Source organism: Oncorhynchus mykiss, chromosome 18, assembly GCF_013265735.2.
Source record: "Oncorhynchus mykiss isolate Arlee chromosome 18, USDA_OmykA_1.1, whole genome shotgun sequence".
In the NCBI taxonomy this organism is placed as follows: Eukaryota; Metazoa; Chordata; class Actinopteri; order Salmoniformes; family Salmonidae; genus Oncorhynchus; species Oncorhynchus mykiss.
In genome coordinates, this window is record NC_048582.1 from 42,905,083 (window position 1) to 43,049,261 (window position 144,179).

The 144,179-nt window shown below is 41.0% G+C and overlaps 2 protein-coding genes, 1 pseudogene and 9 gene segments (V, D, J or C); 7 read left to right on the forward strand and 5 right to left on the reverse strand.

Annotated features, from left to right (window-relative positions):
* Positions 1-10,895: 10,895 nt before the first annotated feature.
* On the forward strand, positions 10,896-11,618 carry LOC110496327. The segment is given in 2 exon segments: positions 10,896-11,068; positions 11,239-11,618. Coding segments are annotated over 2 exon segments (372 nt in total).
* A 1,535-nt stretch (positions 11,619-13,153) lies between these two features.
* Positions 13,154-16,832, reverse strand: LOC110496824. The segment is given in 4 exon segments: positions 13,154-13,755; positions 15,169-15,228; positions 16,447-16,457; positions 16,636-16,832. Coding segments are annotated over 4 exon segments (591 nt in total).
* Positions 16,833-19,840: 3,008 nt separating this feature from the next.
* On the forward strand, positions 19,841-20,459 carry LOC118941051. The segment is given in 2 exon segments: positions 19,841-19,926; positions 20,125-20,459. Coding segments are annotated over 2 exon segments (372 nt in total).
* A 1,858-nt stretch (positions 20,460-22,317) lies between these two features.
* LOC110496321 lies at positions 22,318-49,277 on the reverse strand. The segment is given in 2 exon segments: positions 22,318-22,916; positions 49,209-49,277. A coding segment is annotated over 1 exon segment (252 nt).
* Positions 26,540-27,590, forward strand: LOC118941170. The segment is given in 2 exon segments: positions 26,540-27,063; positions 27,256-27,590. Coding segments are annotated over 2 exon segments (372 nt in total).
* LOC110496322 lies at positions 46,749-48,838 on the forward strand (annotated as a pseudogene).
* A 5,185-nt stretch (positions 49,278-54,462) lies between the features above and the next one.
* LOC118941169 lies at positions 54,463-55,082 on the forward strand. The segment is given in 2 exon segments: positions 54,463-54,549; positions 54,748-55,082. Coding segments are annotated over 2 exon segments (372 nt in total).
* A 1,811-nt stretch (positions 55,083-56,893) lies between these two features.
* LOC118936491 (immunoglobulin lambda-like polypeptide 1) lies at positions 56,894-60,934 on the reverse strand. The gene is made up of 4 exons (XM_036951049.1): positions 60,766-60,934; positions 58,914-58,979; positions 58,539-58,679; positions 56,894-57,498 (listed from the first exon to the last, which is right to left on the reverse strand). Exons 1-4 carry the CDS (start codon positions 60,932-60,934, stop codon positions 57,173-57,175), a joined length of 702 nt encoding a protein of 233 aa, XP_036806944.1. The 3' UTR covers positions 56,894-57,172.
* Positions 60,935-67,361: 6,427 nt separating this feature from the next.
* Positions 67,362-67,987, forward strand: LOC110496324. The segment is given in 2 exon segments: positions 67,362-67,448; positions 67,653-67,987. Coding segments are annotated over 2 exon segments (372 nt in total).
* A 2,914-nt stretch (positions 67,988-70,901) lies between these two features.
* Positions 70,902-119,811, reverse strand: LOC110496328. The segment is given in 4 exon segments: positions 70,902-71,489; positions 109,988-110,025; positions 119,244-119,547; positions 119,713-119,811. Coding segments are annotated over 4 exon segments (717 nt in total).
* LOC110496326 lies at positions 90,369-100,419 on the reverse strand. The gene is made up of 3 exons (XM_036952898.1): positions 98,191-100,419; positions 97,110-98,093; positions 90,369-94,766 (listed from the first exon to the last, which is right to left on the reverse strand). The coding sequence occupies exon 1, from the start codon at positions 99,124-99,126 to the stop codon at positions 98,191-98,193; it is 936 nt and encodes a 311-aa protein (XP_036808793.1). The 5' UTR covers positions 99,127-100,419; the 3' UTR covers positions 90,369-94,766; positions 97,110-98,093.
* Positions 91,614-92,212, forward strand: LOC110496323. The segment is given in 2 exon segments: positions 91,614-91,700; positions 91,893-92,212. Coding segments are annotated over 2 exon segments (372 nt in total).
* Positions 119,812-144,179: the final 24,368 nt, after the last annotated feature.

The following is a 144,179-nucleotide window of genomic DNA, read 5'->3' on the forward strand; positions in this document are numbered from 1 at the left end:
CAATACCACTCTGAGCTTTCAAGGACAGAGCTTTTCCATATACCAGGACTACTCCCCCACTGTTTCCAGGCAGCGCGCAGCTTTCGGACAGGCCAAACGAGTACTTCGGGACCATCCAAGTGTGAAGTATGGACTGCGATTCCCGGCCCGTTTATGGATATCTCATGAGGGTAAAGACCACACATTTGAATCTCCGGAGGAGGCTATGGCTCACATTCAACGTCACATCAAGAAGTCTTGAATATGCTCACAGTTCAGCAACTGTTGCTTGCGAACTATGGATAGTAAGTACCCCACTTGTGGTACAATTATGTTGAGATATAACAGGCTAGTCTTGTATAGTTGGTGAAACTATTCAGGCTTATTTGATGTGATCTAATGTTTTGATCATCTAGTGTGCGTGCCTTATCTCGCTCACCTATTTAGTTTGTTTACACATTGTCTCAGTGACTCAAAATATTTTTGGTTATTTGTTTACTGCATCCGTTTGCATTGACCCAGTAAACAGTAAATGTCTCCCGAGGCTACACGGTTTCTGGGGCCTCACTTTAATTTTAAAAGTTTTGAGCGTCATTTATGCCCAGCAAACGTTCAACGTTGCGCACACGTGATTTTTTGGGATTGGTTGTAAGCTGTCTCAGCTTCAATTAGACTACTATTATAATTACTATTATTTTTAATTGTCTTACTACGATTTCCTTACTTCAAATTAGATTTTTGGCTGAGAGCCTTTATACATTTTATTTATTTTCTCTCTCAATGCCTGTAATAAGACGTGGAATACAATTATATACATCTACAAGTGGTGCTTTTGTCATTCCGTTTGCACAAGTGATTCGCCTTTTTTTTATTTGAAAAGAAATACATACAAATCTTTCTTTTTGCTGCTTGATCCACTAACAAAACGCGACTTTAAAGAGCGTGACTGTGGGTTTAGGTTTAAGACCGCATACTGTGCGAAGAGAACATGTTCTATTTAGGCTTGTACCTCGTTTGGGGAGGTATTGTCTGGGATGGGGGAGGGGGAGGGGTGGGGTGGCAGGTTGAATTGTTCAGTTCTAATGTTGTCATTCTGTCTTTTTAGTTTTTTTTTCTGTACTTTTTTCTGTACTTTTTCCAAACATTTACCACCGTACATTATTACTCTGAGACAAGTTATTCTGGGGGTTTTGGGCGCTCATTGCTTTTCCATTCTATGCTCTGATGACAGGGTTGAATAACGGGAATGCCCAGAGGGGCCGAAATAATACGATCAAGTACATTTCTTGGAATACCAAAGGGGTCAACAACCCGGTGAAGCGTAAGAGGGTGTTGACACACTTAAAGGGTTTGAATGCAAATATTGCATTTCTACAAGAGACTCACTTGAGGACAGGTGAGCATTTTAGGATGCGTAAGGACTGGGTTGGTCAAGCGTTCCACTCAAACTTTCATAGTAAATCAAGAGGTGCTGCTATTCTGGTTGATAAAGCTACTCCCTTTGTAGCTTCTGAGGTTATTGCTGATCCTAAAGGACGATACGTCATAGTAACTGGTGAACTGTTTTCTACCCCTCTTGTTTTGGCTAGTGTTTTTGCTCCCAATTGGGATGACACAAGTTTCATTTCTTCCTTTCTGTCTGCTATTCCCAATTTAGATTCTCATTTGTTGATCTTAGGGGGGATTTCAACTGTAAAATGTCCCCAGTTCTTGACAAGTCCTCACAAACAAATACAGGCCCATCTAAATGTGCCCTACTTATTCAATCCTTTCTTCAGAAATATGCTATGTTTGAGGGCTGGCGTTTCCTACATCCTACAGATAGACAGTATTCCTTTTATTCTCATGTTCATCAAACATACTCCCGGATTGATTACTTCTTTTTGGACAAAAAACTTCTGCCTAACCTTCGGCAGTGTACTTACGAGAGTATTGTTATCTCTGACCATTCACCATTAGTGCTTGAACTAGAGTTTCCCCAGCGACCTCCTAGGTGTTATCAATGGCGTCTCAACCCCATTTTACTCTCAGATAAGGAGTTTGTCAATTTAATTTCTTCTGAAATTACCTTATTCCTAGAAACTAATTCAACACCAGGTACGTCCTGCTCTACCATATGGGAGTCTCTCAAAGCATACCTACGTGGCCAAATTATTTCTTATACAGCCAACCAAAACAGAGTTCGCTCCCAGCGACTTCGGGACCTGAGCGAGTCCATAGCCACATTGGATGAGAAGTATGCTACGGATCCTTCCTCTGATCTGCATAAAGAGCGCCAACTACTCCAATCTGAATTCGATGAGCTTTCTACCAGGCAAGCTGAACAGTTACTCTTGCGAGCTCGATACAAAGTCTATGAACAAGGTGACAAGGCCAGTAAACTCCTTGCACATCAGATCCGTAAATCTGAGGCCTCACGTTTAATCCCACAAATAAGGACCCCGTCTGGTACAGTTATACATAAAGAGATCAATGATCAATTTAAACAATTTTACTCTGCGCTATACACCTCTGAATCCCCTCAAGACCCTTCGCTGATTGACTCCTTCTTGAATGGCTTGAATATGCCTTCAATTGATACAGACTCCCATGACTGTCTAGAAGAAGAATTTACGCTTGAGGAGATTGCAACAGCAGTGTCCGCAATAAAAAGTGGTAAATCACCGGGTCCGGACGGTTTTCCAACCGAATTTTACAGGACGTTTTCTGGTCTGCTTTGCCCATTCTTATCCCGACTATTTGCAGAGTGCCTCAATACTTCAAAGCTGCCGCCTAGCCTTTATCAGGCTTCAATTTCATTACTACTAAAGAAAAACAAAGACCCCCTGGAATGTGGATCCTATCGCCCAATCTCGCTTTTAAACTGTGATTACAAAATCCTAGCTAAGCTTTTAGCCATCTGTATGGAAGGCTTGCTGCACCAAGTAATACACTCTGACCAGACTGGCTTTGTGAGAAATAGGCATTTATTTTTCAATATTAGGCGCCATATGAATATACTGTACTCCCCAGCGTCGGAGGACCCGGAGGTGGTGGTCTCGCTTGATGCCGAAAAAGCGTTTGACCGCGTTGAGTGGGATTACCTAACAGCTGCCCTTTATAAATTTGGCTTTGGCCCCAAATTCATTGCGTGGATAAAGATTCTTTATTTTTTCCCCATGGCTTCGGTACGGACTAATAACTTGTCCTCTGACTATTTTCCCTTGCACCGCGGATCCAGACAGGGTTGCCCACTCTCCCCCTTGTTGTTTGCTTTGGCAATCGAGCCTCTCGCCATTGCACTACGCTCTAATGATGCCATTCAAGGCATAATCAGGGCGGGCTGGGAGCAGAAAGTCTCGCTATATGCTGACGACCTCCTTTTGTTTATCTCCAACCCCGATACCTCATTGCCACGTGCCCTATCTGTTCTTAAAAAGTTTGGATCAATCTCAGGGTACAAGCTGAATCTAGGCAAGAGTGAGCTTTTTCCGGTAAACAAGGCTGCTTTAAAGTGCTCTTTCACAAGTTCTCAGTTTAGGATTGTCCGGGATCAATTCACTTACTTGGGAGTAAAAGTGACAAGGAAATATTCAAATTTGTTTCAGGAAAACTTTGTTGCTCTTTTTGGAATTCGCTACCCCTTTCTCTTATCGGAAGGATTAATGTCATTAAAATGATTGTGTTGCCCAAATTTTTATATTTATTTCAATGTTTACCCATTTTTATTCCAAAATCTTTTTTTATTTCACTGGATCAAACATTCATGCATTTTATTTGGGATGGCAAGGTACCACGGATTGGTAGAAAACATTTACAGAAGCCTAGGTCATTGGGGGGTTTAGCTTTACCAAATTTTCAGACATACTACTGGGCTGCAAATTTCAGAGCCGTTCTGTACTGGCTGCAGACTGATCCTACTGGCCCTAGACCTCTCTGGGCCCAGATGGAGTCTGAATCGTGTAAACCTGCTGCACTTTCCTCTGTGCTGTGCTCATCTCTCCCAGTGTCCCTAGGCAAAAGGTGTGCCAACCCAATTGTAAAGCAGTCTCTTAAAATTTGGAATCAGTTCCGTTTAGCCTTTAACCTCCGAGGCTTTTCTCTATCAGGCCCAATCAATCAGAACATTTTATTTCCTCCATCTTTGAATGATGGGGCTTTTGGCATTTGGCACTCACTAGGCCTTTCCTCGCTAGCCCAATTATTCTTTGATGATACATTTGCCTCTTTTTCTCAGCTGCAGGAAAAGTTCAATCTCCCCCAATCCCACTTTTTCCGCTATCTCCAGACTAGAAACTTTGTCAGGGCTAACACACCTTGATTTCCCAATAGGCCTCCGAATACAGCTATAGAGAGCATCTTGGAGCTGAACAAGCTTCCTAGAGGCGCAATTTCAGATGTATATGCAATCATTCATGACCTACAGAACCCTTCTTTGGTGCCTTTAAAGACTCGATGGGAAAAATATTTGGGGGAGGAACTTGGGGAAGACGCCTGGGAATCTGTGCTGCGCAGGGTGCACTCGTCCTCTTTTAGCACTAGACACAGCCTCATTCAATTCAAGGTGGTTCACCGTATCCACTGGTCGGGGGCCAAACTTGGAAGAATATTCTCTGATTTTGATCCTACCTGTGTCAGATGTAAGGTGGAACCAGCCACACTGTTGCATATGTTTTGGGGCTGTCATAAACTGTCAGGTTTCTGGGAATTGATATTTAAATGTTTCTCTGATATATATGACACTGTTATAGATCCGTCTCCCCTTACAGCCCTTTTTGGAGTACTGCCCACGGGTACCCCCCTATCAAGAATCCAGTCGGACACTGTTGCTTATACAACTCTTTTAGCTAGACGGCTAATACTACAGAACTGGAAAATGGCAGCTCCCCCATCTTATAAATATTGGGTGAGGGATGTGTTGTGCTCTCTGAAACTAGAAAAAATTAAATTAAATTCACGTGGGAACCCCAAACTGTTTGATGAGGCTTGGGCTCCATTCCGGTCTTACTTTAAACAGTCCATCTTCTGATGGCATTCCAATTAATACTAAAATAAGTCTGTGACTTGTGGGTTGGAGGAGCTTCTCTCTGTGTTTTTGCTGGGGGGGGGGGGGGGTATTAAGGTTCATGTGCTTATTGATTGTGGTCCGCAGATGCCTTGTTCATCTTGCCCAGGCAGAGACTGAAGTGTTAGCTTGTTGTTCCCAGTTATTTTTACATTTTGTTCATGCCTACATGAATAATCATTTTATTTTTTTATTTTAAATCATTGTACACTTTTTTTTTGTCCAGTGGATGGTCGGTCTGTGGCCATGACTCTGTGAGTGGTTGCATTTCTCCACCCTTATCCCTTGACTGTTTACAGGAACAATGGTGAGGTGTTTGCTCTGTACTATAGATTGCCCTTTAACCTCTGTAGCCTTCTGCCTGGTGTGTTTAACTTGTCTAAAGTATGGTATCTTTAAAGCTATTTTTTTATTTGTATTTTTATTTTTATTTATTTATTTTTTCTAGTTGAGTATATTATTTATATTGCTTTGTCTTGTCTGTGTGTGTGTATGTTCAAATCTTAATAAACAGAGTTTAAAAAAAAGAATAATAATAATTGATGGGAAGATGGATGGAGCCAAATACAGGACCATTCTGGAAGAAAACCTGATGGAGTTTGCAAAAGACCTGAGACTGGGACGGAGATTTGTTTTCCAACAAGACAATGATCCAAAACATAAAGCAAAATCTACAATGGAATGGTTCAAAAATAAACATATCCAGGTGTTAGAATGGCCAAGTCAAAGTCCAGACCTGAATCCAATCGAGAATCTGTGGAAAGAACTGAAAACTGCTGTTCACAAATGCTCTCCATCCAACCTCACTGAGCTCGAGCTGTTTTGCAAGGAGGAATGGGAAAAATGTTCAGTCTCTCGATGTGCAAAACTGATAGAGACATACCCCAAGCGACTTACAGCTGTAATCGCAGCAAAAGGTGGCGCTACAAAGTATTAACTTAAGGGGGCTGAATAATTTTGCACGCCCAATTTTTCAGTTTTTGATTTGTTAAAAAAGTTTGAAATATCCAATAAATGTCGTTCCACTTCATGATTGTGTCCCACTTGTTGTTGATTCTTCACAAAAAAATACAGTTTTATATCTTTATGTTTGAAGCCTGAAATGTGGCAAAAGGTCGCAAAGTTCAAGGGGGGCGAATACTTTCGCAAGGCACTGTATATATATTTTATATATATATATATATATATATATATATATATATATATATATATAAATATATATATTTTACATAGAATTAGGCTGAACGATTATGGCTCTAAATTACAGGAAAAAGGTGTTTGAAAAATGGTCATCATTCATTACAATGACAATTGAACAGGTTAAAAGGTATGCTTAGATTAATCACGAGTAAAATTCAGTCTGTGCTGCTGCTCACCTCTAGTTGCTACTGGAAAAGTCATATTATCAGATATGAAGGTAAGACCCAGATGTGACAACGTCGAATAAACAATAGTTTAATATTCCCACAGGGGCAAGCAATAGACAGGTCAAGGAAGGCAGTGGTCAATAGTCCAGAGTAGTGGGGGAAAGGTACAGGATATCAGGCAGGGTCAGGGGCAGGCAGGCGGGCTCAGAGACAGGACAGGCAAGGGTCAAAACCAGGAGGGCAAGAAAAAGAGAAACTGGGGAAAAGCAGGAGCTGAGAGAAAATGCTGGTTGACTTGACAAACAAGATGAACTGGCACAGACAGACAGAAAACACAGCTATAAATACACAGGGGATAATGGGGAAGATGGGCGACACCTGGAGGTGGGTGGAGACAATCACAAAAACAGGTGAAACAGATCAGGGTGGGACAGTACTCCCCCTTTAGGGGCGCCACCTGGCGTCTTACAGGGGCGCGTAGCTGGTTGACCGGAGTGCCGGCGATGGAAGTCGACGATGAGGGCTGGGTCCAGGACGTTTCTAGCGGGGACACAGCACCTCTTCTCCGGGCCATAACCCTCTCAGTCCACCAGGTACTGGAAATACCTGCCCCGTGGACGAATACTCAGGAGGCGTCTCACCGTGTATGCTGGATGACCAAAAATATCCTTCTGTCTCACGCACACACACACACACACACACACACGAGAAAGAAGCTGATAAGAGGCAGTTAACCCATATTACTTTCCTTATTATCACTCTATGACAAGAGATCAAGTGAGAAGAACAAACTTTTTTCACCAGACTGTTTTCTGGTGTTCAGACCGTTATAACCTGTTCTGAGATGTCCAGCACCTGCAAAAAAAGTTAAACATAGAATTAGATGTCTAAAGTCTATTTCCAGATAGCTCTTACATCTCTTATCTTATTCTTTCACTGACCATGGAGAACCTCAACTCCTCCAACATCTCCAGCTTGGACCCCTCCTCCAAGATTTAGAGAAATGTCCTGGGGCTGTGCTGTGCACTGGGTTTCCCTGGTAACATAACTGTCCTGGTGGTCATACTGCGCCGCCCGCCCCAACGCCCCAACTTTACCCTGTGCCTCATGCTGAACCTGGCGTCATCCAACATCTGGTACATGGCCACGATACCTGTGTGGATCTGTACTCTCCTGCACTGCTGGGCCGTGTCACCTGCAAGCTAGCCACCTTCCGGCTCTACCTCAGCCCATAACTCTAACCATCACCCTACTCATAAACAAAACCCTTAACCCTAATCATAACAAATTAGGGTACTCACAAAAATAAAGGTGACTTTTTAAGGTGTTTTGGCTTGGTTTAAACAGCAGCCAATTTAGCTATTTTGTTCTCAACAAAACCCACATTTTTGGTTGCTGGCTCTGTATCTGTATAGCCTGTACTTTCTAGGTATCCATAGGTTAGCCTATATTTGTTATTTTGATGATCTGTCTCCTTTCAAGCTTGACCTCCAAATCCTAAATTGTATTTGTCAGCTTTCGATTGCATAAATATATACATTTAGTTTTAATGAATACATTGATTTGTTGTTTCTCTTACAGTACACGTCTGCTTTGGAGGAGCCCCAACCTCCCAGAAAGTGTTGGACTATTTCATCATACTTGTGAAGTTGACTCATTCTTTGTCAAAATCTTGACAGGTATTTTACCATTGAGCACCATGGAAAAACACTCTAGATGTATGTAACAACAGTTGTGCCTAAATAGATCATTAAAAGCATGCAATTCAAACCTTGCACCACTCTGATGCCCAACATGGGTTCAACCATGTCAGTTTCAGTCTAAGACTCAACAAGAAGTGAGACAGCAGGCCAAGAATGACAAACAAAATAGTTATGAAACAAATGAAGGTAGAACTTGTAACATGTAACTGTCACGTCTCTTGATGGCACCAGGCTGCCCTTCATTACACAAAACTGTCACCAACATTACGAGCAGCTGCTCAATATTGGTCTCACCTGGACTCCATTACCTTGTTGATTTCCCCCTCTATATCTGTCTGCTCCTCAGTTTGTTCCCTTTGTCAGCATTGATGTCGTTATTTTTCACCTGTCCAGACGCTGTTCCTGCCCTGTTTCATGTCCGCTGTTTAGTAAATGTTCTCCCTGTACCTGCTTCACGTCTCCAGCGTTGATCCTCACAGTAACAACACATTTGGTACAAGGACAAACAACGTAATCCCCACAAGACCAAGTCTGAAAAAGGCAAAAAGGCAAAAAAGGCAAAATCCTCAACATAATATTCACAGAGGATACAGAACGTTAAGAACACCTTCTTAATATTGATTTGCACCCCCCCCCCCCCTTTTGCCCTCAGAAGTGTCAATTAGTCAGGCCATGGACTACAAGTTGTTGAAAGTGTTCCACAGTGTGCCTGGGATTTTTTTTAAAGTCACACTACATTATTCTCCAGACAATTGAATGAAAGTGTGTGAGAGCCATTTTATATGGATCTGGGAGAAGTTTAACTTAAAGTAAAGCACATCACACAAACTGCCATTATGCATTGTGGTAAAAAGAGGACGACAGAGCACCATTACTGTCCCTCATGCAAAAAAATGGAAACCATTTGCAATCAGGCTAAGGGTCCATTTATTTTCATAGATTCAATAATTGTATAATTTAGAAAATTAATTTGAATACTGCACAACTCCTGAATTATTTTAATTTGATTATAAAACGTAAATGAATAGAAGTGTTGAATTTAATACATAAAAATACATTTGACCGCAACCCTGATAGGTCCTAAACATTGAATCAATATTTGAATTTGAAAACAAAACAAGTAAGGCTTTTATGTTTTTGTATTCACAACTAAAGTCAGTTATGAGATACATTTATCTCCTAATGTTAACACACGTCCTAACTGTGAGTCATAAAGTGTTTTTTTGTCTCTTTCTCTGTGTTTCTATCTCCTATTGGAGGTTGTGTTCATGGCTGGGGCTCCTCTGATCTCGGGTCAGTATGAGTAAGGGAGACTTCCAGTAGAATCCTGCTGGATTGCAACTCTAGTTTGGAACACTCTTCTCTCTGGAGCTTCATTCACAAACACACTGGGACACGGAGGATACTGAGCTGTAGAGGATGCTTCTCTTTTGAAGAAGATGCTGAACAAGTAGTAAAGATTGGGATAAGTCTTCTGTTATGTTCAGGACCAAGATGGAGCCGACAGAGATGGTCGCCTCGCTTCAGATCCTTAGAAAACTATGCAGTTATTATTATTTTTTTAAATATCTGATTTCTTACATTGTTAGCCCAGAAAATCTCAAGTGTTATTACATACATCTGGGAAGAACTATTGGATATAAAAGCGACGTCAATTTACCATCAATACGACCAGGAAGACTTTCCCGAAGCGGATCCTTTGTTCGGACCTCCACCCTGGACATGCGATCATATCCCAGCGGCCGACCGAAAAAACGCGGTCGCGGCAGGAGAGGAAGACGGAACGGCCTACTAGTCAGACTCTGAAGGCGAGCACACCATTCACCGCTTCCGAGCATATTACAATGTCCAATCTCTAGACAACAAGGTGGATGAAATTAGGGCACAAGTTGCCTTCCAGAGAGACATCAGAGATACCCTAGACCCACTCCAATTTGAACTACCGCCTCAATATGTCCACTGACGATGCAAATACCATCACACTGCACACTGCCCTATCCCATCTGGACAAGAGGAATACCTATGTAAGAATGCTGTTCATTAACTACAGCTCTGCATTTAACACCATACTACCCTCCAAACTCATTAAGCTCTAGACCCTGGGTCTCGACCTCGCCCTGTGCAACTGGGCCTGGACTTTCCAGTGGAAGGGTAGGAAACAACATCTCTACCCCGCTGATCCTCAACACTGGGGCCCCACAAGGGTGCGTTCTTAGCCCTCTCCTGTACTCCCTGTTCACCCATGACTGCGTGGCCATGCACGCCTCCAACTCAATCATCAAGTTTGCAGATGACACTACAACACTGGGGCCTGATTACCAACAACAATGAGACTGCCTACAGGGAGGGGATGAGGGCCCTTGGAGTGTGGTGAGGGCCCTTGTAGTGTGTGTGTGTGTGTGTGTGTGTGTGTGTGTGTGTGTGTGTGTGTGTGTGGGGTGGGGGGGAGGGAGGGATAAAACACACACAGACAGACAGACAGCTCATCAGGAGGAATCTGACCAGAGGTAGTAAACCCAAACCTTTCACTTACTATCAAAAAACTATGACATGAGATCAAGAGAAGATATTTTTTTATTTTATTTTTTTTGTTACAATGTGTGGTGTGTCTATGATTTTAGTATTCTCCGATTTGATATACAGTAAGCATACTTCTGGAAACTGGTGACTAATTTTATCTGTGTGTGTGTGTGTGTGTGTGTGTGTGTGTGTGTGTGTGTGTGTGTGTGTGTGTGTGTGTGTGTGTGTGTGTGTGTGTGTGTGTGTGTGTGTGTGTGTGTGTGTGTGTGTGTGTGTGCAAATGCACGCATTTGCGTAAAAGACATTTGCATAGCTGTCCTGCCTCATTGCTCCACATACTTTTAAAACCCCAGTGTTGATCAGTGACTGTTCACTCCTTTCAGATCCACTGACACGCAGCACAATGATGATATCACTGATTCTACTGCTGGGGACACTGGGGCTCCTTGTTCAGGGTGAGATACACTTTGACTAACTTTGATTCATAATGTGTTTGGCTTCAGAGTTACACTTCATTCGTTATTTTAACCTGACAGGCTATGCTTGATAGGCTATTCTTTACGATATGTTTGTTGTTGTGATAACCTTACTAATCAACCTTTCTTCACTTTTGTTGATTTTTCAGAATCATCAGCAGATATAACTCTGACTCAGTCTCCTAAATCTCAGTCTGTAAGTCCAGGAGAGGTTGTCTCTATCAGCTGTACAGCCAGTTCAAGTACTAGTAATAATCTCCACTGGTACCTGCAGAAACCTGGAGAAGCTCCTAAACTCCTGGTTTATTCTGGTACAAACCGCCAGTCTGGGATTCCAGGTCGTTTCAGTGGGAGTGGATCTGGTAGTTCTTATACTCATTACACTCTGACCATCAGTGGAGTCCAGGCTGAAGATGCAGGAGATTACTACTGTCAGCAGGGTGCCAGCTATCCATTCACACAGTGTTAGAGCGTCGTACAAAAACCTCCCTCAGCTAAAGAGGAACTGTTCTGACTCAACAGCTACAGAGTCTCCCGTATTCTAAAAGTCATCTAAACACCAATTCATCACAATATGACACTACAATAATGTAATTGGTTAGACGTGTCTATGGACTATGATACTGTACATATCTCTCAATATATTCTGCAAAAATTTTAAATCTTTGTTTAACACACTGGGACCACTAAGGATACAGAGCTGTAGAAAATGCTTCATTTTGAAGGACAGATTTTTTTTCACGCTTTGATTTATCTTCATATTGTAAGAAGCACTCATTTCATTACGCAATAGCATGAATGTTGATCCTGTCCGAACCCAACTATTTATGCCCTACTCAACTTCTTTACCCCTCCAACCTTGAAGGAGTGAATACAGTCATATCGATTCCATTCAAGAAGCACTGCTTTAATAAGATTATTATACATGTCACAAATGTAGTCTACATACTGTATTCAAAGCCATAAAAAATTCCCCGATTTGAACGTTATGCAAAGTCCAGTGTAAAATCTGCTTCCCCAGCCCATGTTCAGTTATTTAGTCAGACACACAGCTGCCACAGTCCCAGAAGATTTGAGGTTGAGTGAATGTGAACTCTGGTTGGGTGGAAACTCAGATTTACATGGGCAGGGTGACCGCAACACTCCCAGAATACAGCAGTAACATGGCCAGATGTTCACCTGTTCCCAGAGAGTTCCACTGAGCTTGGAGCACATGGCTTCATAATTGGTAACATCCATAGTCATATATTTAGAGAGTTAGGCCAACTTTTAGAGTTTGTAATGTTGTTCTAGTTCTAGACATTCAGTTACACAGCACCGTTGTAATGTTAATGGAGATCTACTATGCCTGCCACAGAATGTTGAAGTGTCATGTAAATACATCATAATGCAGAAACCTCAATGTCCTCTCTAATACATGGTTCTGGTAACATCATAAAGACTGGGGAGTCTAGAGAACATGACTTCAGTATTAGTAACATCATAAAGACTGGGGAGTCTAGAGAACATGACTTCAGTATTAGTAACATCATAAAGACTGGGGAGTCTAGAGAACATGACTTCAGTATTAGTAACATCATAAAGACTGGGGAGTCTAGAGAACATGGCTTCAGTATTAGTAATATCATAAAGACTGGGGAGTCTAGAGAACATGGTTTCAGTATTAGTAATATCATAAAGACTGGGGAGTCTAGAGAACATGACTTCAGTATTAGTAACATCATAAAGACTGGGGAGTCTAGAGAACATGGTTTCAGTATTAGTAACATCATAAAGACTGATGAGTTTAGAGAACATGGCTTCAGTATTAGTAACATCATAAAGACTGGGGAGTCTAGAGAACATGGTTTCAGTATTAGTATCACTGTAGATATCCTTTTGACTGGTATTATATTTGGCCCAATCAGCCAAACACTCATTGAGAGAGGTTCATTGAATAACGTGTATTAGTAAAATTACTTTCCAGGGCAGAGAGCTCATCATTCTTTATGAAAATGCAATAAGTCAAAAGTATCTCAATGTCTAATGGTAAAACTAATTAAATAATGATATCCAGGCAAACAGTTTAAAATTTTGAACGTCTTTATTATCTCAACATGTCAGAACCAACAGCATTCTAGTAATAAGGTTCAGAACACTTGTGATATGAAAGCCAAGCAGATCTACTTGACATCAGAATCAGACATGTGTTCTGTTCTTTGTTCCACTATGATAAAAGCTCCAGCTGGAGGAAGGATTCCCACACAGGATCCAGCCCAGCATTAGATCAGTGTGCTGCTATTGCTGGAACAGTAAGAAGGAGAGGTGCAGAGTAAAAACAGTGGAGTCAGAGGGGGGAGCTCATTAATCAGAACACTGGTCTCTCCTCAGTGTCTCAGAGAGAGGAGACTGGGAGCCCTGGGTGGCCTCACAGGTCACAGAGCCCACCTTCTTCCACTGGTCGACAGGGAGGGTCAGGGTGCTGCTCCAGCTGTAGTGGCCGTCCTTCTCCAGGACCCCGGGGTTCCCGGTCACCTCCCAGGTGTTGCTGCTGCTGCCGTCCACCTTCCAGCTCAGCTTCCAGTCTGAGGGGAAGCCCTTGTTGGCCAGGCACATGAGAGTGGCCTTCCCCTGCTGCAGCTCCACACTGGAGGGGGGCAGGACTGTCAGGGTGGGACGAACATCACCTAAAAGACAGGTGGGAAGTTATGGAGAGGGGAACTATCAATCAATCATCAGACTGATATGACAATAATGATGCAGCAGTTTTACATCTTAGCTGTAAATTACATGTTTTTCCATCAGTAGGTTTCTGTTCCTCATACAGACAGTCAGTTCATCACACTTCCCTTTGAGTAGCTACTGAAGCATATTATAACTACATGAGATGACTGAAAATACAATCAACTATCTTCAAAATTGTACTATTTAAAATGTGAAATATTCCTCCCTTATTGTAATGGAATAAACTCCTAGGAATCAAACTGCATTTCATTATTAATTATTATGATGTTTCTTTTAAAGAACATTTCACAGAATGTATGAACAATTCTTAAATTACGAATTCAATTACAATTGGTTGATAATATGCCTGTGCTGAAGAAATAAATTCCAGTTGACTGTAAACACCTAACAATGAAATACATTTAATTTAAAAGACACACTAAAACATTTAAGTTTTAATTTTTCGAAAAGAAAATGAATAAAGTTACGTGTAATTTACAAGATATTGTATCAAATTGAAAATAAACCTATATTCATATGAACAGCAGAAAAGCTGGACTTCACAAGATAGCAAGTCTTTTCAATAGATAGCAAATAAAACAACAAATGGGATCAAATAAGATACAAAATAGTAAATAGGAAATAGATTGCAAATCTAAGCAATACCTTGCAGCTGAATGCTGAAGGAGTGAATTAAGTTGAATATAACCATCTTACAACAATTATATACATTTAAAAGACACATTTAAATAAAATGAATAGTGATATTATTTACGAGACTAGGTCTGTTAACCAAAAATAATAGGTTAATATTTGAGGTTTAACCAAAAGATATTTTCACACAAATGGGGACTCTAATGAAGAGAATAACTCTTTAACCAAAAACATAACTATGGATAGCATTTATTTCCATTTAATCTTAGTTTCTTCTCTCACAAGATCATCAGTGCATCTATATGCAAGGTCAGAACATTTTCTTTATTAGAGGAAGGTAAACTTACTTCCAACATCCAGTCTAGTGCCTCCACCAAAAGTTAACCACAGTGATACAATCTCATTCAGCGGCCGTACAAAAACCTCTGACACTATAGAGACACTGCTTGTGCTCTTTGTAAAGCTACATTCATCTAAACCACTCTTATTTCAACAGTATCTCTGTTCCAAATGAATACACACTGTATAACCTTGTTTGATATATTACATCTTGAATAGGCATTTTGATTTACCTAAATTAACTTTAAGGAAAATAAATGCAAAACAAATTCTCGAAGAATAAATATACATTTCTACCTTCTATTTAAGGGAGTTGTAATATTGTTAAGAAAATGAATTGGGATTTTGATATCAGAGGTCAAGATCAAGAACTGAATACTTACTGCCAACACTCAGAAAGTCCACCACAGTGATAGATTCTGATTGACTGGCTGGACAAAAACCTCCAGACAGACACAGAGGGGAATGATAACAGAGACATGGAACTGCTGCCCCCTACTGGTACACTCTGGAACTCCAGTAGACTGGACACATTCACTTTCCCCATTGAACTTTCAACATTTTGAAAATGGCTGGTGGACTATGTTGATGTGCAGTGCCTTCAGAAAGTATTCACACCCTTTGACTTTTTCCACATTTTGTTGTCTAACAGCCTGAATTGAATGGGGACTTTTTAAGATAGTTACAGAGTGTGATGGCTGTGATAGGAGAAAACTGAGCATGGATCAACAACATGATACGGTAGTTACTCCTCAATACAGTACTAACTTACATGACAGAGTGAAAAGAGTGAAAAGAAGGAAGCCTGTGCAGAATACAAATATTCCAAAACATTCATCCTGTTTGGAATAAGGCACTAAAGTAAAACTTCAAAAATGTGGCAGAGAAATTAACTTTATGTCCCGAAAACAAAGTGTTATGTTTGGGGCAATGCTACATAAGAGAACTCATAGTTGCGTCCCACTCTTTATGCAAATGACCAGATATTGTCAATAGCTTCCAAATTAAGATAACATAAGATAGCAGTCATGGTAGATTTATGCTAGAATCAGGTAGGAAATTAGAAGTGCAATCATCCCACTGGGCAGATGTCATTTCAATGTCTGTTCCACATGTGTTCAACATAATTTCATTGAAATTATGTGGAAACGTGGCGTAGCGGTCTAAGGCACTGCATCGCAGTGATTGAGGCATCATTACAGACCTGAGGTTGATCCCAGGCTGTGTCACAGCTGGCCATGACCGGGAGACCCATGAAGCATCGCACAATTGGGCCAGCGTCTTCCGGGTTAGTTAAGAGTTTGGCCGGCCTGGATTTCCTTGTCCCATCAAGCTCTAGCGACTTATTGTGGTGGAAAAAGCGCCTGCAAGCTGATCTTGGTTGCCAGCTGGACAGTGTTTCCTCCAACACATTGCTGTGGCTGGCTTCCGAGTTCAGTGAGCAGTGTGTCAAGAAGCAGTGCGGCTTTCCAGGATTGTGTTTCGGAGGATGCATGGCTCTCGACCTTCGCCTCTCCTGAGTCCATAGGGGAGTTGCTGTGATGAGACAAGACTGTAACTACCAATTGGGGAGAAAAGGGGGTAAATCTGCAACAACAAAAAACACACACACAGCTCATCAGGAGGAATCTGACCAGAGGCAGTTAACCCACACATTTCACATATTATCACTCTATGACATGAGATCAAGAGAAGAGAAAAACTTGTGAGGATTTCATGCACTCTGTTTACTAGTGTAGAGACTGTTTAAACAGTATAACTTTTTTTTAGAAACAAATAATGAAATGTCTGAAGTCTACTGTCTTCCAGATATCTCTTAGATCTCTTATCTTTCATCGACCACGGAGCACCTGAACTCCTCCAGCACATCCAGCATGGACCCCACCTCCCTGGATTCAGGTCGCCTGATTTCGAACATCGTCCTGGGGCTGTAATGTGTGCTGGGCCTCCCTGGTAACATAGCTGTTCTGGTGGTCAAACTGAGCAGCGTGGCCCAATACCCCAACTTTACCCTGTGTCTCATGCTGAACCTGGCGTCCTCCGACATCTTGTACATGGCCACGATACATGTGTGGATCTATACTCTCCTACCTGGCTGGATTCTGGGCCTCCTGCAAGCTGTCTGTATAGCCTGTACTTTCTATGTATCCATAGGGTAGCCTAGATTTGTTCCTTTGGTGATCTAACCCCCATTCAAGCTTGACCTCTATTGGTAAAATCCATCTTTCCCATGCATGAATAAATTGATTTCGTTTTAATTAATAAATAGATGTTTTATTTCTCTTGCAGTAGGCTACATAGAGGCTACTTCTGCTTTTGTTCAGATGAGCTCCAACTTGTTAAATTACTTCATCACACTTGTTAAGTTGCCTTAAAATCTTGACAGGTATTTTGCTATTGAGCACAATGGAAAAACACATTAGATGTATGCAACAACATTTCTGCTTAAACAGATAAATAAAAGGATGCATTTTAAACCTTGCACCACTCTGATGCCCAACATGGGTTCAACTATGTCTGTTTCATTCTAAGCCACAACAAGAAGTGAGACATCTTGTCAACACGGCCAAACAAAATGTTTCTGGACCAAATGAAGGTAGAACTTGTGATATGTCAGATGTAACACATTTGGTACACAGACAGAAAGCGTTATCCTCACCCTAAGCACCATGTCTTTTGGTTCAAAATGAGAATCATCAACATAAATTGATGCTGTAAACCATGTATTCAACACCACAGGCTATATTTCTATATGAAAGAGAAACCCTCAACACCTCTAATATGAGGTATGACTGCTATGACTGTCAGTCCTCCCTCCTATCTTTAGTCCCCAGTGTAGATGCAAGGATTGACACACCATGAGATTGACATGATACTGTAGTTTAAAACTAGAAACAGTTTTTTGGGGTTATGATAGGATGGTGAAAAGCATGATCTGACGCACACCCCAAAAATGTATATAAAAAAAGAAAGATGAACACTACATACAGTGGGGAGAACAAGTATTTGATACACTGCCAATTTTGCATTTTCTCCTACTTTCAACGCATGTAGAGGTCTGTCATTTTTATCATAGGTACACTTCAACTGTGAGAGATGGAATCTAAAACAAAAATCCAGAAAATCACATTGTATCATTTTTAAGTAATTAATATCCATTTTATTGTATGACATAAGTATTTGATCACCTACCAACCAGTAAGAATTCCGCCTCTCACAGACCTGTTAGTTTTTCTTTAAGAAGCCCTTCTGTTCTCCACTCATTACCTATATTAACTGCACCTGTTTGAACTCGTTACCTGTATAAAAGACACCTGTCCACACACTCAATCAAACAGACTCCAACCTCTCCACAATGGCCAAGACCAGAGAGCTGTGTAAGGACATCAGGGATGAAATTGTACACCTGCACAAGGCTGGGATGGGCTACAGGACAATAGGCAAGCAGCTTGGTGAGAAGGCAACAACTGTTGGTGCAATTATTAGAAAATGGAAGAAGTTCAAGATGATGGTCAATCACCCTCAGTCTGGGGTTCCATGTAAGATTTCACCTCGTGTGGCATCAATGATTATGAGGAAGGTGAGGGATCAGCCCAGAACTACACAGCAGGACCTGGTCAATGACCTGAAGAAAGCTGGGACCACAGTCTCAAAGAAAACCATTAGTAACACACTACGTCGTCATGGATTAAAATCCTGCAGCGCACGCAAGGTCCCACTGCTCAAGCCAGCGCATGTCCAGGCCCGTCTGAAGTTTGCCAATGACCATCTGGATGTTCCAGAGGAGGAATGGGAGAAGGTCATGTGGTTTGATGAGACAAAAATAGAGCTTTTTGGTCTAAACCCCACTCGCTGTGTTTGGAGGAAGAAGAAGGATGAGTACAACTCAAAGAACACCATCCCAACCGTGAAGCATGGAGGTGGAAACATCATTCTTTGGGGATGCTTTTCTGCAAAGGGGACAGGACGACTGCACTGTATTGAGGGGAGGATGGATGGGGCCATGTATCGCGAGATCTTGGCCAACAACCTCCTTCCCTCAGTAAGAGCATTGAAGATGTGTCGTGGCTGGGTCTTCCAGCATGACAACGACGCAAAACACACAGCCAGGGCAACTAAGGAGTGGCTCCGTAAGAAGCATCTCAAGGTCCTGAAGTGGCCTAGCCAGTCTCCAGACCTGAACCCAATAGAAAATCTTTGGAGGGAGCTGAAGGTCCGTATTGCCCAGCGACAGCCCAGAAACCTGAAGGATCTGGAGAAGGTCTGTATGGAGGAGTGGGCCAAAATCCCTGCTGCAGTGTGTGCAAACCCGGTCAAGAACAACAGGAAACGTATGATCTCTATAATTGCAAACAAAGGTTTCTGTACCAAATATGAAGTTCTGCTTTTCTGATGTATCAAATACTTATGTCGTGCAATAAAATACAAATTAATTACTTAAAAATCATACAATGCGATTTTCTGGATTTTTGTTTTAGATTCCGTCTCTTACAGTTGACGTGTACCTATGATAAAAATGACAGACCTCTACATACTTTGTAAGTAGGAAAACCTGTAAAATCGGAAGTGTATCAAATACTTGTTCTCCCCACTGTATGCTCCCAACGACTGAATGGGTATATAGAGTGTGTAACTTTAATTTCATAAGGATCTGGGGGAGCTTGAACTTAAAACACCCACTCCACACATCACACAAACTGCTATTATGCAGTCTGGTCAGAGGAGGGTGGCAGAGCACCACTACTATCCATCTTGAGAAGGTTTGAAACATACAGAGGCAGTAATTCTACTGTTAAACTTAATTAACCTTCTGAGACTGACAACCACTGTTGATGGACATAAACCACTGTGTACGTGGGCTCATTTATGATATAGTTCTTACATTGTGTGGTTTATGATTTCAGTATTCTCAAACGTAATATACAGTAGGCCTACCTTTGGAAACTGACTTCATTTTTCTGCGTGGTGTATTTGCATGAAATATTGGAGTTTTGCATAGCTGTCCTGCCTCATTGGTCCACATACTTTTAAAACCCCAGTGTTGATCAGTGACTGTTCACTCCTTTCAGAGCCACTGACACGCAGCATAATGATGATGTCACTGATTCTACTGCTGGGGACACTGGGGCTCCTTGTTCAGGGTGAGATACACTTTGACTAACTTTGATTCATGTTTGGTTTAGCTTCAGAATTAAACTTTATTTTGTGAATATTGAAGATATCAGCCAAACCCAGATGTGGTTTTATTAATATGTTTCATGATAGAATGTGGAAGATTATCAATGTCTATTTGTTGTGATTAATAATCAGCCTTTCTTCACTTTTGTTTTATTTTTCAGAATCATCAGCAGATATCATTCTGACTCAGTCTCCTAAATCTCAGTCTGTTAGTCCAGGAGAGACTGTCTCTATCAGCTGTACAGCCAGTTCAAGTACGGGTAATAATCTCCACTGGTACCTGCAGAAACCTGGAGAAGCTCCTAAACTCCTGGTTCATAGTGCTACAACCCGTCATTCTGGGATTCCAGGTCGTTTCAGTGGGAGTGGATCTGGTAGTCCTTATACTCATTACACTCTGACCATCAGTGGAGTCCAGGCTGAAGATGCAGGAGATTACTACTGTCAGCAGGGTGGCAGCTATCCATTCACACAGTGTTAGAGCGTCGTACAAAAACCTCCCTCAGCTAAAGAGGAACAGCTCTGACTCAACAGCTGCAAAGTTACAGAGACTCCTGTATTCTACAGTACTCTAAACTACAAATAATCTAAATATGAAACTACAATACAATAATGTAATTGGTTAGACTATGGATTATGATACTGCACATATCTCTCAATATATTAAGCAAACATTTTCAATCTTTGTTTACACACCAGGACCATTAAGGATACAGAGCTGTAAAAAATATTTTTTTTTAGGACATGTTGAACACAATTCTGAATAGGTTTAGATTTTGATCCCATTTCAGTACACAATGGCATGAATGTTGAACCTGCCCAAACCCAACTTCCCAACTATTCATGGCCTACTCAACTTCTATACCCCTCCAACTCTGAGAGTGAATACAGTCATATTGATAGTCATATTGAGTCTCCAGTATTCTAAACTCCAATTCTTAGAAATATGACGCATACTGTACATTTCTCTCAATATACTCTCCCAAAAATGTAAATCTTTGTAAACACACTGGGACCACTAAGGATACAAAGCCGTAGGAAATGCTTTCTTTTTAAGGACATGTTAAAGCAAAATTCAGAATAGGTTTATATTTATGCTTTGACTTCTCTTCATATTGTAAGAAGCACCCATTTCAGCATGCAATAGCATGAATGTTGACCCTGTCCAAACCCAACCATTTATGCCCTACTCAACTTCTATACCTCTCCAATCTTGACAGAACGAATACAGTCACATCGTTTCAATTCAAGAAGAACCACTTTGATATTATCGTGATACAGTATATCTGTCACAAATAAATGTAGATCACGTAGCCATATAAAGACCTGAGAGTGAAGTCCCCAACTTGAACGTTATACAAAGTCCAGCGTGAATTCTGGTTCTCCAGCCCTAGTCAGCTCTAGTCAGACACACACAGCTGCCCCAGTCCCAGAGGGTTTGAGGCTGGGAGATTGTGTTCTGTGGTGTGACTGAAAGTGATATTTGCATGGGCAGGGTTACTGCAACACTCCCAGAATAGAGCAGCACAGTAGCCAGATGTTCACATGTCCCCAGAGAGTTCCAGTGAGTTTAGAGCACATGAATTCAGTATTAGAAACATCATGAAGATCCATGGGTTTATAATGTCTTCAGTATTAGTAACATCATGAAGACCAGTGGATTTAGAGCACATGGTTTCAGTATTAGTAACATCATGAAGATTAGTGGATTTAGAGCACATGGTTTCAGTATTAGTAACATCATGAAGACCAGTGTGTTTAGAGCACATGGTTTAAGTATTAGTAACATCATGAAGACCAGTGGGTTTATAATATGTATTTAGTATCAGTAACATCATGAAGACCAGTGGGTTTATAATATGTCTTTAGTATCAGTAACATCATGAAGACCAGTGGGTTTATAATATGTCTTTAGTATTAGTAACATCATAAAGACCAGTGGGTTTATAATATGTCTTTAGTATTAGTAACATCATGAAGACCAGTGGGTTTATAATATGTCTTTAGTATTAGTAACATCATGAAGACCAGTGGGTTTATAATATGTCTTTAGTATTAGTAACATCATGAAGACCAGTGGGTTTATAATATGTCTTCAGTATTAGTAACATCATGAAGACCAGTGAGTTTAGAGCACATGGATTCAGTTTGAGTCGTACTGTAGATATCCGTTTGACTGGTACCAAACTATGCCCAATCAGCTAAGCGTTCATTGAGAGAGGTTCATTATCTGAAATGTATCAGTAACATTGTGTTTCATGGCGGAGCTCTCCATTCCTTATGAAAACTAAACAAATCATAAAGAAAAATGTCTAATGGTAAACCTCATTAAAGAATGATATCCAGACACACAATTTAACATTTTGAATGTCTTTATTATCTCAACATGTCAGAAACAACAGCATTATGGTAATAAGGTTCAGAACACATGTGATATGAAAGCCAAACAGATCTATTTGACATCAGAATCAGACATGTATTCTGTTCTTTGTTCCACTATGCTAAAAGCTCCTGCTGGAGGAAGGATTCACACACAGGATCCAGCCCAGCATTAGATCAGTGTGCTGGTGTTACTGGAACAGTAAGAAGGAGAGGTGCAGAGTAAAAACAGTGTAGTCAGAGGGGGGAACTCAATCAGAACACTGGTCTCTCCTCAGTGTCTCAGAGAGCGGAGACTGGGAGCCCTGGGTGGCCTCGCAGGTCACAGAGCCCACCTTCTTCCACTGGTCGACAGGGAGGGTCAGGGTGCTGCTCCAGCTGTAGTGGCCATCCTTCTCCAGGACCCCGGGGCTCCCGGTCACCTCCCAGGTGCTGCTGCTGCTGCCGTCCACCTTCCAGCTCAGCTTCCAGTCTGAGGGGAAGCCCTTGTTGGCCAGGCACATGAGAGTGGCCTTCCCCTGCTGCAGCTCCACACTGGAGGGGGGCAGGACTGTCAGGGTGGGACGAACATCACCTAGGAGACAGGTGGGAAGTTAGGGAGAGGGGAACTATCAATCAATCATCAGACTGATACGACAATAATGATGCAGCAGTTTTACATCTAAGCTGTAAATTACAATTTTTTTCCATCAGTAGGTTTCTGTTCCTCATACAGACAGTCAGTTTATCACACTTCCCTTTGAGTAGCTACTGAAGCATATTATAACTACATGAGATGACTGAAAATACAATCAACTATCTTCAAAATTGTACTATTTAAAATGTGAAATATTCCTCCCTTACTGTAATGGAATAAACTCCTATGAATCAAACTGCATTTCATTATTAATTATTATGATGATTCTTTTAAAGAACATTTCACAGAATGTATGAACAATTCTTAAATGATTAATTAAATTACAATTGGTTGATAATATGCCTGTGCTGAAGAAATAAATTCCAGTTGACTGTAAACATCTAACAATGAAATACATTTAATTTAAAAATCACACTAAAACATTTATGTTTTAAATAATCGGAAGAAAATGAATAAAGTGTAATTTACAAGATATTGTATCAAATTGAAAATAAACCTATATTTATATGAACAGCAGAAAAGCTGGACTTCACAAGATAGCAAGTCTTTTCAATAGATAGCAAATAAAACAACAAATGGGATCAAATAAGATACAAAATAGCAAATAGCAAATAGATAGCAAAGCTAAGCAATACCTTGTAGCTGAATGCTGAAGGAGTGAATTAAGTTGAATATAACCATCTTACAACAATTATATACATTTAAAAGACACATTTAAATAAATTGAATAGTGATATTATTTACGAGAATTGGTCTGTTAACCAAAAATAATAGCTTCAAAATTGAGGTTTAACCAAAATATATTTTCAAATGGGGACTCTTATGAACAGAATCAATCTTTTACCAAAAACATAACTATGCATAGTATTTATTTCAATTTTAATCTTAGTTTCTTCTCTCACAAGATCATCAGTGCATCTATATGCAAGGTCAGAACATTTTCTTTATTAGAGATAGGTAAACTTACTTCCAACATCCAGTCTAGTGCCTCCACCAAAAGTTAACCACAGTGATACAATCTCATTCAGCGGCCGTACAAAAACCTCTGACACTATAGTGACACTGCTTTTGCTCTTTCTAAAGCTACGTTCATCTAAACCACTGATTTCAACAGTATCTCTGTTCCAAATGAATACACACTGTATAACCTTGTTTGAATTATTACATCTTGAATAGGCATTTTGATTTAACAAAATGTACTTTAAGGAAAATAAATGCAAAACAAATTCTCCAAAAATAAATATACATTTCTACTTTCTATTTAAGGGAGTTGTAATATTGTTAAGAAAATTAAATGGGATTGTGATATCAGAGGTTAAGATCAAGAACTGAATACTTACTGCCAACACCCAGTTTGGTCCCTCCACCGAAAGTCCACCACAGTGATAGATTCTGATTCTGAAAACCTCCAGACAGACACAGAGGGGAATGACAACAGAGACATGGAACTGATGCCCCCTACTGGTACACTCTGGACCTCCAGTAGACTGGACACATTCACGTTCCCCATTGAACTTTCAACATTTTGAAAATGTCTGGTGGACTATGTTGATGTGCAGTGCCTTCAGAAAGTATTCACACCCTTTGACTTTTTCCACATTTTGTTGTCTAACAGCCTGAATTGAATGGGGACTTTTTAAGATAGTTACAGAGTGTGATGGTATGCTTGTCATCGGCAAGGACTCTGGAGTTTTTTTGAGGGATAAATGGAATGGAGCTAAGCACAGGCACAATCTTAGAGGAAAAGTTGGTTCAGTCTGCTTTCCACCAGATACTGTGAGACAAATTCATCTTTCAGCAGGACAGCAACTTAAAACACAAGACCAAATGTACACTGGAGTTCCTTACCAAGACGACATTGAATGTTTCTGAGTTGCCTTTAAGTAGTTACAGTTTTGAACTTAGATCGTTGACAAAAAATTTGACAATTAAATCCATTGGAAACCCATCTTGTTACACAACAAAATGTGGGAAAAGTCAAAAGTCCAATTTTTTACATTATTATGAATAAAAATATCTGCCAGCGGCATTTTGCGGAAGAGTCACACTGTCTGGAACATTCTCCCTAGTAAGTGGGACCTGCTCCATGTGTACATCTGTACATGATTTGTGGCAAATCTGTTTCAATCATGTCTTTGGTCACTTTCACGTGGGTCAAACAAAAACACCCTAATGATTGGCAGGCAATAGAGCCTCCCACAACGCAGGCGATGGCTGCAAGTTGCAACTGGTGAGGAGAAACTGCAGAAACTTGCAGTCAACTACAGTCAAAACTTCATGACCTTTGATCACATGGTTTTTGTAAAGTTCATGCAGTTGTTATGTAGGCTCAAGTCAGAATATGAGAACATATGAGAACTCATGGTTGCTTCCCACTCTTTATGCAAATGACCAGATATTGTCAATAGCTTCCAAATTAAGATAACATAAGATAGCAGTCATGGTAGATTTATGCTAGATTTATCTGTGTCAGGTAGGAAATTTGAAGTGCAATCATCCCACTGGGCAGATGTCATTTCAATGTCTGTTCCACATGTGTTCAACATAATTTCATTGAAATGACGTGGAAACGTGGCGTAGCGGTCTAAGGCACTGCATCGCAGTGATTGAGGCGTCATTACAGACCTGAGGTTGATCCCAGGCTGTGTCACAGCTGGCCATGACCGGGAGACCCATGAAGCATGGCACAATTGGGCCAGCGTCTTCCGGGTTAGGTAAGAGTTTGGCCGGCCTGGATTTCCTTGTCCCATCAAGCTCTAGCGACTTCTTGTGGTGGAAAAAGCGCCTGCAAGCTGATCTCGGTTGCCAGCTGGACAGTGTTTCCTCCAACACATTGCTGTGGCTGGCTTCCGAGTTCAGTGAGCAGTGTGTCAAGAAGCAGTGCGGCTTTCCAGGATTGTGTTTCGGAGGACGCATGGCTCTCGACCTTCGCCTCTCCTGAGTCCATAGGGGAGTTGCTGTGATGAGACAAGACTGTAACTACCAATTGGGGAGAAAAGGGGGTAAATCTGCAACAAAAAAACACACACACAGCTCATCAGGAGGAATCTGACCAGAAGCAGTTAACCCACACATTTCACATATTATCACTCTATGACATGAGCTCAAGAGAAGATAAAAACTTGTGAGGATTTCATGCACTCTGTTTACTAGTGTAGAGACTGTTTTAACAGTATTCATTTTTTTAGAAACAAATAATGAAATGTCTGAAGTCTACTGTCTTCCAGATATCTCTTAGATCTCTTATCTTTCATTGACCACGGAGCACCTGAACTCCTCCAGCACATCCAGCATGGACCCCACCTCCCTGGATTCAGGTCGCCTGATTTCAAACATCGTCCTGGGGCTGTGATGTGTGCTGGGCCTCCCTGGTAACATAGCTGTTCTGGAGGTCAAACTGCGCAGCTAGTCCCAACACCCCAACTTTACCGTGTGTCTCATGCTGAACCTGGCGTCCTCCGACATCTTGTACATGGCCACGATACATGTGTGTATCTATACTCTCCTGCTCTGATCTGACGCACACCCCAAAATGTTTCAATAGGTGCTGACTAATGGAAAGTAAACTGGATAAAAATAAATAAAGTTGAACACTACATATGCTCCTGAGAACTGAATGGGTATATAGAGTGTGTAACTTTCATTTCATACGGATCTGGGGGAGCTTGTACAGAGCACCACTACTGTCCATCTTGAGAAGGTCTGAAAAATACAGAGGCAGTAATTCTACTGTTAAACTTAAATGACCTTCTGAGCCTGAAAACCACTGTTGATGGACATAAACCACTGTGTACGTGGGCTCATTTATGATATAGTTGTTACCTTGTGTGGTTTATGATTTCAGTATTCTCAAATGTAATATACAGTAGGCCTACCTTGGGAAACTGTTGACTTCTTTTGTATGTGTGGTGTATTTGCGTAAACTATTGGGGTTTTGCATATCTGTCCTGCCTCATTGCTCCACATACTTTTAAAACCCCAGTGTTGATCAGTGACTGTTCACTCCTTTCAGAGCCACTGACACGCAGCATAATGATGATGTCACTGATTCTACTGCTGGGGACACTGGGGCTCCTTGTTCAGGGTGAGAGACACTTTGACTAACTTGGATTCATGATGGTTTTGGCTTCAGATTTAAACTTTGTGAAATTTAAAGGTTTTAATAAAAAACAATCTGGTTTTGCCTGATATGTTTCATGTTATAATGTGTAAGATTATCAATGTCTATTTGTTGTGATTAATAATCAACCTTTCTTTACTTTTGTTTATGTTTCAGACTCATCAGCAGATATAATTCTGACTCAGTCTCCTAAATCTCAGTCTGTTAGTCCAGGAGAGACTGTCTCTATCAGCTGTACAGCCAGTTCAAGTACGGGTAATAATCTCCAGTGGTACCTGCAGACACCTGGAGAAGCTCCTAAACTCCTGGTTTATCATGGTACAAACCGCCAGTCTGGGATTCCAGGTCGTTTCAGTGGGAGTGGATCTGGTAGTTCAAACACTCATTACACTCTGACCATCAGTGGAGTCCAGGCTGAAGATGCAGGAGATTACTACTGTCAGCAGGGTTCCAGCTATCCGTTCACACAGTGTTAGAGCGTCATACAAAAACCTCCCTCAGCTAAAGAGGAACTGCTCTGACTCAACAGCTGCAGAGTTACGGCGCCCCTCCCGTATTCTAAAGTGATTTAAAGACCAATTATTTGAAAAATGACGCATACTGTACATATCTCTCAATATATTCTCCAAATATGTTAAATCTTTGGAAACACACTGGGACCAATAAGGATACAGAGCTGTAGAAAATGCTTTCTTTTGAAGGACATGTTAAGCAAAGTTAAGAACAGGTTTACATTTACGCTTCGATTTCTCTTCATATTGTAAGAAGAACTCATTTCAGTACACAACAGCATGAGTGTTGACCCCGTCTGAACCAAACTATTCATGCCCTACTCAACTTCTATACGCCTCCAAACTTGAATGAGTGAATACAGTCATATCATTTGCATTCAAGAAATACTACTTTGACATCATTATGATACAGTATATCACATGGTTTCAGTATTACTAACATCATGAAGACCAGTGAGTTTAGAGCACTTGGCTTCAGTATTAGTAACATTATGAAGACCAGTGAGTTTAGAGCACTTGGCTTCAGTATTAGTAACATCATGAAGACCAGTGAGTTTAGAGCACTTGGCTTCAGTATTAGTAACATCATGAAGATCAGTGAGTTTAGAGTACATTTATTCAGTATTAGTAACATGATGAAGACCAGTGAGTTTAGAGCACATGGTTTCAATATTAGTAACATCATGAAGACCAGTGAGTTTAGAGTACATGGCCTCAGTATTAGTATCACTGTAGATATCCTTTTGACTGGTATTATATTTGGCCCAATTAGCTAAGCGTTCATTCCGAGAGGTTCATTAACTGAAATGTATCAGTAACATTATTTTTCACGATACCTCTCGATACCTACTCTCCTGGGCGACTGGACTCTGCAAGCTAGCCACCATCACTCCAGGTGCTCTACCTGCAGATGTGGAACCGGCTGGGACGCAAGGGGGAGGTTGCACTGCTCCTGGCCCTGTAGGGGCTTGCATGCGGCCTGACTGGCCCCGCTGTGACGACTCGCGAAATGTGCAATGAGTGCTGCCAAGACACGCGCTGGGGTTCATGATCCCATTCTCTGTGCTGGTCACATCCTACTGCTGCCTCCACGGACTGGTGAACCAAGTTGACGCAGCAGATCACAAGTGTTGTGGTTGCATTCTACATCCTCCGCATCCCTGTGATCCATAAGCGTGGTGGACATTGCCGGAGTGGTGCTGTGTCTGTCTGAAGTCGGTCTCTGCAGATTTGACTAAAGGGATGTGGCAGGCATGCCAACCCATAACTCTAACTCTCACCCTACCCATAACCAAACCCCTTATCCCTAACAGTAACAAATTAATAATTTCTTAGGGCTGTGATCCCGCGTATGGGATCGATATGACAACAGCCAGCTAAAGTGCAGGGCGCCAAATTCAAAACAACAGAAATCCCATCATTAAAATTCCTCAAACATAGAAGTATTTCACACCATTTTAAAGATGCACTTCTTGTTAATCCCACCACAGTGTCCGATTTCAAATAGGCTTTACAGTGAAAGCACCACAAATGATTATGTTAGGTCAGAGCCAAGTCACAGAAAAACACAGCCATTTTTCCAGCCAAAGAGAAGAGTCACTAAAATCAGAAATAGAGATACAATTAATCACTAACCTTTGATGATCTTCATCAGATGACACTCATAGGACTTCATGCTACACAATACATGTATGTTTTGTTCGATGAAGTTCATATTTATATAAACAAATCTCAGTAGACATTGGCGCGTTATGTTTAGAAGTTCCAAAAACATCCGGTGATTTTGCAGAGAGCCACATGAATTTCCAGAAATCCTCAAAATAGACATTGATAAAAGACACAAGTGTTATTCACAGAAGTAAAGATAGCCTTCTCCTTAATGCAACCGCTGTGTCAGATAATAAAAAAAACGTTACGGGAAAAGCACACCATGCAATAATCTGAGTACGGCGCTCAGAGACCAAACAAGCCAAAAAGATATCCGGCATATTGTGGGGTCAACATAAGTCAGAAATAGCATTATAAATATTAATTTACCTTTGATGATCTTCATCAGAATGCACTCCCAGGAATCCCAGTTCCACAATAAATGTTTGATTTGTTCGATAAAGTTTATCATTTATGTCCAAATTCCTCCTTGTTGTTAGCGCGTTCAGCCCAGTAATCCATCTTCAAAAAATTCCATTACAGTCCGTAGAAACATGTCAAACGACGTATAGAATCAATCTTTAGGATGTTTTTAACATTAATCTTCAATAATGTTCCAACCGGAGAATTCCTTTGTCTTCAGAAATGCAATGGATCGCGAGCTACCTCTCATGTGAACGAGCGTCACTAGCTTGTGGCACTCTGCTGGACCACTGACTCAAAGAGCACTTAAGAGCCCCTCCTTTACAGTAGAAGCCTCAAACAAGTTTCTAAAGACTGTTGACATCTAGTGGAAGCCTTAGGAAGTGCAACAGGACCAACATCCCACTGTATCTTCAATAGGGAATGAGTTGAAAAACGACCAACCTCAGATTTCCCACTTCCTGGTTGGATATTTTCTCAAGTTTTTGCCTGCCATATGAGTTCTGTTCTACACACAGACATCATTCAAACAGTTTCAGAAACTTCAGAGTGTTTTCTATCCAAATATACTAATAATATGCATATATTAGAAACTGGGACTTAGTAGCAGGCAGTTTACTCTGGGCACCTCTGGGCACCTTATTCATCCAAGCTACTCAATACTGCCCCCAGCCATAAGAAGTTTTAAGGTACTCACAAAATAGAAAAAAACGTTTTATCTGGATTCAGCTGGTCAGTCTATGTCATGGAAAGAGCAGGTGTCCTTAATGTTTTGTACGCTCAGTTTATACCAGTGTTGCAGTTGCACTAAACTCATACCATTTCTTAGTCATACCATTTCTTAGTCAATTGTCATCATTAATTAAAATTATAATTGAACAGGTAAAAAGGTATGCTTAGATAACCTATACCGATAAATATATATACAGTGCCTTACGAAAGTATTCGGCCCCCTTGAACTTTGCGACCTTTTGCCACATTTCAGGCTTCAAACATAAAGATATAAAACTGTATTTTTTTGTGAAGAATCAACAACAAGTGGGACACAATCATGAAGTGGAACGACATTTATTGGATATTTCAAACTTTTTTTAACAAATCAAAAACTGAAAAATTGGGCGTGCAAAATTATTCAACCCCTGTTCAGTGAGGATTTCTGAATGATCCAATGTTGACCTAAATGACTAATGATGATAAATACAATCCACCTGTGTGTAATCAAGTCTCCGTATAAATGCACCTGCACTGTGATAGTCTCAGAGGTCCGTTAAAAGCGCAGAGAGCATCATGAAGAACAAGGAACACACCAGGCAGGTCCGAGATACTGTTGTGAAGAAGTTTAAAGCCGGATTTGGATACAAAAAGATTTCCCAAGCTTTAAACATCCCAAGGAGCACTGTGCAAGCGATAATATTGAAATGGAAGGAGTATCAGACCACTGCAAATCTACCAAGACCTGGCTGTCCCTCTAAACTTTCAACTCATACAAGGAGAAGACTGATCAGAGATGCAGCCAAGAGGCCCATGATCACTCTGGATGAACTGCAGAGATCTACAGCTGAGGTGGGAGACTCTGTCCATAGGACAACAATCAGTCGTATATTGCACAAATCTGGCCTTTCTGGAAGAGTGGCAAGAAGAAAGCCATTTCTTAAAGATATCCATAAAAAGTGTCGTTTAAAGTTTGCTACAAGCCACCTGGGAGACACACCAAACATGTGGAAGAAGGTGCTCTGGTCAGATGAAACCAAAATTGATATTTTTGGCAACAATGCAAAACGTTATGTTTGGCGTAAAAGCAACACAGCTGAACACACCATCCCCACTGTCAAACATGGTGGTGGCAGCATCATGGTTTGGGCCTGCTTTTCTTCAGCAGGGACAGGGAAGATGGTTAAAATTGATGGGAAGGGGGGGATGGTAGGGGACGCCATGTGCGACTGACGTGTTTTCTGTTTGCTCCCGTGGTATTCTTAAAGTTTATGTGAATTCTGCAGCAGAACCGTATTTATTTTCGAATATTAATTTGGTGATCCCTTTCCGTAAAAACTAAGACTACTTTGCTTCAGAATGTCAGCATGTCGACCAAACATAAGGCCAAGAACATGACTTTAAGAAAACCCGGCCTACAAGACCCGCTCTCATCACCGCCCTCTCCTGAGTCTGAGGGCCCGGGGACGCACACTTACCCGGGGGCGCGGCTTGGCCTGGCGGCGCTGAAATGAACATTCTCGAGGCCATCAAACTACTACGCTCTGAGATAGTTGAAATGAAAACACAGGTGGTTGCTACGATTGAGGCCAGAATACAGGAGGTTTCTGATACTTTAAAAGCAGATTTAACCATCCTGCGGAACGAGACTGTGCCGGCAATTACATTACTCAAAACAACAACTGCATCACACACTACAACGATTGCAGCACTGGAGGCCTCCGCTACTAATGTCTCTCCGATTGAACTACATCCCTGGAGGCTGAAGTTAAACGCCTAGCTGCGTATTTGAAAAAGGTGAGGGAGAGCTTTGTGAGTTTAGAGGGATTCTCTCGCTGCAATAATCTGAGACTTGTATCAGTCCCAGAGTCCGCGGAAATGCATCGCGCCACAGATTTCGTTTCAGGGCTGCTGAAGGATGTTCTTGCCTTAGACGAAAAGCCCCTGATTGATCGAGCCCACCGGTCGCTGCGCCCAAAGCCTCCGACGAGCCCGCAATACCACTCTGAGCTTTCAAGGACAGAGCTTTTCCATATACCAGGACTACTCCCCCACTGTTTCCAGGCAGCGCGCAGCTTTCGGACAGGCCAAACGAGTACTTCGGGACCATCCAAGTGTGAAGTATGGACTGCGATTCCCGGCCCGTTTATGGATATCTCATGAGGGTAAAGACCACACATTTGAATCTCCGGAGGAGGCTATGGCTCACATTCAACGTCACATCAAGAAGTCTTGAATATGCTCACAGTTCAGCAACTGTTGCTTGCGAACTATGGATAGTAAGTACCCCACTTGTGGTACAATTATGTTGAGATATAACAGGCTAGTCTTGTATAGTTGGTGAAACTATTCAGGCTTATTTGATGTGATCTAATGTTTTGATCATCTAGTGTGCGTGCCTTTTCTCGCTCACCTATTTAGTTTGTTTACACATTGTCTCAGTGACTCAAAATATTTTTGGTTATTTGTTTACTGCATCCGTTTGCATTGACCCAGTAAACAGTAAATGTCTCCCGAGGCTACACGGTTTCTGGGGCCTCACTTTAATTTTAAAAGTTTTGAGCGTCATTTATGCCCAGCAAACGTTCAACGTTGCGCACACGTGATTTTTTGGGATTGGTTGTAAGCTGTCTCAGCTTCAATTAGACTACTATTATAATTACTATTATTTTTAATTGTCTTACTACGATTTCCTTACTTCAAATTAGATTTTTGGCTGAGAGCCTTTATACATTTTATTTATTTTCTCTCTCAATGCCTGTTATAAGACGGGGAATACAATTATATACATCTACAAGTGGTGCTTTTGTCATTCCGTTTGCACAAGTGATTCGCCTTTTTTTTATTTGAAAAGAAATACATACAAATCTTTCTTTTTGCTGCTTGATCCACTAACAAAACGCGACTTTAAAGAGCGTGACTGTGGGTTTAGGTTTAAGACCGCACTCTCACAGACATACTGTGCGAAGAGAACATGTTCTATTTAGGCTTGTACCTCGTTTGGGGAGGTATTGTCTGGGATGGGGGAGGGGGAGGGGTGGGGTGGCAGGTTGAATTGTTCAGTTCTAATGTTGTCATTCTGTCTTTTTAGTTTTTTTTTCTGTACTTTTTTCTGTACTTTTTCCAAACATTTACCACCGTACATTATTACTCTGAGACAAGTTATTCTGGGGGTTTTGGGCGCTCATTGCTTTTCCATTCTATGCTCTGATGACAGGGTTGAATAACGGGAATGCCCAGAGGGGCCGAAATAATACGATCAAGTACATTTCTTGGAATACCAAAGGGGTCAACAACCCGGTGAAGCGTAAGAGGGTGTTGACACACTTAAAGGGTTTGAATGCAAATATTGCATTTCTACAAGAGACTCACTTGAGGACAGGTGAGCATTTTAGGATGCGTAAGGACTGGGTTGGTCAAGCGTTCCACTCAAACTTTCATAGTAAATCAAGAGGTGCTGCTATTCTGGTTGATAAAGCTACTCCCTTTGTAGCTTCTGAGGTTATTGCTGATCCTAAAGGACGATACGTCATAGTAACTGGTGAACTGTTTTCTACCCCTCTTGTTTTGGCTAGTGTTTTTGCTCCCAATTGGGATGACACAAGTTTCATTTCTTCCTTTCTGTCTGCTATTCCCAATTTAGATTCTCATTTGTTGATCTTAGGGGGGGATTTCAACTGTAAAATGTCCCCAGTTCTTGACAAGTCCTCACAAACAAATACAGGCCCATCTAAATGTGCCCTACTTATTCAATCCTTTCTTCAGAAATATGCTATGTTTGAGGGCTGGCGTTTCCTACATCCTACAGATAGACAGTATTCCTTTTATTCTCATGTTCATCAAACATACTCCCGGATTGATTACTTCTTTTTGGACAAAAAACTTCTGCCTAACCTTCGGCAGTGTACTTACGAGAGTATTGTTATCTCTGACCATTCACCATTAGTGCTTGAACTAGAGTTTCCCCAGCGACCTCCTAGGTGTTATCAATGGCGTCTCAACCCCATTTTACTCTCAGATAAGGAGTTTGTCAATTTAATTTCTTCTGAAATTACCTTATTCCTAGAAACTAATTCAACACCAGGTACGTCCTGCTCTACCATATGGGAGTCTCTCAAAGCATACCTACGTGGCCAAATTATTTCTTATACAGCCAACCAAAACAGAGTTCGCTCCCAGCGACTTCGGGACCTGAGCGAGTCCATAGCCACATTGGATGAGAAGTATGCTACGGATCCTTCCTCTGATCTGCATAAAGAGCGCCAACTACTCCAATCTGAATTCGATGAGCTTTCTACCAGGCAAGCTGAACAGTTACTCTTGCGAGCTCGATACAAAGTCTATGAACAAGGTGACAAGGCCAGTAAACTCCTTGCACATCAGATCCGTAAATCTGAGGCCTCACGTTTAATCCCACAAATAAGGACCCCGTCTGGTGCCACCACAGTTATACATAAAGAGATCAATGATCAATTTAAACAATTTTACTCTGCGCTATACACCTCTGAATCCCCTCAAGACCCTTCGCTGATTGACTCCTTCTTGAATGGCTTGAATATGCCTTCAATTGATACAGACTCCCATGACTGTCTAGAAGAAGAATTTACGCTTGAGGAGATTGCAACAGCAGTGTCCGCAATAAAAAGTGGTAAATCACCGGGTCCGGACGGTTTTCCAACCGAATTTTACAGGACGTTTTCTGGTCTGCTTTGCCCATTCTTATCCCGACTATTTGCAGAGTGCCTCAATACTTCAAAGCTGCCGCCTAGCCTTTATCAGGCTTCAATTTCATTACTACTAAAGAAAAACAAAGACCCCCTGGAATGTGGATCCTATCGCCCAATCTCGCTTTTAAACTGTGATTACAAAATCCTAGCTAAGCTTTTAGCCATCTGTATGGAAGGCTTGCTGCACCAAGTAATACACTCTGACCAGACTGGCTTTGTGAGAAATAGGCATTTATTTTTCAATATTAGGCGCCATATGAATATACTGTACTCCCCAGCGTCGGAGGACCCGGAGGTGGTGGTCTCGCTTGATGCCGAAAAAGCGTTTGACCGCGTTGAGTGGGATTACCTAACAGCTGCCCTTTATAAATTTGGCTTTGGCCCCAAATTCATTGCGTGGATGAAGATTCTTTATTTTTTCCCCATGGCTTCGGTACGGACTAATAACTTGTCCTCTGACTATTTTCCCTTGCACCGCGGATCCAGACAGGGTTGCCCACTCTCCCCCTTGTTGTTTGCTTTGGCAATCGAGCCTCTCGCCATTGCACTACGCTCTAATGATGCCATTCAAGGCATAATCAGGGCGGGCTGGGAGCAGAAAGTCTCGCTATATGCTGACGACCTCCTTTTGTTTATCTCCAACCCCGACACCTCATTGCCACGTGCCCTATCTGTTCTTAAAAAGTTTGGATCAATCTCAGGGTACAAGCTGAATCTAGGCAAGAGTGAGCTTTTTCCGGTAAACAAGGCTGCTTTAAAGTGCTCTTTCACAAGTTCTCAGTTTAGGATTGTCCGGGATCAATTCACTTACTTGGGAGTAAAAGTGACAAGGAAATATTCAAATTTGTTTCAGGAAAACTTTGTTGCTCTTTTTGGAATTCGCTACCCCTTTCTCTTATCGGAAGGATTAATGTCATTAAAATGATTGTGTTGCCCAAATTTTTATATTTATTTCAATGTTTACCCATTTTTATTCCAAAATCTTTTTTTATTTCACTGGATCAAACATTCATGCATTTTATTTGGGATGGCAAGGTACCACGGATTGGTAGAAAACATTTACAGAAGCCTAGGTCATTGGGGGGTTTAGCTTTACCAAATTTTCAGACATACTACTGGGCTGCAAATTTCAGAGCCGTTCTGTACTGGCTGCAGACTGATCCTACTGGCCCTAGACCACTCTGGGCCCAGATGGAGTCTGAATCGTGTAAACCTGCCGCACTTTCCTCTGTGCTGTGCTCATCTCTCCCAGTGTCCCTAGGCAAAAGGTGTGCCAACCCAATTGTAAAGCAGTCTCTTAAAATTTGGAATCAGTTCCGTTTAGCCTTTAACCTCCGAGGCTTTTCTCTATCAGGCCCAATCAATCAGAACATTTTATTTCCTCCATCTTTGAATGATGGGGCTTTTGGCATTTGGCACTCACTAGGCCTTTCCTCGCTAGCCCAATTATTCTTTGATGATACATTTGCCTCTTTTTCTCAGCTGCAGGAAAAGTTCAATCTCCCCCAATCCCACTTTTTCCGCTATCTCCAGACTAGAAACTTTGTCAGGGCTAACACACCTTGATTTCCCAATAGGCCTCCGAATACAGCTATAGAGAGCATCTTGGAGCTGAACAAGCTTCCTAGAGGCGCAATTTCAGATGTATATGCAATCATTCATGACCTACAGAACCCTTCTTTGGTGCCTTTAAAGACTCGATGGGAAAAAGATTTGGGGGAGGAACTTGGGGAAGACGCCTGGGAATCTGTGCTGCGCAGGGTGCACTCGTCCTCTTTTAGCACTAGACACAGCCTCATTCAATTCAAGGTGGTTCACCGTATCCACTGGTCGGGGGCCAAACTTGGAAGAATATTCTCTGATTTTGATCCTACCTGTGTCAGATGTAAGGTGGAACCAGCCACACTGTTGCATATGTTTTGGGGCTGTCATAAACTGTCAGGTTTCTGGGAATTGATATTTAAATGTTTCTCTGATATATATGACACTGTTATAGATCCGTCTCCCCTTACAGCCCTTTTTGGAGTACTGCCCACGGGTACCCCCCTATCAAGAATCCAGTCGGACACTGTTGCTTATACAACTCTTTTAGCTAGACGGCTAATACTACAGAACTGGAAAATGGCAGCTCCCCCATCTTATAAATATTGGGTGAGGGATGTGTTGTGCTCTCTGAAACTAGAAAAAATTAAATTAAATTCACGTGGGAACCCCAAACTGTTTGATGAGGCTTGGGCTCCATTCCGGTCTTACTTTAAACAGTCCATCTTCTGATGGCATTCCAATTAATACTAAAATAAGTCTGTGACTTGTGGGTTGGAGGAGCTTCTCTCTGTGTTTTTGCTGGGGGGGGGGGTATTAAGGTTCATGTGCTTATTGATTGTGGTCCGCAGATGCCTTGTTCATCTTGCCCAGGCAGAGACTGAAGTGTTAGCTTGTTGTTCCCAGTTATTTTTACATTTTGTTCATGCCTACATGAATAATCATTTTATTTTTTTATTTTAAAGCATTGTACACTTTTTTTTTGTCCAGTGGATGGTCGGTCTGTGGCCATGACTCTCTGTGAGTGGTTGCATTTCTCCACCCTTATCCCTTGACTGCCTACAGGAACAATGGTGAGGTGCTTTGCTCTGTCCCTGTACTATAGATTGCCCTTTAACCTCTGTAGCCTTCTGCCTGGTGTGTTTAACTTGTCTAAAGTATGGTATCTTTAAAGCTATTTTTTTATTTGTATTTTTATTTGTATTTTTTATTTTTTTTCTAGTTGAGTATATTATTTGTATTGCTTTGTCTTGTCTGTGTGTGTGTGTGTAAAACTTAATAAACAGAGTTAAAAAAAAGAATAATAATAATTGATGGGAAGATGGATGGAGCCAAATACAGGACCATTCTGGAAGAAAACCTGATGGAGTTTGCAAAAGACCTGAGACTGGGACGGAGATTTGTTTTCCAACAAGACAATGATCCAAAACATAAAGCAAAATCTACAATGGAATGGTTCAAAAATAAACATATCCAGGTGTTAGAATGGCCAAGTCAAAGTCCAGACCTGAATCCAATCGAGAATCTGTGGAAAGAACTGAAAACTGCTGTTCACAAATGCTCTCCATCCAACCTCACTGAGCTCGAGCTGTTTTGCAAGGAGGAATGGGAAAAATGTTCAGTCTCTCGATGTGCAAAACTGATAGAGACATACCCCAAGCGACTTACAGCTGTAATCACAGCAAAAGGTGGCGCTACAAAGTATTAACTTAAGGGGGCTGAATAATTTTGCACGCCCAATTTTTCAGTTTTTGATTTGTTAAAAAAGTTTGAAATATCCAATAAATGTCGTTCCACTTCATGATTGTGTCCCACTTGTTGTTGATTCTTCACAAAAAAATACAGTTTTATATCTTTATGTTTGAAGCCTGAAATGTGGCAAAAGGTCGCAAAGTTCAAGGGGGGCGAATACTTTCGCAAGGCACTGTATATATATTTTATATATATATATATATATATATATATATATATATATATATATATATATATATATATAAATATATATATTTTACATAGAATTAGGCTGAACGATTATGGCTCTAAATTACAGGAAAAAGGTGTTTGAAAAATGGTCATCATTCATTACAATGACAATTGAACAGGTTAAAAGGTATGCTTAGATTAATCACGAGTAAAATTCAGTCTGTGCTGCTGCTCACCTCTAGTTGCTACTGGAAAAGTCATATTATCAGATATGAAGGTAAGACCCAGATGTGACAACGTCGAATAAACAATAGTTTAATATTCCCACAGGGGCAAGCAATAGACAGGTCAAGGAAGGCAGTGGTCAATAGTCCAGAGTAGTGGGGGAAAGGTACAGGATATCAGGCAGGGTCAGGGGCAGGCAGGCGGGCTCAGAGACAGGACAGGCAAGGGTCAAAACCAGGAGGGCAAGAAAAAGAGAGACTGGGGAAAAGCAGGAGCTGAGAGAAAATGCTGGTTGACTTGACAAACAAGATGAACTGGCACAGACAGACAGAAAACACAGTTATAAATACACAGGGGATAATGGGGAAGATGGGCGACACCTGGAGGTGGGTGGAGACAATCACAAAAACAGGTGAAACAGATCAGGGTGGGACAGTACTCCCCCTTTAGGGGCGCCACCTGGCGTCTTACAGGGGCGCGTAGCTGGTTGACTGGAGTGCCGGCGATGGAAGTCGACGATGAGGGCTGGGTCCAGGACGTTTCTAGCGGGGACACAGCACCTCTTCTCCGGGCCATAACCCTCTCAGTCCACCAGGTACTGGAAACACCTGCCCCGTGGACGAACACTCAGGAGGCGTCTTACCGTGTATGCTGGATGACCAAAAATATCCTTCTGTCTCACGCACACACACACACACACACACACACACACACGCACACGAGAAAGAAGCTGATAAGAGGCAGTTAACCCATATTACTTTCCTTATTATCACTCTATGACAAGAGATCAAGTGAGAAGAACAAACTTGTGAGGATTGCAAGCAGACTGTTTTCTGGTGTTCAGACCGTTATAACCTGTTCTGAGATGTCCAGCACCTGCAAAAAAAGTTAAACATAGAATTAGATGTCTAAAGTCTATTTCCAGATAGCTCTTACATCTCTTATCTTATTCTTTCACTGATCATGGAGAACCTCAACTCCTCCAACATCTCCAGCTTGGACCCCTCCTCCAAGATTTAGAGCATTGTCCTGGGGCTGTGCTGTGCACTGGGTTTCCCTGGTAACATAACTGGTCATACTGCGCCGCCCGCCCCAACGCCCCAACTTTACCCTGTGCCTCATGCTGAACCTGGCGTCATCCAACATCTGGTACATGGCCACGATACCTGTGTGGATCTGTACTCTCCTGCACTGCTGGGCCGTGTCACCTGCAAGCTAGCCACCTTCCGGCTCTACCTCAGCCCATAACTCTAACCATCACCCTACTCATAAACAAAACCCTTAACCCTAATCATAACAAATTAGGGTACTCACAAAAATAAAGGTGACTTTTTAAGGTGTTTTGGCTTGGTTTAAACAGCAGCCAATTTAGCTATTTTGTTCTCAACAAAACCCACATTTTTGGTTGCTGGCTCTGTATCTGTATAGCCTGTACTTTCTAGGTATCCATAGGTTAGCCTATATTTGTTATTTTGATGATCTGTCTCCTTTCAAGCTTGACCTCCAAATCCTAAATTGTATTTGTCAGCTTTCGAATGCATAAATATATACATTTAGTTTTAATGAATACATTGATTTGTTGTTTCTCTTACAGTACATGCACGTCTGCTTTGGAGGAGCCCCAACCTCCCAGAAAGTGTTGGACTATTTCATCATACTTGTGAAGTTGACTCATTCTTTGTCAAAATCTTGACAGGTATTTTAGCATTGAGCACCATGGAAAAACACTCTAGATGTATGTAACAACAGTTGTGCCTAAATAGATCAATACAAGCATGCAATTCAAACCTTGCACCACTCTGATGCCCAACATGGGTTCAACCATGTCAGTTTCAGTCTAAGACTCAACAAGAAGTGAGACAGCAGGCCAAGAATGACAAACAAAATAGTTATGAAACAAATGAAGGTAGAACTTGTAACATGTAACTGTCACGTCTCTTGATGGCGCCAGGCTGCCCTTAATTACACAAAACTGTCACCAACATTACAAGCAGCTGCTCAATATTGGTCTCACCTGGACTCCATTACCTTGTTGATTTCCCCCTCTATATCTGTCTGCTCCTCAGTTTGTTCCCTTTGTCAGCATTGATGTCGTTATTTTTCTCCTGTCCAGACGCTGTTCCTGCCCTGTTTCATGTCCGCTGTTTAGTAAATGTTCTCCCTGTACCTGCTTCACGTCTCCAGCGTTGATCCTCACAGTAACAACACATTTGGTACAAGGACAAACAACGTAATCCCCACAAGACCATGTCTGAAAAAGGCAAAAAGGCAAAAAGGCAAAAAAGGCAAAATCCTCAACATAATATTCACAGAGGATACAGAACGTTAAGAACACCTTCTTAATATTGATTTGCATCCCCCCCTTTTGCCCTCAGAAGTGTCAATTAGTCAGGCCATGGACTCTACAAGTTGTTGAAAGTGTTCCACAGTGTGCCTGGGATTTTTTTAAAGTCACACTACATTATTCTCCAGACAATTGAATGAAAGTGTGTGACAGCCATTTTATATGGATCTGGGAGAAGTTTAACTTAAAGTAAAAAACCCACTCTGCACATCACACAAAATGCCATTATGCATTGTCAAATCAAATCAAATCACATTTTATTTGTCACATACACATGGTTAGCAGATGTTAATGCGAGTGTAGCGAAATGCTTGTGCTTCTAGTTCCGACAATGCAGTAATAACCAACAAGTAATCTAACTAACAATTCCAAAACTACTGTCTTATACACAGTGTAAGGGGATAAAGAATATGTACATAAGGATATATGAATGAGTGATGGTACAGAGCAGCATAGGCAAGATACAGTAGATGGTATCGAGTACAGTATGTACATATGAGATGAGTATGTAAACAAAGTGGCATAGTTAAAGTGGCTAGTGATACATGTATTACATAAGGATACAGTCGATGATATAGAATACAGTATATACGTATGCATATGAGATGAATAATGTAGGGTAAGTAACATTATATAAGGTAGCATTGTTTAAAGTGGCTAGTGATATATTTACATCATTCCCATCAATTCCCATTATTAAAGTGGCTGGAGTTGAGTCAGTGTCAGTGTGTTGGCAGCAGCCACTCAATGTTAGTGGTGGCTGTTTAACAGTCTGATGGCCTTGAGATAGAAGCTGTTTTTCAGTCTCTCGGTCCCAGCTTTGATGCACCTGTACTGACCTCGCCTTCTGGATGATAGCGGGGTGAACAGGCAGTGGCTCGGGTGGTTGATGTCCTTGATGATCTTTATGGCCTTCCTGTAACATCGGGTGGTGTAGGTGTCCTGGAGGGCAAGTAGTTTTCCCCCGGTGATGCGTTGTGCAGACCTCACTACCCTCTGGAGAGCCTTACGGTTGAGGGCGGAGCAGTTGCCGTACCAGGCGGTGATACAACCCGCCAGGATGCTCTCGATTGTGCATCTGTAGAAGTTTGTGAGTGCTTTTGGTGACAAGCCGAATTTCTTCAGCCTCCTGAGGTTGAAGAGGCGCTGCTGCGCCTTCTTCACAATGCTGTCTGTATGAGTGGACCAATTCAGTTTGTCTGTGATGTGTATGCCGAGGAACTTAAAACTTGCTACCCTCTCCACTACTGTTCCATCGATGTGGATAGGGGGGTGTTCCCTCTGCTGTTTCCTGAATTCCACAATCATCTCCTTAGTTTTGTTGACGTTGAGTGTGAGGTTATTTTCCTGACACCTCACTCCGAGGGCCCTCACCTCCTCCCTGTAGGCCGTCTCGTCGTTGTTGGTAATCAAGCCTACCACTGTTGTGTCGTCCGCAAACTTGATGATTGAGTTGGATTGAGTTGGAGGCGTGCGTGGCCACGCAGTCGTGTGTGAACAGGGAGTACAGGAGAACGCACCCTTGTGGGGCCCCAGTGTTGAGGATCAGCGGGGAGGAGACGTTGTTGCCTACCCTCACCACCTGGGGGCGGCCCGTCAGGAAGTCCAGTACCCAGTTGCACAGGGCGGGGTCGAGACCCAGGGTCTTGAGCTTGATGACGAGCTTGGAGGGTACTATGGTGTTGAATGCCGAGCTGTAGTCAATGAAGTCAATGAACAGCATTCTCAAATAGGTATTCCTCTTGTCCAGATGGGTTAGGGCAGTGTGCAGTGTGGTTGAGATTGCATCGTCTGTGGACCTATTTGGGCGGTAAGCAAATTGGAGTGGGTCTAGGGTGTCAGGTAGGGTGGAGGTGATATGGTCCTTGACTAGTCTCTCAAAGCACTTCATGATGACGGAAGTGAGTGCTACGGGGCGGTAGTCGTTTAGCTCAGTTACCTTAGCTTTCTTGGGAACAGGAACAATGGTGGCCCTCTTGAAGCATGTGGGAACAGCAGACTGGTATAGGGATTGATTGAATATGTCCGTAAACACACCGGCCAGCTGGTCTGCGCATGCTCTGAGGGCACGGCTGGGGATGCCGTCTGGCCTGCAGCCTTGCGAGGGTTAACACGTTTAAATGTCTTACTCACCTCGGCTGCAGTGAAGGAGAGACCGCATGTTTTCGTTGCAGGCCGTATTTAGTCTGCCTGGGAGCAAGACATCCTGGTCCGTGACTGGGCTGGATTTCTTCCTGTAGTCCGTGATTGACTGTAGACCCTGCCACATGCCTCTTGTGACTGAGCCGTTGAATTGAGATTCTACTTTGTCTCTGTACTGACGCTTAGCTTGTTTGATAGCCTTGCGGAGGGAATAGCTGCACTGTTTGTATTCGGTCATGTTACCAGACACCTTGCCCTGATTAAAAGCAGTGGTTCGCGCTTTCAGTTTCACACGAATGCTGCCATCAATCCACGGTTTCTGGTTAGGGAATGTTTTAATCGTTGCTATGGGAACGACATCTTCAACGCACGTTCTAATGAACTCGCACAACGAATCAGCGTATTCGTCAATATTGTTATCTGACGCAATACTAAACATATCCCAGTCCACGTGATGGAAGCAGTCTTGGAGTGTGGAGTCAGCTTGGTCGGACCAGCGTTGGACAGACCTCAGCGTGGGAGCCTCTTGTTTTAGTTTCTGTCTGTAGGCAGGGATCAACAAAATGGAGTCGTGGTCAGCTTTTCCGAAAGGGGGGCGGGGCAGGGCCTTATATGCGTCGCGGACGTTAGAGTAACAATGATCCAAGGTCTTTCCACCCCTGGTTGCGCAATCGATATGCTGATAAAATTTAGGGAGTCTTGTTTTCAGATTAGCTTTGTTAAAATCCCCAGCTACAATGAATGCAGCCTCCGGATAAATGGTTTCCAGTTTGCAAAGAGTTAAATAAAGTTCGTTCAGAGCCATCGATGTGTCTGCTTGGGGGGGGGGGGATATATATACGGCTGTGATTATAATCGAAGAGAATTAACTTGGTAGATAATGCGGTCTACATTTGATTGTGAGGAATTCTAAATCAGGTGAACAGAAGGATTTGAGTTCCTGTATGTTTCTTTCATCACACCATGTCACGTTAGCCATAAGGCATACGCCCCCACCCCTCTTCTTACCAGAAAGATGTTTGTTTCTGTCGGCGCGATGCGTGGAGAAACCCGTTGGCTGCACCGCCTCGGATAGCGTCTCTCCAGTGAGCCATGTTTCCGTGAAGCAAAGAACGTTACAGTCTCTGATGTCCCTCTGGAATGCTACCCTTGCTCGGATTTCATCAACCTTGTTGTCAAGAGACTGGACATTGGCAAGAAGAATGCTAGGGAGTGGTGCACGGTGTGCCCGTCTCCGGAGTCTGACCAGAAGACCGCCTCGTTTCCCTCTTTTTCGGAGTCGTTTTTTTGGGTCGCTGCATGGGATCCACTCCGTTGTCCTGTTTGTAAGGCAGAACACAGGATCCGCGTCGCGAAAAACATATTCTTGGTCGTACTGATGGTGAGTTGACGCTGATCTTATATTCAGTAGTTCTTCTCGACTGTATGTAATGAAACCTAAGATGACCTGGGGTACTAATGTAAGAAATAGCACGTAAAAAAATGCATGGTTTCCTAGGAACGCGAAGCGAGGCGGCCATCTCTGTCGGCGCCGGAAGTAGAAAGAGGTAAAAAGAGGACGACAGAGCACCATTACTGTCCCTCATGCAAAAAAATGGAAACCATTTGCAATCAGGCTAAGGGTCCATTTATTTTCATAGATTCAATAATTGTATAATTTAGAAAATTAATTTGAATACTGCACAACTCCTGAATTATTTTAATTTTATTATAAAACGTAAATTAATAGAAGTGTTGCATTTAATACATAGAAATCTATTTGACCCCAACCCAGATAGGTCCAACACATTGAATCAATATTTGAATTTTAAAACAAAACAAGGCTTTTATGTTTTTGTATTCACAACTAAAGTCAGTTATGAGATACATTTATCTCCTAATGTTAACACACGTCCTAACTGTGAGTCATAAAGTGTTTTTTTGTCTCTTTCTGTGTGTTTCTATCTCCTATTGGAGGTTGTGTTCATGGCTGGGGCTCCTCTGATCTCTGGTCAGTATGAGTAAGGGAGACTTCCAGTAGAATCCTGCTGGATTGCAACTCTAGTTTGGAACACTCTTCTCTCTGGAGCTTCATTCACAAACACACTGGGACACGGAGGATACTGAGCTGTAGAGGATGCTTCTCTTTTGAAGAAGATGCTGAACAAGTAGTAAAGATTGGGATAAGTTTTCTGTTCAGGACCAAGATGGAGCCAACAGAGATGGTCGCCTCGCTTCAGATCCTTAGAAAACTATGCAGTTATTATTATTTTTTTAAATATATGATTTCTTACATTGTTAGCCCAGAAAATCTCAAGTGTTATTACATACATCTGGGAAGAACTATTGGATATAAAAGCGACGTCAATTTACCATCATTACGACCAGGAATACGACTTTCCCGAAGCGGATCCTTTGTTCGGACCTCCACCCTGGACATGCGATCATATCCCAGCGGCCGACCGAAAAAACGCGGTCGCGGCAGGAGAGGAAGACTGGTCAGACTCTGAAGGCGAGCACACCATTCACCGCTTCCGAGCATATTACAATGTCCAATCTCTAGACAACAAGGTGGATGAAATTAGGGCACGAGTTGCCTTCCAGAGAGACATCAGAGATACCCTAGACCCACTCCAATTTGCCTAACGCCTCAATAGGTCCACTGACGATGCAAATACCATCACACTGCACACTGCCCTATCCCATCTGGACAAGATGAATACCTATGTAAGAATGCTGTTCATTAACTACAGCTCTGCATTTAACACCATACTACCCTCCAAACTCATTAAGCTCTAGACCCTGGGTCTCGACCTCGCCCTGTGCAACTGGGCCTGGACTTTCCAGTGGAAGGGTAGGAAACAACATCTCTACCCCGCTGATCCTCAACACTGGGGCCCCACAAGGGTGCGTTCTCAGCCCTCTCCTGTACTCCCTGTTCACCCATGACTGCGTGGCCATGCACGCCTCCAACTCTATCATCAAGTTTGCAGATGACACTACAACACTGGGGCCTGATTACCAACAACAATGAGACTGCCTACAGGGAGGGGGTGAGGGCCCTTGGAGTGTGGTGAGGGCCCTTGGAGTGTGTGTGTGTGTGTGGGGGGTGGGGGGGAGGGAGGGATAAAACACACACAGACAGACAGACAGCTCATCAGGAGGAATCTGACCAGAGGTAGTAAACCCACACCTTTCACTTACTATCAATCTATGACATGAGATCAAGAGAAGATACATTTTTAATTTTTTTGTTGTTGTTACAATGTGTGGTGTGTCTATGATTTTAGTATTCTCCGATTTGATATACAGTAAGCATACTTCTGGAAACTGGTGACTAATTTTATCTGTGTGTGTGTGTGTGCGTGCAAATGCACGCATTTGCGTAAAATACATTTGCATAGCTGTCCTGCCTCATTGCTCCACATACTTTTAAAACCCCAGTGTTGATCAGTGACAGTTCACTCCTTTCAGAGCCACTGATACACAGCACAATGATGATGTCACTGATTCTACTGCTGGGTAACACTGGGGCTCCTTGTTCAGGGTGAGAGACACTTTGACTAACTTTGATTCATAATGTGTTTGGCTTCAGAGTTACACTTCATTCGTTATTTTAACCTGACAGGCTATGCTTGATAGGCTATTCTTTACGATATGTTTGTTGTTGTGATAACCTTACTAATCAACCTTTCTTCACTTTTGTTGATTTTTCAGAATCATCAGCAGATATAATTCTGACTCAGTCTCCTAAATCTCAGTCTGTTAGTCCAGGAGAGGTTGTCTCTATCAGCTGTACAGCCAGTTCAAGTACTAGTGATTATCTCCACTGGTACCTGCAGAAACCTGGAGAAGCTCCTAAACTCCTGGTTTATGTTGCTACAACCCGTCAGTCTGGGATTCCAGGTCGTTTCAGTGGGAGTGGATCTGGTAGTTCTTATACTCATTACACTCTGACCATCAGTGGAGTCCAGGCTGAAGATGCAGGAGATTACTACTGTCAGCAGGGTGGCAGCTATCCATTCACACAGTGTTAGAGCGTCGTACAAAGACCTCCCTCAGCTAAAGAGGAACTGTTCTGACTCAACAGCTACAGAGTCTCCCGTATTCTAAAAGTCGTCTAAACACCAATTCATCACAATATGACACTACAATAATGTAATTGGTTAGACGTGTCTATGGACTATGATACTGTACATATCTCTCAATATATTCTGCAAAAATTTTAAATCTTTGTTTAACCCACTGGGACCACTAAGGATACAGAGCTGTAGAAAATGCTTTATTTTGAAGGACATGTTGAACAAAATTCAGAATAGTTTTAGATTTTTTTTCACGCTTTGATTTATCTTCATATTGTAAGAAGCACTAATTTCATTACGCAATAGCATGAATGTTGATCCTGTCCGAACCCAACTATGCCCTACTCAACTTCTTTACCCCTCCAACCTTGAAGGAGTGAATACAGACATATCGATTCCATTCAAGAAGCACTGCTTTAATAAGATTATTATACATGTCACAAATGTAGTCTACATACTGTATACAAAGCCATAAAAGACTGCGAATTCCCCAATTTGAACGTTATGCAAAGTCCAGTGTAAAGTCTGCTTCCCCAGGCCATGTTCAGTTATTTAGTTAGACACACAGCTTCCACAGTCCCAGAGGATTTGAGGCTGAGTGAATGTGAGCTCTGGTTGGGTTGAAACTCAGATTTACATGGGCAGGGTGACCGCAACACCTGTTCCCAGAGAGTTCCACTGAGCTTGGAGCACATGGCTTCATAATTGGTAACATCCATAGTCATATAGTCATGTATTTAGAGAGTTAGGCCAACTTTTAGAGTTTGTAATGTTGTTCTAGTTCTAGACATTCAGTTACACAGCATCGTTGTAATGTTAATGGGGATCTACTATGCCTGCCACAGAATGTTGAAGTGTCATGTAAATACATCATAATGCAGAAACCTCAATGTCCTCTCTAATACATGGTTCTGGTAACATCATAAAGACTGGGGAGTCTAGAGAACATGACTTCAGTATTAGTAACATCATAAAGACTGGGGAGTCTAGAGAACATGGTTTCAGTATTAGTAACATCATAAAGACTGGGGAGTCTAGAGAACATGGTTTCAGTATTAGTAACATCATAAAGACTGGGGAGTCTAGAGAACATGGTTTCAGTATTAGTATTACTGTAGATATCCTTTTGACTGGTATTATATTTGGCCCAATCAGCCAAACACTCATTGAGAGAGGTTCATTGAATAACATGTATTAGTACAATTACTTTCCAGGGCAGAGAGCTCATCATTCTTTATGAAAATGCAATAAATCAAAAGTATCTCAATGTCTAATGGTAAAACTAATTAAATAATGATATCCAGGCAAACAGTTTAAAATTTTGAACGTCTTTATTATCTCAACATGTCAGAACCAACAGCATTCTAGTAATAAGGTTCAGAACACATGTGATATGAAAGCCAAGCAGAAAGAACTGAAAACTGCTGTTCACAAATGCTCTCCATCCAACCTCACTGAGCTCGAGCTGTTTTGCAAGGAGGAATGGGAAAAAATTTCAGTCTCTCGATGTGCAAAACTGATAGAGACATACCCCAAGCGACTTACAGCTGTAATCACAGCAAAAGGTGGCGCTACAAAGTATTAACTTAAGGGGGCTGAATAATTTTGCACGCCCAATTTTTCAGTTTTTGATTTGTTAAAAAAGTTTGAAATATCCAATAAATGTCGTTCCACTTCATGATTGTGTCCCACTTGTTGTTGATTCTTCACAAAAAAATACAGTTTTATATCTTTATGTTTGAAGCCTGAAATGTGGCAAAAGGTCGCAAAGTTCAAGGGGGCCGAATACTTTCGCAAGGCACTGTATATGCAAGGTCAGAACATTTTCTTTATTAGAGGTAGGTAAACTTACTTCCAACATCCAGTCTAGTGCCTCCACCAAAAGTGTACCACAGTGATACAATCTCATTCAGCGGCCGTACAAAAACCTCTGACACTATAGAGACACTACTTTTGCTCTTTCTAAAGCTACATTCATCTAAACTACTCTTATTTCAACAGTATCTCTGTTCCAAATGAATACACACTGTATAACCTTGTTTGATATATTACATCTTGAATAGGCATTTTGATTAACCTAAATTTACTTTAAGGAAAATAAATGCAAAACAAATTCTCAAAAAATAAATATACATTTCTACTTTCTATTTAAGGAAGTTGTAATATTGTTAAGAACATTTATTGGGATTTTGATATCAGAGGTCAAGATCAAGAACTGAATACTTACTTCCAACACTCAGTTTGGTCCCTCCACCGAAAGTCAACCACAGTGATAGATTCTGATTCTGAAAACCTCCAGACAGACACAGAGGGGAATGACAACAGAGACATGGAACTGAATCCCCCTACTGGTACACTCTGGAACTCCAGTAGACTGGACACATTCACCTTCCCCATTGAACTTTCAACATTTTGAAAATGGCTGGTGGACTATGTTGATGTGCAGTGCCTTCAGAAAGTATTCACACCCTTTGACTTTTTCCACATTTTGTTGTCTAACAGCCTGAATTGAATGGGGACTTTTTAAGATAGTTACAGAGTGTGATGGCTGTGATAGGAGAAAACTGAGCATGGATCAACAACATGATACGGTAGTTACTCCTCAATACAGTACTAACCTACACGATAGAGTGAAAAGAAGGAAGCCTGTGCAGAATACAAATATTCCAAAACATTCATCCTGTTTGGAATAAGGCACTAAAGTAAAACTGCTAAAATGTGGCAGAGAAATTAACTTTATGTCCTGAAAACAAAGTGTTATGTTTGGGACAAATCCAATAAAACACATTACTGAGTACCACTCTTCATATTTTCAAGCATAGTGGAGGCTCCATATTATGGGTATGCTTGTCATCGACAAGGACTCTGGAGTTTTTTGGAGGGATAAATTAAATGGAATGGAGCTAAGCACAGGCACAATCTTAGAGGAAAGGTTGGTTCAGTCTGCTTTCCACCAGAAACTGGGAGACTAGCTTAGAACAAATAGATGAGTCTAGAATCTATATTGACTGCGAATAGTATTGACAGACCCATCCATCCACGTTGTATAGTCAGTCATCTGTGGATCTGATCAAGTTCACAAAGACTCAGTGAGACTTTATAAGGACTGTGAGTTATGGTTGGAAAGAATGTTTGAGATGTTGACAGTTACTGTAAAAGGTTGAGGTTTCAACTGATAAAAGATAATACTTGGACAGTGAAACTACCTCAATCAAGAAACAAAGGAGAGAATAAATAGAGGGATAGAAGAAGGAAAGTCAATGAAGAGATGAAGGGAGAATGTCAGTAGGCTACATATGAGAACTCATAGTTGCGTCCCACTCTTTATGCAAATGACCAGATATTGTCAATAGCTTCCAAATTAAGATAACATAAGATAGCAGTCATGGTAGATTTATGCTAGAATCAGGTAGGAAATTAGAAGTGCAATCATCCCACTGGGCAGATGTCATTTCAATGTCTGTTCCACATGTGTTCAACATAATTTAATTGAAATTATGAGGAAACGTGGCGTAGCGGTCTAAGGCACTGCATCGCAGTGATTGAGGTGTCATTACAGACCTGAGGTTGATCCCAGGCTGTGTCAACGCTGGCCATGACCGGGAGACCCATGAAGCATCGCACAATTGGGCCAGCATCTTCCGGGTTAGGTAAGAGTTTGGCCGGCCTGGATTTCCTTGTCCCATCAAGCTCTAGCGACTTCTTGTGGTGGAAAAAGCGCCTGCAAGCTGATCTCGGTTGCCAGCTGGACAGTGTTTCCTCCAACACATTGCTGTGGCTGGCTTCCGAGTTCAGTGAGCAGTGTGTCAAGAAGCAGTGCGGCTTTCCAGGATTGTGTTTCGGAGTACGCATGGCTCTCGACCTTCGCCTCTCCTGAGTCCATAGGGGAGTTGCTGTGATGAGACAACACTGTAACTACCAATTGGGGAGAAAAGGGGGTAAATCTGCAAAAACAAAAAACACACACACAGCTCATCAGGAGGAATCTGACCAGAGGCAGTTAACCCACACCTTTCACTTACTATCAATCTATGACATGAGATCAAGAGAAGAGAAAAACTTGTGAGGATTTCATGCACTCTGTTTACTAGTGTAGAGACTGTTTTAACAGTATAATTTTTTTTAGAAACAAATAATTAAATGTCTAAAGTCTACTGTCTTCCAGATATCTCGTAGATCTCTTATCTTTCATCGACCACGGAGCACTTGAACTCCTCCAGCACCCCCAGCATGGACCCCACCCCCCTGGATTCAGGTCGCCTGATTTCAAACATCGTCCTGGGGCTGTGATGTGTGCTGGGCCTCCCTGGTAACATAGCTGTTCTGGTGGTCAAACTGAGCAGCGTGGCCCAATACCCAACTTTACCCTGTGTCTCATGCTGAACCTGGCGTCCTCCGACATCTTGTACATGGCCACGATACATGTGTGGATCTATACTCTCCTGCCTGGCTGGATTCTGGGCCTCCTGCAAGCTGTCTGTATAGCCTGTACTTTCTATGTATCCATAGGGTAGCCTAGATTTGTTCCTTTGGTGATCTAACCCCCATTCAAGCTTGACCTCTATTGGTAAAATCCATCTTTCCCATGCATGAATAAATTGATTTAGTTTTAATTAATAAATAGATGTTTTATTTCTCTTGCAGTAGGCTACATAGAGGCTACTTCTGCTTTTGTTCAGATGAGCTCCAACTTGTTCAATTACTTCATCACACTTGTTAAGTTGCCTTAAAATCTTGACAGGTATTTTGCTATTGAGCACAATGGAAAAACACATTAGATGTATGCAACAACATTTCTGCTTAAACAGATAAATACTGTAAAAGGATGCATTTTAAACCTTGCACCACTATGATGCCCAACATTTGTTCAACTATGTCTGTTTCATTCTAAGCCACAACAAGAAGTGAGACATCTTGTCAACACGGCCAAACAAAATGTTTCTGGACCAAATGAAGGTAGAACTTGTGATTTGTCAGATGTAACACATTTGGTACACAGACAGAAAGCGTTATCCTCACCCTAAGCACCATGTCTTTTGGTTCAAAATGAGAGAAAAGGCTGAATCATCAACATAAATTGATGCTGTAAACCATGTATTCAACAGCATAGGCTATATTTCTATATGGCAGAGAAACCCTCAACACCTCTGATATGAGGTATGACTGCTATGACTGTCAGTCCTCCCTCCTATCTTTAGTCCCCAGTGTAGATGCAAGGATTGACTCAACATGAGATTGACATGATACTGTAGTTTAAAACTAGAAACAGTTTTTTGGGGTTATGATAGGATGGTGAAAAGCATGATCTGACGCACACCCCAAAAATGTATATAAAAAAAGAAAGATGTACACTACATACAGTGGGGAGAACAAGTATTTGATACACTGCCAATTTTGCATTTTCTGTCATTTTTATCATAGGTACACTTCAACTGTGAGAGATGGAATCTAAAACAAAAATCCAGAAAATCACATTGTATCATTTTTAAGTAATTAATATCCATTTTATTGTATGACATAAGTATAAGCAACAACTGTTGGTGCAATTATTAGAAAATGGAAGAAGTTCAAGATGACGGTCAATCACCCTCGGTCTGGGGCTCTATGCAAAATCTAACCTTGTGGGGCATCAATGATCATGAGGAAGGTGAGGGATCAGCCCAGAACTACACAGCAGGACCTGGTCAATGACCTGAAGAAAGCTGGGACCACAGTCTCAAAGAAAACCATTAGTAACACACTACGCCGTCATGGATTAAAATCCTGCAGCGCACGCAAGCCAGCGCATGTCCAGGCCCGTCTGAAGTTTGCCAATGACCATCTGGATGTTCCAGAGGAGGAATGGGAGAAGGTCATGTGGTTTGATGAGACAAAAATAGAGCTTTTTGGTCTAAACCCCACTCGCCGTGTTTGGAGGAAGAAGAAGGATGAGTACAACTCCAAGAACACCATCCCAACCGTGAAGCATGGAGGTGGAAACATCATTCTTTGGGGTTGCTTTTCTGCAATGGGGACAGGACGACTGCACTGTATTGAGGGGAGGATGGATGGGGCCATGTATCGCAAAATCTTGGCCAACAACCTCCTTCCCTCAGTAAGAGCATTGAAGATGTGTCGTGGCTGGGTCTTCCAGCATGACAACGACGCAAAACACACAGCCAGGGCAACTAAGGAGTGGCTCCGTAAGAAGCATCTCAAGGTCCTGGAGTGGCCTAGCCAGTCTCCAGACCTGAACCCAATAGAACATCTTTGGAGGGAGCTGAAGGTCCGTATTGCCCAGCGACAGCCCAGAAACCTGAAGGATCTGGAGAAGGTCTGTATGGAGGAGTGGGCCAAAATCCCTGCTGCAGTGTGTGCAAACCCGGTCAAGAACAACAGGAAACGTATGATCTCTATAATTGCAAACAAAGGTTTCTGTACCAAATATTAAGTTCTGCTTTTCTGATGTATCAAATACTTATGTCATGCAATAAAATACAAATTAATTACTTAAAAATCATACAATGCGATTTTCTGGATTTTTGTTTTAGATTCCGTCTCTTACAGTTGACGTGTACCTATAATAAAAATGACAGACCTCTACATGCTTTGTAAGTAGGAAAACCTGCAAAATCGGAAGTGTATCAAATACTTGTTCTCCCCACTGTATGCTCCCAACAACTGAATGGGTATATAGAGTGTGTAACTTTAATTTTATAAGGATCTGGGGGAGCTTGAACTTAAAACACCCACTCCACACATCACACAAACTGCTATTATGCAGTCTGGTCAGAGGAGGGTGACAGAGCACCACTACTATCCATCTTGAGAAGGTCTGAAACATACAGAGGCAGTAATTCTACTGTTAAACTTAATTAACCTTCTGAGACTGACAACCACTGTTGATGGACATAAACCACTGTGTACGTGGGCTCATTTATGATATAGTTCTTACATTGTGTGGTTTATGATTTCAGTATTCTCAAACGTAATATACAGTAGGCCTACCTTTGGAAACTGACTTCATTTTTCTGCGTGGTGTATTTGCATGAAATATTGGAGTTTTGCATAGCTGTCCTGCCTCATTGGTCCACATACTTTTAAAACCCCAGTGTTGATCAGTGACTGTTCACTCCTTTCAGAGCCACTGACACGCAGCACAATGATGATGTCACTGATTCTACTGCTGGGGACACTGGGGCTCCTTGTTCAGGGTGAGAGACACTTTGACTAACTTGGATTCATGTTTGGTTTAGCTTCAGAATTAAACTTTATTTTGTGAATATTGAAGATATCAGCCAAACCCAGATGTGGTTTTATTAATATGTTTCATGATAGAACGTGGAAGATTATCAATGTCTATTTGTTGTGATTAATAATCAGCCTTTCTTCACTTTTGTTTTATTTTTCAGAATCATCAGCAGATATCATTCTGACTCAGTCTCCTAAATCTCAGTCTGTTAGTCCAGGAGAGACTGTCTCTATCAGCTGTACAGCCAGTTCAAGTACTGGTAATGCGCTTAGCTGGTACCTGCAGAAACCTGGAGAAGCTCCTAAACTCCTGGTTCATAGTGCTACAACCCGTCAGTCTGGGATTCCAGGTCGTTTCAGTGGGAGTGGATCTGGTAGTCCTTATACTCATTACACTCTGACCATCAGTGGAGTCCAGGCTGAAGATGCAGGAGATTACTACTGTCAGCAGGGTGGCAGCTATCCATTCACACAGTGTTAGAGCGTCGTACAAAAACCTCCCTCAGCTAAAGAGGAACAGCTCTGACTCAACAGCTGCAAAGTTACAGAGACTCCTGTATTCTACAGTACTCTAAACTACAAATAATCTAAATATGAAACTACAATACAATAATGTAATTGGTTAGACTATGGATTATGATACTGCACATATCTCTCAATATATTAAGCAAACATTTTCAATCTTTGTTTACACACCAGGACCATTAAGGATACAGAGCTGTAAAAAATATTTTTTTTTAGGACATGTTGAACACTATTCTGAATAGGTTTAGATTTTGATCCCATTTCAGTACACAATAGCATGAATGTTGAACCTGCCCAAACCCAACTTCCCAACTATTCATGGCCTACTCAACTTCTATACCCCTCCATCTCTGAGAGTGAATACAGTCATATTGATAGTCATATTGAGTCTCCAGTATTCTAAACTCCAATTCTTAGAAATATGACGCATACTGTACATTTCTCTCAATATACTCTCCCAAAAATGTAAATCTTTGTAAACACACTGGGACCACTAAGGATACAAAGCCGTAGTAAATGCTTTCTTTTTAAGGACATGTTAAGCAAAATTCAGAATAGGTTTATATTTATGCTTTGACTTCTCTTCATATTGTAAGAAGCACCCATTTCAGCATGCAATAGCATGAATGTTGACCCTGTCCAAACCCAACCATTTATGCCCTACTCAACTTCTATACCTCTCCAATCTTGACAGAACGAATACAGTCATATCGTTTCAATTCAAGAAGAACCACTTTGATATTATCGTGATACAGTATATCTGTCACAAATAAATGTAGATCACGTAGCCATATAAAGACCTGAGAGTGAAGTCCTCGACTTGAACGTTATGCAAAGTCCAGTGTGAATTCTGGTTCTCCAGCCCTAGTCAGCTCTAGTCAGACACACACAGCTGCCCCAGTCCCAGAGGGTTTGAGGCTGGGAGATTGTGTTCTGTGGTGTGGCTGAAAGTGATATTTGCATGGGCAGGGTTACTGCAACACTCCCAGAATAGAGCAGCACAGTAGCCAGATGTTCACATGTCCCCAGAGAGTTCCAGTGAGTTTAGAGCACATGAATTCAGTATTAGAAACATCATGAAGATCCATGGGTTTATAATGTCTTCAGTATTAGTAACATCATGAAGACCAGTGGATTTAGAGCACATGGTTTCAGTATTAGTAACATCATGAAGATTAGTGGATTTAGAGCACATGGTTTCAGTATTAGTAACATCATGAAGACCAGTGTGTTTAGAGCACATGGTTTAAGTATTAGTAACATCATAAAGACCAGTGGGTTTATAATATGTATTTAGTATCAGTAACATCATGAAGACCAGTGGGTTTATAATATGTCTTTAGTATCAGTAACATCATGAAGACCAGTGGGTTTATAATATGTCTTTAGTATTAGTAACATCATAAAGACCAGTGGGTTTATAATATGTCTTTAGTATTAGTAACATCATGAAGACCAGTGGGTTTATAATATGTCTTTAGTATTAGTAACATCATGAAGACCAGTGGGTTTATAATATGTCTTCAGTATTAGTAACATCATGAAGACCAGTGAGTTTAGAGCACATGGATTCAGTTTGAGTCGTACTGTAGATATCCGTTTGACTGGTACCAAACTATGCCCAATCAGCTAAGCGTTCATTGAGAGAGGTTCATTATCTGAAATGTATCAGTAACATTGTGTTTCATGGCGGAGCTCTCCATTCCTTATGAAAACTGAACAAATCATAAAGAAAAATGTCTAATGGTAAACCTCATTAAAGAATGATATCCAGACACACAATTTAACATTTTGAACGTCTTTATTGTCTCAACATGTCAGAACCAACAGCATTACAGTAATAAGGTTCAGAACACATGTGATATGAAAGCCAAACAGATCTACTTGACATCAGAATCAGACATGTATTCTGTTCTTTGTTCCACTATGCTAAAAGCTACAGCTGGAGGAAGGATTCCCACACAGGATCCAGCCCAGCATTAGATCAGTGTGCTGGTATTGCTGGAACAGTAAGAAGGAGAGGTGCAGAGTAAAAACAGTGGAGTCAGAGGGGGGAGCTCATTAATCAGAACACTGGTCTCTCCTCAGTGTCTCAGAGAGCGGAGACTGGGAGCCCTGGGTGGCCTCACAGGTCACAGAGCCCACCTTCTTCCACTGGTCGACAGGGAGGGTCAAGGTGCTGCTCCAGCTGTAGTGGTCGTCCTTCTCCAGGACCCCGGGGCTCCCGGTCACCTCCCACGTGCCACTGCTGCTGCTGCCGTCCACCTTCCAGCTCAGCTTCCAGTCTGAGGGGAAGCCCTTGTTGGCCAGGCACATGAGAGTGGCCTTCCCCTGCTGCAGCTCCACACTGGAGGGGGGCAGGACTGTCAGGGTGGGACGAACATCACCTAAAAGACAGGTGGGAAGTTATGGAGAGGGGAACTATCAATCAATCATCAGACTGATATGACAATAATGATGCAGCAGTTTTACATCTTAGCTGTAAATTACATTTTTTTTCCATCAGTAGGTTTCTGTTCCTCATACAGACAGTCAGTTTATCACACTTCCCTTTGAGTAGCTACTGAAGCATATTATAACTACATGAGATGACTGAAAATACAATCAACTATCTTCAAAATTGTACTATTTAAAATGTGAAATATTCCTCCCTTATTATAATGGAATAAACTCCTATGAATCAAACTGCATTTCACTATTAATTATTATGATGTTTCTTTTAAAGAACATTTCACAGAATGTATGAACAATTCTTAAATTACGAATTCAATTACAATTGGTTGATAATATGCCTGTGCTAAAGAAATAAATTCCAGTTGACTGTAGACATCTAACAATGAAATACATTTAATTTAAAAGACACACTAAAACATTTACATTTAAATTTTTCTAAAAGAAAATGAATAAAGTTACGTGTAATTTACAAGATACTGTATCAAATTGAAAATAAACCTATATTCATATGAACAGCAGAAAAGCTGGACTTCACAATATAGCAAGTCTTTTCAATAGATAGCAAATAAAACAACAAATGGGATCAAATAAGATACAAAATAGTAAATAGCAAATAGATAGCAAAGCTAAGCAATACCTTGTAGCTGAATGCTGAAGGAGTGAATTAAGTTGAATATAACCATCTTAAAACAATTATATACATTTAAAATACACATTTAAATAAAATGAATAGTGATATTATTTACGAGACTAGGTCTGTTAACCAAAAATAATAGGTTCATATTTGAGGTTTAACCAAAAGATATTTTCACACAAATGGGGACTCTTATGAAGAGAATCAATCTTTAACCAAAAACATAACTATGGATAGCATTTATTTCCATTTTAATCTTAGTTTCCTCTCTCACAAGATCATCAGTGCATCTATATGCAAGGTCAGAACATTTTCTTTATTAGAGGAAGGTAAACTTACTTCCAACATCCAGTCTAGTGCCTCCACCAAAAGTGTGCCACAGTGATACAATCTCATTCAGCGGCCGTACAAAAACCTCTGACACTATAGAGACACTGCTTTTGCTCTTTCTAAAGCTACATTCATCTAAACCACTCTTATTTCAACAGTATCTCTGTTTCAAATGAATACACACTGTATAACCTTGTTTGAATTATTACATCTTGAATAGGCATTTTGATTTACCTAAATTAACTTTAAGGAAAATAAATGCAAAACAAATTCTGAAAAAATAAATATACATTTCTACTTTCTATTTAAGGGAGTTGTAATATTGTTAAGAAAATTAAATGGGATTTTGATATCAGAGGTCAAGATCAAGAACTGAATACTTACTTCCAACACTCAGTTTGGTCCCTCCACCGAAAGTCCACCACAGTGATAGATTCTGATTCTGAAAACCTCCAGACAGACACAGAGGGGAATGATAACAGAGACATGGAACTGATGCCCCCTACTGGTACACTCTGGAACTCCAGTAGACTGGACACATTCACTTTCCCCATTGAACTTTCAACATTTTGAAAATGGCTGGTGGACTATGTTGATGTGCAGTGCCTTCAGAAAGTATTCACACCCTTTGACTTTTTCCACATTTTGTTGTCTAACAGCCTGAATTGAATGGGGACTTTTTAAGATAGTTACAGAGTGTGATGGCTGTGATAGGAGAAAACTGAGCATGGATCAACAACATGATACGGTAGTTACTCCTCAATACAGTACTAACCTACATGACAGAGTGAAAAGAAGGAAGCCTGTGCAGAATACAAATATTCCAAAACATTCATCCTGTTTGGAATAAGGCACTAAAGTAAAACTGCAAAAATGTGGCATTGAAATTAACTTTATGTCCTGAATACAAAGTGTTATGTTTGGGACAAATCCAATAAAACACATTACTGAGTACCACTCTTCATATTTTCAAGCATAGTGGAGGCTCCATATTATGGGTATGCTTGTCATCGACAAGGACTCTGGAGTTTTTTGGAGGGATAAATTAAATGGAATGGAGCTAAGCGCAGGCACAATCTTAGAGGAAAAGTTGGTTCAGTCTGCTTTCCACCAGAAACTGGGAGACTAGCTTAGAACAAATAGATGAGTCTAGAATCTATATTGACTGCGAATAGTATTGACAGACCCATCCATCCACGTTGTATAGTCAGTCATCTGTGGATCTGATCAAGTTCACAAAGACTCAGTGAGACTTTATAAGGACTGTGAGTTATGGTTGGAAAGAATGTTGGTAGGCTACATATGAGAACTCCTAGTTGCTTCCCACTCTTTATGCAAATGACCAGATATTGTCAATAGCTTCCAAATTAAGATAACATAAGATAGCAGTCATGGTAGATTTATGCTAGATTTATCTGTGTCAGGGATGAAATTAAAGGTGCAATCATCCCACTGGGCAGATGTCATTTCAATGTTTGTTTCACATGTGTTCAACATAATTTCATTGAAATGACGTGGAAACGTGGCGTAGTGGTCTAAGGCACTGCATCGCAGTGATTGAGGTGTCATTACAGACCTGAGGTTGATCCCAGGCTGTGTCACAGCTGGCCATGACCGGGAGACCCATGAAGCATGGCACAATTGGGCCAGCGTCTTCCGGGTTAGGGAAGAGTTTGGCCGGCCTGGATTTCCTTGTCCCATCAAGCTCTAGCGACTTCTTGTGGTGGAAAAAGCGCCTGCAAGCTGATCTCGGTTGCCAGCTGGACAGTGTTTTCTCCAACACATTGCTGTGGCTGGCTTCCGAGTTCAGTGAGCAGTGTGTCAAGAAGCAGTGCGGCTTTCCAGGATTGTGTTTCGGAGGACGCATGGCTCTCGACCTTCGCCTCTCCTGAGTCCATAGGGGAGTTGCTGTGATGAGACAAGACTGTAACTACCAATTGGGGAGAAAAGGGGGTAAATCTGCAACAAAAAAACACACACACAGCTCATCAGGAGTAATCTGACCAGAGGCAATTAACCCACACCTTTCACATATTATCACTCTATGACATGAGCTCAAGAGAAGATAAAAACTTGTGAGGATTTCATGCACTCTGTTTACTAGTGTAGAGACTGTTTAAACAGTATTCATTTTTTTAGAAACAAATAATTAAATGTCTAAAGTCTACTGTCTTCCAGATATCTCGTAGATCTCTTATCTTTCATCGACCACGGAGCACCTGAACTCCTCCAGCACCTCCAGCATGGACCCCATCGTCGTGGGGCTGTGCTGTGTGCTGGGCCTCCCTGGTGACATAGCTGTTCTGGTGGTCAAACTGCGCGGCTAGTCCCAACTCCCCAACTTTACCGTGTGTCTCATGCTGAACCTGGCGTCCTCCGACATCTTGTACATGGCCACGATGCATGTGTGTATCTATACTCTCCTGCCTGGCTGGATTCTGGGCCGCCTGCAAGCTGTCTGTATAGCCTGTACTTTCTATGTATTTATAGGGTAGCCTAGATTTGTTCCTTTGGTGATCTAACCCCCATTCAAGCTTGACCTCTATTGGTAAAATCCATCTTTCCCATGCATGAATAAATTGATTTCGTTTTAATTAATAAAAATATGTTTTATTTCTCTTGCAGTAGGCTACATAGAGGCTACTTCTGCTTTTGTTCAGAGGAGCTCCAACTTGTTCAATTACTTCATCACACTTGTTAAGTTGCCTTAAAATCTTGACAGGTATTTTGCTATTGAGCACAATGGAAAAACACAGATGTATGCAACATTTCAAACCTTGCACCACTCTGATGCCCAACATGGGTTCAACCCTGTCCGTTTCATTCTAAGCCACAACAAGAAGTGAGACAACTTGTCAACACGGCCAAACAAAATGTTTCTGGACCAAATGAAGGTAGAACTTGTGATATGTCAGATGTAACACATTTGGTACACAGACAGACAGCGTTATCCTCACCCAAAGGACCATGTAATTTTGTTCAAAATGAGAGAAAAGGCTGAATCATCAACATACATTGATGCTGTAAACCATGTATTCAACAGCATAGGCTATATTTCTATATGAAAGAGAAACCCTCAACACCTCTGATATGAGGTATGACTGCTATGACTGTCAGTCCTCCCTCCTATCTTTAGTCCCCAGTGTAGATGCAAGGATTGACACACCATGAGATTGACATGATACTGTAGTTTAAAACATATTTTGAAACTATAAACAGTTTTTTGGGGTTATGAGAGGATGGTGAAAAGCATGATCTGACGCACACCCGCAAAATGTTTCAATAGGTGCTGACTAATGGAAAGTAAACTGGATTAAAATAAATAAAGTTGTACACTACATATGCTCCTGAGAACTGAATGGGTATATAGAATGTGTAACTTTCATTTCATACGGATCTGGGGGAGCTTGTACAGAGCACCACTACTGTCCATCTTGAGAAGGTCTGAAAAATACAGAGGCAGTAATTCTACTGTTAAACTTAATTGACCTTCTGAGCCTGAAAACCACTGTTGATGGACATAAACCACTGTGTAAGTGGGTCAAAGTAGGCCTCATTTAAGATATAGTTGTTACCTTGTGTGGTTTATGATTTCAGTATTCTCAAATGTAATATACAGTAGGCCTGTTGACTTCTTTTGTATGTGTGGTGTATTTGCGTAAAATATTGGGGTTTTGCATATCTGTCCTGCCTCATTGGTCCACATACTTTTAAAACCCCAGTGTTGATCAGTGACTGTTCACTCCTTTCAGAGCCACTGACACGCAGCATAATGATGATGTCACTGATTCTACTGCTGGGGACACTGGGGCTCCTTGTTCAGGGTGAGAGACACTTTGACTGACTTGGATTCATGATGGTTTTGGCTTCAGATTTAAACTTTGTGAAATTTAAAGGTTTTAATAAAAAACAATCTGGTTTTGCCTGATATGTTTCATGTTATAATGTGGAAGATTATCAATGTCTATTTGTTGTGATTAATAATCAACCTTTCTTTACTTTTGTTTTATTTTTCAGAATCATCAGCAGATATAATTCTGACTCAGTCTCCTAAATCTCAGTCTGTTAGTCCAGGAGAGACTGTCTCTCTCAGCTGTACAGCCAGTTCAAGTACTGGTAATTATCTCCACTGGTACCTGCAGACACCTGGAGAAGCTCCTAAACTCCTGGTTTATTCTGGTACAACCCGTCAGTCTGGGATTCCAGGTCGTTTCAGTGGGAGTGGATCTGTTAGTCCTTTTACTCATTACACTCTGACCATCAGTGGAGTCCAGGCTGAAGATGCAGGAGATTACTACTGTCAGCAGGGTGGCAGCTATCCGTTCACACAGTGTTAGAGCGTCGTACAAAAACCTCCTTCAGCTAAAGAGGAACTGCTCTGACTCAACAACTGCAGAGCTACGGCGTCTCCCGTATTCTAAAGAATTCTAAAGACCAATTCTTTGAAATATGACACATACTGGTACATATCTCTCATCATATTCTCCATAAATGTTTAATCTTTGTAAACACACTGGGACGAATAAGGATACAGAGCTGCAGAAAATGCTTTTTTTTGAAGGACATTTTAAGCAAAGTTCAGAATTGGTTTACATTTATTAAGCTTCAATTTCTCTTCATATTGTAAGAAGAACTAATTTCAGTACACAACAGCACGAGTGTTGACCCCGTCTGAACCGAACTATTCATGCCCTACTCAACTTCTATACCCCTCCAACCTTGAAAGAGTGAATACAGTCATATCATTTGCATTCAAGAAATACTACTTTGACATCAATATGATACAGTACATCACATGGCTTCAGCATTAGTATCTCTGTAGATATCCTTTTGACTGGTACCAAACTTGGCCCAATAAGCTAAGCATTCATTCAGAGAGGTTCATTAACTGAAATGTACCAGTAGCATTATTTTTCACGATACCTGTGTGGATCTATACTCTCCTGGACGACTGGACTCTGCAAGCTAGCCACCATGCTGCTCTACCTCAGCCTGTATGCTAACATGCTATTTGTCACTCCAGGGGCTCTCCCCGCAGATCTGGAACCGGCTGGTGCGCAAGGGGGAGGTGGCACTGCTCCTGGCCCTGTGGGGGCTTGCATACGGCCTGACTGCCCCCGCTGTGACCACTCGCAAAGTGGGCGATGAGTGCCACCAAGACACGGGCTGGGGTTCATCATCCCGTTCTCTGTGCTGGTCACGTTCTACTGCTGCCTCCACGGGCTGGTGAACCAAGTTGACGCAGCAGATCACAAGTGTTGTGGTTGCATTCTTCATCCTCTGGATCCCTGTGATTCATCAGCATGGTGGACATCGCCGGAGTGGTGCTGTGTCTGTCTGAAGTCGGTCTCTGCAGATTTGACTAAAGGGATGTGGCGGGCATGCCAACCCATAACTCTAACCCTCACCCTACCCATGACCAAACCCCTTATCCCTAACCGTAACAAATTAATTTCTTAGGGTTAAGATCCGGCTAATGAAATCGATATGACAACAGCCAGCTAAAGTGCATGGCGCCAAATTCAAAACAACAAAAATCCCATAATTAAAATTCCTCAAACATATAAATATTTCACACCATTTTAAAGATACACTTCTTGTTAATCCCACCACAGTGTCCGATTTCAAATATGCTTTACAGCGAAAGCACCACAAACGATTATGTTAGGTCAGTGCCAAGTCACAGAAAAACACAGCCATTTTTCCAGCCAAAGAGAAGAGTCACAAAAATCAGAAATAGAGATAAAATGAATCACTAGCCTTTGATGATCTTCATCAGATGACACTCATAGGACTTCATGTTACACGATACATGTATGTTTTGTTCGATAAAGTTCATATTTACATAACAAAATCTCAGTATACATTGGCGCGTTATGTTCAGTAGTTCCAAAAACATCCGGTGATTTTGCAGAGAGCCACATGAATTTAAAGAAATACTCATAATAAACATTGATAAAAGATAAAAGTGTTATTCACAGAATTAAAGATAGACTTCTCCTTAATGCAACCGCTGTGTAAGATTTCAAAAAAACTTTACAAAAAAAGCACACCATGCAATAATCTGAGTACAGCGCTCAGAGACCAAACAAGCCAAAAAGATATCCGCCATATTGTGGAGTCAACAGATGTCAGAAATAGCATTATAAATATGAACTTACCTTTGATGATCTTCATCAGAATGCACTCTCAGGAATCCCAGTTCCACAATAAATGTTTGATTTGTTCGATAAAGTTAATCATTTATGTCCAATTTCCTCCTTGTTGTTAGCGCGTTCAGCCCAGTAATCCATCTTCATGAGGCGTGAGCACTAGGTCCAGACGAAATGTCAAAAAGTTCCGTTACAGTCCGTAGAAACATGTCAAACGATGTATAGAATCAATCTTTAGGATGTTTTTAACATAAATCTTCAATAATGTTCCAACCGGAGAATTCCTTTATCTTCAGAAATGCAATGGGACTCGAGCTACCACTCACGTGAACGAGCGTCACGAGTTTGTGGCACTCTGCCAGACCACTGACTCAAAGAGCCCTTATGAGGCCCTCCTTTACAGTAGAAGCCTCAAACAAGTTTCTAAAGACGGTTGACATCTAGTGGAAGCCTTATGAAGTGCAACATGACCAATATCCCACCTTATCTTCAATAGGGAATGAGTTGAAAAACGGCCAATCTCAGATCTCCCACTTCCGCGTCGATATTTTCTCAGGTTTTTGCCTGCCATATGAGTTTTGTTATACTCACAGACATCGTTCAAACAGTTTTAGAAAATTCAGAGTGTTTTCTATCCACATATACTAATACTATGCATATATTAGCAACTGGGACTGAGTAGCAGGCAGTTTACTCTGGGCACCTCTGGGCATCTTATTCATCCAAGCTACTCAATACTGCCCCCAGCCATGAGAAGTTTTAAGGTACTCACAAAATAAAAATAAAAACTTAAGGTGTTTTGGTTTGAGCAGCCAATTTAGATATTTTGTCCTCAACAAACCACACTTTTTGGGTTGCTGTCTCTGTGTCTGTATAGCCTCTAATCATTGGATAGCCGAGATTAGTTCCTTTGGTGGTCTACCTCCCTTCAAGTATGGCCTCCATTGGTCAAATCCTCAATTCTATTACGTCTGTCAGCTTTCAAATGCATAAATAAATAGATTTTGTTTTCATGAATACATTGATTTGTTGTTTCTCTTACAGTAGATCAACTTCTGCTTTGGTTCAGAGGAGCCCCAACATCCCATAAGGTGTTGGACTATTTCATCACTTCATCACTTCATCACTATTTCATCACTTCATCACTTCATCACTATTTCATCACTTCATCTTGTGAAGTTGCCTCACTCTATGTCAAAATCTTGACAGCCATTTGAGCAGTGTGCACAATGGAAAAACACACTCAAGATCTATGCAACATAATTTGTGCCTAAATAGATCAATTGTCACACCCTGACCATAGTTTGCTTTGTATGTTTCTATGTTTTGGTTGGTCAGGGTGCGATCTGAGTGGGCATTCTATGTTGGATGTCTTGTTTGTCTATTTCTATGTCTGGCCTGATATGGTTCTCAATCAGAGGCAGGTGTTAGTCATTGTCTCTGATTGGGAACCATATTTAGATAGCCTGGGTTTCACTGTGTGTTTGTGGGTGATTGTTCCTTTCTCTGTGTTTTGCACCAGACAGGGCTGTTTTTGGGTTTCCACGTTTGTTGTTTTGTAGTGTTCGTGTTTATCCTTTTTGTTATTAAACATGAATCAAAGAAACCACGCTGCATTTTGGTCCGCCTCTACTTCACCACAGGAATACCGTTACACCAATAAAAGAATGCATTTCAAACCTTGCACCAGTCTGATGCCCAACATGTGTTCAGCCATGTCAGTTTCAGTCTAAGCCACAACAAGAAGTTACCAACACTGCCAAGCATCATGATGATGATGCCCGGAGACACTTTTCTTCTTGAAGTCCATGATTTTGACAATTTGATTACTGACATACAAAACATGTTGGGACTGTGTCAACAGTGGACTAATGAAATAAATACCAAAATATAGTTTTTGAGTGAAGTTCCCCTTTAAGTAAAACACCACTCTACTCATCATACAGACTGCCATTACACACTGTGGTCAGAGCAGGGCGACAGAACACCAGTACTGTCCACCATTAGAAGGTTTGAAGGATACAGAAGCAGCTATTCTACTTTTAAAAGGGCAATCAGCAGTTGCTACATCTATTTTGTACTCATAAACTAATGAAATGTTCCCATTGACTCTTTAAGAACATACTGTAACTTAAAAATGCCTCATGAGCTTAGTTTAACTGCCGTACCCCATCAAAATGGAAAATATAAGCTTGTTGGAAATAAAATGTCAACAAACACCATATAACCTAAAAAATCCAATTGTATTATATTTTTGGAATCATGGAAGGTCAGCCCTTACATCCATAACCCTGTCGATGAATTTGAGAGTGGTTACATTTCTCCAGCCACATCCCACAGCTTTTTTACTGAAACAGGGGCGTTGAAAATACTTTGTGAATGCCGTTTTAAATGTTATTTACCGTCTTCTGAGACTGAAAACCACTGTTGGGGGTCATAAACCACTGTGTCAGCGGGTCAAACTAGACCTCATTTAAGGCATAGTTGTTCAACTCTGTCATTTTTTTTATATTCTCAAATTTGATAAATAGTAGGCATACCTTTGGAAACTGCTGACTTCATTTATCTGTGTGTGTGCACGTGCACGGTGTGTGTATTTGCATAAAAGAGGAAAGCTTTGCATAACTGTCCTGCCTCATTGCTCCACATACTTTTAAAACCCCAGTGTTGATCAGTGACAGTTCACTCCTTTCAGAGCCACTGACACGCAGCACAATGATGATGTCACTGATTCTTCTGCTGGGAACACTGGGGCTCCTTGTTCAGGGTGAGAGACACTTTGACTAACTTTGATTCATAATGTGTTTCGCTTCAGACTTAAACTTAATTTGTGAATATTGAAGATAAGGATAAAAACAAATCATCTGGTCTTGACCGAAGTTGATAGGCGTTTGGATGATTAGCAATGTCTATTTGTTGTGATTACCTTACATACTAATCAATCATTCTTTAATTTTGTTTTATTTTTCAGAATCAGCAGCAGATATAATTCTGACTCAATCTCCTAAATCTCAGTCTGTTCGCCCAGGAGAGACTGTCTCTATCAGCTGTACAGCCAGTTCAAGTACCAGCAATGTGCTTAGCTGGTACCTGCAGAAACCTGGAGAAGCTCCTAAACTCCTGGTTCATAGTGCTACAACCCGTCAGTCTGGGATTCCAGGTCGTTTCAGTGGGAGTGGATCTGGTAGTTCAAACACTCATTACACTCTGACCATCAGTGGAGTCCAGGCTGAAGATGCAGGAGATTACTACTGTCAGCAGGGTGCCAGCTTTCCATTCACACAGTGTTAGAGCGTCGTACAAAAACCTCCTGCAGCTAAAGAGGAACTGCTCTGACTCAACAGCTGCAGAGCTACAGAGTCTCCCGTATTCTAAAGTATTCTAAACATCAATTCTTCTAAATATGACACATACTGTACATATCTCTCAATATATTCTGCAAAAATGTTAAATCTTTGTAAACACACTAGGACCACTAAGGATACAGAGCTGTAGAAAATGCTTTGTTTTGAAGGACATGTTAAGCAAAATGAAAAATAGGTTTAGATTTTTTTTTACGCTTTGATTTCTATTCAAATTGTAAGAAGCACCAATTTCAGTACGCAATAGCAAGAATGTTGACCCTGTCCGAACCCAACTATTCATGCCCTACTCAACTTCTATACCGCTCCAACCTTGACAGAGTGAACACAGTCACGTCGTTTGCATTCAAGAAGTACTAGTTTGATATCATTATGATACAGTATATATATTTTTTTTATAATATATATATATATTTTCATAGGGGACAATGCACATAAATGAACATCAATCTTGCAATAATGCAACATCCAGGTAAATGTGCCGGGGTTAGCCAAAAGCTATTTTGCAACTGTACTCCCAGGGCAGGTAAGGGCAATCACACAGCCACAATACAAACACTTAAACAATACAAAGAACAAATACATTACATCCAATAATATATCATTCTAACAACAACAAATTATTCGTAATAAAAACACTTTCATCAACTGTCGTCTTACATATAAGGAACTACAGATAACTCTTGTACAGGCTTGAGCCATGTTTTCAATTTACATTTAAAAGTACAATAATCAGTGCAGCTTCTCAAGTCCATGGGCATTGCATTCCAGTGTATTGTATCTCTAACAGAAAAGGCAGATTGAGAGAATATACTGTGTCAAAAAGGGACAAATGCAATCCCCTGTAGTTACTGCCCTTGTTATCTTGGAGGTGCCTTCCTTGAGCATGAAATGCCAGCATAGGGGTGGAGGGGCAACACCATGCAGGATCTTAAAGACAAGGCTTGCATCTACATACTGCTTAAACCTATCCAGACTGAAATAATCATGTTTGTGAATGATGTGATAATGGTGGTAACTGTTTGGGTTGGTATCAAACATCTTAAGTGTTTGTTTGCAGAGTGATTCAATTGGTTTCAGAATAGAAGCTCCTGCTTGTGAGGCAATATCTCAGATGTGAGAAGATCATAGCAAGCATATATAGTTAGGCGGCCTCCAGAAGAATTTAAAGTTTTATAAACCTTGTGTTGGATAATCCAAACTTGACCGTGTTAACCAGCCTTCTTCATGTATCTTAAAGTTGGACTCCAAAATGACGCCGAGATACCTGAAGAGAGACACAACGTTCAGATTCTACCCATTAACAAGAACAGCTTGTTGGGAAGAATCAATGGATTTTTTTTAGATAAGTACAGAAAAACAGTCCTGTCGATATTTAAATGCAGGTAATAATCAGTCATCCATTTAGAAACGTAAAACATAGCTTCAGCTAACTTGTAAACAATTTTTGGAATGTACATACATGAATGTATCGTCTTCATACATATGCATGTTAACTTGTGGGCAAGCAAGTGGGAGATCATGTATATAGAGGGTGTAACGATTGTCGTCGGGAGAAGGAGAGGAGGACCACAGTGCAGCGTGGTACTTATCCATAATATTTTTAATGAAGAATGAATACGGGAACAAAAACAACAAAACGACAAACGAACAGTTCTGACAGGTGCAACAAACCAGAAAATAATCACCCACAACTCAAAGTGGGAAAACAGGCTACCTAAGTACGGTTCTCAATCAGAGACAACGATTGCCAGCTGCCTCTGATTGGGAACCATACCAGGCCAAACACATAGAAATAGAAAACATAGAACACGAAACATAGAATACCCACCCACGTCACACCCTGACCAAACTAAAAATAGAAACATACAAAGCAATCTACGGTCAGGGCGTGACAGATGGTAAACAGAAGGGGGCCTAATATTGACCCTTGTGAGACTCCAAAGTTATAGTAAAGAAAGTCTGACAGTGTCCCCCAGACGAACCTTTTGACTTCTGTTTGTCAGATAGGAATACATCTAACACATATCTTTCACAAATAAATGTAGTTTACGTAGCCATAAAAGACCTGCGAGTGAAGTCCCCAACTTGAACGTCATGAAAAGTCTAACGTGAAGTCTGGTTCCTCAGCCATAGTCAGACACACACACCTGCCCCAGTCCCAGAGGGTTTGAGGCTGGGAGATTGTGTTCTGTGGTGAGGCTGAAAGAGATATTTGCATGGGCAGGGTTACTGCAACACTCCCAGAATAGAGCAGCACAGTAGCCAGATGTTCACCTGTCCCCAGATAGTTCCAGTGAGTTTAGAGCACATGGTTTCAGTATTAGTAACATCATGAAGACTAGTGGATTTAGAGCACATGGTTTCAGTATTAGTAACATCATCTAGACTAGTGGATTTAGAGCACATGGTTTCAGTATTAGTAACATCATGAAGACCAGTGTGTTTAGAGCACATGGCTTCAGTATCAGTAACATCATGAAGACCAGTGAGTTTAGAACATGTCTTTAGTATCAGTAACATCATGAAGACCAGTGGGTTTATAATATGTCTTTAGTATTAGTAACATCATGAAGACCAGTGGGTTTATAATATGTCTTCAGTATTAGTAACATCATGAAGACCAGTGAGTTTAGAGCACATGGATTCAGTTTGAGTCGTACTGTAGATATCCTTTTGACTGGTACCAAACTTGGCCCAATCAGCTAAGCGTTCATTGAGAGAGGTTCATTATCTGAAATGTATCAGTAACATTGTGTTTCATGGCGGAGCTCTCCATTCCTTATGAAAACTAAACAAATCATAAAGAAAAATGTCTAATGGTAAACCTCATTAAAGAATGATATCCAGGCACACAATTTAACATTTTGAACGTCTTTATTGTCTCAACATGTCAGAAACAACAGCATTATAGTAATAAGGTTCAGAACACATGATATGAAAGCCAAGCAGATCTATTCAGACATGTGTTCTGTTCTTTGTTCTACTATGATAAAAGCTCCTGCTGGAGGAAGGATTCCCACAAAGGATCCAGCCCAGCATTAGATCAGTGTGCTGGTATTGCTGGAACAGTAAGAAGGAGAGGTGCAGAGTAAAAACAGTGGAGTCAGAGGGGGGAGCTCATTAATCAGAACACTGGTCTCTCCTCAGTGTCTCAGAGAGCGGAGACTGGGAGCCCTGGGTGACCTCACAGGTCACAGAGCCCACCTTCTTCCACTGGTCGACAGGGAGGGTCAGGGTGCTGCTCCAGCTGTAGTGGCCGTCCTTCTCCAGGACCCCGGGGCTCCCGGTCACCTCCCAGGTGTTGCTGCTGCTGCCGTCCACCTTCCAGCTCAGCTTCCAGTCTGAGGGGAAGCCCTTGTTGGCCAGGCACATGAGAGTGGCCTTCCCCTGCTGCAGCTCCACACTGGAGGGGGACAGGACTGTCAGGGTGGGACGAACGTCACCTAGGAGACAGGTGGGAATTTAGGGCAAGGGGAACTATCAATCACCAGACTGATACGACAATAATGATGCAGCAGTTTAACATCATAGCTGTAAATGAAGGCCTTGTGCATCAGTAGGTTTCTGATCCTCAAACAGACAGTTAGTTTATCACTCTTTATGTCACTCTTTCACTTCCCTTTGACTAGCGACTGAAGCTTATTATAACTACATGAGATGACTGAAAATACATTAAACTATCTTCAAAATGTTATTATTTAAAATATGAAATATGTTAGCATACATCCTTTATTATAATGGAATAAAATCCTATGAATCAATCTGCATGTCACTATTAATTAATATGATTGTTTTGAAGAACGTATGAAAAAATTGAATTTATTTAAAATCTTTTGATAAAATGCCTGTGCTGAGGAAGTAAATTCCAGTTGACTGTAAACATCTAACAATATGATACATTTAATTAAAAGACTCACTAAAACATTTAAAAGTTTAAATTAAAATGAATTAATTATAGTTATGTGTAATTTACAGGACAATCTTTCACAAAATGAAAATAATATATTGATATGAACAGCAGAACAGCCTGACTTCGCAAGACAACAAGACTTTTCAACAGACAGCAAATAGCAAGTCAAAAAACATATAAAATAGCAGAGATCGAGTAAGATGGCAAAAAAGGAAATAGGAAAATTATAGCAAAACTAAAGCCATACTTTGCAGCTGAATGCTGAAGGAGTACATTTATGTTGAATATAACCATCTTACAACAATTATATACATTTAAAAGTCATTCTAGAATAAAATGAATACTGATATGATTTACGAGACAGGGTCTTGTAATCCAAAATTTTAGCTTAATTTTTGAGGTCTAACAAAAAGGTATATTCAGCTATTCACACAAATTGTGACTCATGATCATGCATATTATTTATTACATTTTTAATCTTAGTTTATTGTCTCACAAGTTCATCAGTGCATCTATATGCAAGGTCAGAACATTTTCTTGAATTAGTAATTAGAGGCACTGTAGGTAAACTTACTTCCAAACTCCAGTCTAGTGCCTCCACCAAAAGTGAACCACAGTGATACAATCTCATTCAGCGGCCGTACAAAAACCTCTGACACTATAGAGACACTGCTTTTGTTCTTTGTAAAGCTACATTCATCTAAACCACTCTGATTTGAACAGTATCCCTGTTTCAAATGAATACACACCGTGTTTGATATATTACATCTTGAATAGGCATTTTAATTTAACTAAATTTACAAACATGGAAAATAAATGCAACGAAAATTCTCCAAAAATAAATATACATTTATACTTAAGGGAGTTGTAATAGTGTAACGACCCTGGGTTTATGAGCGCGGAAATCAACTCTGCCGCACGAGCATGCTTTTGCGGCACAGTAGATAGCGCACCGGACCTCGGGCTCGAAGGTCGAGGATTCGAGACCTGCTCCCTGCTGTTTCATTACAATACTGTTAAGCAAATGTATTTGATTTTGATATCAAAGGTCAAGATCTAGAACTGAAAAGGATCTAGAACTGAATACTTAAACACCCAGTTTGGTCCCTCCACCGAAAGTCAACCACAGTGATAAAGTCTGATTGACTGGCTGTACAAAAAGCTCCAGACAGACACAGAGGGGAATGATATCAGAGACTTGGAACTGCTCACGGAATTCTGCATTGTAACTGATGCTGGTACACTCTGGAACTCCATTAGACTGGACACATTCACGTTCCCCATTAAACTTCCAACAGTATGAAAACTGTGACTTCAGAAAGTTTTCACAGCCTTTACTTTTTCAAGAAATATAAGATTTGCGATTTCGTGTTACTGGCAAGCACACAATACCCCATAATATCAAAGTATGTTTTTAGAATTGGTTTACTAATTAATAAAACATGAAAAGCTGATTGTCTTGAGTAAATAAGTTCAGGAGTACAAATGGGCTTAACAAGTCACATAATACCTTTCATGGACTCACTCCGTGTGCAATAATAGTGTTTAACATGATTTTTAAACAACTACCTCATCTCTGTACCCCACACATACAATTATCTGTAAGGTCCCTCAGTCGAGCAGTGAACTTCAAACACAGATTTAACCAGAAAGAACAGGGAGGTTTTCCAATGTTTCGCAAAGAAGGGCACCTATTGGTAATGGGTAAAAATAAAAAGAAGGCATTGCATACCCCCTTTGACCATAGTGAAGTTATTAACTACACTTTGGATGGCATATATTTTTTCAGGATAAATGAAACGGAATAGAGCTTAGCACAAACAAAATCCTAGAAGAAAACCTGTTTCAGTCTGCTTTCCAACAGACACTGGGAGACAAATTCATCTTTCAGCAGGAAAATAGCAAAACACAAGTCCAAATATATCAAATCAAATCAAATCAAAGTTTTTTTGTCACGTGCGCTGAATACAGCAGGTGTAGACCTTACATTGAAATGCTTACTTACGAGGCTCTAACCAATAGTGCAAAAAAGGTATTAGGTGAACAATAGGTAGGTAAAGAAATAAAACAACAGTAAAAAGACAGGCTATATACAGTAGCGAGGTTATAAAAGTAGAGAGGCTACATACAGACACCAGTCAGGCTGATTGAGGAAGTATGTACATGTAGATATGGTTAAAGTGACTATGCATATATGATGAACAGAGTAGCAGTAGCGTAAAAGAGGGGTTGGCGGGTGGAGGGTGGGACACAATGCAGATAGCTATGTGCGGGAGCACTGGTATACACTGGAGTTTCTTGCCAAGTTGACTGAATGTTTCTGAGTGGCCTACATGTTACAGTTTTGACTTAAATCTGATTGAAAATCTACGGCAAGACTTGAAAATGGCTGTCTAGCTATGATCAACAACCAACTTGACAGAGCTTGAAGAACTTGTGAAAGAATAATGTGCACATATTGTAAAATCCAGGTGTGCAAAACTCTTAGAGACTTACCCAGAAAGACTCACAGCTGTAATCACTGCCAAAAGCCAAAGGCATGTATAGACTCAGTGATGTAAATACTTATGTAATCAAGATAAGAGCGTTTGCTAAATGTGTCTGCTAAATGACTAAATGTAATAATCATTTTAATTTTTCATAGATGTTTTACAAATGTTAGAATTCTTCTTCCATTTTGACATTACAGTATTTTGTGTAGATCAATGACCAAAATGACAATATTTTTTTTTTTATACCACTGCACTGTTGAGTACATGTTTCTGATTGGCTTGAAGGGCATTCTAGGGCATTCTTGCATTATTTAATTGATTACGCCCGAGAAGCCGGTGTTTGGAGGATATATTGTCACTGGTGTTGTTAGGCCCGAGGCGATGTCGAGGGCTGGCAAACTGTGCCAATATATCCTCCAAACACAGACTTTGAGGGCATTATCACTTTTATACAATGGGTTACCAACATTTATTCATACTATTTCATCCTTTCATGAGATGTAGTCCCGACACAAATCTGAGGTTGCTACCCAAGGGGGATGGTCATTCGTTCTATTTGGTTCGGTTGCCAGAGACACGACCCAGTCGTTCAGTCTTTTTATTCTCTATCTATGGACGTGGCCCAGTCGTTCGTACTAAATGTTCCATTGTAATACTGTCTGGCAACATACTTATTCCTTGCATGCTAGCTAGCCAACTAAGGCTAATTAAGTCGCGTCAAACATTGCAGCCAGAATAGCGCATTTGCATTTGTTTAAACTGTTTTCTAGTGACATTTATTTGGACACATCCATTACAATGAGGTGTGATATAGCCTGGCAAAGAAAATGTGCCCCCTCATCAGGACACTGTTGTTCAGAGGAGCTAGCCAACAACACAGCTAACACAATCACTTCAAACTGAAGCTGGAAAGACTGCAAACTAGCCGCATTTTTTCAAATGACATTTCTTTGTATATATCTATAAAAATGATGCCAGCTGATCCATGATTTAGACGGGCTGAGAAACGCTTCCTGTCTGTCTCGTCCCGACACGTCCATTACTATGGGACAACTGGAGATCGAATTTGAAAATGGAATGTTAGTCTGAAGTAAATGTGAGATAAAGTCTAGATAATTTTTATAGTGGTGATCAAGTTTATAAATTCGCTGGCTGGGCTGGTGAGATAGCAATAAGGCACCTCAGGGGTCTGTGGTATATGGCCAATATACCACAGCTAAGGGCTGTACTCCGCGTTGCGTCGTGGATATAAGAACAGTCCTTATCCTTGGTAAATTGGCCATATACCACACCCCCGCGTGCCTTATTGCTTAAATAATGCACGGTGTATCAGCACAGCAGAATTCAATGGTTATAGTTAATTCTTACAATTTCTATTGAGCTACTTTTGAAAGCAAACGTTGAATTAAAAACATTATTGGCATTGTTGAAATCGATTGTCATAATAGCAAACTAGGACTGATGGTTTGGTTTGTTGGCTTGTTTGCTTGGTTACCAAGGCAACTACTCTAGCTATCTAGCTAGCTGCTTCAGTGGATGTTAAACACATTTCTGCCTGCAAATGAACACATTTCTAGCGACAAATGTGTTGAATTATAGCCACGGTATAAAAGGGATAATCAATTCGGGCGTTGAGTCTCCGTTACTTAATCCCACTTTGTAGCACAACAAAATGTGGAAAATGTCACACAAGTCCACATTTGATCATAATGATTTATAAAAAGATCTTGTTGTGGTTCATTCTTTATTATCAAATGAGGAGAGACACACTTATCACACAAGTCAGAGTTATACATAAACTAAATCGGAGGAAAGCAGGTCACGCCACACACACAAGTGTGCAACTTTTTTTGTTTATTTTCAAACGGTTTACTTTCCGTTAGTCAGCACCTCTACAAATATTTTTTGTGTCAGCTCATGCTTTTTACCATACAATCATAAACCCCCCCCCCATAAAAAACAACAACATTATTATAGTTAAACTATGTTTAAAACTACAGCATCATGTCGATCTCATGGACTGTCAATCCTTACATCTACTTACATCTATATCAGACATACCTCATATCAGAGGTGTTTGTATTTTAATATGATACCCATTAGCTGTTGCAAAAGCAGAAGCTACTCTTCCTGGGGTCCACATGAAACATGACATAATACAGAACATTAATAGACAAGAACAGCTCAAAGGCAGAACTACGTAAACAACTTGGTATGTGTGTGTGTCAGAGCTCTGTGTAAGTTGATGAAGCCAACAATTAGGAATTTTCAACACATTAATGTTTCTTATACAAAGAAGAAGTAATGCCGATAGTCTCTCCTCAACTCTTAGCCAAGAGAGACTGGCATGCATAGTATATACAGTATTTACAGTGCCTTCGGAAAGAATTCAGACCCCTTGACTTTTTCCATGTTTTGTTACATTACATCCTTCTTCTAAAATTGATTAAATATTTTTTTTTTCTCAGCAATCTACCCCATGACAAAGCAAAACAGGTTTTTAGAATTTGTATACCTTTATTAAAACAAAAAACAGAAATACCTTATTTACATAAGTATTCACACTCTTTGCTATGAGACTCGAAATTGAGCTGAGGTGCATCCTGTTTCCATTGATCATCCTTGAGATGTTTCTACAACTTGATTGGAGTCCACCTGTGGTAAATTCAATTGATTGGACATGATTTGGAAAGGCACACACCTGTCTATATAAGATCCCACAGTTGACAGTGCATGTCAGAGCAAAAACCAAGCCTTGAGGTCGTAGGAATTGTCCGTAGAGCACCAAGACAGGATTGTGTCGTGGTCTGGGGAAGGGTACCAAAACATTTCTGCAGCATTGATGGTCCCCAAGAACACAGTGGCCTCCATCATTTTTTAATTGAAAAAGTTTTCAGCCACCATGACTATTCCTAGAGCTGTTTAAACTGAGCAATCGGGGGGAGAAGGGCCTTGGTCAGGGAAGTGACCAAGAACCCGATGGTTACTCTGACAGAGCTCTAGAGTTCCTCTGTGGAGATGAGAGACCCTTCCAGAAGGACCACCATCTCTGAAGCACTCCACCAATCAGGCCGTTATGGTTCAGTGACGGAAGCATCTCAGTAAAAGGCACATTACAGCCCGCTTGGAGTATGCCAAAAGGCACCTAAAGACTCTCAGACCTTGAGAAACAAGATTCTCTGGTCTGATGAAACCAAGATTGAACGGTTTCTCTTGAATGCCAAGCGTCACGTTTGGAGGAAACCTGGCACCATCCCTACGGTGAAGCATGGTGGTGGCGGCATCATGGTGTGTGGATGATTTTCAGTTGCAAGGACTGGGAGACTAGTCAGGATCGACGCAAAGATGAATGGAGCAAAGCACAGAGAGATCGTTGATGAAAATCTGCTCCAGGGTGCTCAGGACCTCATGCTGGGGCGAAGGTTCACCTTCGAACAGGACAACAAACCTAAGCACACAGCCAAGACAACGCAGGAGTGGCTTCGGGACAAGTCTCTGAATTTCCTTGAGTGGCCTAGCCAGATCCCGTACTTGTACCTGATCGAACATCCCTGGAGAGACCTGAAAATAGCTGTGCAGCAACGCTCCCCATCCAACCTGACCGAGCTTGAGAGGATCTGCAGAGAGGAATGGGAGAAACTACCCAAATACAGGTGTGACATGCTTATAGCGTCTTACCCAAGAAGACTGTAGACTGTAATTGCTGCCAAAGGTGCTTCAACAAAGTACTGAGTAAATAGTCTGAATACTTATGTAAATGTGATATTTCCAATTGTTTTCTAATACACTTGCAAACATTTTTTTTAACTGCAATCCCGTTAACGGGATCGATATGACAACAGCCAGTGAAAGTGCAGGGCGCCAAATTCAAACAACAGAAATCTCATAATTAAAATTCCTCAAGCATACAAGTATTTCACATCATTTTAAAGACACACTTCTTGTTAATCCCACAACAGTGTCCGATTTCAAAAAGGATTTACAGCGAAAGCACCAATAACGATTATGTTAGGTCACCGCAAAATCACAGAAAAACAGCCATTTTTCCAGACAAAGACAGGAGTCACAAAAAGCAGAAATAGAGATAAAATGAATCACTAACCTTTGATGATCTTCATCAGATGACACTCATAGGAGTTCATGTTACATAATACATATATGTTTTGTTTGATAAAGTTCATATTGATATCCAAAAACCTCAGTTTACATTGGCGCCATGTTCAGAAATGCCTCCAAAATATCCGGAGCCACATCAAATAACAGAAATACTCATCATAAACTTTGATGAAAGATACATGTTTTTACATAGAATTAACGATACACTTGTTCTTAATGCAACCGCTGTGTTAGATTTCAAATAAGCTTTATGGCAAAAGCACAATATTCAATAATCTGAGAACAGCGTTCAGCCACAAAAGCAAGCCATACAGTTACCCCTAAATAGTGAAATCAACAAAAGTCATAAATAGCATTATAAATCTTCAATTACCTTTGCTGATCTTCATCGGAATGCACTCCCAGGACTCCCACTTCCACAAGAAATGTTAGTTTTGTTCGGTAATGTCCATAATTTATGTCCAAATAGCTACTTTTGTTAGCGCATTTGGTAAACAAATCCAAAGTCATGAAGCGCGTTCACTAAAAACAGACGAAATGTTAAAAAGTTCCATAACAGTTAGTAGAAACATGTCAAACGATGTATTGAATCAATCTTTAGGATGTTTTTAACATAAATCTTCAATAATGTTCCAACCGGGGAATTCCATTGTCTTCAGAAGTCCGATGGAACAGAGCTCGCTCTCGCATGAACATGCATGGTCAGTGCATGTTGAAGTCATGGCAGACCTTACTCATTCCCTTCTGCTTCGGCCCCACCTCACAGTAGAAGCATCAGACAAGGTTCTAAAGACTGTTGACATCTAGTGGAAGCCGTAGGAAGTGCAAACGGACCCATATCCCACTGTGTATTCGATAGGCGATGAGTTGAAAACCTACAAAGCTCAGATTTCCCACTTCCTGGTTGGATTTTTCTCTCAGGTTTTTGACTGTCATATGAGTTCTGATATACTCAGACATCATTCAAACAGTTTTAGAAACTTCAGAGTGTTTTCTATCCAATAATAATAATAATATGCATATATTAGTAACTAGGACTGAGGAACAGGCAGTTTACTCTGGGCACCTTTTCATCCAAGCTACTCAATACTGCCCCTGCAGCCATAAGAAGTTAAATGTTTTTTGCTTTGTCATTATGGGGTATTGTGTGTAGATTGATAAGGAAAACAATTCACTCAGTTTTAAAATAAGGCTGTAATGTAACAAATTGTGGAAAAAGTCAAGGTGTCTGAATACGTTCCGAATGAGCTGCATATCAGCCCTCTGATTGAAATGAAGATCAAGACGTGCTGCTCTGTTCTGGGCCAGCACCTAGGTCTTTCCTTGCAGCACTCGACCACATGACGAGACACTAATCAAGATAAGACAAAACTAGTGTCTGCTGGACTTGCTTTTTGGAATGTGGTGTCAAAAAAGCAGAGCATCTCTTTATTACGGACAACCTCTCCCCATCTTTACAACCATTGAATATATATGTTTTGGCCATGACAGTTTTCAATCTAAGGTAACACCAAGTAATTTAATCTCCTCAACAGCCACACCATTCATTTACAGATTCATCTGAGGTCTAGAGCTTAGGGAATAATTTGTACCAAATACATTGCTCTTAGTTTTAGAGATGTTCAGGACCAATTTATTACTGGCCACCCAATCCAAAACAGACTGCAACCCTTTGTTAAGGGTTTCAGTGACTTCATTAGCTGTGGTTGCTGATGCGTATATGGTTGAATCATCAGCATACATGGACACTCATGCCTTGTTTAATGCCAGTGGCAGGTCATTGGTAAAAATAGAGAAGAGTAGAGGAACTAGAGAGCTGCCCTGCGGTACACCACACTTTACATGTTTGACATTAGAGAATCTTCCATTAAAGAAAATCATCTGAGTACTATTAGATAGGGTAGCTATGAATCCATGATATGGCAGAGACATAGACATAATTCAGTTAGTATTAGATTAAAGTGAGAGAGGGGGAAGATGGGAGGTACAGCAGAGGGATAGATAGAGGGTAAAAGAGAGGGATAGAGAGTATGTGAGAGGTTCGCACTGAAGTTCTCTAGCTGGGGGGGAGAACGGTTCCCGCATCGTTACTCTCAAGGCCGTGATTGGTTGTCTTGACCATAACACATATATTTTCTCAACACCAGGTTATCGTCAATAATGTTTCATTTTCATAATTTAGCAGATACTTTTATCCAGAGCGACTTACAGTAGTGAGTGTACACATTTTTGTACTGGTCCCCGATGGGAATCAAACCCACAACCCTGGTGTTGCAAGCAACATGCTCTACCAACTGAGCCATAAGGGACCAGTCTGTCTCTTTCAAATTCGGGCTGCTTGATTTTGTACTCCGTCTTGCAGCTGTGCTGTGCGCTGGGCCTTCCTGTTAACATAGCTCGCCTGGTGGTCATCCTGCGCCGCTCATCCCATTGCCCTAACTTCACCCTGTGCCTCATGCTGAACCCAGCGTCCCCCGACATCCTGTTCCTGGCCACGGTGCCGGTGCGGATCTATACATTCCTGCACGGCTGGACTCTGCGCAATGTCCCCTGTAAGCTAGCCATTTTCCACTCTAATCGGCGTCCAGCGCCATCTCCACGTGCTCTACCCACAGAAGTGGAACTGGCTGGGAAGCAAGGGGAGGCGGCGCTGCTCCTGGCCCTGTGGTGGCTCGCCTGCATCCTGACTTCCCCCGATGTGGCCACTCACAAAGTAGACGATGGCAAGCTCAAGTGCAGGTGACACACAGGCTCCGATGCTGAAAGAGCAGTTGTCCTTGTCTTGGAGACCCTACTGAAGTTCGTGGTCCCATTCTCTGTGTGGTCATGTCCTACTTCTGCCTCCACCGGCGGTTGAACTGCCCAATTGAGGCGTCGGCAGTGCTGCTGTGCCACAGGAGCGCAGCAGCACATGTCGTCCGGAGCTTTACGTTTATCAACAGCTGCCTGGACCACTTCTTGTACGTCTTCATCTCACAAAGGAGGCCAAGTAATCGTCTGAGCGCAGGATGCAGGTACTCCTAAAACGAAATATACATTTTAAAGGTGTTGGGTCGCTGACTCTGGGTCTGTACAGCCTGTACTTTTATTTTATTTTTAATCATTTGTTTAACCCCCTTTTTCTCCCCAATTGCATGTTATCCACATGTTTAGTAGTTACTGCCTTGTCTCATCACTTATAGACTCGGGAGCGGCAAAGGTCGAGAGCCATGCGTCCTCCGAAACACAACCCAACCAAGCCACACTGCTTCTTAACACAGCACGCATCAAACCCAGAAGCCAGCCACACCAATGTGTAAGAGGAAACACCATACACCTAGCAACCTGGTTAGCGTGCACTGCGCCCAACCCGCCAGAGTTGCTAGTGCACGATGAGACAAGGATATCCCTGCCGGCCAAACCCTCCCTAACCCGGATAACGCTAGGCCAATTGTGCGCCACCCCATGGGCCTCCCGGTCGCGACAGAGCCTGGGCTCGAGCCCAGAGACTCTGGTGGCACAGCTCCCAGGTAGCGCAGTGCCTTAAACCACTGCGCCACCCGGGAGGCTAGCCTGTACTTTATATGTATCCATATGGTAGCCTAGATTTGTTCCTTTGGTGACCTATCGCCCTTCAAGGTTGACCTCCATTGGTCAAATCCATATTCTATTGCTTCTCAGCTCTCCTATACATAAAGAAATAGATTTGGATTTCATGAATAAATATTTGTTTTATTTATCTTGAAGTAGTCTACAGGTAGGCTAGTTCTGCTTTGGTTCAGAGGAGCTCTAACTTCCCAGAGTGTTGGACTATTTCATCATACTGTCACGCCCTGACCATAGAGAGCTGTTTATTCTCTATGTTGGTTAGGTCGGGGTGTGATTAAGAGTGGGTTATCTAGGGGAATTATATATCTATGTTGGCCTGATATGGTTCCCAATCAGAGGCAGCTGTTTATCGTTGTCTCTGATTGGGGATCATGTTTAGGTAGCCATTTCCCCATTGTATTTGTGGGATCTTGACTATGTTTGTGTGAAGTTGCTTTCTGCACTGCATGTAGCTTCACGTTTCGTTTATTCGCTTTATTGTTTTTGTGCTTTAAGTTTCTCTGCTTTAAGTTTCTCTTCCAAATAAAAGCATGGAAACATACCACGCTGCATCTTGGTCCACTCCTTATAACGATTGTGACACATACAGTACTGTGTGCCTCATTCTACGTCAAGATGTTGACAGGTACATAATCAGTGAGCACAATGGAAAAACACACTAGATGTATGCAACAACATTTCTGCCTAAATAGATCAATAAAAGCATGAATTTCAAACCTTGCACCACTCTGATGCCCAACATGGGTTCAACCATGTTAGTTTCAGTTTAAGCCACAACAAGAAGTGAGACGACTCGCCAACACTGTATTTCAGATGTAAAAACACCTGATACACGGACAAACAACTTTATCCCCACCCAAAGGATTATGCCTTTCCTTTCAAAATGAGAAAAAAGCCTAAATCCTCAATATTGATACTATAAACCTTGTATTCAACACTATGAGCTATATTTTTTATATATGAATGAGAAGCCCTCAACACCTTTGATATGACTTATATGACTCTGTCAGTACACCCTCCTCCCTCTGCCACCTATCATTAGTCCCCAGTGTAGATGCAAGGATTGACCATACATGAGAACGACACGATACTGTAGTTTAAAACATATTTTGAAACTAGAACCATTTTGATTATGATAGGGTTACGCACACCCCAAAATGTTTTGTAGAGGTGCTGACTGTATGAAGAAAACTGTATAAAACGAAAGAATGAAAGATGTACACTACATATACTGCCAACAATTGAATGGGTATATGTAGTCTGTGACTTTCTTTTTATACGGATCTGGAGGACCTTGAACTTAAAGTTAAACACCCGCTCTACACATCACACAAACGGCCATTACGCAGTGTGGTCAGAGGAGGGTGACAGAGCACCACTACTCTCCATCTTGAGAAGGTTTGAAACATACAGAGGCAGTAATTCTACTGTTAAACTTAATTGACCTTCTGAGGCAGACAACCACTGTTGATGGACATAAACCACTGTGTAAGTGGGTCAAACTAGGCCTGATTTAAGATATAGTTGTTACATTGTGTGGTTTATGATTTTAGTATTCTCAAATACGATACACACTAGGCCTACTTTTGGAAACTGCTGACGTCATTTATCGGTGTGTGTACACGTGCACGGTGCATGTATGTGCGTAAAATATGAAAGCTTTGCATATCTGTCCTGCCTCATTGCTCCACATACTTTTAAAACCCCAGTGTTGATCAGTGACTGTTCACTCCTTCAGATCCACTGACACGCAGCACAATGATGATGTCACTGATTCTACTGCTGGGGACACTGGGGCTCCTTGTTCAGGGTGAGAGACACTTTGACTAACTTTGATTCATTATGGATTTGGCTTCAGAGTTAAACTTCATTCGTTTATTTGACTGTTTTTTTATTTAACATTTTGCTTAAAAGGCTATGCTTTACGATATGCTTGTTGTTGTGATAACCTTATTAATCAACCTTTTTTCACTTTGGTTTATCTTTCAGAATCATCAGCAGATATAATTCTGACTCAGTCTCCTAAATCTCAGTCTGTTAGTCCAGGAGAGGTTGTCTCTCTCAGCTGTACAGCCAGTTCAAATACTGGTAATTATCTCCAGTGGTACCTGCAGAAACCTGGAGAAGCTCCTAAACTCCTGGTTTATTATGCTACAACCCGTCAGTCTGGGATTCCAGGTCGTTTCAGTGGGAGTGGATCTGGTAGTTCAAACACTCATTACACTCTGACCATCAGTGGAGTCCAGGCTGAAGATGCAGGAGATTACTACTGTCAGCAGGGTCAGAGCTTTCCATTCACACAGTGTTAGAGCGTCGTACAAAAACCTCCCTCAGCTAAAGAGGAACGGAGTCTCCCTTATTCTAAAGTATTCTAAACATCAATTCTTCAAAATATGACACTACAATAATGTAATTGTTTAGGCTTGTCTATGGATTATGATACTGTACATATCTCTCAAAATATTCTGCAAATGTTAAATCTTTGTTTAACACACTGGGACCACTAAGGATACAGAGCTGTAGAAAATGCTTTCTTTTGAAAGACGTTGAACAAAATTCAGAAGAGGTTTAGATTTTTTTTTCACGCTTTGATTCATCTTCATATTGTAAGAAGCACTAATTTCATTACGCAATAGCATGAATGTTGATCCTGTCCGAACCCAACTATTTATGCCCTACTCAACTTCGAATACCCCTCCAACCTTGAGTGAATACAGTCATGTCGATTCCATTCAAGAAGTACTACTTTAGATTATTATACATGTCACAAATGTAGTCTAAATACTGTATACAAAGCCATAAAAAGACTGCGAATTCCCCGATTTGAACGTTATGCAAAGTCCAGTGTAAAGTCTGCTTCCCCAGCCCATGTTCAGTTATTTAGTTAGACACACAGCTGCCACAGTCCCAGAGGATTTGAGGCTGAGTGAATGTGAGCTCTGGTTGGGTTGAAACTCAGATTTACATGGGCAGGGTGACCGCAACACTCCCAGAATACAGCAGTAACATGGCCAGATGTTCACCTGTTCCCAGAGAGTTCCACTGAGCTTGGAGCATATGGCTTCAGTATTGGTAACATCCAGAGTCATATATTTAGAGAGTTAGGCCAACTTTTAGAGTTTAGTTTTGTTCTAATTCTAGCCTGCCACAGAATGTTGAAGTGTCATGTAAATACATCATAATGCAGAAACCTCAATGTCCTCTCTAATACATGGTTCTGGTAACATCATAAAGACTGGGGAGTCTAGAGAACATGACTTCAGTATTAGTAACATTATAAAGACTGGGGAGTCTAGAGAACATGGTTTCAGTATTAGTAACATCATAAAGACTGATGAGTTTAGAGAACATGACTTCAGTATTAGTAACATCATAAAGACTGGGGAGTCTAGAGAACATGGCTTCAGTATTAGTATCACTGTAGATATTTTGACTGGTACCAAATGTGGCCCAATCAGCCAAACATTCCTTGAAAAAGGTTGATTGAGTAAAATGTATTTCTAAAATCTCTTTCCAGGGCAGAGAGCTCATCATTCTTTATTCAAATGCAATAAATCGAAAGTATCTCAATGTCTAATGGTAAAACTCATTCAATAATGATATCCAGGCAAACAGTTTAAAATATAGAACGTCTTTATTATCTCAACATGTCAGAACCAACAGCATTACAGTAATTAGGTTCAGAACACTTGTGGCAGGTAGCCTAGTGGGTTGAGCGTTGGACTTTTAACCAAAAGGTTGCAAGATCAAATCCCTGAGCTGACAAGGTAAAAATATGTCGTTCTGCCGCTGAACAAGGCAGATAACCCACTGTTCCTAGGCTGTCGTTGAAAATAAGAATTTGTTCTTAACTGACTTGCCTAGTGAAAGCCAAACAGATCTCTCATTGTTGTTTGTTCCATAATGCTACAAGATCCAGGTGGAGGAAGATTTCCCATACAGGGTCCAGCCCAGCATTAGACAAGTGTGCTAGTATTGCTGGAACAGTAAGAAGACGAGGTTCAGAGTGGGGGAACTCCTTCAGAACACTGGTCTCTCCTCAGAGAGAGGAGACTGGGAGCCCTGGGTGGCCTCACAGGTCACAGAGCCCACCTTCTTCCACTGGTTGTCAGGGTGCTGCTCCAGCTGTAGTGGCCGTCCTTCTCCAGGACCCCGGGGCTCCCGGTCACCTCCCAGGTGTTGCTGCTGCTACCGTCCACCTTCCAGCTCAGCTTCCAGTCTGAGGGGAAGCCCTTGTTGGCCAGGCACATGAGAGTGGCCTTCCCCTGCTACAGCTCCACACTGGAGGGGGACAGGACTGTCAGGGTGGGAAGAACATCACCTAGGAGACAGGTGGGAAGTTATGGAGAGGGGAACTATCAAACACAAGACTGATATGACAATAATGATGCAGCAGTTTTACATCTTAGCTGTAAATTACATTTTTTTCCATCAGTAGGTTTCTGTTCCTCATACAGACAGTCAGTTTATCACACTTCCCTTTGAGTAGCTACTGAAGCATATTATAACTACATGAGATGACTGAAAATACATTAAACTATCTTCAAAATTTTACCATTTAAAATATGTTAGCATACTTCCTTTATTATAATGGAATAAAATCCTATGAATCAAACTGCATTTCACTATTAATTCATATGATTGTTTTGAAGAACGTATGAAAAATTATTAAATTATGAATTTATTTAAAACCGGTTGATAAAATGCCTGTGCTGAGGAAGTAAATTCCAGTTGACTGTAAACATCTAACAATATTATACATTTAATTTAAAAGACTCACTAAAATGTTTTAGAAAATTAATAGTGTAATTTACAAGACATTCTATCACAAATTGAAAATAAACATATTGATATGAACAGCAGAACAGGCTTTCTTCGCAAGACAGCAAGACTTTAACAGATAGCAAATAACATTTAACATAGCATATAAAATAGCAAATGAGATCAAATAAGATAGCAAAACAGGAAATAGATAGCGAAACTAAGCAATACTTTGCAGCTGAAAGCTGAAGGAGAAAATGTAAGTTGAATATAACCATCTTTCAACAATTATATACACTTAAAAAGACACATTACCATATAATGAATACTGAGACGATTTACGAGACAGGGTCTTTGAAACAAAACTAATTGCTCGAGGTCCAAAGAAAAGGTCAATTCCGCTATTCACACAAATTGTGACTCATGATCATGCATAGTATTTATTTAATTGTGAATGTTAGTTTCTGGTCTCATATGATCATCGATGCATCTATACAGTATGCAAGGTCAGAAATGTCCTTGTCCCAACACGCTCTAGCGACTCCTTGTAGTGGGCCAGGAGCCTGCAAGCTGACCCTGGTCGCCAGCTGGAAGGTGTTTCCTCCAACACATTGGTACGGCTGGCTTCCGGCTTAAGTGAGCAGTGTGTCAAGACGCAGTGTGGCTTGACAGGGGGGTGTTTTGGAGGAAGCATGTCTCTCGACATACGCTTCTCCCGAGTCCGTAGAGGAGTTGTAGCGATGGGAAAAGACGAACCACAAATTGGGGAGAAAAATTGGTAAATGTGCAACAAAAAACTCCCACAGTTCATCAGGAGGAATCTGACCAGAGGCAGTTAACCCACACCTTTCACTTACTATCAATGTATGACATGAGCTCAAGAGAAGAGAAACTCAAGCAGACTTTTCTAGTGAAGAAACTGTTAACAGTATCCATTATTTTCGAGAAACAAAGAATTAGATGTCTAAAGTCTACTGTCTTCTAGATAGCTCTTAGATCTCTTATTTTTCGTCAACCATGGAACACCTGAACTCCTCCAACACCTCCAGCATGGGCCCAACCTTCCCAGATGTAGGCCCCCTGTTTTCGAAAATCGTCCTGGGGCTGTGCGCTGGGCCTCCCTGGTAACACGCAATTGAAGTCAGAAGTTTACATACACCTTAGCCAAATACATTTAAACACCTTTTTTTCCCACAATTCCTGACATTTAATCCTAGTAAATATTCCCTGTTTTATGTAAATTAGGATCACCACTTTATTTTAAGAATGTGAAATGTCAATAGGAGAGAGAATGATTTATTTCAGCTTACATTCATTTAATCACATTCCCAGTGGGTCAGAAGTTTACATACACTCAATTAGTATTTGGTAGCATTGCCATTAAATTGTTTAACTTGGGTCAAACGTGTCAGGTAGCCTTCCACAAGCTTCCCACAATAAGTTGGGTGAATTTTGGCCCATTCCTCCTGGCAGAGCTGGTGTAACTGAGTCAGGTTTGTAGGCCTGCTTGCTCGCACATGCTTTTACAGTTCTGCCCACAAATGTTCTATAGGATTGAGGTCAGGGCTTTGTGATGGCCACTCCAATACCTTGACTTTGTTGTCCTTAAGCCATTTTACCACAACTTTGGAAGTATGCTTGGAGTCATTGTCCATTTGGAAGACCCATTTGCGACCAAGCTTTAACTTCCTGACTGAGGTCTTGAGGAGATGTTGCTTCAATATATCCACATAATGTTCCTGCCTCATGATGCCATCTATTTTGTGAAGTGCACCAATCCCTCCTGCAGCAAAGCACCCCCACAACATGCTGTTTTTCGGCTTGCAAGCCTCCCCCTTTTTCCTCCAAACATAATGAGGGTCATTATGGCCAAACAGTTCTATTTTTGTTTCATCAGACCAGAGGACATTTCTCCAAAAAGTACCATCTTTGTCCCCATGTGTAGATGCAAATCCTAGTCTGGCTGTCTTTCTGGCGGTTTCGGAGCAGTGGCTTCTTCCTTGCTGAGAGGCCTTTCAGGTTGTCGATATATCGTTTTACTGTAGATAGTTAGTAGTTTTGTACCCATTTCCTCCAGCATCTTCACAAGGTCCTTTGCTGTTGTTCTGGGATTGACTTGCACCTTTCGCACCAAAGAACATTCATCTCTAGGAGACAGAACACGTCTCCTTCTTGAGCAGTAGGACGGCTGCATGGTCCCATGTTTTTACCTGCGTACTATTGATTGTACAGATGAACGTGGTACCTTCAGGCGTTTGGAAATTGCTCCCGAGGATGAACCAGACTTGTGGAGGTCTACAATTTATTTTCTGAGACTTTAGCTGATTTCTTTAGATTTCCCCATGACGTCATGCAAAGAGGCACCAAGTCTGAAGGTAGGCCTTGAAATACATCCACAGGTACACCTGCAATTGACTCAAATTATGTCAATTAGCATATCAGAAGCTTCTAAAGCCATGACATAATTCAGTAAATTTCCAAGCTGTTTAATGGCACAGTCAACTTAGTGTACGTAAACTTCTGACCCACTGGAAATGTAATACAGTGAATTATAAGTGAAATAATCTGTCTGTAAACAATTGTTGGAAAAATGACTTGTGTCATGCACAAAGTAGATGTCCTAACAGACTTGCCAAAACTATAGTTTGTTCACAGGACATTTGTGGAGTGATTGAAAAATGAGTTTTAATGACTCCGACCTAACTTCCGACTTAAACTTCAGCTGTTCTGGTGGTCATCCTGCGCAGCTCTTCCCAACACCCCAAATTTACCCTGTGTCTCATGCTGAACCTGGCGTCCTCCGACATCTTGTACAGATGAACCTGGTACCTGCGATACCGGTGTGGATCTACACTCTCCTGCCTGGCTGGATTCTGGACCGCCTGCAAGCTGTCTGTATAGCCTGTACTTTCCATGGATCTACAGGGTAGCCTAGATTTGTTCCTTTGGTGATCTAACCCCCATTCAAGCTTGACCTCCATTGGTCAAATCCTAAATTATATTGCTTCTCATATTTCCCATGCATGAATAAATAGATTTAGTTTTAATTAATAAATAGATGTTTTATTTCTCTTACAGTATGCTACTTCTGCTTTCGTTCAGAGGAGCTCCAACTTCCCATAATGTGTTAAATGACTTCATCACACTTGTTAAGTTGCCTCATTCTGTCAAAATCTTGACAGGTATTTTAGCATTGAGCACAATAGAAAAACACATTAGATGTATGCAACACCATTTCTGCCTAAAGAGAGCAAGAAAAACATGCATTTCATACCTTTCATGCGCAACATGGGTTCAACCATTTCCGTTTCATTCTAAGCCCCAAGAAGAAGTGAGACAACTTGCCAACACTACCAAACAAAATGTTTCTGTACCAAATTAAGGTAGAACTTCCCATATTGTAATGGATTTCCTCCCCTTCGTCTGAGGAGTAAGGATCGGACCAAAAATCAGCATGGTAAGTGTCCATATTGATTTATTCAAAAACACAACTGAACACTGGAACAAAATAATAAACGTGAAGAAACGAAACAGTCCCGCGTGGCGACTGACACGGAAGACAAACACCCACAAAAACACAGGTAGAAAAAGGCTACCTAAGAATTATTCTCAATCAGAGACAACTAACGACACCTGCCTCTGATTGAGAACCATACTAGGCTGAACACAGAAAACCAACATAGAAAAACAAACATAGACTGCCCACCCCAACTCACGCCCTGACCATACTAAACAAAGAGAAAAACAAAGGAACTAAGGTCAGAACTTGACACATATATGTCAGATGTAACACATTTGCTACATGGACAGGCAAATGTATCCCCACCCAAAGGATCATACCTTTCGGTTCAAAACAAGAAAAAGGCTAAATCCTAAATAGTGATACTGTAAACCATGTATTCAACACTATAGGCTATATTTCTATATGAATGAGAAGCCCTCAACACCTCTGATACCAGATATGACTGATTTGAGTCAGTCTTCCCTCCTCCCTCTGCCACTAATCTTTAGTCCCCAGTGTAGATGCCAAGAATGACAGTCCATGAGATCGACGTGGCACGGTAGTTTAAAACATATTTTGTGGTTACGATAGGGTAATGAAACCACGAGCTGAAGCACATCCCAGTAATGCTTGAATAGGTGCTGACTAATGGAAAGTAAACTGTATAAAAGTAATGAAATAAAGTTGCACACTACATATGCTCCTAACAATTGAATGGTTCTATAGAGTGTGTGACTTTTTTTTATACGGTTCTGGGGACCTTTAACTTAAATTAAAACACCCACTTTACCCGTCTCTCAAACTGCCTTTACACACTGTGGTGAGAGGAGAGAGACAGAGCTCCACTACTGTCCACCATGAAAAGGTTTGAAGGACATAATGTAGAGGCAGCAATTCTACTGTTAAGCTTGGTTTACCTTCTCCCGGGACTGACAACCACTGTTGAGGGACATCAAAGACTGTGTGAGCGAGTCAAACTAGGCCCCATTTAAGAAATAGTTGTTATAATGTGTGGTTTGTCTATGATTTTAGTATTCTCAGATTTGAAATACAGTAAGCATAGTTTTGGAAACTGCTGACTTATTTTATCTTTGTGTGTGTGTGCGCGCGCGCATTTGTGTAAAATATGAGACATTTGCATAGCTGTCCTGCCTCATTGCTCCACATACTTTTAAAACCCCAGTGTTGATCAGTGACTGTTCACTCCTTTCAGATCCACTGACACGCAGCACAATGATGATGTCACTGATTCTACTGCTGTGGACACTGGGGCTCCTTGTTCAGGGTGAGAGACACTTTCACCAACTTTTATTCATTATGGATTTGGATTCAGATTTACACTTCATTTGTTAATTTAACATGATAGAATTTTTAAAAACATTTTAACATTTAGCTTGATATGCTATGCTTTACAATATCATTGTTGTTTTGATAATCTTACAAATCAGCCTTTCTTGAATTTTGTTTTATTTTTCAGAATCATCAGCAGATATCATTCTGACTCAGTCTCCTAAATCTCAGTCTGTTAGTCCAGGAGAGACTGTCTCTATCAGCTGTACAGCCAGTTCAAGTACTAGTAATAATCTCCACTGGTACCTGCAGAAACCTGGAGAAGCTCCTAAACTCCTGGTTTATTATGCTACAACCCGTCAGTCTGGGATTCCAGGTCGTTTCAGTGGGAGTGGATCTGGTAGATCAAACACTCATTACACTCTGACCATCAGTGGAGTCCAGGCTGAAGATGCAGGAGATTACTACTGTCAGCAGAGTAACAGCGTTCCATTCACACAGTGTTAGAGCGTCGTACAAAAACCTCCCTCAGCTAAAGAGGAACTGCTCTGTCTCATTAGCTGCAGAGCTTCGGAGTCTCCCATATTCTAATAACAAATTCTTTGAAATATGACACGACAATACAATAATGTAATTGGTTAGACTGTCTACGGACTATGATAATGTACATATCTCTCAATATATTCTGCAAAAATGTTAAATCATTGTTAACATACTGGGACCACTAAGGGTATCGAGTTGTAGAAAATGCATTATTTTGAAGGACATGTTGAACAAAATGTAGAATAGGTTTTGATTTTTTTTAAGCTTTGATTTAAATTCATAGCTATATAAAGACCTGAGAGTGAAGTCCCCAACTTGAACGTTATGCATAGTCCAGCGTGAATTCTGGTTCCCCAGCCCTCGTCAGCCCAAGTCAGACTCACACAGCTGCCCCAGTCCAATAGGGTTTGAGGCTGGGAGATTGTGAGCTGTGGTATCGTAATATTTGCATGGGCAGGGTTACTGCAACACTCCCAGAATAGAGCAGCACAGTAGCCAGATGTTCACATGTCCCCAGAGAGTTCCAGTGAGTTTAGAACACATGACTTCAGTATTAGTAACATCATGAAGATCAATGGGTCTATAATGTCTTCAGTATTAGTAACATCATGAAGAGCAGTGGATTTAGAACACATGTCTTCAGTATCAGTAACATCATGAAGACCAGTGGGTTTAGAACACATGTCTTCAGTATTAGTAACATCATGAAGACCAGTGGGTTTAGAGCACATGTCTTCAGTATCAGTAACATCATGAAGACCAGTGGGTTTAGAACACATGTCTTCAGTATTAGTAGCATCATGAAGACCAGCGGGTTTAGAACACATAGCTTCAGTATTAGTAACATCATGAAGACCAGTGGGTTTAGAGTTCATGGTTTCAGTATAAGTAACATCATGAAGACCAGTGAGTTTCTCTTAGGGGATCCAATGATACATTGGAACCCCTAAGAGAATACTTTCTAAAGCTTTAGGAAGAACATTACATCGTTGAGCCATTGAGAAGTAGAGGGGGACTGAGCAGACTTCCACTGGAGAAGAATTCCACGGTGAGCTAATAAGGATGTAAAAAGCAACATCGCCATGTTTGGGATCCAAGGAGAACAAGTCTCCTGGAATACCAAAAACAGCTATCAAGGTACATTGCTGCAGGTTCATTTTAAGCACCCCAGATAAAGTTTTAAAAAATGAATCCCAGTAATTTTGTAGTTTAAAGCATTGAATGAACATGTGACTAAGGTCATATGGTGAGACATGACATCACTCATCATTTGGATATATTTCAGACAATCTGGATTTGGAAAAATGCACTCTATGCAAAACCTTACGTTGTATGAGACCAAGATGAGCTCAAGATGCAATGGAGCGTTCCCTATCAATAGCCTCGTCCCACCACTCCTGTGTAAATTCAACACCCATTTCCCACTGCCAAGCAGATTTAGTTTTGTTGGTGGAGTGTTTGTCCAATGACAAAATACACAGATAGAACTGAGAAATGACTGCTTTCTGTCGAGGTAATAGAGTCAATATACCATCCCAGGGTTAGCAAGGGGGTGGAGCAGGGAAGCCAGAAAATTGGACACAATGCCTAATTTGAAGGTGAGATGGAGGCAAATAGTATTTAGAGGCCAGGTTGGGAAAACCAGAAAAAAATAAATGTACATATAAGTCTTGGAAGGACTTTATTACCTTTCCTCGTCCAGTGAAAGAAAGCATTATCTATTAGAGAAGCGGGGAAGAAGTGATTCCTGTCAATAGGACCCATAGTAGATGCAGAGGAGAATTTAAAATACAGTCGAAACTGGTACCAAATCTTAAGTGTGGAAAGCACTACAGGTTTGCGAGTATAGAGAGAGGGGGATGTTGGTCGAGAAAAGCAGAGTAACGCAAGAGAAGCAAAAATACAAGAATGTGCCTTTAGGTGGCACCATGAGGTATCTGGAGCATGTAACCAGAATGGCAATTTCTGAAAGCTGGCTGCCCAGTAATAGTATAAAACGCTGGGTAGTGCCAGCCCTCCACTAAACTTGAATCTCTGAAGTAAAGATCTATTCACTCTGGGTACCTTTCCTCCCCAGATAAATGTGGTAACCGCCTGATTAATTGACTTAAAAAAATAAAACACTTTGGTAAAAACAATGGGATAGATTGAAATAGAATTTGGGTAAACTGTTAATTTTTACAGCATTAATCCTTCCTATAAGTGATCGTGGTAAGCTACCCCATCTCTGAAAATCAGTTTTCATTTGTGCAAGAAGGGGAGGAATGTTTGCAGAACAAAAGAGCATATAATGAATTTCAATCCAAGGTATTTGAAACCAGAGCGGCAAACCTAAAAGAGCAAATCTATCTGCTGGAGCTGCAGCGCTGCTGGATTGACTGGGAAGCACTCACTTTTCTGGAGATTCAGGTTGTAACCGGAGAAGGAGACAAAGTTCTCCAGAATAGAAAGGATAGAAGGCAAACAGGTTACAGGGCTACTTACATAGAGTAACAAATCATCTGCATATAATGATAACCTATTGTAACGGTTTTCTGTGTGAGAAGGAGAGTCGGACCAAAATGCGGCGTGTAGATTGCGATCCATGTTTATTGTGACTATAGCAACACGAATCTAAATACAAACAGTGCAAAATAATAAACGTAATGAAAACCGAAACAGCCTAAACTGGTGCAAACTAACACTAAGGACAGGAACATCAGCACTAAGGACAATCACCCACAAACACACAGTGAAACCCAGGCTACCTAAATATGGTTCCCAATCAGAGACAATGACTAACACCTGCCTCTGATTGAGAACCATATCAGGCCGGACATAGAAATAGACAAACAAGACATCCAACATAGAATGCCCACCAACTCACGTCCTGACCAACACTAAAACAAGGAAAACACACACGAACAATGGTCAGAACGTGACAGTACCCCCCCTCCAAGGTGCGGACTCCGGACGCACAACTTAAACCTATGGGGGAGGGTGTGGGTGGGCATCTGTCCGCGGTGGCGGCTCTGGCGCTGGACGTGGACCCCACTCCATAACAGTTTTAGTCCACCTCCTTAGCGTCCCTAGATAGGTTACCCTCCTTAACGACCGCTCGGGACAGAGGGGCAGCTCGGGACAGAGGTAGCTCGGGACTGAGAGGAAGCCCAGGCAGGTAGTTGGATCTAGCAGATCCTGGTCGACTGGCAGATCTGGAAGAGTCTGGTCGACTGGCAGATCTGGAAGAGTCTGGTCGACTGGCAGATCTGGAAGAGTCTGGTCGACTGGCAGATCTGGAAGAGTCTGGTCGACTGGCAGATCTGGAAGAGTCTGGTCGACTGGCTGCTCTGGCTGCTCCATGCTGACTGGCTGCTCCATGCTGACTGGCTGCTCCATGCTGACTGGCAGCTCTGGCTGCTCCATGCTGACTGGCTGCTCCATGCTGACTGGCAGCTCTGGCTGCTCCATGCTGACTGGCAGCTCCGGCTGCTCCATGCTGACTGGCTGCTCCATGCTGACTGGCTGCTCCGGCTGCTCCATGCTGACTGGCTGCTCCTTGCAGACTGGCAGCTCCTTGCAGACTGGCAGCTCTATGCAGACTGGCAGCTCTATGCAGACTGGCAGTTCTGAACAGGCGGGAGACTCCGGCAGCGCTGTAGAGAAGGAAGGCTCTAACAGCGCTAAACAGGCGGGAGACTCCGACAGCGCTGGACAGGCGAGGCGCACTGTAGGCCTGATGCGTGGTGCTGGCACTGGTGGTACTGGGCCGAGAACACGCACAGGAAGCCTGGTGCGGGGAGTTGCTACCGGAGGGCTGGGGTGTGGAGGTGGCACAGGATGGGTTAGACCGTGAAGGCGTACTGGAGATCTTGAGAGCGGTGCTGGCACAGGACGTGCAAGGCTAGGGAGGTGCACAGGAGGCCTGGTACGTGAGACTGGCACCATCTTCACCAGCCGACTAACACGCACCTCAGGACGAGTATGGAGCGCTGACCCAGGTGCCATCAAATCCCCGACACGCTCCGTCGGGCGAATTCCATGTTTAAAACACCAACACAGCAACTCCCTCATTTCTCTCTCCTCCAATTTCCCCATTAACTCCTTCACAGTCTCTGTTTCGCTCACCTCCAACACCGGCTCTGGTTCTGGTCTCCTCCTTGGCTCCTCACGATAAACAGGGAGAGTTGGCTCAGGTCTGACTCCTGACTCTGCCACACTCTCCCTGAGCCCCCCCCCCAAGAAATTTTTGGGGCTGACTCTGGGGCCTCCGTCCGCGGCGCCTTGCTTGCTTCGCAAACTCCATTCTCCTATATCCTTCAGCGCACTGCTCCATCGAATCCCAGGCGGGCTCCGGTACTCTCCCTGGGTCGACCGCCCACCTGTCTATCTCCTCCCAAGAAGTATAGTCCATACTGTACTCCACTTTGGGCTGTTCCTGCCTGTTGACACGCTGCTTGGTCCCTTTGTGGTGGGTGATTCTGTAACGGTTTTCTTTATGAGAAGGAGAGTCGGACCAAAATGCGGCGTGTAGATTGCGATCCATGTTTATTGTGACTATAGCAACACGAATCTAAATACAAACAGTGCAAAATAATAAACGTAATGAAAACCGAAACAGCCTAAACTGGTGCAAACTAACACTAAGGACAGGAACATCAGCACTAAGGACAATCACCCACAAACACAGTGAAACCCAGGCTACCTAAATATGGTTCCCAATCAGAGACAATGACTAACACCTGCCTCTGATTGAGAACCATATCAGGCCGGACATAGAAATAGACAAACAAGACATCCAACATAGAATGCCCACCAATTCACGTCCTGACCAACACTAAAACCAGGAAAACACACACGAACGATGGTCAGAACGTGACACCTATGTTCAACTCCTTCCCGTGTTACACCTTGGAAAATTGGAAGATGTCCGTAAAGCTACTGAAAGGGTCTCAATGGCGACGGTAAATATTAAAGGGGACAGTGGGCAAAATGTTCCAGAGCAAAATCATCAGAACGGGTGTCATTGGTACAGACACTGGCCTGGGGAGATGTATACAAGAAACGGATCCATGAGAAAAAAATTTCCCCAAATTCAATTTTTTTTTTAAGAACAGCAAATAGCTATTCCCTTTCAATTCTGTCGAATGGACGTCTAGGGAGATTACCACCTCAGGGGAGTTGGAGAATTGTTTAGAATAAATCATGTTAAACAGTGTCCGAATGTTAAAAAATGAATATCTGTCCTTTATAAAGATGGTTTGTTCCTGTGATATGAGTCCTGGTAAGACTACTTCCAGACTGGAGTCGGAGCCATTACCATTACCGACTGGAGTCGACACCATTACCATTACCGACTGGAGTCGACGCCATTACCATTCACGTTTGCCATCGCGGTTGAAACTTCAGTCACAGGTCTTCTGCTCCTCAAGTCGTGTGACATTTACGTCAAAAAAGGTAATTTACGAACTCACCAATCAAATCTGATATGTAAGAAAGTAGAATGCAAAGTACAAATTTGGCAAAATGAACGCCTTGTCTATGAGATTCTTCTCCATTCACATGCTAAACCGGAATGTCGATTTTTCGAACAAATATTACGTCAATAGAATAAAAGTATCAATGGATTATCTCACACAAAAATATTTCACACTTTACAGAAAACTTACAAGAATAATGAAAATTAATCATTTTGTTTAACTATACATAAATTGTACGTTGAGCAGAGGATCCAATGAATGGATGGCCCAACTATGTAATGGTACATTTAGTTTGACATTAGCACTATAAACATGTCTTAATAATTACTCATTATGCAGGCTTAACTCTCAGCTCTTCCTGTGGTGGTTACTGACAGGATACACCCCTGTAGAAGACAGGAAAGCAGAACAAAATGCAGGTTAACCATATGTTTGCCAATCACAGAGGCATTGGAGAAGACATTAAATGCAATATTTACTCACTTATTCATGAACCAGATTGGCGAAGTTATTCTTCAGCTTTTCTTGCTCTTTCATATCTGTCAGTGTCTTGACTCTCTCGGGGTTGTGATTCCTTTGCGCTTTTTCAATCAGGAGGTCAAGGTATTTGGCTGCGCTCATTGGATTTGGTCTCAGAGCGATCTGATCCAGTTTTTGAACAATGCTGTTTATTTTAACAATTAAGATTAAGCTGGCAATGAGTTGCAGGTGAAGTTCATTCATAAAGATGATGAGGAACATCTTTGCTGTCAGCGATTGACCTTCCAATTCTTCATACTTTCTCTTTAGGTCTAGGTACGTTGATTCACCTTCTTCTGTTTTAAAGACATAAATTAACTTCTCTTTACAATGATCGTTCCAGCTGCATTTCTTTATGCAGACGGTGCATCTGTCTTGCTGCATGCGTGTACACCCAAAATATTCTGTGCAAGGGTGATGGCAAGTTTCCCTGCAAGAATTACAATTTGTTGCCTTCTTGTTTACGGCACATTTCTCCTTCACACTTACATCTAAAAGAATGGAGAAGTTTCTGTTGGCTTCCATGTCCTCTTCATGTTCTTCTAATTGGTCGCTGACCCTCCTCAGTGCTTCTGCTCGCTGCATTGCAACTTGTAGCTGCTTTGTTAATGTCTGGATTTCCATTTCCAGTTGTTTGTGTTTCTCTAAAACTTGACGTGTTAATACCAAGCTTTTTGCTTCCATTGTACATAGTGATTCAAAAAACATGGCCATGTTTTTCATGCTCATTTTCCAAGATGATTGACACACCTCATCATTTTCCTCCTCCTCCTCCTCTTCATCCTCTTCATCGTTTTGTTCTTCATCATCTTCATCCATTTGTAAACCAGCAAACACATTGTTGAATTTGAAGTAAACAGGGGTACCAAGTTCATTTCTGACACATGGAACTTCTGCCATTACCAGTGCTTGAAGGACTAAAGGCTCCCCACTATCTGCAAAAGTACTGAGTGCCACAATGTTATTTTCTATGTCCTTTCCAAAAATTGAGAGGACAGAATCAAAAATGTACCGCTGTGTAGGTGTGAGGCGCACTTGTGCAGCTTTTACAACAAAGCACACTGCATCAATGTGGTGGACTCCTTTTGGAGATTGAAACAGCTCCTATAGATTTTTTTGTGATGAGTTTGTCTTGCTCTATTCCGCTTGTGTCACCAAATCCTGGAGTGTCGATGATGGTTAAAGAAAATGGAATGTGATCACCTTCGTGACCAAAGATCTCATACACAGTGATGGCAGTTGTTTGTGAACTAGTTTGACTTTGACTCTCATCAGCAATGATTTCAAATCTGTATTTATCCTCCCAATCAACGCCAAGGATGTAGTTCACCATCACATTGATGAGGGTTGATTTCCCTGCTCCTGTTTCTCCCATCATCAATATCGTTCGGTTCATTTTGCTCGGGTCCTTTTTTACCAAAAGTCCATCGCCTGATATTTTCACTGTCATGCAGAATCTCTTTCTCTGTCATTAGCAGATACTTTGTTGGAGGTCCTGGACTGGTTTGTTTACAATCTTTGATAATGTCAGCATGCAGAAGCTTGGATCTGGGTGTATATTCTGAACTCATTGCGCTTGCTGATTGCCTGTAAAAAAAAATATATATATACAAATATAAATTAAACATGAAATACCAGGGCAAAAATGGTATGTAGTAGGCCTACACATATTTAATACAGAACACACTATATTGCGCTTATGGTAGAGCTGTGTTTTATACTTCCTGGTATTGCATCCTAAAAATTTGAATGCTAATTAAGGATTTAACTACATTTAGGGATTGTGGGACGCCTTCTACATTAATCTTGATTCGTATAATCTTTTTTCTAAAAGTACAAATTAAACCCTGAGTATTTTGAGTAAAACAACAGTGCTATCTGATATTCAAGAAACATCCGAGAATCACTACCAAAGCTGTTAAATATGCAAATAGAAAAAGTTTCAATTCCTGTTGGTGTATGGTGACCCCTGTTATGTCCTTATCTTTTCTAATTATCTCTGCTAGCATGATGACTCATGGAAAATAAGAGTGGGGAGAGTGGTCAGCCTTGTTTAGTCCCTATCTGAAATCGGAATGGTTCAGAAGTGCTTGCGGTGCTTATATTGTTTTAAGCAATTCTAAAGGAAAAGTAAATTATTAAAATAAAGTAAAATTATAAAGTAAAATTTTAAATTAATATAAAGTAAAATGATTTCAATCCCCACTGGGCTTGACAACCTAAAAGTGCTTTCGTCGCGTTAAGAAAATGGGATCCAGATCGATCGCTGTAGACCTCAGCAAAATGTAGTGTAAAAGCATTCTTAATTTTCCTGGACTGTTAGGCTGTCCATTAGACCTTCCAAACAGGTGGTCCCCTGCGATTAGATGCAGACACTTGCGAGGCATTATCAGTCAAACTTCACTTGCAATATGCAAGATGCTCATATGCAAATTAGATATGTTGGTTGAAAATAAAACCATTTTTAATAGAACATAGTCATGACATACCTGGACTGATGCATTGCTATACATGTGAAAACAAAAAAAGACAACATTCCATGATGTGGATAGATGTGGATGTAATCCACCCGGATCTTAGGCTGCATTTACACTGACAGCCCAATTCTGATATTTTTTCCACTAATTGATCTTTTGACCAATCACATCAGATCTTTCCATCAGATATTTTTCAGAGCTGATCTGATTGTTCAATAGACCAATTAGTGAAAAAAAAGATTGTGCTGCCTTTGTAACCGCAGCCTTGGTGATCTAATTTGAAATCACTTCAAATTCTATTTTAAGTTTACTAAAATTGTTTGTGTAATAACAGTGCTGATTCTAAAGCCTGTCTTCACAAGACACCTCAACAGTGATGTTCCATTACAGTGCCTTTAATTGTTATGCATGTTCTCAATACAAATTGAAATGAAATGAAATGAAAACAACTGGTTAAAAAAACACCTACTGAAACAAAACATACAATGACCATTACATTGCAATGTCTCCCCATCACCACTGCTCTACATTCTGTTTGACTGTTAAATATAAAGTAAAAAGTATTGCACAATCAACATTACTACTACAGTATAGTACTACAGTATAGGAACCAACTTAATAGTTTCAAGATACATTTTGTGACTTAGTATCTAACTAACTAATGATGTTTGATACACAAATCATTGTCAACTGTTAACCTATTGTTGCAGTCCAATATGCTCCTATTGGATATTTTCATTATGAGCATAATCACATAATCACGTTGCAGTAAAGATGTCCCTCGACATAGTGCATCTTGTAAATATGTTGAGTTGCACACACGTTTGCCCTCAGAACAGCTTCAAATCGTCGGGGCATGGACTCTACAAGGTGTCAAAAGTGTTCCACAGGGATGCTGGCCCATGCAGACTCCAATGCTTCCCACAGTTATGTCAAGTTGGATGGGTGTCCTTTGCGTGGTGGACCATTCTTGATACACACTGCTGAGCATGAAAAACTAAGCAGCGTTGCAGTGTCAGTGTTGCAGTGTCAGCGTTGCAGTTCTTGACACACTAAAATCAGTGCGCTTTGCACCTACTACCATACCCCATTAAAAAACACTTAAATGTTTTTGTCTTGCCATTCACTCAATTGTCTCAAGGCTGAAATATCCTTCTTTAACCTGTCTCCTCCCATTCATCTACACTGATTGAAGTGGGTTTAACAGGTTACATCAATAAGGGATCACAGCTGAATTCCCCTGGTCAGGTAATGTCATGTGAAGAGCAGATGTTCCTAATGTTTTGTGCACTCAGTGTCTATGTCAGCTTTTGTTTGAGGACCTCTTCTGTCAAAAAATACTTTTGAATTGGTTCTCTATCATGATGGCCTGACAACAGACAATGTGCTGGGCCAGATGATTCCATCAATCCTTACACAATCTTACTGGTTTGTATAGCTAATCATGCGATGTACATCCTTTCATTTTTTTAAGAACCCATCCCGTTCCTTGTTCAAGTTTTTCCTTGGTCATTGAAGATATCAGCAGAGCTTTTGCCTTCATTTCCTGAAGTTTCTTTACCCTGTTGCTATTTTCTGTTTCTCTATGAATCAGAAGATCAATGTATTCCTCTGCTGTCAATGGATTGGGCCTTAGTGCAATCTCCTCCAGCCTTGCCACACATTTGTATGAAGTCTCAAGCAGTTTGTTTCCTTTGTCTTCTGATTCTTGTATCTCAGACTGAATCTTTTCCTCCACATCCTCCGCTGTGATATTTCCACCTAGTCCCTGTCCATACTCAACTTTTATATTATTGTATGTTTTCTTCACTACTTTTGGAGTCATCTGGTATACCACCTTTTCTTTGACATGATCTTTCCAGGAACATGTTCCAGGGCAAATTTTACACTGGCGGTTTCTCATGGCTTCACAAAGAAATAACAGCTTCTGTGGGGCTAACGGACACCTTAGATGACAAGTCATTTCACAGTTGTTGCAGTTGGTTGCCATCTTTTCAGAATCAACCCTTACAAGCTCAGTAGTGGTGACCAGAAATTCAAAATCCCTTTGAGCATCTATCATTTCCTTGTTTTCTTTCAAGACATTTTGAATTTCTTTAAGTTCGATCTGTTTGTCAAGGGTTACCTTTAGCTGATCTTCTATCCCATCAATACAAGCCTCAAGATGACTGCGTTCCGCTAGCACTTCTTGGGTCAGCTGCAAGCTTCTTGTTTCCAGCGTTGTTAGTAGGTTGATGAACTTTGTCATGCTTTTCTCTCCCATTGCCCAATGTCTTTTATTATTTGTTATGATATGTGGATCAGCTGATCTGTTTGTGGATGATGTCATGTTGAATTTCAGTCTCTTTTGAACATGGAATCCCTGCTTCCTTAATGGCTTTAAGAGCAGGGGGGGGGGGGGTGCTTACCTCCTCTTGCAAATGTGATGAGTGCCAGGATATTGTTTTCAATGTCTTTTCCAAATCTGGAAAGGATGGACTCAAAGATGTAGCGTTGGGTGAGGGTGAGACGAACCTCATCCTCTCTAACAACAAAACACACGGCATCAATTTGGTGCACTCCATTTTTGGACTCAAACAATTCTTGAAGGTTTTTAGTAATGAGTTGATCTTGTTCAATCCCATTTGTGTCTCCAAATCCTGGAGTGTCAATGATTGTAACTGAAAAAGGAACACGGTCCCCTTCATGGCCAAAGATGTCATACACAGTGATGGCAGTAGTTTGAGATGCAGTTTGACTCTTTTTTTCATCTGGGATTAATTGGAATCTTTTGTTGTCCTCGAAATTGACCCCAAGGATGTAGTTGGCAATATAATTGATGAGAGATGATATTCCCACTCCAGTCGCTCCCATGAGTAACACTGTTTTGTTTGCCTTCAGATTATTTGTGCCTACTGTCCATCTTCTAACTGTTCCCTCCTCATTCAGGTCAACTTTGATATTATCCAATGGATGAATTTCAATCTCCTGGTGTTTAGTTAGCGAAGGGTCTACATTTGATCCAGTGATACCGCTTGTGGCCCTGTAATGAGAATATGCATACAGGACTATCAATCAGGAGAAAAGTATTGTCACCATGGAAACTCATACAACCATACTCTGTGCCAACTTCATAAGGAATTTGGGTAATTCCACGTGATGATTAAACATATATTTTCAGAACATTTGATATTTTTCTGAAATACAGTACAAAAACATATAATTTAGATGAAATATCTTTAATTAATATTCAGACTTCTTCTTCTGTATCTAAAATGGTTATCGAGAAAAAGTGTATCAAAGTTTGTATAATCATTACAACACAAATCGTGGAGCAAAGTATAGTGAGTTTTGTTGTTTCAACTTGGCATATCAGTGTCGGAAACACATATTTCTGTGTGAGAGGTGCAGCTGTGGAATTTTTGACTCGTTGTTTTGTTTCATTATCCAATGACAGTTTCTGTGTGAAAGTTGTCTGTGTGAGAGGTGCAACTGTGGGAGGTGCAACATTTGACATGCTATAACAATCAAACGTTTGGACATACCTACTCATTCAAGGGTTTTTCTTATTTGTACTAGTTTCTACATTGTAGAATAATAGTGAAGACATCACAACTATAATGCCAAGAGTGTGCAAAGCTGTCCTCAAGGCAAAGGGTTTGAAGAATCTCAAATATAAAATATATTTGTTTAACACGTTTCTGGTTAATACTGTACATGATACTATATGTGTCATTTCATAGTTTTGATGTCTTCACTATTATTCTACAATGTTGAAAATAGTAAAAAAATAAAGAAAAACCCTTGAAGTACAGACTGGAATCGAACCAGGGTGTCTGTAGTGATGCCTCAAGCACTGAGATGCAGTGCCTTAGACCACTATGCCACTCGGGACTCCTAATATACCTGAATATAGTCACATAAAGTTACTTTCTCTTAGAACATAGTCTAGATTTTACAGGTTCCACCCTAATTAGGTGTGCAGCCAGCAAAAAAACTGTTTTGTGAAGACAGGAAGGTAAGCTGAGTGACTCATCGGGCAGTGACTGTGGCTGCCATTGTAAAAAGTATTCATAAAACATCTGACTTAATTTTCTTTGCAAATGCAAGGGCTGATTAAAATACTAATGATTACTAACATTCACTGGCGCAACAGTTTTTTTGTAAAAAAATGTAAGACTCCAAACAGCCTACCCAACTGTCCTAAAGCAGACCATTGCCTCATTTTGTATCACATTCCAAATGACAAAACTGGGGGGGGACAGTGATGTAATTTCTGAATGCCCCCTGTCCCCAGTGAATGCTGCGCCCCTGCTAGCGTTGCTAAATACACTGCTCAAAAACATAAAGGGAACACTTAAACAACACAATGTAACTCCAAGTCAATCACACTTCTGTGAAATCAAACTGTCCACTTAGGAAGCAACACTGATTGACAATAAATGTCACATGCTGTTGTGCAAATGGAATAGACAACAGGTGGAAATTATAGGCAATTAGCAAGATACCCCCAATAAAGGAGTGGTTCTGCAGGTGGTGACCACAGACCACTTCTCATTTCCTATGCTTCCTGGCTGATGTTTTGGTCACTTTTGAATGCTGGCGGTGCTTTCACTCTAGTAGTAGTATGAGACGGAGTCTACAACCCACACAAGTGGCTCAGGTAGTGCAGCTCATCCAGGATGGCACATCAATGCGAGCTGTGGCAAGAAGGTTTGCTGTATCTGTCAGCGTAGTGTCCGGAGCATGGAGGCGCTACCAGGAGACAGGCCAGTACATCAGGAGATGTGGAGGAGGCCGTAGGAGGGCAACAACCCAGCAGCAGGACCGCTACCTCCGCCTTTGTGCAAGGAGGAGCAGGAGGAGCACTGCCAGAGCCCTGCAAAATGACCTCCAGCAGGCCACAAATGTGCATGTGTCTGCTCAAACGGTCAGAAACAGACTCCATGAGGGTGGTATGAGGGCCCAACGTCCACAGGTGGGGGTTGTGCTTACAGCCCAACACCGTGCAGGACGTTTTTCATTTGCCAGAGAACACCAAGATTGGCAAATTCGCCACTGGCGATGTTTTGTTTCCCGAGCCACTTAGTTATCACTTTTGCCTTGGCAAGGTGCTCCATCATGCTGGAAAAGGAATTGTTTGTCACCAAACTGTTCCTGGATGGTTGGGAGAAGTTGCTCTTGGAGGATGTGTTGGTACCATTCTTCCTTCATGGCTGTGTTCTTAGGCAAAATTGTGAGTGAGCCCACTCCCTTGGCTGAGAAGCAACCCCACACATGAATGGTCTCAGGATGCTTTACTGTTGGCATGACACAGGACTGATGGTAGCGCTCACCTTGTAATCTCTGAACAAGCTTTTTTCCAGATGCCCCAAACAATCGAAATGGGGATTCATCAGAGAAAATGACTTACCCCAGTCCTCAGCAGTCCAATCCCTGTACCTTTTGCAGAATATCAGTCTGTCCCTGATGTTTTTCCTGGAGAGAAGTGGCTTCTTTGCTTCCCTACTTGACACCAGGCCATCCTCCAAAAGTCTTCGCCTCAATGTAGATGCACTTACACCTGCCTGCTGCCATTCCTGAGCAATCTCTGTACTGGTGTTGCCCCGATCCCGCAGCTGAATAAACTTTATGAGACGGTCTTGGGCACCCTGAAGCCTTCTGCAGAAATGCAGTGGAAATGTTTTTTTGGGATTCAGTTCATTTGCATGGCAGAGGGACTTTGTAATGAATTGCAATTCATCTGATCACTCTTCATAACATTCTGGAGTATATGCAAATTGCCATCATACAGATTGAGGCAGCAGACTTTGCGAAAATGAATATTTGTGTCATTCTCAAAACTTTTGGCCACGACTGTATTTAGTGCATTTTATATTTTATTACCATTTTAATTTTTTACATTTCCCTTAGTCCTGCATGTTGAAGTTTAGAGCCTAATATTTTTTTCACTGTACCCCACAATCACACCTGCAACCCTGTACATTTGACTATTAAACACTCTGAATCTGGTCAGGTCCAGTGAGTCCCGCTTATCATCTTTGTTCTATCCTGTCAAATATTGACCCGCATAACGTGAGAAGCAGAGAATGAGAAAACACTTTAGTGTTTACTGTCATATCATCAATCCATCTACCTACAGGAGAGATAAGATATCCCTCCACATGACTTTTTAGCTCAAACATCCAGGTAGGGCATGAAAAATGTGTTTTGACTCATTGCTTCACATACTTTTAAAACCCCAGTGTTGATCAGTGACAGTTCACTCCTTTCAGAGCCACTGACACGCAGCACAATGATGATCTCACTGATTCTAATGCTGGGTAACACTCGGGCTCCTTGTTCAGGGTGAGAGACACTTCGACCAACTTTGATTCATGTTTGGTTTAGCCTCCAATTTAAACTTAGTTTGTGAATATTGCTGAATAAAAAACATGTTATGATATGTTTCTTGATAGGCGTTGGAAAAGTGGCAATGTCTATTTTTTGTGATAACCTTCCTAAGCAGTCATTCTTCACTTTTGTTTCATCTCTGGAGCTTCATTCACAAACACACTGGGACCCGGAGGATACTGAGTTGTAGAGGATGCTTCTCTTTTGAAGACGATGCTGAACAAAGTGTTAGAAGTAAAGATTGGGATACGTTTTCTGTTATGTTCAGGACATCAGGTACTGATTTACCGCTGTTCATGACTGATCTCTGAAGGTTTAACCTGTCTGACCAAATTCAACTACTCATCTCACAGTCCATATTCAACTTCTATACCCCTTCAACCCTGAAAGAGTGAAGTAAGTCATATTGATTCCAATTTAAGAAGCCCCCTTTTCATTCGACTTAACAGTGCATAGTAGTAGTCATAAATACACAGTTAACCACACAGAGTAAAACCCATAAAAATACCCTTGAGTAGAATTCCCCATTTGAACGTTATGCAAAGTCCAATGTAAAGTCTGCTTCCCCCACCCATGTTCACAGCTGCCCCAGTCCCAGAGGATTTGTCTTCAGGACATTGTGAGCTGTGGTGGAGTGGAACTCAGATTTGCATGACCAGAGTGATTTCCACACTCCCAGAATAGCGCAGTACCGTGAACAAGGCCAGATGTTCACGTGTCCCCAGAGTTTCAGTGATTTTTTCAGTATTAGTATCAATGATGGCTTCAGTATTAGTATCACCATGAAGACCAGTGAGTTTAAAGCCCATGGCTTCAGTATTTATATTATAATTAAGACCAGTGAGTTTAGAGCACATGACTTCAGTATCACTGCAGGTATCACTTTGACAGGTAACACAATTGGCCCTATTGCCATGCACCCTATGAGAGAGGTTCATTGACTGAAATGTATAAGGATTTTCTTTATACATAATATACATTATACATAAATATATCCATATATAATGGTAAAACCATTATAAGGATATCCAGGCAACAATATTAAGGATGGGAAAAGTATTTATTATCTCAGCATGTCAGAACCAACAGCATTACAGGAATAAAGATTATAACAAATGTAAGAAAGCCAAGCAGAACTTTGACATCAGAATCAGACAGATATTCTGGAGTAAGGCCCAGCCCAGAACCAGACCAGTGTGGTAGTAGTGCTGGATCAGTAAGAAGGAGAGATGCTGAGTGCAGAACAGAGTAAAAAAAGTGTAGTCAGAGGGGGGAGCTCATTAATCAGAACACTGGTCTCTCCTCAGTGTCTCAGAGAGGGGAGACTGGGAGCCCTGGGTGGCCTCACAGGTCACAGAGCCCACCTTCTTCCACTGGTCGACAGGGAGGGTCAGGGTGCTGCTCCAGCTGTAGTGGCCGTCCTTCTCCAGGACCCCGGGGCTCCCGGTCACCTCCCAGGTGTTGCTGCTGCTACCGTCCACCTTCCAGCTCAGCTTCCAGTCTGAGGGGAAGCCCTTGTTGGCCAGGCACATGAGAGTGGCCTTCCCCTGCTGCAGCTCCACACTGGAGGGGGGCAGGACTGTCAGGGTGGGACGGATGTCACCTAGGAGACAGGTGGGAAGTTAGGGAGAGGGGAACTATCAATCAATCACTAGATTGATACGACAATATTGATGCAGCAGTTTAACATCTTAGCTGTAAATTACATTTTTTTTCCATCAGTAGGTTTCTGTTCCTCAAACAGACAGTCAGTTCATCACACTTCCCTTTGAGTAGCTACTGAAGCATATTATAACTACATGAGATGACTGAAAATACATTCAACTATCTTTCAAATGTAACGATTTAAAATGTGGAATATTTCAGTATACTTCTCCCTCATTGTAATGGAATAAACTCTTAAGAATCAAACCACATTTCAATATTAATGATTATTTTAAAGAACAATTCTTAAATTATGAATGTATTTAAAATGAGTTTAAAATATGCCTACTTGACTGCAACCATCTAACAATGACATACATTTAACTTAAAAGACACACTAAAACATTTAAGATTTAATTTGTCGAAAGAACGTGAATGAAGTTATGTGTCATTTACAAGATATTCAAACACAAATGTAAAATAAATGTACATTCATATGAACAGCAGAACAGCCGGACTTCGCAAAATAGCAAGACGTTTCAATGGATAGCAAATAGATAGCAACGCTAAGCAATACCTTGCAGCTGAATGCTGAAGGAGTCAATTTAAGTAGAGTATAACCATCTTACAACAATTATATACATTTAAAAGACACATTCAAATAAAATGAATAGTGATATTATTTACGAGAAAGGGTTACTTAACCAAAAACAATAGCTTAATATTTGAGGTCTAACCAGAAGTTATTTGGTGACTCGTATGAAGAGAATAACTATTTTACTTCAAACATAACCATGCATAGCATTTCTTTCAATTTTAATCTTTCTCACAAGATCATCAGGGCATCTATATGCAAGGTCAGAACATTTTCTTCATTAGAGGTAGGTAAACTTACTTCCAACATCCAGTCTAGTGCCTCCACCAAAAGTGAACCACAGTGATACAATCTCATTCAGCGGCCGTACAAAAACCTCTGACACTATAGAGACACTGCTTTTGCTCTTTGTAAAGCTACATTTTTCTAAACCACTGATTTCAACAGTATCTCTGTTCCAAATGAATACACACTGTATAACCTTGTTTGATATATTACATCTTGAATATACTTTTTAATTTAACGATATTTACATCTAAGGAAAACAAATGCAACAAAAAATCTGAAAAAATAAATAGACATTTCTACTTTCTATTTAAGGGAGTTGTAATACTGTTAATACAATTTATTAGATTTTGATTTCAGAGGTCAAGGTCTAGATTTGAATACTTACTGCCAACACTCAGTTTGGTCCCTCCACCGAAAGTCCACCACAGTGATAGATTCTGATTGACTGGCTGTACAAAAACCTCTAGACAGACACAGAGGGGAATGGTAACAGAGGATGGAACTGATGCCCCCTACTGGTACACTCTGGAACTTCAGTAGACTGGACACATTCACGTTCCCCATTGAACTATCTACATTTTGAAAACTGCTTTGGACTATGTTGATACACAGTGCCTCCAGAATGTATTCACACCCTTTGACTTTTTCCACATTTTGTTGTTTAACAGTTGAATACATAGAGATTTTGTGGAACTACACAAAATACCCCATATTATCATGAATTTTTATTTTTAAATTTAAAAAAATGTTTTTTTTATTTTATTTTTTACAAATTATTTAAAAATGAAAAGCTGAAATGGCGTGAGTCAATAAGTATTCAACCCCTTTGTTATGACAAGCCTAAATACGTTTGGCAGTAAAAATGTGCTTAACAAGTCACATGACAAGTTATAATAGTGTTTCAAATGTTTTTTGAATGACTAGCTCCTCTCTAATTTTATGTCCTGAATACAAAGCGTTATGTTTGGGGAAAATCCAACAAAACACGTCACTGAGTACCACACTTCATCATTTCAAGCATGGTGGTGGCTGCATCATGTTATGGGTATGCTCGTCATCGGTAAGGACTAGGGAGTTTTTGTGGGGATAAATGAAATGGAATGGAGCTAAGCACAAGCAAAATCCTAGAGGAAAACCTGGTTCAGCCTGCTTTCCAATAGACACTGGGAGACAAATTCCCCTTTCAGCAGGACAATAACCTAAAACACAAGGCCAAATATACACTGGAGTTGCTTACCAAGACAACATTGAATGTTCCCGAGTGGCCTACATATAATTACAGATTTTACTTAAAATGACAATTAAATCCATTTTTCACTTAGATTGTTGACAAAAATGGACAATAAAATCCATCTGAGTCCCACCTTGTTACACAACAAAATGTGGAAAATGTCACAAGCCCAAATTCTTACATAGTTATTTATAAAAAAGATCTGTCAGCGGTATTGTGGAGGAGGCACTCTGACTGCAACAGCCAAATAGTCCCCCCCCCCACCACTGTCCCTAGTAAGTTGTTCCTGCACCACGGAGCACACATATGCTAGGCAGGACCCTAGATTCTCTACGGCGTGAAAACAGTATCATCATCATTTTATTCGATTTTAGCTCTCCTGTGATGGGCAGGACTCGCAGGATATATGTTTGTAAATTAATTTGATCAAGCTATGTAGCCTTCATGGATTAATAAATACAACTAAAATGTTGTATTGTTTCTTGGTAATACTAGCCACCTATCAATTTTATTAAGTTAGCTTCAGCTAGCCAGCTTCATGGGTTCCTAATTTCCCAACCTCATAATTAGCTACCAAGCCAGTTCAGGCAGTATCAATGAAGTTAGAGCAGCTAATCTTACTATATTAGCTGGCATGCCTGCTGGCAAGGTTGCTGGACATTATAATTGCTTTAATTCTTGGGTTATGACACTATACACTGAGTGCACAAAACATTAAGGACAATTTCCTAATATTGAGCGGTAAGGCGAAAGCAACCAACTGTAAACAAAAGTCAAGGGGATTGTTCGAGAGGATCAAAACCGTAATGTATCATGGGTAAATGGTGACTGACTGACCTACAAATAATAATGAGACATTATTTATGATGGAAGGTGATTTGTAGATCAGTCAGTTGGCAGTCGCCTAAATGTCGAACAAGCCCAAGGAGTGAAGTTGGGGAGAGGTGCATCTGCAAAAGTTTTTCTTCATAATGTCAAAATAAACATAATGTCTCTAACCCACATTTCACACAGTCACAACCTGAAAATGTACAATCAATTGGTGTGAGAGACTCAAATATCACATGAATTGTGGAAATGCTGTTTCAGTCATGTCTTTGGTCACGTTCATATGGGTCAAACAACAACACCCTAATGATTGGTTGACAATAGAGCCTCCCACAACACAGGCGATGGCTGCAATTTGCAACTGGTGAGGAGAAACTGCAGAAACTTGCAGTCAACTACAGTCAAAACTTCATGACCTTTGATCACATGGTTTTTGTAAAGTTTACGCAGTTGTCATGTAGGAGGAAATCAGATTTTTTTTATCCCCATAATACAACAGACTTTGGATGGTCAACCGAGATCACAAAAGTGATCCGCTCGAACACGCAAATGTTCTCTTTTCTGTCTTCTGCATTGTTAGCCTAGAACGACAGACCCACCCATCCATATTGTATACTGGGCACAGATGTCAATTCAATGTCTGTTCCACATTGGTTCAACATAATGTCATTGAAATGACGTGGAAACAACGTTGATTCAACCAGTGAGTGACAAGTGGCATGTTTGAAATGTTCTTCTACCCTTATCACCCTTATCTTACCACTAGATGGCAGCATTGAAACATGTCCATATATTCACGGACACAGGCGGATGAAACGCATGAAGAATTCATTACTCATCCATTTATCTGTCAAAAGTTCAGATCAACTTTTTACACACTGTTAAAGTCAAAGGAAAATTATGAATTCATAATGGTGGTAAAATATACAAAACGTAGAGGCTGGCCTCTAGACACACCCACAATCTGCAGTAGACGTTTTGCCCATATACTGTATACTGAACAAAAATATAAACGCAACACACAAAGTCCTGGTCCCATGTTTAATGAGCTGAATTAAAGGATTACAGAAATTGTCCATAAGCACAAAAAGCTTATTTCTCTCAAACGTTGTGCACAAATTTGTTTACATCCTAGTTAATGAGCATTTCTACTTTACCAAGAGAATCTATCCACCTGACAGGTGTGGCATATAAATAAGCTGATTAAACAGAATGATCATTACACAGGTGCAGCGTTTGCTGGGGGAAATAAAAGGCCACTCTAAAATGTGAAGTTTTGTCACACAACCAAATGTCTCAAGTTTGGGGGACCGTGCATTTGGCATTCTGACTGCAGGAATGTCCACCAGATAATTAAATGTTCCTGTCTCTACCATAAGCCGCATCCAATGTAGTTTCAGAGAATTTGGCAGTACTTCCAACCAGCCTCACAACTGCAGACCATGTGTATGGTGTCATGTGGGCGAGCGGTTTGTTGCTGTCAACTTTGTGAACAGAGTGCCCCATGGTGGCAGTGGGTTTATGGTGTGGGAAGGCATAAGCTACGGACAACAAACACAATTGCATTGTATCAATGGGCATTTGAATGCACAGAGATATCGTGATGAAATCCTGAGGCCCATTGTCTTGCCAGTCATCTGCCAACATCACCTCATGTTTCAGCATGATAATGCACGACCCCATGACGCAAGGATCTATACACATTTTCTGGAAGCTGAAAATGTTCCAGTTCTTCCATGGCCTGCATACTCATTCACCAAACAGGTCACCTATTGAGCATGTTTGGGATGCTCTGGATTGACGTGTATGACAGCGTGTTCCCACCAATATCCAGCAACTTTGTACAGTCATTGAAGAGGAGTGGGACAACATTCAACAGGCCACAATCAACAGCCTGATCAACTCTATGTGAAGGAGATGTGTCATGCTGGATGAGGCAAATTTAATTTTTTACCACATACGGACTGGTTTTCTGATCCACTCCCCTACTTTTTTTAAAGGTATCTGTGACCAGCAGATGCATCTGTATCCCTAGATTAGGGTCTAATTTATTTATTTCAATTGACTGATTTCCTTATATGAACTGTAACTCAGTAAAATCTTTGAAATTGTTGCATGTTGCGTTAATGTTTTTGTTCAGTGTATATATAGCTTGAAACTATCTTCTCAGTGTCCTATGTAGGGCATAAAATGAACACCAGCCACCTGCCAAATGTGGGTAGAGTAACGCAAGAATGTGTATTTCACCAGTCACATTGGCTGGTGGTTAATTTGTTGGGCCTGTCATGCCAAATAATGTCCCCCAGCCAAAACGTCACGATGGGATTTGACAAACTATTAGCGTCCGTTGCTATATCAAAGGTGTGATTACCTAATGATTCAAATTTTGGAGATCATTACAGCCTAAATGACGTTCTTTTCATCATCGCTATGCAATCAAGGCTGATTTATTCACTGTTTAAACAAGTTTGTTTAGCTAATAAAATGAAAACATTCATTCGAACCACATTTTGGTACCTTGTTAACATTACAACATGAAATCCATGTCTTAAACACGTTGCTACGTTCCGGAAATGGCAATGAAAACGTGTAATCTGCTTGACACATTAAAGTTGCTTACCTAGCAGATCACAAAATCAGTTAATTTCCACTCCATTCATACGCAAATCCGTTTGATTCATACACTGGCTTGTCTTTTTTCATGAGCTCAGCATAACAACCATTTATTGCTTTCTCAAATGTCAACCAAGGCTTAACATACTTTGTCTCACGGGCTTCACCGAAGTGTAAGGCGTCAGGGATTTCAGTGGTTGACCGTTGATTTTGGCAATCATGCGATTCACTCCGAAATGTCCAGCATGCATCTCTGTCAACACGGCCTCCATTTCCTCCTTGGTGAAAATCACTCTCCTGTGTGGCTGGCCATCCTTCCCCGGTAGGTACATGTGATTGCCTAACAAATTGGAAGAGAAGAGTTGTTGAAATACTAAAGTCTAAGTAAGTTTGCACTGATGTCTTTCTCTTTCTGTTTCTCTCGCTCTTCATTTCTCTCTCTGTTTTTCACTCTCTTCCCACCTCCCTCTCTCCCTCTGTCACGTTCTTCCTCTCCCTCTTTCTGTATGGGTCTCGCTCTGTCAAACAAAGACACCTAAATTTAGTTAAGGGCAGTTGGAGTAATTGTTTACACCTATCCATTTGATTGATCAGGGTTAACTTATAGCTAGATACCTAAATCTGACTGACATATAACTAAATGTATAGCTAGCAACATGTAGATGACCAACTAACGTTAGCTAGATGAAAAATAAATTGTTGTTAAATGGTTGTTCATAAATACTTCCAGTTATCTAACAGTAACAGAAATGAACTGCTTAACGTTACACTGAATTGTGAATTTCTCTGCCCCCCCCCTACGAATGATGCGTGTCTGGTTGGAAAGATACAATATTTTCGAGGATGCCATTAAAGTACAAGCTACATACAAACCGAAAGCAGCTACAATAACAGTTAGCTAGCTAGAAAAATAAAAAAAAGTTAGCTAGCTAGACAAAACAGAAAGCAGCTACAATAACAGCTAGATAGCTAATTTAGATAACGACTTTAGCTAAATAAAACTGTCTGGCTGAGGTAAATAAGTAGCTAGCAATGTCACTATAAAATCTATATAAAACACCTTAAAAAACAGCTTTATTCCTATTAAACAATATGTACTTATTTATATAAAAACAAATATATGGTAAAGAAATAGTGTTCTCTTTCCAGTCTCTTCGGTCCACTGAAGCAGCAGGTAGTCAGCAGGTTGTCACCGTCAAAAACACCGTCCTTGGAGAGCAATTCGGAGGTAATCATTTTTGCGCGGACTAAGCGAGTGCTTCTGAGGTGAAATAGAACTAGAACTGTCCGCGTCCTCCTTCCTTCGCGACCGCTACGAGGTAACCAGGCAACCAGCATAGCAACGGACGCTTTGATTCATTACGTAATCCGGTCAGAATGTTTCAAATTCAAGCAACAGCCCTAGCAGCAGAAGCCAGAACTCATTGAATCCCATTGTGACGTAGAGGGGGACACTATTTGGCAAGGGGACACTATTTGGCATGACACGCCTTATGTTAGGGTCAGAAAAATACTGCAGTAGCTCTTTTCAAAGTATTTCTGCTGTTTCGTTTCACAGCCGGTTGATTTTACGAATACGGGCACGTTTGGATGTTAAATGTTTTTGAAAATTAAACATATTGAAACTGCTTTTTATCTTTCTGAAAATGTTCGTCACTCTGTCTGGAAACAAGATCTACTAGTGGCTAAGACCATACTATTAAAGAATATAAAGCTTTTAATCAGTTTCCCCAAATACCAGAGGGGAAATGTCATTACCACCACGTCATAACATTTTCTATTTTAGCTGAAAAGGAATTTACAGAAATTGTGCCTAAGGTATTTTGTATAACATTTCACACAAATTAGATTTTTTTTCATGTATTACTTTACTATTTGGAAGTTCTCTTAATTAAATGTATTCATCATTGTCATGTCAAATGTCCATATGTGCCTTAATGATACTTAGAAACCTGAATTTACCACATTAAAATTGTATTATTTTAGATTATTTTAGGAGTTATCTTAAGAACACGCATATACGGTCCACATATGGGAAAAATAGTCAATATCAATTGTATTTTAATACACCTTTGCCTCAAAAATATGTACTGTGATGGTGATGAATTAGCATTGTGGCAATGACAGAGTGTGGTGGAAATTACATTTCATATAAAACAACTGATGAAAAATAGCATTAAACATTGTAATGTCACAGTTGTACATGTTTAATTTGATTGAAGATATGGAACAGACCATTCCTTCCAATTCATCCCAAAAGTGTTCGATGGGGTTGAGGTCAGGGCTCTGTGCAGGCCAGTCAAGTTCTTCCACACCAATCTCAACAAACCATTTCTGTATGGACCTCACTTTGTGCACAAGGGCATTGTCATGCTGAAACAGGAAAGGGCGTTCCCCAACGTTTTGCCACAAAGTTGGAATCACAGAATCGTCTAGATGTCATTGTATGCTGTAGATTCGTAGACTGCCAGATGGTGAAGTGTGAGTCATCACTCCAGAGAACGCTTGGAATTGCGCAAGGTGATCTTATGCTTGTGTGTGGCTGCTCAGCCAAGGAAACCCATTTCTTGAATCTCCCAACAAACAGTTATTTTGCTGGCATTGCTTCCTGAGGCAGTTTAGAATTCGGTAGTCGGTGTTGCAACCGAGGAAAAGACGATTTTTTACGCGCTTCAGCACTCGGCGGTTCCGTTCTGTGAGCTTGTGTGGCCTAACACTTCCCGGATGAGCTGTTGCTACTCCTAGACTTGTCCACTTCACAATAACAATACTGAGCAATCGTGGGAGAAGGGCCTTGGTCAGGGTGACCAAGAAACCAATGGTCACTCTGACAGACCTCCAGAATTCCTCTGTGGAGATGGGAGAACCTTCCAGAAGGACAATCATCTTTGTGGCACTCCACCAATCAGGCCATTATGGTAGAGTGGCCAGACGGAACCCACTCCTCAGTAAAAGGCACATGACAGCCTGCTTGGGGTTCTGCCTGGCCAACAATGGCATCCCCTCAGACTGGAAGCTGATACTCCAGATACTCAACTAGTCTAAAGAAGGCCAGTTTTATTGCTTCTTTAATCAGGTCAACAGTTTTCAGCTGTCCTAACATAATTGCAAAAGGGTTTTCTAATGATTTATTAACATTATAAACTTGGATTAGCTAACACAACGTGCCATTGGAACACAGGAGTGATGGTTGCTGATAATGGGCCTCTGTACGCCCATGTAGATATTCCATTATTCCAAAAATATCCAGTTTCTAGCTACAATAGTCATTTACAACATTAACAATGTCTACACTGTATTTCTGATCAATTTGATTTTATTTTAATGGACAAAAATACAAAAAAAATAATTAGCTTTTCTGTAATGCTGTTGGTTCTGACATGTTGAGATAATAAATACTTTGTCCATCCTTAATATTGTTGCCTGGATATCCTTATCAAATGAGTTTTACCATTACACATGGAGATATTCATGACCAATAGTAAATTATTTGACTAATACATTTCAGTCTATGAACCTCTCTCAAAGAATGCATGGCTTATTGGGCCAAATTTGGTACCCCTCAAAATGATATCTGCAGCGATAGTAAAGCTATGTGCTCTACACTCAATGGTCATGATTATACCAAAACTGAAGCCATGTGCTTTAAACTCACTAGTCTTCATGATTTTACAAATACAGAAGCCATGGTTGATACCTACACTGAAGAATTCACTGATTACTCTCTGGGGACAGGTGAACATCAGGCCATGGTACTGCTTTATTCTGGGAGTGTGGCAGTCACTTTGGCCATGCAAATTTGAGTTTCCACTCCACCACAATCCCCTGAAGTCAACTCCTCTGGGACTGGGGCAGCTGTATATTTGACTAGAGAACTGAACATGGGCTGTCGAAGCAGACTTTACACTGGACTTTGTATAATGCTGAAATGGGGAACTTTACTCAAAGGTTATTTTGATGGGTTTAATACGGTATGGTTAGCTATGTGCATTTATGTATGTACTGTTTAATCATATGAAAGGGGTGCTTCTAAATTGGAATCAATATGACTTCCTTCACTCTTTCAGGGTTGAAGGGGTGTAGAAGTTGGGTTGGGACAGTGTGATGAATAGTTGAGTTGGGTCAGACAGGTTCAACTTTCAGAGATCAGTCATGAACAGCGGTAAATCAGTACCTGATGTCCTTAACATAACAGAAAACGTATCCCAATCTTTACTTCTAACACTTTGTTCAGCATCTTCTTCAAAAGAGAAGCATCCTCTACAGCTCAGTATCCTCCGGGTCCCAGTGTGTTTGTGAATGAAGCTCCAGAGAGAAGAGTGTTCCAAACTAGAGTTGCAATCCAGCAGGATTCTACTGGAAGTCTCCCTTACTCATACTGACCAGAGATCAGAGGAGCCCCAGCCATGAACACAACCTCCAATAGGAGATAGAAACACACAGAAAGAGACAAAAAAACACTTTATGACTCACAGTTAGGACGTGTGTTAACATTAGGAGATAAATGTATCTCATAACTGACTTTAGTTGTGAATACAAAAACATAAAAGCCTTGTTTTGTTTTCATATTCAAATATTGATTCAATGTGTTGGACCTATCTGGGTTGGGGTCAAATAGATTTCTATGTATTAAATGCAACACTTCTCTATTCATTTACATTTTATAATTTAAAATAAAAAACAATTAAATTCATGAGATGTGCAGTATTCATATTAATTGACCAAATTATACAATTTTTGAATCTATGAAAATAAACGGACACAGCCTGATTGCAATGGTTTCCATTTCTTTGCATAATATCTTGTTATATAGTACGTTATACAAGTTACAAGTTATATAGTATGATTGATAATGTGTCATATTTTGATAAAGTTCTCTAATGTTTTAGTAGCTCTGCAGCTGTTGAGTCAGAGCAGTTCCTCTTTAGCTGAAGGAGGTTTTTGTACGACGCTCTAACACTGTGTGAACGGAGTGCTCAAACCCTGCTGACAGTAGTAATCTCCTGCATCTTCAGCCTGGACTCCACTGATGGTCAGAGTGTAATGAGTATAAGGACTACCAGATCCACTCCCACTGAAACGACCTGGAATCCCAGACTGACGGGTTGTAGCATCATAAACCAGGAGTTTAGGAGCTTCTCCAGGTTTCTGCAGGTACCAGTGGAGATAATTACTAGTACCTGAACTGGCTGTACAGCTGATAGTGACAACCTCTCCTGGACTAACAGACTGAGATTTAGGAGACTGAGTCAAAATTATATCTGCTGCTGATTCTGAAAAATAAAATAAAAGTAAAGAAAGCTGATTAGTAAGGTTATCACAAGAAATAGACATTGCTAATCTTCCGAAGCCTATCATGAAACATATCAGTCAAAACCAAATGATTAAATATGAAGCTAAACCAAACATGAATAAAAGTTGGTCAAGGTGTCTCTCACCCTGAACAAGGAGTCCCAGTGTTCCCAGCATTAGAATCAGTGACATCATCATTGTGCTGCGTGTCAGTGGATCTGAAAGGAGTGAACAGTCACTGATCAACACTGGGGTTTTAAATGTATGTGGAGCAGTCAGGCAGGACAGCTATGCAAATGTCCCATCTTTTACACAAATGCGCGCGCACATGCATTCATGCACACACTCTAATGCCTTCATGTGGTTGCATATGCAGCTTTCTTGATTTGAGCAAAGCAAGGCCAGACAGAGTTATGAAGCGGGCCACTTAATGTTGCCTCGCCTTTGAGCTACCTCTCTAGCATAGGTCCATTCTGTCAATCTTTAACCTTGTATATAGAGGTTATTTAAAATGTGTTTTAACATAGATTTTTCATGAGTTTGTAAAGCCACAACCACTTGGACTCAGTGAGAATGCAGCACTTGTTTACACTGTTTATTTTAAGTGTGTTTGTGTTAGGAAACAGATACAGTGCAGCTGAGTCGTTAACACCACAACTCTAGTCCTCATATTGTCCCTGAGCCGGAGACCGGCGTTCACCTGTGGCACAGGCAAATGTAGCATAATAGCAGGTCAGCTGATGGAGGATTCAAAATTCTCCAGGGGAATCGGATACAAAGGCATTCGACTCACAGTTAGACTGCTCCAAACTCTTGTTCACATATAAACTATGGTTCTGAATAGTCCCATGTTTCTCCAATATAAATGGACCTTTAAATATGTTCCAGATTGGGTCCTTAAAAAAATCTAAGAGCAGAAGATCAGCTTGGGGTTTACTTGTGCTTTTTGAGACACCTATAAATCGACAGTATGATATTTTCACCTCATCTACATTCTCATGATCTCAAATGGCCTTTTTTTGCAAGTTGGATCACAAATGTTTACCCTGAGAAGTGTAGGCCTATGTCATAACAAATATTTCACACAATGTTCTAATGAAACTTGGCTTTGTCAACGAGTCAACATTTAGAAAGTTTTCATTTTTAGATAAAACTCTACTAAATATCACCAAATAACTGATTAAAACAAGCTGTTTTGCAATGGTCTACAGTAGCCTCAACAGCACCATGGTGTAGCCGAAGGACGGCTATTTTCTGTCCTCCTCTGGGTACATAGACTTCAATATAAAACCTAGGAGGCTCATGGTTCTCGCCTCCTTCTTCCGGAGGACGTCCTCCAACCAATCAGAGCTCCTGCAGCATGAATTGACACTACGACCATCTAATCAAAGAATCAGAGAATGAATATAATATTGACATTATAAGCTACAGCTAGTTAGCACTGCAGTGCATAAAGTGTGGTGAGTAGTTGACTCAAAGAGAGAGAAAGACAATAGTTTAACAGTTTTTAAATAAATCTCTTCAAAATTAAGGAGAAGCAGAAACAGAGAGAGAGAGCGAGTGAGCAAGCGAGAGAAAGATAGCTATATTTGGCTGTAGTTGTAGTTTACCTTTCAGTTACTTAGCTAGCTAATGCAGCTAATTTGGCCTACTTAACAACCTGACTTAAATAGAGAGGGATGCTATTTATGTTATCTAGGTGGCTAAGGCTATCCAACACTGCAACTCTTCCAAGTCAAGGTAAGCTTTAGGTTTTATAAATGTATCGCCACCGGGGCCCGCCGGTGTAACTGCTAAACTGCTTGCTGTACTGCGTGATTGTACACATGGATTGGATTGCGGGTTTACTAAGTAGTTTAGTTAACTATGACAATAGCTAATATGATTACAATGATGTAGTCTGTGTTGCAGTTATGGTATAAAGGTTTCAAATAATATTTAAAATTACTACTATACATATGTAAGGCAGAATCAATGTCATCCTGTCTGGTACCAATGAAATCCTATTTTATGTTCATATTTATATACAGTACCAGTCAAAGGTTTGGAAATACCTACTCATTCAAGGGGTTTTCTTTACTTTGACTATTTTTCACATTGTAGAATAATAAGGAAGATATCAAAACTATGAAATAACACATGAATTCATGTATAACCAAAAAAGTGTTAAACAAATCAAAATATATTTTATATTTGAGATTCTTCAAAGTAGCCACCCTTTGCCTTGATGACAGCTTTGCACACTCTTGGCATTCTCTCAACCATCTTCATGAGGAATGCTTTTCCAACAGTCTTGAAGGAGTTCCAACATATGCTGAGCACTTGTTGGCTGCTTTTCTTTCACTCTGCGATCCAACTCATCCCAAACCATTTCAGTTGTGTTGAGGCCGGGTGATTGTACAGTTCGGTTGAGGTCGGGTGATTGTGGAGGCCAGGTCATCTGATGCAGCACTCCATCACTCTCCTTCTTGGTCAAATAGCCCTTACACAGCCTGGAGATGTGTTGGGTCATTGTCTTGTTGAAAAACAAATGATAGTCCCACTAAGCACAAACCAGATGGGATGATGTATTGTGGCAGAATGCTGTGGTAGCCATGCTGGTTAAGTGTGCCTTGAATTCTAAATAAATCACAGACAGTGTCACCAGAAAAGCACCCCCACACCATCACACCTCCTCCTCCATGCTTCACGGTGAGAACCACACATGAGGAGAGCATCTGTTCACCTACTCTGCGTCTCACAAAGACACGGCGGTTGGAGCCAAACATCTCCAATTTGGACTCATCAGACCAAAGGAAGGATTTCCACCGGTCTAATGCCCATTGCTCATGTTTCTTGGCCCAAGGAAGTCTCTTCTTCTTATTGGTGTCCTTCAGTAGTGGTTTCTTCACAGCAATTCGACCATGAAGGCCTGATTCACGCAGTCTCCTCTGAACAGTTGATGTTGAGATGTGTGTTACTTGAACTCTGTGAAGCATTTATTTGGGCTGCAATTTGTAATGATCTTATCCTCTGCAGCAGAGGTAATTCTGGGTCCTCCGTTCCTGTGGCGGTCCTCATGAGAGCCAGTTTCATGATGCTGCTTGATGGTTTTTGCGACTGCACTTGAAGAAACTTTCAAAGTTCTTGAAATGTTCCTCATTGACTGACCTTCATGTCTTAATTAAAGTAATGATGGACTGCCGTTTCTCTTTGCTTATTTGAGCTGTTTTTGCCATGATATGGACATGGTCTTTCACCAAATAAGGCTATCTTCTGTATACCACCACTACCTTGACACAACACAGCTGATTGGTTCAAACACATTAAGGAAAGAAATTCCACAAATTAACTTTTAACAAGGCACACCTGTTAATTGAAATGCATTCCAGGTGACTACCTCATGAAGCTGGTTGAGAGAATGTCAAGAGTGTGCAAAGCTGTCATCAATGCAAAGGGTGGCTACTTTGAAGAAGCTCAAATATTACATATATTTTAATTATGTGTAATTGCTGAGAAAAATATTATATGTAATCCATTTTAGAATAAGTCTGTAACATAACAAAATGTGGAAAAAGTCAAGGAGTCTGAATACTTTCCGAAGGCACTGTATATACCGAGTGTACAAAACATTAAGGAAACCTGCTCTTTCTTTGACTTAGACTGACCATGTGAATCCAGGTGCTATGATACTTTATCACCTGTTAAATCCACTTCAATCAGTGTTGATGAAGGGGAGGAGACATGATAAAGAAGGATTTTTAAGTCATGAGACAATTGAGACATGGATTGCATATTAGTATCATTCAGAGGGTGAATGGGCAAGACAAAAGATTTAAGTGCCTTTAAAACCGGGGTATAGTAGTTGATGACAGGCGCACCAGATTGATTGTGTCAAGTACTGGGTTTTTCACGCTAAACAGTTTCCTGTGTGTATCAAGAATGGTCCACCACCCAAAGGACATCCATCCAACGGCAGGCCAGTGGTCGAATATGGTAATTGATGAAAGGGGATAAAGGAGGCTGACACGAATTGTGCAGAGCAACAGACGGGCTACAGTTAGTCAACTGACTGTCCAGTACAACAATGGTGCCCAAAGACCCATAAAAGAATGCACAACTCGTCGTACCATGACACGAATGGAGTATGGCAGCCGACGACATTACAGAGATCCACTTCTTTCAGCTCAAAACAAGAAACTGCAGTAGTAGTGGGCTGAGGAATGAAAACACTGGAGAAGTGGAAAAACTGCTGTTTCACTCTGATGGGAGGACTAGAATATGGATAAAACCACATGAATACATGCATCCATCATGCCGCTTGTCAACATTACAGGCTGCTGGTGGTGTGATGGTGTGGGGTGTGTTTTCATGGCACACATTGGGCCCCTTGATAAAAGTGGAGCAATGTTTTAATGCCTCACGATATCTGAACATCATTGCCATTCAGGTGCATCCCTTCATGGCAGAAGTGTATCTATCTGCAAATGTATTTTTTAAGCAGGATAATTCCCCATGTCACAAAGCTAGGATTGTCCAGGAATGGCTCCATGAACATGACACTGAATTCATCTTACTGCAGTGGCCTGCCCAGTCACCAGATCTCAATCAGGTTGAGTTTCTGTGGGATGAGTTGGAGCGAGCTATTCGGATTAGGGATCCATTACAGCCGATTTGACACAACTCCGTGAAGCATTGGAGTCAACATGAGCCAGCATCCGTGTGGAACGCTTTCGAACACCTTGTAGAGTCCATGCCCCGACGAATTGAGGTGATTGTGATGGAAAAGGGGGTGCAACTCTATTTTAGAAAAGTGATCCTAATGTTTTTTATACACTCAGTATAGATCCACACGGGCACCGTGGCCAGGCCACAGGATGTCGGAGGACACCAGGTTCGGCATGAGGCACAGGGTAAAGTTGGGGCGTCAGGACGAGCAGAGCAGAATGACAACCAGCACAACTATGTTACCAGGGAGGACCAGTGAACAGCACAGCCCCAGGCTCAAAATCAGATGGCCGTAATCCGGGGTGGTGGTGTCCAAGCTGGAGGTGTTAGAGGAGTTATGGTTCTCCACGGTCGGTGAAATAAAAAGATAAAAGATCTAAGGGCTATCTGGAAGACAGTAGACTTTAGACATCTAATTATTTGTTTCTAGTTTTTTTTGCAGGTGCTTGACACCCAAAAATAGATACAGTTAAAACAGTCTGTGCACTGCTTGAAATCCTCTCAAGTTTCTTCTCTTACCATAGGAATGATATGGGTTAACTGCCTCTGGTCAACTTTCTTTCAATGAGGTGTGTGTGTGTGACAGAGAGAGAGAGAGAGAGAGATTTGTTTGGTATCTAACCATAAACAGTTAGATGCGTCCTATTTTGTCATTCAGGCTACGGCCAACCCGATTCTCACAAATAGATATTTTAAAATGTAGCACACGACACTGAGACCCCTCCAAGAGGTGCACGTTTCGGTTTTTGCACTAACACTAAACAGCTGAGTCAAATTATGAAAGCTTGATGATTAGTTGATTATTTGAATCAACTGTGTAGTGCTAGGGCAAAAACCAAAACGTGCAACCCTTGGGGTCCCGAGGACTGAATTTGGGAAACACTGACATAGGCAAAACTTCTACTGCAGATGTCTCTAGGGGCCAGCCTCTCAGTTTTTTTTTTTTTTTTTTACCCCCATAGAAAAATCAAAAATGTTCAGTGATTTTAACTATGTGTAAAAAGTTGATTCAAACTTTTGAAGGATAAATGGAGGAGTAACGGATTCTTCATGCATTTAATCCATCTGTCTGTGAATGTATGGACATGCTACGGTGCTGCCATCTAGTGGTAAGATAAGGGTGATACGGGTAGAAGAACATTTCAAACATGCCACTTGGCACTCACTGGTTGAATCAACGTTGTATACATGTCATTTCAATGAAATTATGTGTAACCAACGTGGAATAGACGTTGATTTGACATTTGTGCCCAGTGGAATGATTGCACGTTTAATTTCCTCCCCGCCACAGATTCCAGCATAAATCTACCATGATGACTGCTATCTGATGTTATCTTCATTTGGAAGCTATTGACAATAACTGGTAATTTGTATAAATCACATTTATTTGTAGATACACTTAGAGAGTCCTCATATGTAGCCTACCGGAATTCTCCTTCATCACTTCATTGACCTTTCCTTCTTCTATCCCTCTATTTTTCTGTCCTTTATTTCATGTTTGAATTAGTTTCACTGTCCAAGTATTATTTTTTGTCAGTTAAAATCTTAACCTTTTACAGTCACTGTCACCATCTCAAACAGCCAGTCCGTTCTTTCCAATCAGAATTCACAATGTGGGCGGGTGGGTCTGTCAATACTGGTCACGGTCAATCGAGACCAATGGAGCCTCCTCAGAGGAGGCAGGGGAGGACCATACTCCTCAGTGAATTTCTTAAAAATAAAATTGTAAAGCATAAAAAAACAGTTACTTTTAAGATAAAGCAAAACTTCACCAAATAATTGATTAAAACACACTATTTTGTAAAGAAGGTCTACAGTAGCCCCAACAACACTCTGTAGGGTAGCACCATGGTGTAGCCGGAGGACAGCTATCTTCCATCCTCTTCTGGGTATATTGACTTCATTACAAAACATAGGAGGCTCATGGTTCTCACCCCCCTCAATAGACTTACACAGCTACTATGGCAACTTCCAGAAGACGTTCTCCAACCTATCAGAACTCTTGCAGCATGAACTGACATGTTGTCCATGCAATCAAAGGATCAGAGAATGAATCTAGTAGTGAAAGCAGAAGCTACAGCTAGCTAGCACTGCAGTGCATAAATTGTGGTGGGTAATTGACTCAAAGATAGAGAAAGACAGTAGTTGAACAGTTTTGAACAAAATACATTTTTCCAAAATGAAAGAGAAGGAAGAGAGAAGTAAGTGTCACTTACTTAGATAACAAATGCAGTGAACGTTAGCTAGTTTAGCCAACAGAAACACCCTGCTCAAACTGAGGGATGCTATGTTAACTAGCTGGCTATGACTTTCCAACACAACACTGGAACTCTACCAAGTCAAGGTAAGCTTTTGGTTTGACTAATTTGTAACTGTTTACTGACTGTACACTGTAACATTACTGCATGATTGTAGTGGGTTTACTAATGCCTTAGTTCTATTAGCTATGCTGACTATGAGGTGACTTTAGCTAATATGGTGACAACTATGTAGGCAGTGTGTAGCGGTTTGGCTTGGAACGTTTTCTTTCGCCTGGTCACATACAGCAGATGTGTTGTGCATTGAAGTCCACAAGAGAAGGGAAGCGATGAGAGGAGGAGAGCACATAGATGCGAGAAGGAATACAACATGGTTGCTATGAAAGTGAACTGTGTTTAGGCGTGAGATCAGGATGTATTCATTCCACCGATTCTGTTGAAAAACGTTTCTTAAAAACAGAAGCAAATGGAACAAAACAGGGATAAACCTACCTGAATTTGTCCAATAGAAACTCGTTAGACTAATGATTACACCCTCAATAAGCTAGATGCAGGCAAGAGTGTGCAAGGAGGTATTGAAGGTCACTGTCTGTCCCTCTGTCATTGTCTGTCACCTCAAATTTGTCTCTCGACCTGTATGCACCTACGTTGTAAACTGTCATTCATAGGCTAGGTTGTAGCAACCTCATGATGGGTATAGGGACAATTTGAGTATCATATCGTAGCCTAAACCTATCGCTGTTGCATTGACAGTCATCCAATTTGAGGTAATAACGCCATGCTCATGAAAAACAAATTGTCCTCCCTCTTCTTAAACGGCACTGACAGCCACTGATCGAGACCCATCTATCCAGATGGTATGCAGTGTGCGGAATCATGTAGTAACCAAAAAAGTGTTAAACAAATCTAAATATATTTTATATTTGAGATTCTTCAAAGTAGCCACCCTCTGCCTTGATGACAGCTTTGCATTCTCTCAACCAAGTTAATGAGGTAGTCACCTGGAATGCATTTCAATTAACAGTTGCGCCCTGTTAAAAGTTCATTTGTGGAATTTCTTTCCTTCCTAATGCATTTGAGCCAATCAAATGTTTTGTGACAAGGTAGGGGTGGAATACAGAAGATAGCCATTTTTGGTAAAAGACCAAGTCCATATTACTGCAAGAACAACTCAAATAAGCAAAGAGAAATGACAGTCCATCATTACTTTAAGACATGAAGGTCAGTCAATCCGGAAACTTTCAAGAAAATGGAACGTTTCTTCAAGTGCAGTCACAAAAACCATCAAGCGCTATGATGAAACTGGCTCTCATGAGGACCGCCACAGGAAAGGAAGACCCAGAGTTACCTCTGCTGCAGAGGATAAGTTCATTAGGGTAACCAGCCTCAGAAATTGCAGACCAAATAAATGCTTCACAGTTCAAGCAACAGATACATCTCAACATCAACTGTTCAGATGAGACTGCGTGAATCAGGCCTTCATGGTCGAATTGCTGCAAAGAAACCACTACTAAAGGACACCAATAATAAGAAGAGACTTGCTTGGGCCAAGAAACACGAGCAATGGACGAGCAGTTGGAAGTCTGTCCTTTGGTCTGATGAGTCCAAATTTGAGATGTTTGGTTCCAACCGCTGTACCATTGTAAGATGCAGAGTAGGTGAACGGATGATCTCCGCATGTATGTTCCCCACCGTGAAGCATGGAGGAAGTGGTGTGATAGTGTGGGGGTGCTTTGCTGGTGACACTGTTTGTGATTTATTTAGAATTCAAGGCACACTTAACCAGCATGGCTACAACAACATTCTGCAGCGATACGCCATCCCATCTGGTTTGCACATCCCATCATTTGTTTTTCGACAGGACAATGACTCAACACACCTCCTGGCTGTGTAAGGTCTATTTGACCAAGGAGAGTGATGGAGTGCTGCATCAGATATATTTTGATTTGTTTAACACTTTTTTTTGGTCACTACATTATTCCTTATTCCTTATGTGTTATTTCATAGTTTTGATGTCTTCACTATTATTCTACAATGTAGAGAATAGTACAAATAAAGAAAAACTCCTGAATGAGTTGGTGTGTGCAAACTTTTGCCTGGTGTTGTAGCTGTAACGTAGTTCCACTTACCGAGGAAGTAGGTTAAGCATACACATTGTGATTCTTGAGTTGATAACGTGTTCCCAACGACATGTTAGTGTGGAATGTTCCATTTCTCAACAGTAAAGGCAGAGTTATGTTATTGTAGACAGAAAGGTTATACTTACATTGACTTTTCCCGCAACTGGAGACCGGTTCCATTTGCTATATTACACAAATAACCTGGGGGAACGTAGGCCATGGTGACGGTTTGCTTGGGCAGAGAAGTGGGATTATTCAAATCAAATCTTCTGATGTAAAACACATCGTCCTCTACCCAATCAAACTCCATGTCTGTAAGACTTCCTGCTTTGGTCCACAGCAATATTTCATAAGAACCGAGGGGTATAGCTAGTAATGGCATAGTCTCAGCACTGTCTGGTAATAATCCACAAACCCAACAATCTGATACATTCTGTAGTACAGAGACATGACTAGCTAATTGTTAGAAAGTGTTTGACCCAGGGAAAACCCATAATGTTCATGTCCTCCGCTTTCCACCAGACACTGGGAGGCAAATTCGCCTTTCAGCAAGACAATAACCTAAAATATAAGGTCAAATATACATTGGAGTTTCTTATAAAGACGACATCCAATGTTCCTGTGTGGCCTGGTTAAATATTCTACTTAAATCGGCTTGAAAATCTATGGCAAGACTTGAACATGGCTGTCTAGCAATGATCGATAATAATTTTAACAGAGCTTGAAGAATTTTAAAAACTGATAATGTGCAAATATTGTACAATCCAGGTGTGCAAAGCTCTTAGAGACTTACCCAGAAAGACTCACAGCTATAATCACTACCAAAGGTGATTCTAACAAGTATTGACTCAAAGGGTTGAATACTTATGTATTTCTTTTAACACGTGTTAGAATTAGAAATCCATTTTAATCCCAACTTGTAACACAACAAAATGTGGAAAAAGTCAAGGGGTGTGAACACTTTGTGAAAGCACTGCAGAAGCAGCAATTCTACTGTTCAGCTTCATTTACCTTCTCCTGGGACTGACAACCACTGTTGAGGGACATAAACCACTATGTAGGTGGGTCAAACTATGCATCATTTAAGATATAGCTGTTACAATATGTGGTTTGTGATTTTTGTATTCTCAAATGTGATATACAGTAGATCTACCTTTGGAAACCGCGGACTTCATTCATCTGTGTGTGTGCGCCAGCGCGGTGCGTGTATTTGCATAAAATACATAGCATAGCTGTCCTGCCTCATTGCTCCACATACTTTTAAAACCCCAGTGTTGATCAGTGACAGTTCACTCCTTTCAGAGCCACTGACACACAGCACAATGATGATGTCACTGATTCTACTGCTGGGTAACACTGGGGCTCCTTGTTCAGGGTGAGAGACACTTTGACCAACTTGGATTCATGATTTGGCTGATTTGGCTTCAGAATTCAACTTAATTTGTGAATATTGAAGAAAATAATAAAAACAAATAATCTGGTTTTAATTCATCTGGTTTAAATTAATCATCTGGTTTTATCATGTTTCATGATAGAATGTGGAATATTTGCAATGTCTATTTGTTGTGATAACCTTATTAATCATTCCTTCTTCACTTATATTTTATTTTTCAGACTCATCAGCAGATATAATAATGACAGTCTCCTAAATCTCAGTCTGTTAGTCCAGGAGAGACTGTCTCTATCAGCTGTACAGCCAGTTCAAGTACTAGTAATTATCTCCACTGGTACCTGCAGAAACCTGGAGAAGCTCCTAAACTCCTGGTTTATTATGCTACAACCCGTCAGTCTGGGATTCCAGGTCGTTTCAGTGGGAGTGGATCTGGTAGTTCAAACACTCATTACACTCTGACCATCAGTGGAGTCCAGGCTGAAGATGCATCAGATTACTACTGTCAGCAGGGTGCCAGCTTTCCATTCACACAGTGTTAGAGCATTGTACAAAAACCTCCCTCAGCTAAAGAGGAACTGCTCTGACTCAACAGCTGCAGATATACAGAGTCCCCCGTATTCTAAGGTATTCTAAACACCAATTCTTCACAATATGACTCCAATATGACTACAATACAATAATGTAGCTTATTGGCTAGACTTGCCTATAGACTATGATACTGTCCCTACAATATCTCTCAATATATTCTGCAAAAATCTTTGTAAACACACTTTGACCAGTAATGATACAGAACTGTAGAAAATGCTTTCTTTTAAAGGACATGTTGAACAAAATTCAGAAAAGGTTTATATATATATGTATGTTTTTTTAGATATTTATTTTCTTATTATAAGGAGCACCCGTTTCAGTACACAACAGAATGAATGTTGAACCTGTCCAAACACATCTTCCAAAATATTCATGGCCTACTTCTATACCCCCCAACTCTGAAAGTGAATACTGTCATATCGATTCCATTCAAGAAGTACCCCTTTGATATCATTATTCTACATATATGTCACAAACAAATGTAGTTTACATACTGTATACTGTATACACAGAGGGTTCTACATGGAACCAAAAAAGGTTATCCTATGGGGACAGTTGAAGATTCATTTTGGAAAACTTTTTTTTAAGTGTAAATTCTGCTTCCCCAGCCCATGTTCAGTTCTTTAGTCAGACACACAGCTGCCCCAGTCCCAGAGGATTTGAGGCTGAGTGAATGTGAACTCTGGTTGGGTTGAAACTCAGATTTACATGGGCAGGGTGACCACAACACTCCCAGAATACAGCAGTACCATGGCCAGATGTTCACCTGTTCCCAGAGAGTTCCACTGAGTTTCGAGCACATGTCTTCAGTATTAGAAACATCCAGAGACATATATTTAGAGAGTTAGCAGAAACCTCAATGTCTTAACTCTCTAAATACATGGCTCTGGTAACATCACAATGACCAATGATTTTACAGCACATGGCTTCAGTAGTAGTACCATGATAAAGACCAGTGAGTTTAGAGCACATGGGTTCAGTATTAGTACCATGATAAAGACCAGTGAGTTTAGAGCACATGGGTTCAGTATTAGTACCATGATAAAGACCAGTGAGTTTAGAGCACATGGGTTCAGTATTAGTACCATGATAAAGACCAGTGAGTGGATAAAAACCGCAGACCCCGGACGCATTTATGCTTTCTGAAACCTAGCTCAAAAAAATCTATCACTGACAAAGACATTGGCCTTGATGGTTACAACGTTTTTCGGTCAGATCGCAAATCTAAGGGTGGTGGTGTTGCTGTATGTATAAAATACATGTTTTTATCAACCATTCTGACTTCAGTTACCGAACCCAAGCAATTTGAATATCTGGCTTTGAATATAAATCTCTGTGCATCCTTGAATCCTGTAATTATAGACCTCCATCTGCTATTGCTGGCACTCTGGATGGTGTTTTTTAATTATTATCACAGAATGTCAAATCTGAATTTGTGCTTATGGGTAACCTGAACCTAGACTTGTTGACAACCAACTCTGATCAACTCAATACACTCTTACTAAGATTGTAAACAATGTAACAAGGTTGAATGCAAAGTGTCCTCTAAAATCCTCTTTGATTGGTCTTATTTTAACGAACACTCCACGTCGTTTTAATGCTTCTGGTGTTTTTGCAAATCATATAAGTGAGGGAATGGTAAAACTCCTAAACTACATTATCTCCACGCATCACCACGAAAACGGAAGCAGTTTGATACTCAGGGTTTGTTACATTACGTTTTTAACATTGCCTGGAATAAAGTTGAATTCATCCCTGATGTTGAATTAGCTTTTCTTTACTTCCATATAGCCTTCCAGGATGTATGCAACAAGCATGCCCCTTTCAAACAATACAGAATTAAGGGCAGAGACAACTCTTGGTTCTCAGATGAACTAGCTGAAATCATAAGGATTGCTATGTAGGCTAAAGCAAGAAGGTCTGACTCAGTTGATTGTATGGCTTTTAAATGCCTTCAGATTCAGGGTGTGCCGATAACCCGAAAGCAGACCACCACCTCAAATCTACTGCTGATAATCAGAATAATCCTTCAATATTTTGGCATGTTGTGAAAGGTTTAGAGTGCCCCCCCAAAAATGCACAGCTCTCTAAACAACTGCTGGTTGACTCACAGGTAGTAACTGAGAGAACCTCTATTCTGAACACTTTTAATCAACATTTTCTTGATGCAGGCTGATTATTTGATAGGGTTAAAGCTCAACATGAGCCCCCTGTGAAATTACCTGACACTCCCAAGCACTGTCTCAGAGGTGCGTAGAACCCTGAAAGCAATTGATTGAAAAAAAAAAAAAGAAAATCCCCTGGCCCTGATAATCTAGACCCCTACAATTAGCTGCTACCCTCTTTTAACATGCATCTTGAACCTCACTCTAGAATGTAATGAAATCTCCAGATTGTGAGAAATCATCTTCTTTTGAAATGATGTGATCCCACTTTACTGAATAACTATCGGCCCATATCTAAATTGTCTATTCTGGCAAAGATATTGGAGTCCCTAGTCAATAAGCAGCTTAAGGCCTATCTCCAGGAAAACAATGTTTTGAGTGGTGTGCAATCAGGATTCAGGTCTGGCCACAGCACTGTCACATCAAATGTGAAGGTTTTGAATGATGTTCACTGTGCCCTGGATAGAAAGCCGCATTGCGTATTTGTATTCATGCACTTGTCAAAGGCGTTTGACACTGTGGACCATACTGTCTTGGTGCAGAGATTGAACCACTCTGGGATATTCGGGACGGTAGCGTCCCACGTCAACAACAGCCAGTGAAAGTGCAGGGCTCCAAATTCAAAACAACAGAAATCTCATCATTAAAATTCCTCAAACATACAAGTATTTTACACCATTTTAAAGATAAACTTCTCGTTAAAAAGCACATGACACCTAAAGGACTCTCAGACCATGAGAAACAAGATTCTCTGGTCTGATGAAACCAAGATTGAACTCTTTAGCCTGAATGCCAAGCGTCACGTCTGGAAGAAACCTGGCAACATCCCTACGGTGAAGCATGATTGTGGCTGCGTCATGCAGTGGGGATCTTTTTCAGTGCCAGGGACTGGGAGACAAGTCAGGATTGAGGGAAAGATGAATGGAACAAAGTACAGAGAGATCCTTGATAAAAACCTGCTCCAGACCACTCAGGACCTCAGACTGGGGATGAAGGTTCACCTTCCACGAGGACAACAACCCTAAGCACACAGCCAAGACAATGCAGGAGTGGCTTCGGGACAAGTGTCTGAATGTCCTTGTGTGGCCCAGACAGAGCCCGGACTTGAACACGATCAAACATCTCTGGAGATACCTGAAAATAGCTGTGCAGCGACGCTCCCCATCCAACCTGACAGCGCTTGAGAAGATCTGCAGAGAAGAATGGGAGAAACTCCCCAAATACAGGTGTGCCAAGCTTGTGGCGTCTTACCCAAGAAGACTCGAGGCTGTAATCGCTGCCAAAGGTGCTTCAACAAAGTACTGAGTAAAGTGTCTGAATACTTACATAAATGTGATGTTTTTTAAAGATTTTTTATACATTTGCAAAAATGTATAAAAAGTGTTTTTGCTTTTTCATTGTGAGGTATAGTGTGTAGATTGATGATGAAACATAAAACAATTGAATACATTTTAGAATAAGGCTGTAACACAACAAATTGTGGAAAAAGTCAAGGGGTCCAAATACTCTCCAAATGCACTGTACTTCCAAGATCCAGCCAAATTCCTCACCCAAAAGTATACCACAGTGATACAATGTCATTCAGCGGCCATACGAAAAACCCTCACACTGTAGAGACACAGCTCTAGCTCTTTGAAAAGATACATTTAGCCAAACCACTCTGAGTTCAACAATAACTGTTGAAATGAACGCACCGTATAAGCACCTTTTGATATATTGCATCTTTAATATACATTTTATTTTTAAGTGTACTATTCTGAAGGTAAATAAAGGCAACACAAATTCTCCCCAAATAAATGGAGCCTACATTTCGACTTTCTATTTGAGGTAGTTGTAACAGAGGTCAAGAGGTCAAGATCTTGAATTGAATACTTAGAGCCAGTTTAGTCCCTCCACCAAAAGTCCACCACAGTGATAGAGTCTGATTGACTGGCTATACAAAAACCTTCAGACAGACACAGAGGGGAATGATAAGAAAGACATGGAACTGATGCCCCCTACTGGTACACTCTGGAACTCCAGAAAATTGTACACGTTCACGTTCCCTATTTTATTTTTTAATTTTATATTTCACCTTTATTTAACCGGGTAGGCTAGTTGAGAACACGTTCTCATTTGCAACTGCGACCTGGCCAAGATAAAGCAGTGTGACACAGACAACAACACAGAGTTACACATGGAGTAAACAATAAACAAGCCAATAACACAATAAACAAATCAATGACACAGTACAAAAAAAGAAAGTCTATATACAGTGTGTGCAAAAGGCATGAGGAGGTAGGCAATAAATAGGCCATAGGAGCGAATAGCTACAATTTAGCAGATTAACACTGGAGTGATAAATGAGCAGATGATGATGTGCAAGTAGAGATACTGGTGTGCAAAAGAGCAGAAAAGTAAATAAAATAAAAACAGTATGGGGGATGAGGTAGGTAGATTGGGTTGGCTATTTACAGATGGACTATGTACAGCTGCAGCGATCGGTTAGCTGCTCAGATAGTTGATGTTTAAAGTTGATGAGGGAAATAAAAGTCTCCAACGTCAGCGATTTTTGCAGTTCGTTCCAGTCACTGGCAGCAGAGAACTGGAAGGAAAGGCGGCCAAATGAGGTGTTGGCTTTGGGGATGATCAGTGAGATATACCTGCTGGAACGTGTGCTACGGGTGGGTGTTGTTATCGTGACCAGTGAACTGAGATAAGGCAGAGCTTTACCTAGCATAGACTTATAGATGACCTGGAGCCAGTGGGTCTGGCGCCGAATATATAGCGAGGGCCAGCCGACTAGAGCATACAGGTCGCAGTGGTGGGTGGTATAAGATGATTTGGTAACAAAACGGATGGCACTATGATAGACTGCATCCAGTTTGCTGAGTAGAGTGTTGGAAGCTATTTTGAAGATGGGTGTGTTTACAGCTCTGTGAGTTGAACACTTCATGACTGAGAGCTGTCCTTCCTGACAACAGAAACCCACGACAACAACGTCTTTGACCACCATCTTTCATGTGTTGTCTAAAAATCATGACAAAAAACATATGTAAACAGACAAGATGTATCTCTTTATGCAGAAAACTTCATAAGGATGTGGATTACCTCCTTGAAGTATCACATGTAAGCTCCTTTTCATGATTTGATTTGCTCAAGTGAGTTGGAACTGATATTCGTTGAATTGATATTGTTCCATTATAAAATACAACATGCTACAGATATCAACACAGCACTTTCGTAATGTTGAAAGTTCAACAGCAAACATGAACGTGGCCAGTCTACCGGAGTTTCATACCAGCAGAGGGCATTAGCTATAAAGCAGCATTCGGTGAGCTGCTATTGTTGAGATCTGATTGGCAAAATGTAGCTTTTCAAAGCACAAGAGTAGTGTCTCTGTAGTGTTAGAGGTTTTTACGCCCTTTGAATGAGATTGTATCACTGTGGTTCACTTTTGGAGGCACTAGATTGGATGTTGGAAGTAGGTTTATCCACATCTTATTTCTAATTAGATAATTTGTTCTGACCATTTTGATATTTTCGACTTTTTGGAATATCGAACGTGTACTTTCTAATTTTCTTGTTTATTGATAGATTTTCTGCATTTGCAGATGAATCTATGATATCGCAAAACAAGGGAAAAAATGCATTCTATAGTTTTTTGGTTATACATGATTTCATATGTGTTATTTCATATATTTGATGTCTTCCTTATTATTCTACAATGTAGAACATATTACAAATAAATAAAAATCCTGGAATGAGTAGGTGTTTCCAAACTTTTGACTGGTACTGTGTATATATATTTATACAGTTGAAGTCGGAAGTTTACATACACCTTAGCCAAATACATTTAAATTCAGTTTTTCACAATTCCTGACATTTAATCCTTGTACAAATTCCCTGTCTTAGTTCAGTTAGGATCACCACTTTGATTTAAGAATGTGAAATGACAGAATGATAGTAGAGAGAATGATTAATTTCAGCTTTAATTTCTTTCATCACATTCCCAGTGGGTTAGAAGTTACAATACACTCAATTAGTAATTGGTAGCATTGCCTTTAAATTGTTTAATTTGGGTCAAACGTTTCTGGGAGCCTTCCACAAGCGTCCATAATAAGTTGGGTGAATTTTGGCCCATTCCTCCTGACAGAGCTGATGTAACTGAGTCAGGTTTGTAGGGCTCCTTGCTCGCAAATGCTTTTTCAGTTCTGCCCACAAATTTTCTACAGGATTGAGGGCAGGGCTTTGTGATGGCCACTCCAATACCTTGACTTTGTTGTCCTTAAGCCATTTTTCCACAACTTTGGAAGTATGCTTGGGGTCATCGTCCACATGGAAGACCCATTTGTGACCAAGCTTTAACTTTAACTGATGTCTTGAGATGTTGCTTCAATATATCCACATAATGTTCCTGCCTCATGAAGCCATCTATTTTCTGAACTGCACCAATCCCTCCTGCAGAAAAACACCCCCACAACATGATGCTGCCACCCCCGTGCTTCACGGTTGAGATGGTGTTCTTCGGCTTGCAAGCCTCCCCCTTTTTCCTCCAAACATAACAATGGTCATTTTGGCCATTATGGCCATTTTTGTTTCATCAGACCAGCGAACATTTCTCCAAAAAGTACGATCTTTGTTCCCATGTGCAGTTGCAAACCGTAGTCTGGCTTTTGTATAGCAGATTTGGAGCAGTGGCTTCATCCTTACTGAGATGCCTTTCAGGTTATATCGATATAGGACTAATTTACAGTGGACATAGATACCTTTGCACCCGTTTCCTCCAGCATCTTCACAAGGTCCTTTGTCGTTGTTCTGGGATGAATTTGCACTTTTTGCACCAAAGTATGTTCATCTCTAGGAGACAGAACACATCTCGGTATGATGGCTGCATGGTCCATGGTGTTTACACTTGCGTACTATTGTTTGTACAGATGAACGTGGTACTTTCAGGCATTTGGAATCTGCTCCCAAAGATGAACCAGACTTGTGGAGGTCTACAATTTTTTTCTGAAATATTTGCTAATTTCTTTATATTTTTCCATGATGTCAAGCAAAGAGGCACTGAGTTTGAAGGTAGGCCTTGAATTACATCCACAGGTACACCTCCAATTGACTCGAATTATGTTAATTAGCCTATCAGAAGCTTCAGAAGCCATGACATCTTTATCTGGAATTTTCCAAGCTGTTTAAAGGCACAGTTAACTTAGTGCATGTAAACTTCTGACCCACTGGAATTGTGATGCAGTGAATTATAAGTTAAATAATCTGTCTGTAAACAATTGTTGGAATTATTATTTGTGTGAAGCACAAAGTAGATGAACTAAACAACTTGTAAAAACTACAAGACATTTGTGGAGTGGTTGAAAAACGAGGTTTAATGACTCCAACCTAAGTGTATGTAAACTTCTGACTTCAACTGTGTGTGTGTGTGTATATATATATATATATATATATATATACATATATATATATATATATATATATATATATATATATATATACATATATAAACTCAGCAAGAAAAGAAACGCCCCTTTTTCAGGACCCTGTCTTTCAAAGGTAATTTGTAAATATCCAAATAACTTCACAGATCTTCATTGTAAATGGTTTTAACATTATTTCCCATTCTTGTTCAATGAACCATAAACAATTAATGAACATGCACCTGTGGAACGGTCGTTAAGACACTAACAGCTTACAGACGGTAGGCAATTAATGTCACAGTTATGAAACCTTAGGACACTAAAGAGGCCTTTCTACTGACTCTGAAAAACACAAAAAGAAAGATGCCCAGGGTCCCTGATCATCTGAGTGAACGTGCCTTAGGCATGCTGCAAGGAGGCATTAGGACTGCAGATGTGGCCAGGGCAATAAATTGCAATGCCCGTACTGTGAGATGCCTAAGACATCGCTACAGCGAGACAGGATGGACAGCTGATCGTCCTCGCAGTGGCAGACCACGTGTAACAACACCTGCACAGGATTGGTACATCCGAACATCACACCTACGGGACAGGTACAGGATGGCAACAACAACTGCCAGAGTCACACCAGGAATGCACAATCCCTCCATCAGCGCTCCTACTGTTCACCATAGACTGAGAGAGGCTGGACTGAAGGCTTGCAGGCCTGTTGTAAGGCAGGTCCTCACCAGACATCACCAGCAGCAACGACGCCTATGGGCACAAATCCACCATCACTGGACCTGACAGAACTGGCAAAAAGTGGTCTTCACTGACGGGTAGCGGTTTTGTCTCATCAGGGGTGATGGTCGGATTCGTGTTTATCGTTGAAGGAATAAGCGTTACACCGAGGCCTGTACTATGGAGCGGGGTCGATTTGGAGGTGGAGGGTCTGTCATGGTCTGGGGCGTTGTGTCACAGCATCATCAGACTGAGCTTGTTGTCATTGCAGGCAATCTCTATGCTGTGCAATACAGGGAAGACATCCTCCTCCCCCATGTGTACCCTTCCTGCAAGCTCATCCTGACATGACCCTCCAGCATGACAATGCCACCAGCCACACAGCCATACAGCTCGTTCTGTGCGTGATTTCCTGCAAGACAGGCATGTCAGTGTTCTGCCATAGTCAGTGAAGAGCCCGGATCTCAATCCCATTGAGCACATCTGGGACCTGTTGGATCGGAGGGTGAGGGCCAGGGCCATTCCCCCCAGAAATGTCCGGGAACTTGCAGGTGCCTTGGTGGAAGAGTGGGGTAACATCTCACAGCAAGAACTGGCAAATCTGGTGCATTCCATGAGGAGGAGATCACTGCAGTGGCCACACCAGATACTGACTGTTACTGACAGATACCCCCCCCCCCCCCCCCTTGTTCAGGGATGCATTATTCCATTTCTGTTAGTCACATGTCTGTGGAACTTGTTCAGTGTATGTCTCAGTTGTTTAATCTTGTTATGTTCATACCAATATTTACACATGTTAAGTTTGCTGAAAATAAATGCAGTTAAACAGTGAGAGGACATTTCTTTTTTTGCTGAGTTATATATAACTAATAATTAAAAGTTTAATTCTGATTTAAATCCCATTCCAAAAGGGGAGAAATAAAATGTAGTTCAGTTTTGATGACAGTTGAATGTACTTGCAAAAGTATTCACCCCCTTGGCGTTTTTCCTATTTTATTTCATTACAACCTGTAATGTAAATGGATTTATATTTGGATGTCATGTAAGGGACATACACAAAATAGTCCAAATTGGTGAAGTGAAAAGAAAAACATGACATTAAAAAAAATTAAAAACGGAAAAGTGGTACGTGCATATGTATTCACCCCCTTTGCTATGAAGCCCCTAAATAAGATCTGGTGCAACCAATTACCTTCAGAAGTCACATAATTAGTTGAATAAAGTTCACCTGTGTGCAATCGAAGTGTCACATTATCTGTCACATGATCTCAGTATATATACACCTGCTCTGAAAGGCCCCAGAGTCTGCAATACCACTAAGCAAGGGGCACCACCAAGCAAGCAGCACTATGAAAACTAAGTTACTCTCCAAACAGGTCAGGGAAAAGTTGTGGAGAAGTACAGATCAGGTTTATAGAAAATATCAGAAACTTTGAACGTCCCACGGAGCACCATTCAATCCATTATTTAAAAATGAAAAGAATATGGCACCACAACAAACCTGCCAAGAGAGGGCCGCCAACCAAAACTCATGGACCATGCAAGGAGAGCAGTAATCAGAGAGGCAACAAAGAGACCAAAGATAACCCTGAAGGAGCTGCAAAGCCCCATAGCTGAGATCTGTGTATCTGTATCTGTCCATAGGACCACTTTAAGCAGTACACTCCACAGAGCTGGGCTTTGCGGAAGAGTGGCCAGAAAAAAAAGCCATTGCTTAAAGAAGAAAAGGAGCAAACATGTTTGGTGTTCGCCAAAACGCATGTGGGAGACTCCCCAAACATATGGAAGAAGGCACTCTGGTCAGATGAGAGTAGAATTGAGCTTTTTGGCCATCAAGGAAAATGCTATGTCTAGCGCAAACCCAACACCTCTCATCACCCCGAGAACAGCATCCCCACAGTGAAGCATGGTGGTGGCAACATCATGCTGTGGAGATGTTTTTCATCGGCAGGGACTCGGAAACTGGTCAGAATTGAAGGAATGATGAATGGCGCTCAATATAGGGCAATTCTTGAGGGAAACCGGTTTCAGTCTTCCAGAGATTTGAGACTGGGACAGAGGTTCACCTTCCAGCAGGACAATGACCCTAAGCACACTGCTAAAGCAACACTCGAGTGGTTTAAGGGTAAACATTTAAATGTCTTGGAATGGCCTAGTTAAAGCCCAGATCTCAATTCAATTGAGAATCTGTGGTATGACTTAAAGATTGCTGTACACCAGCGGAACCCATCCAACTTGAAGGATCTGGAGCAGTTTTGCCTTGAAGAATGGGCAAAAATCCCAGTGGCTAGATGTGCCAAGCTTATAGAGACATACCCCAAGAGACTTGCAGCTGTAATTGCCGCAAGAGGTGGCTCTACAAAGTATTGACTTTGGGGGGGTGAATAGTTGTGCACACTCAAGTTTTCTTTTTTGTTTGTTTCACAATAAAATATATTTGCATCTTCAAAGTGGTAGGCATGTTGTGTAAATCCAATTATACAACCCCCCCCCCCCAAAATCATTTTTAATTCTAGGTTGTAAGGCAACAAAATAGGAAAAATGCCAGGGGAGTGAATACTTTTGGATAGTAAATGGATAGTTCAACCAAATGACAAAAGAACATATTGGTTTCCTTGCCACGTGAGCTATGGAGAAGGTATGACATCAATCCATGCTTTGGTTTAGTTTCCCTGTCACTTTCCAAATGTAAAAGTTTTAGGATTTTATGGCACAAATCCCATTCAAGTCCCATTATCGATATTATTATTTTTCATGCATCCATGTTAAAATAATCTATAATGACTTTGTTGAGCTTCACAATCAATTTTAAATACCTTTTGGACATGATGCGTGAAAAATGCTAATATCAGTACCAGGACTTGAATGGAATTTTTGCCAAAAATGCTAAAACATTAGCTTTTGAAAACAATGCCAGATAAATATCACCAAATATTATTTTATTTTATTTATTTAACCTTTATAAAGAATTGACTGCTGTCATATCCTGTCCATAGACTGCTTAAAGGATAAGGAAACCAAAGTATAATTTTGTAATTAGACATTTCCATTTCAGAATGAATAATGTTAGAACTAAATGATGGAGTATTTTACTCTTGATATGGTTGTTGTCTAAAAAACTAAAGTGAAAATTTGACACTCACTTCTTCAGAGTTTTAACTTTGATACTAGCAGAACAGAGATCTGGGTCACAATCACCCAGATGATCCTTGAATAAATAAAGCCAGTGTGTGTCTGTAGTAGTGTGAACTCCCGAATACAAGATTTTTCAACTGTTATGAGCAGATAAGCCAGCCAGTATATAGTTCAACCGGCTGGTGCATGGGTTATAGCCTCTGGTCAACAAACAGCCAACAATCTCAAAGTACTTTATAACACTGATAAACACTGTAAAAAATATTAGGGACACCTGCTCTTTCCATGACATAGACTGACCAGGTGAATCCAGGTGAAAGCTACGATCCCATATTGATGTCACTTGTTAAATCCACTTCAATCAGTGTAGATGAAGGGGAGGGGACAGATTAAATAAGGATTTTTAAGCCTTGAGACAATAGAGACATGTATTGTGTATGTGTGCCATTCAGAGGGTGAATGGGCAAGACAAAAGATTTAAGTGTCTTTGAATGGGGTATGGTAGTAGGTGCCAGGCACACCGGTTTGAGTGTGTCAAGAACTGAAACGCTGCAAGGTTTTCCGATCTCAACAGTTTCCCGTGTGTATCAAGAATGGTCCACCACCCAAAGGACATCCAGCCAATTTGACACAACAGTGGGAAGCATTGGAGTCAACATGGGCCAGCATTCCTGTGGAACACGTTGTACAGTCCTGTCCTGGCGAATTGAGGCTGTTCTGAGGGCAAAAGGGAGTGCTACTCAATACTATGAAGGTGTTCCTAATGTTTTGTACATTCAGTGTATAAAGACAGATTTATTAGTAAAAAGTAAGTACAAATGTAGGATCTTAATTTGAGCCAGTTTGCTACAGGAGGAAAAGAGTCCTGCAATGACAGGAAATGTGAATTATTATGTGGATTAAAATTAATAGACATTTTTATAGACAATACTTTTTTTGTTATAACAATCAGGTCTGAAATTTCAACATGGAAATTGCAAAATTTAGAAGCATTTTTGCATTTCCTAGATATCTTAAGATGAATGCACTAACTTTAAGTCGCTCTGGATAAGATTGTGTGCTAAATGACTAAAATGTAAAAATGTAAATGTATTGTGACAAGTCCTCAGGCTAGGAAAGTCATCAGAGGAGATAATTAAATAAACATGAGGACATATTACTCTTTTGAGTGATGATCACTTCCCCCATGGTCCCTTTTTTCAATTTTTTCCTAAGAGATTTGCCAATGAAAGCTTATCCCTAAAGAACACTGTTCTGCATCCATGCTATCTTTCTTGTTCTCACAAAACTACCTTCCAGGGAAATGCATCTGGTTGGGCGATAAGGGGCTTGCTTCTGTTGGAGAGGAGCAACAGATCAAGTTTGGTTGATTACATATTGTGCCCAGATTCCAGGCATGTGTGTGTCAAGGTTGGTCTCAGTTAGAATTGAATTGAGAATGCCTCATACATTTTCATTACATTCATGAATTTGAATTGGAGTAGTAAACAGGATACAGAATTGCAATTCGAATTGGAATGAAAAGAAATAGAATTGAATTCAGTGAAATTCAAATGCCTCTTCTATTCTATATTAACTTGAACAAAAATATAAATGCAACATGTAAAGTGTTGGTCCCATTTTTCATCAGCTGAAATAAAACATCCCAGAAATGTTCCATATGCACAAAAAGCTTATTTATCTTCAATGTTGTGCACAAATTTGCTTACATCCATGTTAGTAAGCATTTATCCTTTGCCAAGATAATCCATCCACCTGACAGGATTGGCATATCAAGAAGCTGATTAAACAGCATGATCATGTTGTTTAATGTTAATCACTTACATTTTGTTCAATATGGGGAAAATAGTACTTTTCCCAGAATGCATTAGCTTAACCCTCAAGTTGACCCTTAGTCCTTCAAAAAGAAGCCAAACAAATCATGTGGTTATTGGGAATATAAAGTACAGCAATTGGCTATTCTAAGCACTAAGGTTAAAAGAGTATATGAACATTGTTTCCAGAGAAAAGTGATATATTCTTTGGTATCTGGAAGTGTGAACTGTCAGATACAGTGAAACTCTCATGTTCTATGACTGAGTGGAATTTATTTGAATTGCACTGAATTCAATTCTACTTC

Coding starts and splice junctions, on each gene's coding strand:
- LOC118936491 (XM_036951049.1), bottom strand. CDS start 60,934: ATGCATCGTGGCCATGTACAAGATGTCGGAGGACGCCAGGTTCAGCAT. Junction 58,980..60,765: donor CGATGGGGTCCATGCTGGAG/GTGCTGGAGGAG, acceptor GTCTGTCTGGAG/GTTTTCAGAATCAGAATCTA. Junction 58,680..58,913: donor GACCAAACTGAGTGTTGGAA/GTAAGTATTCAG, acceptor GATACTGTTGAA/ATAAGAGTGGTTTAGATGAA.
- LOC110496326 (XM_036952898.1), bottom strand. CDS start 99,126: ATGGCAGAAGTTCCATGTGTCAGAAATGAACTTGGTACCCCTGTTTAC.